The following is a 129,747-nucleotide window of genomic DNA, read 5'->3' as shown; positions in this document are numbered from 1 at the left end:
GTTGTGAGGAGGGCTACATTTTGTTGGTGTGGTGGATAGGAAATAATACAGCAGTGTCAAAGAATGCATGTTGAGGTTTCCAATTCATGTCATCACTGAGTTATTTTTGTTTGTAAGAAATAGAAGACATGCCTTTATTTAACCTGCAAGGGGAAATTCACATTTTCACTCCATTGGTAGAGTTTTTACACCTGAAATACACACACATGCTCAGGACCCCATGAATGAGTGCCCCGAGCAGTTGGGAGTTCAGTGCAGGGCACCTTGGCAGTCCCCAGGAGGTGAACTGGCACCTCTCCAGCTACCAGTCCACACTACCTTCTTCGGTCCGTGCGGGGACTTGAACCAGCGACCGTCCAGTTCCAAACCCATCTCCATGAGCTACTGCCACCCCATGCATGTTTTCACAGTTTATTTTCCTGATTCTAACTATAAAGATGTCCCACATGCGATCTATATATCCCTCTGCAGTCTGCCTCTCAGTTGATGGGAGTCACATTAAATAAATACACAATGGAGTGTTTAAGACTGGCGGTATTCTGACAGAGATTTCATATTTTCATTCATTAAAGAAGCTAATTGTTGGATTGAACTGACTTTCATGACAGCTGTTACCGCAAACTGTAATGAATTCAACTTCGGGTAAGACTTGGGACAAGTTTGTGGGTCTCCTACACATACTGTATGTGTGAGCTTGACGGAGTATAAACATATGGCTTTGTCAGCTTGTCATTACACCCATCTGATTAATAGTGGATGAGAAAGAAGTCATCACTTAGACATGCACAAATGGATGTGATTAATGTGAGAATGAAAAAAAGAAAAGTGTCTTTGCTCAGCTTTTTAATGTTCTGTTCCATATAAAGCCTTGTGTTCTCCTCCTTATGCTTTCCAATAAACATACACACTTGGACGTCACAGATACACACACATAAACACACTCCTCCAGCTGCCACCACTTTCAGACCGTCACGTCTAATCTTAATCTAACTCTGTTTATTATTCCTTACAAGCAACTTCCACCCTCTCCATGGAAACGCTTACTATCCCTGGCAATTTGCTGTCTAATCCATAGTCAGATTGCACAAAAATAGTCCTGTGTACGGTGATTACAGAGCTCAGAAATCAGTGGTCACTGTGATGTGGACAGCCGGTGGGTATCCTAAGCAGTACAGCAGATTCTCTGGTTGCGGTTGCACACACACCACCTTGCTTTTCCATTTAGGGCTATCTGTGTGTGCAGAGAATGATGGGAAACACAGTGACCACTCTGTCCCCATGTAAGCCCTGCGCACAGCCACCTCTATGGCATAGGCATGATGGTGCGCATGTGTATGGTGTGTTGAGTGGGTGTGTGTGTGTGTGTATGAAAGCTGCAGTAGTTAAATATTAACTGCCTAATGCATGGAAAATTTGGGAATAAAACAGTGGTTGCCTGAAAGAGAGACGAGCAAACCCTCCTTTAGCATAACCTTAATATCCCAAAATCCCTGCACCCCGCACCCGTCACACTTTACCACCACTTTACCAACATTAAACAGACTGCCTCTGCAAGGCACAGAAGAAGTCGTGCCTCTGAGGCAAACTCACAACGAAAAGCAACAATTAGGTTAAGAAAGGAGGGGAGCGTCAGACAGAGAAAAGACGAACAAAAAAAAATAAAAAAAGGAGAAGGGTGTCAGCTGGGGCCACGTAGGTTGTATAACAAATGTCAGCACCCTCGAGCGTCCAGGTTAACAGAACTCTCTGACTTTGAGTGACTTTGAAAACCAGAGAGCAGGCAAAATGAAGTCATGATGATGTCAACCTCATACTCAGTAGCTCACTGTCTGCCTGATAGGCACCATTATTGCAATACAGGGAACAGGGAAATGAACACTGCTACGTAAAGCTTCATGGAAGGGACTGAGAAATGGGTGGATTTCTCCCAAAGCACTCAAAATAAACAAAATGTGGCTGTGGATCACACACACACACACACACACACACACACACACACACACACACACACAAAAGGAAGGAACTATTTTACAGAGTCTGAGAGGAATGCATTTAGCCGAATTAACACTAACTTAGTGTTGCGTGCCAACATCAGAGCAGGCAGATCCAATTGTGCTCATGGTCCCTGTGCGATGTTATGCTGAACCCTCCACTAATCATGCATAGTATAACTAAGTATTAGAATGCAGTGTAATGATATAAACAGATAGAGGTGGAACAAAAAACACTCTTCTTGTCCTACAACACAAATTTGATCAAAGGGCTTCCCTGCTAAGATGTCAGAGTGATCTTTAAAAGCACTTTTTCAAATTTGCTGAACCATGTAACCACATGTATTATGTTCCAAGCTCATATGGAAGTAGGCATGCTGGGAAAAAATGAAAAATTAGCTGCCAGTGCTGGCTTCTTTGGACTTCCATAGTGATCTCATACATTTGCTATTATTTAAAAGACATTGTAGAAATAATAGCTGTAGCAAATATTTCAATTGCCGCAGTGCATAACCTTTTTTTGCAGTCTATGGTTGTAAAGAAATATTTTGGAGCATTTGCAAATAGCTATACTGCAAAGCTCACTACTTGTGTTGTGGCCTGACAATTCATGAACTTGTGGAGGTATGCATGCTAAAAAAACCAAATGATTAATAAAAGAGAATACGGCTGTAAATTAGAGAATACCTCCCTTGTGGTAGGTAATCACTGGTGGTAGCTCATACAGTGCTCTTTGGAAAGCGAAAAGCCTTATTCCAAAAAACACCTCACCATACTGTTGGCTCCAAGTGGCCTACCTGGACCTTGAATCATGCAAAAGTAGTGTTTATGATTTCCTCACCAGTCAAAATGGTTTACAGAGAGTAGTTAACAAACGTCATACTTGCATCCAAAGTTTCTCTCCGTCTGTTTTGAATCAAAGCCATTGGGACTATATAGTTGCTGGTGGAAAATGCTCACAGCTTGGCCAGGGACTTTGTAGTGATCTTTTTGTGTCTGTGAAATGAAGCATAATTGAATAAATATGTCATGTAGAAAGGGTGTTTAGATGGCAGACAAGGCACAGTAAATATTTGTGTCTTGCTGACTGCCAAGCTGCCAGTGGACGAGAGAGTTAAAACCTCTTAGGACCGACTCGCCGGTCAAAACACGGCACGAGCTTGGTGCAGTTTAGTCATGATGTCACAAATATGCTTACTGATTTCATAAATCATTTTATTGTCTATTTATTGACCCTATATGATTTCTTACATTGCAACAGTAATAAATGAGAATTAAAGCTGCAAGCAGCGTTGGACGGGCCCTCGCTCCTCTGCGCGCGCCGGGGTTACTGGCGGACACCGCTCCTTGCGACCATGCATTTGCGCGGCACTCAGACACTGCAAATCGTCACCAATGAAAAGGGAATTCCCTGCTGAGTTCAATGATATCTGACATAAGACTCTACGTCATACAGTTCATTAGCTGTGAAAGGGGGCGTGGTCAAAGCATAGGGGTCGGGGCAAACCTTTACCAATAAAAAAAAGGAAGTCTCTGCTGAGTGCATTGATACCTCACATAAGACTCTACCAGTTATGAAAGGGGGCGTGGCTACAGCATAGGGGGCGGGTCAAGCCATCACCAATCAAAAAGAAACTCTCTGCTGAGCTCAAACAAGATTTCCTGTTGCCAGCGGGGGGCGCTATGACCAAAAGTCAATTTTGGTATGTAGATGTCCTCAGGCCTGGACCCTTGTCAAACCTGAGAAATTTTGGGCAGATATGACAATGTACACTAAAGTTACAACAACTTCTTCTTTCATCGATAATTGCTCAAAATGGCCGCCACACCACGCCCACACCGCTTGACGAAAAGTTTTTCTTTTAATAACTTTTCATCGTTAAGGTGTTGAGATGATACAGACCAAATTTGAAGTCCATCGGATGAAATCTCTAGGAGGAGCTTGTTAAAGTATAGCACCTTGACTTAAGGTCTACTTCCTGTTGCCATTAGGGGGCGCTATGACTTTGAGCCAATATCGGCTTGTAGATGTTGTCATGGTTGAACTCTTATGAATCTTGAAAAGTTTCGAGCCAATTGGACAATGTACACTCAACACTTTTAGGTCTTAAAATGGCACAGACCGAATTTGAAGTTGATTGGATGAAATCTCTAGGAGGAGTTTGTTAAAGTACAACATGTGGAAATGGCCAAAATCGCACTAACTTCAAACTTTCAATTACAAATGGCGGACTTCCTGTTGGGTTGAGGGTATGGCTCCAATGATGTTTTCCGTACGTCTTGACATGCTTCATATGGGTACCAAGTTTCGTGAGTCTACGTTAAATGTACTGCAGGGGCTCAATTTTCTTAACTTTGTAGGGGGCGCTAGCGAGCCATTTTTGTGCACCTATTCCCGAAACTCTTAAAATACGTAAATATTCACAAGACTTGATGCGACCGCCAATTTTAGTGAGTTTTGAGTATATTCAGCCCCTCAAAAAGGCAATTAATTTGCTGGGAAAATAATAATTCCTTCAGTTTCAATTGGGCCTTTGCCGCTGTTGGCGCTCGGGCCCTAATGAGATTAAATGAGAATCAATGTTAAGCTATACTACTCATTATTGAGTGTGTGTTACTGTACTTTGCTTTATTTTATTTCCTCCAGAGTAATAAAACAAGGAGACAAGAACACTAACATTCAAACTAAGTTTAGTGAGTTGGTTTTGGGAAGCAGCACGACTAGCATTATAAACTGAATTTGAAAAACAAATACCACATCATCAGTGGCTCCTGTCTGTCTCCAGCTCTTATCAGTGTGGAGTCTGGACTTAACCTTGTTAACCATGTTTACAATGCACCCAGGACTGTCTAAATGTGCTTACGAAATTATGTTTGTCTCTCTCTTCATGAACCATTTAGTAAAAGGAGACCTGGGATGATGCGGACTACACGGTCCAGGTCACATGCTCAGGGACACGAACAGGTCATATCTCTACATTGGTGGAGATGTACTCGATGAAGTAGAGATGAATAACCCCCTGTTTAGTGGTCAACACGCCCTGAATGCTCCAAAGTAGATCTAATAGAGACACTCTGCAGTGCTGAGGGGGTTTCAGAACCAGAATTAAATCAATCTCAGCTTATTTAGGTTGTTGGAACGGCCTTTTGTAGGTTTTAATTTTGTCATATTCCGTTCACGCAAGCTTTGTTAATAGCTGCAGCAGTTGACAGAGCAGAGAGTCCTTTCTGCAGTCTAAAACAGATAAAATATGCCTTTGAATTTGCATCTAGTGATCGGTTCTCATAGAAAATGCTCCTGTACAGAACCTGAGCTGCTCTGGTTTGTCCTGTTTTTGTTTTTTTTAACTGTAGCCTTAGCTTAACTTCACTGTTACTCTCCATCTTTCTCTAAGTCTCTGTATACTTTTGTCACTTTGCCAAACTACCTCAAACATCCTTATGAACAAATATGAGCTTTGTTGGAGCCTTTCCATCTCCTGGCCCTAATCCCTCTAAAAGCTCACACAGCCCATAATGTAAACATATTGTGACCTGTACTGTGTGTGGCACTGGCTGGGAACCCAGCATGACCTTATCTTGATTATTGTCCTGCAGCAAGCAATTTATTGGAAAAGAAAGTCTAAACTCTTCCAAAAAACAAAGAACCAAACAAAATCGGAGCAGTGGGAGATCACTAGTCTGGACATAAATCACACTCTAGGAGGGACGCAGAAAATTCTCCAGCTTCTGCCCTGGCTCCAGCCACAGACAGCTGTGAGAGTTACAGAGCTGATTTTGGAGTTTTTCTTGACCATTTTCCAGACTCAAAGTGGCCTTAAGTTCCTGCTCTCTGATTCCAAGAGGATAGGCAACATTTTGAGAACCGTGTATCATAAAACACTGAATATAATCTATTAACTCCTTCTGTCTTCACGTAAACTTACCCTCAGCTTTATTAAAAAAAACAACAGATTTGACTTTATGGATAGTTTTGGGATAGGGATAGTTTCATGCTTTGTATGTTAAAGCCAGATTATGGTGAGTTGCATTCAATGTATGAAAGGCATTTAAAAACCTCTTTGGAAAAGACAAGCAACAATTCAAATACTGTAAACTGTGCTAATTTATGGCCACATTTTTGGGGATTTAATATGAAACATTTGTTTCAGTAGTTGGGAAAAGGTGCTGGATTTGTTGCTAGCTGCTTTTGAAAAATAAAAGTGTTAACCTTGAAAATACAAAGGCCAGCATTTTTTCTACATCCAACTTATTATTATCCTGCCTGGGGGCCAATGGTTGTACTTAATACATATAGTAATCATGATGTAAAGATAAAAAACTACTTTAAATAAAAGCCATTCAATCATATGCTGCACTATGATCCACTATGACGTACAAACTGTTCTAAAGTGAGTAAGGTGGCAGGTCACACTGGTAATGTGATGAGGTGTGACGAGGCACTGAACAATATGGCATCCGTCGCAGGATGTGCTTCTGTTCCGCCGGAGTCAAAGGTCAAAGCCTTGTTATCATCATGAGACAACGCTATGGTGCAACAATAAACAGGAAGCAGCTGATCCAGAAAGGCAACGTGAGGAACGACTTATCTCCCCTGACGCACTTGACCCTCTCATCTTCCTCTTCCTCTGAAGTCTCTGACTACAGGCTGAGCCAAAGCTGTCCCATAACACATGCACCACACATGTATCCATAAACAAGAGTAGCTTAATTGTTGTCACATAAGCTGCAAATTTTATTTTGTGGAAGTAGGGATGAACGGTAGGGAGTGTGTGTGTTTTGTTTGTTCTGGGGCTATTTATCTGGTGCAGAACATTAACCAAAGAAAAATCAGATTAGTTACACATACACACACACACACACACACACACACACACACACACACACACACACACACAGACTCCTTATCGATTCACTAAATATGAAATTGCGTTGGCACATTAACGGCAGAATTTCATAACTGTTCCACGCGGCAAAACATCTGGCTCGCAACACCCACTAAATCTGTCCGCGTCTCTGCTGCTTTATGTGTGTGGTGAGTGAGCGAGGGTGGCGTGTAGAGGTGCGACTCACTCTTTCCCACGATGCCGTGCATCAGCAGGCCAGGGGCAGGGAAGGAAGCAGAGCAGATGGAATGCTGGATGGCAAACACACACACACACACACACACACACACACACACACACACACACACACACACACACACACACACACACACACACACACACACACACACGTTAAGGAACCTCCTGTGCCCAGTGCAGAAGCTGGCCCGTAGATGGGCTTATACAGGAAGTTCTCAGCTTTGGCTACTTCCTGTTAGCTAGACGCTTGTATTAGAAGCACATTGTGGGGTAGAGAAGCCTTTCAGCAGCTATTCACTAAATGTAATGAACCAGTATGAGTATTCCATAGCAGCTATAGCTGTCTACCTTCAGCACAAAGATTTTTTAGTAACACTGACATTTCAGCTTTCTCTCATTATATTCCCAAGGAATATTCCCTGATCAACACTGACAACACTGTTTGCTATTACGACACAACACTGTGTTGATTTAGATGCCATACATACAGTAGGTTTCATAGTTTCATTAGTGTAACATAGATACATCTGCACACAAACTGCGCAATTACAAAATATCTCTGAAAAAGATCTTTTTTCGTTCCATTACTGTAAGCCTATGCTTCATGGTTGCCAAGGTTTTATAGCAGCCGGTCAGCCAGCAGCTAAATAGTTTCTGCACAGCCTAAACAATCTCAGTTCTTCAATCGAGGCCATCCTGATTTATTGGATCTGCCTGCTTGGGGTATTTGCTTTGTAACAATAAAACATTCTGATAGAGGGAGGAAGGGAGGTGTCACAGAGAGATAAATTAGCGAGGAGGGGAAGAGTGTGACGAGTGCAGAAGGAGGATGCAATCTGCAGGTATTGTGTGAAGTCATGCATAGAAAGAGATCGGGATAGTGATATGAAGAAAAAAGAGGGTTATGAATGTGTGTCATCACAAAAAGAGACCCAAGTGAAGAGATAAACAAAATTGTATAAACAAGGACAACAACAACACTTGGTACGTTATATTTATAAGAGAGATATAAGAGAAGTGAGTGCAACAAAGGAAAAAAACCTCAGATGGGTTGTCAGCCATACATTTCCTCCATTATACAAAACCTGGAAGCTCGTCAAAGGAACTGTTTAATCTCCCGCTCTGATATCAGCCTGCATGTAAAGATACAGAGAGAGACGTGAGGGACATTACAACTGCAGTGTTAAACCTGGACTGCTGTTTTCCTGTTTTCACTCTTTACTTCAAGATGACTGCTCGATAAGAGAAAAGTTACAACCTTCATGCTTGAACGTATAAGATAAGATTCTCAGCAAAAGTTCAGCTAATGCTGCGAGGCCTTGTTCAGTTGGAGCTTGCCAAGTGGAAGCGAGCCAGCTTCTGAAGTAGAGCCTCTGACGGTATAACAGTTCAGTCAGAGAAGGATTTTAACATTTCTTTCAACTCTAAGCACATTATGGAGATGACGTAATTCAAGATAAGGCTGAAATATGTAGCAAAGAATTAGCAGAAATCTTCCCCGAGGGAAAAGAGGATTTAATGAAGACCTTTGGAAAGTAGGCCTACTGTACTTTTTATAGCAGGTACTTTAGGGTTGAGTGGCTGCCATGATGATATCACAACTTTAAACATTTTATTTCAGACATAATTTCCATTTGGATGTGGAACACTTTGTGTGATATAATTCTGTGAAGCTCTGGGGAAGTACTAGCTCACTGAGCTCCTAATAACAATGCCCCTTTCCTGCTCAGTCATCCCTCAGTCTATTTATCCTCAGTCTCTCCCTGAAATAGTCCTAAAGCTGCACATGTCTATACAGACAACTCGCATAAACAATGCACATGTAAAAATCACTGAAACGGCTAAAAATGTCTGGAGGAAACCACACATAGCCAACAGGAAATGTGGTGCCAACACCCAACAAAATGGAAACACAGATTTTTTTTTTGGCTGCTGGCAGAACAAAATCAGTTCTGCCATGGATTTACATTAAATACATCTTATTCCTAAATACTTAACTCTTCCCCTTTTAGTGACATCTGCAGAAATGCACAACGCAGAAGCTTTGAAGGAAGAGCCAGGGCTAGTGTGTGGTTGCATGGTAGGCAGGCTAGCCTCAGAGTAAAGTAAGCTATAATAATCTCCCTAAGAATACCCTGCAGGCACAGATGAAGACAAATACAACTCTATTTGTTGCCAGTAGCAAAGGAAGGCACTTGAGAAAAAAGAAAATAGCTAGTGAAAGTGGCCATGGTGTTACAGTGTGCTTAGTAAAGGTGAAGTGAGTACAATATTTCAATGTAGTTTTATCATGTCCAGGATTTAAAAAGAAATGTGGCACACTGTTTTCTAGCATGAAGATAAAACTTGCTTTGGAGTTAGGAAGTATGTTGTTACTCTATATTTTCTTTATTGTAAACAAATCCCATGAAAAGACCAAAACCAACAACCTGTTTCTCCTCCTCTTAATGCTTTCTGGCTTTCCTACTGGCACTCAGCCCCAAGTTGTTCACTTTTAAAAAAGGTTAAAAGAAATATTTCCTAAAACAGCACTGTTTTTATAGTAAGCGTTACTCAAGAGGAGTATATAGTGCATTAGTTTTTGGACTATTTTCAGCGGCGTATTGATACATATTTATTTTTTTGTATGTGTTTTAATAGTTTTTGGACAACAATGGAATATACTGTAGATTTCCTTTGCACAGGCAGTGCTTGTTATTGGGCTCAATTCATCGTTTACTTTGGCCTTTTTTATGGGATTTGTTGACAATACAAAATATATAATACTGCCATACTTGTACTTTAAAATATTGAGCTGTGAATAATTAGTTTTCTTTGCTCACAAAAGTTACACAACTCTTTTAGAATGAAAACCTGATGAAGGCCAGACCGTGATATTTTGGACATGGGAAAGGAAGGTCTGATTAAGCCACCACTCTTTTCTTTTCTTGGCACAGAGTCACTCAGTGGAGCTGTGACCTCATCCCATCCTGCCGCACAGGAAAGGTGGATCAGATGGCCGGGGTATGACACCTGCACAGACACAGAGTCGTCTGTATGGTCGAGGGAGAAAGAGACAAGTGACAAAAATAAGAAAGTTACTGTATGTGCAATACTATAGATATGAACTTGTGTGTCAGGAAAATGACTGAATCCAGAGAGATGAAGTGATAGCAGTTGAATGAAATAAGACATGGTGGAAGGAAACACATTAAGCCCTTTTTTGGAAGGAGCGGCCAGGATATACAGAGCTAGAGTATTGTGTTGCTTGCCAGTCAAGGAATAATTTCAGACATATTTTCCAGAGGATTATGCTCAGAGGAAGAATACTTGTTATCTTACATTATTCACCAGCTTTTTTTAAGTGATGAAATCTAAAAATTAGTTTCAGTCCACTGCAAATGCAAACATGCCAATTTGGCTAATTTGCTGCTTTGATTCACATCACAGTCCTGCGGTCAACTGTGTGTGTTTGCATAGGAGTGAAAGAGAGACCCAGCCAACAAGTTCAATCATACAGCCAATATAGACAGGCTCTATTAGCTCCCAACGATGCATTTCCAACTGACCTCACAGCTTCTAGTTGTTAGCTGACCACCATGTCACACTTATTTCTATGTTGTGTTCATGGTGACCACAATATATTTCCAAGATATTTAAATATCAGATGATGCTCGAAAGGCCATTAAGTCATTTCTAAAGGGTCTCTGGGAATTTACAGCTCTGTGACCACTGGTTTAATCAGTTCCGTTATGAATGCATCGAGTTGGAATAAATACAAGGCTCATCTAAGATTTGGCAGACTATAAATCTTGGAGGTGTGCTAACGGTTTGAAATTTGGACCAGGGTTATCCTGGTCAGGCTGTGGATTTTGAGGTTAGAGGGAGGAACTGACAAACAGGATAGACACAAGAGCCAAAGAAATCCTTTGACAGTACTCCATGTTCGTGATTTATGTCTGTATGTGTACATGTGAGTGTATGTGTGTTTGTATTTGACCGAGAGGCAGAGAGAGATTTTACATTTATGAATGTGTGCGGCAACGATATAAATCTTGCGCTGGTCTCCTCCATCGTGGGGAGCCCCACCAGAAGTGTCACTCCTCAGTCATCTGCCATTGGTTAAAGTTGTGTAATTGCAACTCTGTGGCAAGTGTTCACACAAGATCAATGCCAAATAAATTCACTCGCACACACTTACAGACAGCACAGTCGCAATCACACACAAGGACAAATGCAGACTTTAGAAGAACAAGGACAGATGTGAGATGTAAGAAAGAGGAGTATTAAGCACTGAAGGGAATCTGAAGGTATGTATTTATTTATTCTGGGGACAAGTATGTGAGAGACAAAGAAAACAAATAGTTGGTGTGTTCTTTTTCGAATTGATTGACACGTTTCTTTAAAAAAGCATTTACTATTTCCAAAAAAATCAGGACTTTTAAAATGTCAGGTCTTTCCAGCCAACCAGGCCTTTGCCCAAGCAGCAACTATTTCCAAAGACCTGTGTAAACAGTCCTCATAATACCTCACAGCTAACAGGGGCACGGCACAATCAACTGTGGTGGATCATTTTCTATCTCGACTATGAATTGCATCTTTCATGTTAACCCTTTGGTATGTTTTCTTAGAAATCCAAGCGTATCTGGGGCCTGGGGTTCAGGAGGTGAAAACCAAAGTATGAGAATAGGAGTTGGATTATACATTGTATCCATTGGTAATCATATCTAACACATGCCATCATCCTATATAAATAAATTTAAATCTTCTACGATAGTGCAGGAATATAATGAAATAGATGTTGAATGTTGTTGAGGATTATTTAGTTAGCCTGTTAAGGAGGGCTTAAAGAGACAGGCGCTAAAACAAAGTGTTCCAGACAGAGGGTGAATACAGGCATATTCAGACAGAGAGTTTGAGAAAAATAAAGTGTTTTTTGAAGATTAAAGCATGTTTACACGTTCTAGTAGAAACCCAAAATAAAAGTATGAACCTGACAATGAGCATGATATGGGACCTTTAAATGGCTGAGAGGATGAAATGTACAGATAGTGGATAAAGTGTAAAGTGGAGATGTCAAAATAAAGTCTATCAACAAACTTAAATTGCTATTCTCCACTCCAAGCATAATTTGCATAATGAAAATGATTTAAACTACTATACAGGCTTCCCTAAAGAATATATGGCATTACAGAAAGAGCATAACATATCATTAGTAACTGTGTGCTGCCATTTAACTGTCGGAAAACAGTATGTTACTAAAGTAACTGCACTTCAAACTGCTCTCTTGCTTGTTGCTCCTCTGGGATTTGATTTTTATACTTTGTTAATTTTAAGAGATACCACATAACACTAATACTGCCATGACTGACGGTTCAATTCCAAAGTGACCACTGTCACAATATAAGGAAACAAGGGCATTATGTGTGTTTGACTTTCATAAATCATTGCTTTCAGGGAACGGGCACAGACATTTGGAGAGGCTATTGCTATAACACCCCCAGCTCATGTCAATGAAAATGATATAGTCTCTTTCTCCTCAATTCCTGATTCTGTCTGTGTCCTTTCTTCATACTCTGACTCTGCACTGCTCTGGGCATAGTCATTCATTTTTTTTCTCCTCATTTTGTTTAGTGTTTAAATAATAAAAAAGTGATAACAACTAATAAAAAAAGAAACTCTGAAACTCACAAGTTTAAACCAATGTTGGAAATTCACAACTTCAAATTGATATAGGAAACCACAATTATCACAAATAGTCCTGTGTGGCCTACCTTAAGTGGGTATCTAACCCACATCTTTTCGGTGTCAGTCAGCATCATTCCCCACTGGACCATCTCGGGGGCTGAGAAAGAAGAAACATCACCTTCATCAACCTTCAGAGAAACAAAGTTTGTATTTTCCTTCTGTTGGCCCTTAAACCTCTTAAACAGATAATCCATTAAAAACATCTTAAATGTGCAGATAATCCTTCAAAAAACCCTTTCCAAGACATAAGTGATAACCAATCAAAACACTTCAATATAGTGTAACACGTTTATCTATCCATTAAATAACCTGAAACCTGCTTCACAGATGTCAACTGACTCTGCGAAGTTTAAGGTTAATTAAAATATTGAGATAACATTTCAGAGCCCTCAGAGCTCAGTTGGAAAAGAAACTGGTCCATAGTCTAAAGGTTGTGAGTTCAAATCTCACCTTTGACATTTGTTTTTCTGTTTCATAAAGGATTCTCTTATTATGAAAAGCCAGTGCCTGAATTCATTAAAATGCCTTACAGGAGGAAATTAGTCCCCAACATGTTCTGTCTTCTTTTAGGACAAATAGTAAAACATTTTATCAACTCACCAAACAGGAAGTGACTCATAACTCAGCTAAAACGTCTCAGGGGAGTTTTAACCTGCCGATGGAGGCCACACTGATGTTTTCAACCTGGTCTCATGGGATATGTAGCCTGCCTCTGGCCACGTTTTTGCAGCACCACAAATGCGTACTGTCAGGTAACCAATATTCTGCCAGAGTTTTGAGAAACAAATGTCCACTGGAGGTGCTAAAGAGAAGAATTGTAATCTGGCTGAAATGGGTTGTACTTTATTATTTTATATTATTAATTATAAAATCGACATTATTTTAAAGCAGTTTTTTTCCGTGATGCTCAGCACAAATTTCAAACAAATGTATTTTAATTATAAGTAGGCCTAGCCGTACTCCTCCCTGCCCACAAAGTGGTCCAGGTTTACCTCCAGTCCCATAGTAGGATACTGTCCACCTTTAGAATCTGGGCCCAGTTCCGAAATCATTACAAATTCACCTCTCCCTCCCCCCTAAGCCCTATTTGTAAGAATCATTTATTTCCAGCCTCCTCTCTCGACTTAACATTTACTCAGTGGGACAGGAAGCAGCTTTTCTGTTTTAAAAGCTTGTACTGTAAAGAAGGGTTTGATAGTTTTGATAATATACGCCAGAAATATCATCTTTCCCGCAGTAACTTGTTTAGATATCTCCAGATACGCCACTGTGTCAAAGCACTGTTCCCTTCTTTCCCGGTCCTCCCTACTGAGGCAGCATGGGAAGAAATGACCCTCCTCTATCCAAAAAAAGGACTGATATCACAGTTATATTCTCAACTAATGTCTCTAGAAAACCATGACCTTTCAAAAATTAAGAACGGGTGGGAAGGCGAGTTGATGGTTGAGTTGTCGGACAGACACTGGGAGGATGCACTACAAAGGATTAACTCATCCTCATCCTGTGCACGCTTGGGGCTCACTCAGTTTAAAGTAGCCTACTGCATAGGGCTCATTTCAGTAGGGCTAGGTTAGCAGATAGGCCTATATATCCAGGAACGGACGGGAGTTGTAATAGATGCTCCCTCTCTCCAGCTGATTTAACACACGTTTTGGTTGTGTCCCCGTCTAAATCAATATTGGTCATCTGTTTTTCAACTTATCCGAAGTCATATAAAATTAAGCCCTGTCCGTTGATGGCAATATTTGGTATTCCAAAGGAGAGCTTAACTTTAACCCGGGACCAATCGGACATTATTGCTTTTACGTCACTTCTTGCCCGTCGTAGAATCTTATTGGTTTGGACATACTCCACCAGCGGTGGCCGAACGGTTAAGGGATGTTTTATTTTTTCTTAAAGTAGAAAAAGTTAAGTTCACGCTGAATGGGTCAGTCCAGAAATTTTACTTAAAATGGCAACTCTTTGTGACATACTTTGAGAATCTTAAAGTATTGCCTGAAGTAGCCTATGAGACACCTTTTTATTTTTTATTCTACTTCTTCTTCTCTCAGTTTCCTTTTTTATTTTTTCTATGTATGTTTATTCAAATCAATGGTAACCATAATGTGGTGGGAACTGAGTAGCCTGACTGTCCATTGTGAGACTGAGTTTAAAGCCTTGTTAACCAGCTGGTGTCGAATGTGGGCGTGCAGTTATGTGCTTGTTTTCAGTGTGTAGATCCTTAAACTGGTTTGAAGAACTGTGTAACTAACAAAATGGAAAAAAAGCTTTTTTCCCAGAATGTTGTCAAAATATGGGGGGCGGGAACTGTGTTGGGGGGGGGTATTACTAAGCAATGTTTTCTTTTTGGGGGGGTTTTGTATAAGGTTTTAGTTGTTTAAGATAAAATGAAACTGGAGAATTGTTTCACTTCCTGTAAAATGTAACATCCTTGATCCTAAAAATAAATAAAAAGAAGTAGGCCTATAGCCTATATTTCGTGCCTGCACCACCACATATTGTTTCTGTCAGAAAACTTCCTCAACTTTACTAATGATGGACTGCCACAGCAGCAAAAAAAGTAATTAAAAAAAATAAAAACTTTAATTAAAAAAAAGAAGAGGGGTAACTCAGCCAATAAGAGAAAACGGGTTGTTGCCCGGGCAACATTAGTCTGTAGCCTACCTGTGCACGTCCCTGATTGCTTTTTGCATTCACCACTAACCAAACAGTCATTGATGTAAAACTGTTAAATCCGCCTGATTCCACGCTGTCTGTACATCAGGTAATGGTCAGTGTGGGTAAATGTAGACACTGGTGGAAGTGTAAATGCACCATTTCCCTCCACTGACTGCAACATACACACTCATTGGGCATGTAGTCTCCCACAGCAAGAGGGGATGAATTGTTTGCTATCCTTGTCCACCGCCTCCAACACCCACCCAGACCCCTCCCCATGTTCACACCTCCCACCTCCACACCATCTCTCCCTCCTCCACACCGCCTCCCTTGCTCTGCTTGAGCGAAGCAGGTGTAGGCTTGACCTAAAATCTGGGGTGATGAATGACTCCCATCTTGCTGTGCTGATGCTAGCAGTCCAAAATGTGCGTGTGTGTGTGTGTGTGTGTGTGTGTGTGTGTGTGTGTGTGTGTGTCTGAACCTCAGCCCAGCCAGCTCTGCTGCTACTTCTCTCAGTATAGCTTTTACATCCAGATATTTAAAACCTTATTAAAATTGAATACCTTGATTTGAACTTCAATAATAAGGATACTACTCTAAAATGTCTGATTTTAATACAAGTTGGCAATATATCACAGTATTAAATCCGATATGAAAAATATATAGAATCTATAGCTATAGGCTTGTGTTGTAAAATGTAACGTTATGACTCATTTCCATGCATAAACCCCTCTTTTGATGGCGCATGGTGCGCTCCTTTGTCTTAAAGACTACTTCCACTGAACGGTGCTGGGGGGCACCAAAGTCTGCTCTCCAATCTCCTCTCTCCGCTCACTCCCCACTGTATACAGCCTCCCTCTCCTCTGTTCCCCCTTTTGTGTAGCTACCCGAATAAATTAGCAACCCAACTCGGTTAAGGGAGGAGAAGGAGAGTTGGGGGGCTGGGCCTTGTGGCGGAGGAGTCGGCTTTCAGTCGGTGAGATGCACGGTGCCGTGAAGCGGCTCTGTCTCAGCACATACACACACACACACCCCTGCCTGAGTGACTGGATGCTGAGAGAGAGAGAGAGAGAGAGAGAGAGAGAGAAAGAGGAGAAAAACGTTTAAGATCAGCGAGAGACCAAGCAGAGCACTGCAGGGCCACAGACGTCTCCTTTCTTCTGCAGACAGAAAAGAAACCGTAGAGCTTTCCAGCTAATTCAAACGCGCTCACCTGACACGGGAACTGAGACGCAAAAAGACCCTTCACTGGAGGAGTAAACCAAACCTGGCGGTCTACCGGATTAGAACATCTGTGGAATTGGCTCAACTGTCATTTGCGGGGGATATTATGTAAAAAAAAAAAAAGAAGAAAAAAATCCTAGTCCAGCTGGCCAGCATAGCTCCATTCAAGATTTTGTTCTGGTGGATTGTCTGTCGTTGAGGGGGAATTGGAAACCCGTTTGCATACTAATCAGTTTTGGAGGGGATATCCAGAGTGCACATCCAGAGCTGCGGAGTGGGTCAGATGAATGTAAGTGCCATCTCCTTTATTATCAACCTCTGTGTTCACAAATGCATCTGATCAGTAAGAGATAAATGTAGAGAAATTAGCCCTTCTGGTTCCCCATATAGAAGAAGGGTGCACCCTGCATCTGCACCTTGCATGCAGGAGCTGGTAGCTGGTCAGGCTATGTTGGGAGACCAGAGGGACTACAGTAGTATTATACAAGATCAATGGATTGTGGTGATGCAGCATAGCCTCATATTGATTATTGATTACCATTCACAGCCAAACCAGCTAAATAGCCAGGTTGGAAACAGAGAAAAGAATGGAGCCCTTTTAAAAATGTATAGAAACATGAAACAGAGGTTAGTCTAGTAGGCCAGTAGGCTCATATTGTCTTATGGAACTACTTAATGACAGTAAATGGTTTCCTCATCTGGGTTTCCAACTTAGAGCGAATACACTTTGTTTTGGAGGGAGGACAGAACCGCTTAAAGGGAAACACCATACAGTGCACAAAGTGATTCATACAGCATACTCTGGACTAATTCCTGACGAGACCAACTAATGTGACAGTGTAGGGATTCATGAAGACTGTGAGGCGTCACTAGTGGAGAGAATTTGAAGTACTGTTGTGTGCCTTTGAGCAAGGCACTTAGACCATATGCTACAGCAGGGCCTGCTCTGCTGATGGTGGTGTAGGTTTCCATTTTCTGTATGATTATGAAAACAGAACCCAAACATTGTAGGGGGACTATCTCAGTAGAGACCAGAGACCGCATACATTAAACATACAAAAATAAGAAGTCCAAGAGGATTTTAGATAGTTTTAATATATCCAGCAAATACATTTTGACACAGTTTTTTTTTAAAACATGAAGTGTATTTATAGCAGCCAGTTCTGTCTATATATGTTTACATGGCCAAAAGCTAAAAATGGGAACCCAGGGGCATATTTAAGTACCTAACCACAATAGTTATCCTAGTCATATCTGGTGTCTGCTGGCATCCACAGCTACTGGTTTTCTGCTGAGGAGGGATACGGATCTTTGCATTATTACACTATCCACTTACATGGTCTCATGTGCTCCAGCTCTGCAGCATACTGGCCTCAGCCTCAGGTCTGCATACAACCAGTAAGAGTTTGGTTTCTTGCAGAGTGATGAGGCGTGCAGCAAGACATTTTCTAACAGGAACCATATGGATATCTGTTGGTGCGGCTGCAACTGAGTAGAGCTTATGTTTGTACAAACAACTTATAATTACTCACATCAGCTGCTTAGAGTAGCTCAGAAAAAAAGGAGCAAGACTTCGGATATTTTACAATTGTGGCAATTAATATATTTCTAGAGAATTTAGTTATATCTTGATTCTTGAAGTCATAATGTAGATTTTTAGAGGATACAATTATGAAAAGAGGAATTCCAAGTTTGAGCCTAGACCACCATTTAATGATGGTATGGCAGCTGAGGTGTCCACCTTGACCCCTGACCTCCCTGTAAAAGATGTATTTATTCGTCCTCCTTTATTTATCAAGAAGAGCTGTGATGATTCACATTATTGCCATTACCTGAGTTTTTTTTTTTTTTTACACTGTCTATAACAAGCGTGCCAAGGCAGAGACGTCTCTTTATTCAGTTGAGTTCAGTGTCAAGTCTTTTTGTAGAGCTTATCAACAAAGTAAACAGTCTGCTGGTTCAGTGCAGCTGAATGGATGAGCATGATACACACTCTGCCAGGTTTAGAGGAAATTCTCATCAGGGCTGTGTTCAAAATACATACACTCAGCATCTGCTCAAAGACTTTATATTACAATTTTTGCAGGAGGTGACTGAATAGTAGCCATTACACTCTAACCCCCATTCCTTTCATTGTATATCAGATTATTGGGGGTGCATGTTTGCAGCAATGTGGCATCAAACTTGGCTTGGTTTCTTCATCTTATTCTACTACTTGTATTTTGAAAATGCTACATCTAATTAATGCTGGCATGCTGGCAAATATAGTTAAATCTCTGTTTTACATTTTTTTTCAATTTTGCCTTTTTTTCGAGTTAAATATAATACCACCACCCACCCACGTCTTTAGGGTCTTTTTTGTTTACTCTAATGGTATTAAGTTAGGGAATGCCCAAGTTGAGGCTTTATTGTTCTGCAAGTCTCAAGTAATCTTGAGAGTTTACTTTAAACTCTGGAGATATACAGTGTAATTAAATTGTGCATTCACCACCCACATTGACAATGAAATCCTACTTGTACTGTATACACTGTTGTCCTCTTTGTGGCTCCCACAAAACCTAAGAACAAAATGTGGTCTTTTTCAGTCAAGTTTAATTATGTGCATGATTTTATACTATAAACCCTTTTTCACAAAGTCTAAAACTTGAATTTTTAATTAAGAAAATACAAAGACACCACTTGTACAATATTGCAGAGAAAACTTATGGAGTGCTGCCAACAGAGAAAAAGAAAAAAACAGAAAGCATCTTCCCACCCAAATGTTGCAGCTCAAACAAAAATCTGTCTAATTGTATCCTAGAATTGTTTTTTCCTGGGTTTTGTTTTTTTGTGCATGGGAAGTCAGCATCTGACTACAAATATCGGGAAGTGACTCAGAGATTCCCTCTTACTCTCACCCTCTCTCTCTCTCTCTCTCTCTCTCTCTCACACACACACACACACACACACACACACACACACACACACACACACACACACACACACACACACAACATGCACTCCGACCTCCACAAGCCTTACCTTACCTCACTCGATGATATTCCTCCATTCCCCATACCCCAACAAACCAGACCCTAACTCTCAACACCACATGCTTTAAATGCTAAATTAACACCTTAAAATGAGGCAAGGCAAAATAATCATTTGTCCTCACAAGTATAGAAAATACAACACACACTCACCACAGTGTTAAATGGGTAGCAGATGACAGCCAACCAAAAATCTAAAGATTGTTTTCCCCTTCCCTGGCTCCACAAGTAGCTAGTGGAATTATTTACCCTCCATCTTTCACTCACTGGGGTTTGTGTTGGTGTCTTTATTTACCTTGCAGACCAGTCTTAGACATAACATAAACCAAAGACTCAATATTGAGGGGATTCCATGTAATTTATGTTTAGTAGGCAGCATGTGAACTATAACCAGTGTTAAGCTGCAGTTTTGCGTGATGGAGTAGCTTTGGTTTCCTGGAAAGCCACTTCTGTTTGCATCATCCATCCACAGGAGGAGCAGGTAGTTATTAATAGCTTTAGTAGTGGAGTCAGAAAATAAGATTTCCATTGATAAAGAATCCCCTTTGCTGATTGTTCCACATTTCATTAATTTTAACCTCAGGGCTTCTTGGTTGCCATGGCAGCTACAATCGCCAAGTCTGCCATCTGTGATTATAATCGTGAAATTTAATTACACCATTCTAAAATTTGAGCTGCGTGTGTGCTTACATGCAGAGAAAGTGCTTCCACAAATCACATTGAAATTAAAATGTGGCTATATCGTGTGGGTGTTAATTACCTTACTTTAAGTATATCAATGCATTGGTGGAATTTCTTCAACATTTTTTAAAAATTAAACAAATATAAAGGCATCAGGTTGTAATTTCATAATTTTATTTTGGCTTTGCCTTTAAAACGTGTTCCCAGTTTCTCAGCAGTTACCATCCTTGCTTGTTTAATTTTTCCTTTATGTTGCGAGAACTTCGGGAGATAATGTTTATATTATGAGGTACAAGTTCATACTTTGCAATGTGTGGCCGTTGAAACTTGTTCATATTAAATAAAGTCTGGCAAAATGAATCAAACCCTGATACATAATTATCCTGAGTCATACCTTATTTTAGCTCAGACCGAGGCTTACTTTCTGACAGTGTTCTGTAGTCTGTCCCGTGGGGAAATACAGATCTTACCTTCCTACTTACAGTATGAAGGACCATCTATCTGCTGCTCTGGAGAAGATATTAGTGTATGTATGACTGCCTCAACCAATCAAAGGAAATGACTGGACTCTCCTGTCAGATGCAGAGTGATTGACTAGCTGGAGTTTTCAGATGGTGCAGTTCCATTTTTGTTTGTTCTGAGGCCCAGTTCTAAAGTAATCGTCGTTATTCGGTCTTGGTCCCAGCTGTAGGGATCCTGTTAGTGTAATGATCAGGTCAGCTGAATGGAAAGACTACAGACACTAGCTAAATTAAAAAAAAATGTAAAAAGCTTTACAATGCAGGACAGTATAGGTGCTGCCTGCAAACCCATAGGGACTGCTTTTGGACGAGTTCCACTGCCCTTTAAAAATACCAAGTTTCAAACGTCTCGACTTGCTACAGTATAATCTTTAAAGTTGACAACAGACGTTGATACAAACTGGCCAGCGTAACCAGACCAGGCTTTTAGATTCAGATCAGGGATAATCACTTCTTGAAATGAGTTGCTATATTCCTGGAGGAAGCTGCAGATGGAAGTCCTCTAAAGATTGGTGTTGTCTCGAGTTTCTCCACTCTTTGCTTCTCCGCCGTGGGTTGGACCTGAGACAGTGGCCCCTGAATGCCAAAGTGTGGCTAGATCATTGGATCTCTGGGTTTCTCATTGTTGCAGTAGATGGATGGAAGAAGTGAGTTGGCTTCTGTGCATGCATGTATGCAAGTGTGTGGCCTTTGAATATACAGTACTTTTACAAAGATATGCCTCTTGGGGTGCAACTAATGACTATTTCCATCAGCAGTAAATCTCTTAATTCTTTTGTTTACTAATAAATTAAAGGTCCAATATGTAATCTATTTAGTGTAAGGAATCAAAAAATGGCCCCAATGCGTCAACAGATATTAAGGAAACGTGCTAAGTTGAAATACTATCTTTTCTCACAACAATGCTAATGCCAGTATTTTCAGCTTTTTGAAATTTCCGTTCCGTGACGGAATTTCTGTTTGTGTTTTGGCCTGTGTGTTGTTATCAACTGCCCAGTTTGACAGCCAGGTCGGGTTGCCAGATATACCTGTAAAAACGTAAACCCAGCGCGCTACAACGTGTAGCCTGTTCAGCGGCTGTAGCCGACAACGGTGAGTTATTTTAAGCCAAGAGAGGGGGGGGCTGTAAATCGGGAGGACCGTGAATTTGCTGTGTGTTTAGCGATTGTTGCTGTAATTCTAAGACAATAAAGTGTGTTCAGTCCGGTGGAGAGGACGGCAAGGTAGTGTTATTTTTAGTGGTTCTCACCGTAATTCTAAGCCGAGGAAGTGTGTCTGTCCGTCGGGTGGAGAGGACGGCGAGGTTGTTGTGTTTTTAGCGGTTCCTACCGTAATTCTAAGCCGAAAAGTGTGTCTGTCAGTTGGGTACAGAGCTCCGCATGAGCACAGGCTTTTATGACTGTCAATATAGCCAGCATCTAACGTTAGCTACTCCGCTGTGCTGTGAAGTAATGTCTGGCTATGTGAGACAAGCTTCTAGCAACATTGTTGTGGATGGGTCTCAGCCTGGCAACCTCCGTGAACTTTGAGTCTGGAGAGGAGGGGGTGGGGGAGACGACTCTCTCCAGTATTTTGACTTTGTACTGCAGTAACTATTTTAAACACTAGCTGTCAGTATTACATATTGTACCTTTAACGGTTCAGTCTATGAAATGTCAAAAACCAGCAGGTGTGAAAATGTCTTCATTGTTAATTAATTTTCTCTCTATCCTCTAATTGATTAATTGACTTGATTTTTCAGCAATGTATCCTTTCAGATGCCAGAAGAGACATTTCTGCTCGGATCTCTTTATCGATTCTTCCCCATTGAGGAAATGACTGGTGCAGGCATGTGTGTGCAGTATATGCACACATGTTTCTGAATAAAGTGATATATTCATTTCATTAGTCACATGAAGAGATAAATGTGGGAATGGCTATGAGCGAAGATGAATAAAATGTTGGAACTGCTGTCCATCTGGGTGCATGATGACTGAGAGGTGTCTGAGCTCTCAAGGCGAGTGGGCTGAGTAAAAAGAGGAAGAGAGAGCTTGTCTGTGTAGCGTCAAATGTGTTTTTAATGAAGTAAGCGAGATGATCTGAGCTTCTGGTAACTTCAAACACTTGCACTGAGCTGAGAGCTGCATGTAGGGCACCGCAGCGCAGGTAGTGCAACGTGTTATGCAAGTTAAGGGATTCAGAGACTGGATGTGTGTGGGTGGTGTGAGACAAAAGGAGGGAAAAGAAGAAAAAGTTGGCTGGAGAAAAGTGTTTTCCTTCGTGAAATTTTTTTATTCTGTGTTGTTTGCCATTGACATTTCTGTCAGAGAATCAAAGTGCTATTGATCAGTCCTGAAGTTAATTAATTCATTTGGAGCCTCAAACCCATCTATCACATCTCTTACGATTTCATCCATTATTAACTGATGAGTATTGATGTCTTTTCAAGTCTGTAGAGCAAATTAAAACAAAGACAGACATACGTAATTCCCAGGCTTACCACAAGACATATAATGGAGTAACATGATACAAAGGCATTCTCTTGGAGAACAGCTGTCGGCGCACCACTAACCTGAGAGAATTTAATAACTAATAAGCTAAGTCACTGCCCCATATTCTGAGCTAGAGATGAATAATTACAGATGTTGATAGTTTTCCAGATTTGTCAACCAAAGAAGAACCAAATTCCCAGTGTCTCCCAGTGAAATTAAGCCTGTAGCATTTCTCTTAGGAACATACTGACCTCTTTTCACCCTCAGAAATTTAGCTTTGTTAGATTTGATTAATGTTTATGTGTTTTCTGATACAATAACATGACCTGATATGACTTTCTTTCTGGTTTGCTGTTAGGCCATGCCACTGATTATTTCATTGGGTGGAATGTAGAAAAAAAAAAAGATTAAAGTGTGTGCTTGCCTATGTGTGTGTGTTTGTGTGTGAATGTGTTTCAGTTACAAGACGGATCTTTGGTTTCCCTCTTCCTGATCCTGTTTTTGGCTATCAGCTGAGTGTTTTGTCATTTAACTTTTCCTCTTTTCGTTCATTAACAAATGCTAGGATTCTTCTGATATAATATTGTTTGTGTGTGTATGTTAATGTTGTCATGACAATTTTGTGACTAAAGTATGTTCATATTGCCACATGTGCCACTCACCTCCCATATGTCCCCACAGCAGTTCTTGTACATTTTAAAGTCTTCCGCATAACATTGAATATTTCCTGATGTTTACTTGCTTCCAGTCAGTGTTCTGCTTTTCACTACAGTGGATTAAATCGGTGTTCTCCTATCAGGTAGAACTTAAAATGCAAGGGTATTTATCTCAGTCATGGACTTGTTCGGCTTGACAACTTGCCCTTGTGGGATATTAAACATGATCTGATGGGGAGGGGCGATGAGTGATGGTAGATGGCAGCTGCTGCTTCACCTTCAGGGATATCTCGCCATGCAAACCCTTTTTTTGTACTTTGTTTTATATTACAGTATTATCTCATTCTTTCTTGATCTCACATTCTTTGAATTTCCACCCACTATTTATAAATTGTTCACGAATCATCATACACACACACACACACACACACACACACACACACACACACACACACACACACACACACACACACACACACACACAAAACCGCACATTCACTTGGCAGTGTGGCCTTGAAGGTTGAGGGCTTAGTGAATCACCTCCGGCTGTGTTTTCACTTCATGGCTTCACTGACGGTCCAGAGGTTACATTATTTATGTGGGTGCGTGTAAAGCTGCATGCATGCAAGTGATTCAGCACTCAATCAGACTATGGTTAACTGCATGTCATGTTTCTGTCTCTGTCACCGTGGCAATGTTTTTCTAAGGAAACCTCATTTAGAATCCTTTCTTCTGCATATCTAGGTCCACTTCTTTCTCGGCTCCTTCCATGTGTTGTTCTCTTACTCCTTCTTGCCTGTCGGGCAGTAAAATCTAGGACGTTTTGTCACAGGGGACCCGAGCGAAGTTTGTAAGTATGTGTGACTGTTTTCCAGCTTGACATCCTCTGTGTGGTTAAATAAACAAATCTGAGTCATCACCCTAGCTTTGAATTGTCATGCTGCTGCTGCAGCAGAGTTTCAGGGTCTTCTGCGGTTCTTTTACCCCAACTAATATCCCCATTGAGTTGAGTAAGCATGTTCGTGGAGAGATGCAAAAACTTAAGTGTAACATGTACAATTATGTTGTAGCAGCATAGTGAATTGAGACTGATTTGATAACGTCAACCAGTCATGACTTGTAATAATGCTACGCTAACAATTGAGTCAAATATAGCTCAAGACATTGATAAATTAAGATGAACAATGGCTATGAAGAGCACTTGAGCCTATTGTTTTTTTTTTGGCAGACTAACAATAGAATGCAACATACAAAAAATAATTTTATTGAATATCTTAAATAGCACTACCCCCAACATGAGGACACATAATGTTCAACCAGGGCTGTTTTTTTATTGCTGAGAATAAAACAAAACTTAACAACAAGGCAGCGCTTTAACCTCATTTTCATCGCATCATTTCACATCCAAATGAGAGCATGGAGCCAAACCATGAAAAAATATCTCTCCAAATACCTACAGATTGGAAGAAAAATCTTTCACATGCAAGCAACATTCACTTCCTTTATCACAGAAAAATACTTTTGTCTTCTAGATTATTATTTTCTATATATTCTACTCTTCAGAATAGAACAAAAACTGCAATATGAAAGCAAAGTGTGGACACTCTGTCTGAGTAGGCTCATGGCACAGAGGCTCGCTTTTACTGTGAACTGAGAAGTTTCTGTGATGACGTGCCCCCCCGCCCTCTGCAGCCTTACTGATGTCACTGATATAGACATTTATGTAGGAAATAAGTCATAAAATAAAACTCTAGAGCAACATTTCATGGACAGAATTAAAAACAAAGGCCTTCACAGAGTTGATGTAAACCAGGAAAAATGTTACAGCTTGGTTCCTCGGTACAAAAGTTTGTAGTCATTGATATAGTTCTAAATGTAATAAGAAAAATGAAGAGAGAAATTAAAAGATGATTAAGTAATGATGGATCAACTGGATGTTTTATGTTCCCTTTTACAGTATGTATTTGTGGCTACTAGATTAGTTACTCTGTACCAGATCAACCAATTAAGTTACAGCTCACAGTAACAAAGGAACTGGTCCTCACTTCATCATAATTAATTCAAACTGACCTACTTAGATTCTACCAGTCTCCACTAACCAGATATGTAGGTTGGGTTTTACAGGTTGTGAGAGCTTTTACGGCTGCAGGCTTCCCCTGAGTGAGGTAACCTAATTGTGTGACTTAGTCATGAACTCTCTCACCATAGTAGTATTAATATTGATTGTGCTTTGGTGCAGCATGTGCATGTATATTTCAGTGTGTGTGTTACTGTTGAGACAGTCTGGCTGTCTGAGGGGCAGGAGCTGCGATACTTTAGATTCCATTTTGATCTAGGCAGCTGTGGAAATGAATTAAAACTGATATCTGGTGTTTTTATTTATTTTATTTTGTTTTGTTTATTTCACACGTCATCATTGTATCATTGAACACAATTTCAGAAGGTACAATGATCATATGTAGGCCGCGTGAAATGGGGAACCCCAAATAAGCTACTAAAAGCACGGGGGGGGGGCATTTAGTGTTGTCTGAATGTAGTCTGGAATGGAGGAAAAGTAAAACTGAAACTGAGGAAACAGATATGTATGTGCATAGAAGGGGATTTCAATACATACACACACACACACACACACACACACACACATATGCTCACAGTGCTAGTGACAGCTGGGGTTGGAAACGGGACATTTATATCCAGAGATCCGGGGAAAGGCGACTGAAGGGGAGACAGGGGTCATAATTGGCGTCCCCCTAAACACACACAACCCAAATGACATGAAAACTGAGATGCAAAGCATTCCTCCATCTTCTACCCCCACCAGACTCTCAGCACTCCCTTCCCTCCCTCTCTCCCTCCCTCTTCTCACAAAGCTTTTTACCGCTGCAGCCTGTTTCACCACAACCTGGCCTAACCTTTCATTCTCAGTCATTTAAAGAGTTGGTGTTGCTCTAGCCACCCTGCAATTTAACCATTGCTGAGAACTGTCATACTTTTAGTTTGTTCATGCTTTCAAATGGCACCAAAACTACAACAATCTAGTATCTTAACACCACATAGAGCGCATGAATGACATGGATTGCAAAAAAAGATGTTGCGAGATAAGAAAATCTGATTTTTGCAATTGGGGTTTTGAATATGTTAAGACAAGGTTGTATTCAGTGTCTGTCTTTATGACAGGAATACTGTATTTCTAATTTTAACTTTATTTTAAATTTAATTTTGACAACTTTTCCCTTTAGTCTTTCCCCTGTCTGACTTTACTGTCATTTACAGGAACTAGCCAATGTTTGTTCTGGTTGAGACAGAAGCAGTTGCAGAGCTGAATGAGTGGCTGCCAACTATCTACAGGCAAGACCTCTCAACCGCTGAGGAACTAGCTGAATGCAACCCTGTGCTGTTCTACCAAATCACAAGAAACATGGCTGAGATAGAGGCGGTGTGGAGAGGCCGTTTGTTACTTGGAACTTTGTGACTTTGGGTCCTGTTTAGCTTGGCCCACGGGTAGCTATGGCGTGCCCTACTAGATCTGCTAAATCCATTAGAGGGGATGGACGGAAGGAAGGAGGAGGGACGGACATGGGAGGGAGATAGAGAGGCCTGTTTAGAATTGGCACTGCATGAGGAAAAGCTATTCCTCACAACTAAGATATGACAGCGCAAACACACTCACGCACATCCTCATACACATACTGTACTGCTTTAAATGGTCACATCCTATAGAAAACACTTTGGTTTTCTATTATATGGAAACAGCACTTAAGAGTGGAGGCCCATGTATTTGAGGCTTTGAGGCTTGTGCACAGCAGAGGCAGATTATGGGGGTGCAGTGCCAGATATAATGCGGCTGAGACTGCATGGAGCCCTCCGGGTCTGCCCTGCCTGGCTGTCAATGTGGTCGCACAGAGATGATGTCACTGCTTGCATGCACATGTGTTGTGCAGGCGTACAATGACACAGATGTATAAAGATACATGCATTCAAACAGACTTCAAACTTGTTCTGTGTTGTTTTTTCATATTTTATGTAAATCTTTGAATTTAAGATGTAATTAATACCATAATTTGTGTTAAATACTAGAAACGCCATTTATCATAATTAGCAGAATGTAATAAAGAGTGCCACTAGAGGGAGTGAATCAAGTGGCTGTCTTTTCCAATGGCCAACTGTCTAAGCCAGTATCCTTTCAGCATGAGCTTTTTTTTAGCCCTTGCTTGCTCCATTCCTCATCAGCTTGTGTTGTCCAGTGTAAACACAGGTATATTACAGCATGTGTCAAAAGGGAGATGATGTCATGCACTGACTGCTCATTGACAGTGACAGATTGCAGCCGTGCAAACTGTTCATCAATACAACCTTTCACTGACACTCAACTAAAGCAATGAGGGAGAGAGGACATAAAAGGACACACATACGCAATCGCACACTTTGAAATACACCATTCTGACTTTCCTTTTCAATCATAAGTTTCTACTACACAGCTCAGTAGTCCCTAAAGACAATAAGGCAGTCAAGCCAAAGCAAACTGTAATCACTCCTCAGAATGTAACTTGTTCTATTGTTTCCTAAATCCAGTCTTTCCATCTCTCTTGTTCTTTTTTTGTCCTCCCTGGTGTTCTCAATGGCTGCATTATGGTACTGTAGTGTACTGTTAGTTCATTTCATTACAGTGTGAGTTTCCCTCCCAGCAGTAGAAAGGTTTCTTTTTATCATTACACGCCTAATTCTCTCTCTGAGACCTACTCTTTCAACTTCTCTCTTTTGTTCTCTTTCCTCCTGCGCTTATTCAAGACAGACATTCCCATAGTCACAAAAACTCACAACTACTTTGACAAACACAACAAAAGAAAGGCGTGTATGCAGACTATGCTCAGGCTCAGATCTGCTTCCCTCTTTGCGTAGGAGTGCAGCAACTGTCCAGAGCAGCTGTCTAGACCAGATGTAGAGGTCAGTGACCATACTAGAGGGGCCACTATCAGTGCCCCTCTCTCTGTCCCAGTGGAGCTATAGACTTTATTAATCTCTCCTCTTCTGAGGCCTCATAAACTACCTCAGGAGGTCAGGGTCAATAGTAAGACTGGTGGGGTGGTGATTGCAGGAGGATTCATTAGATATTGAATAACGTTTTTTATGCTGTTATCCACAGTCTAAATAGTCAGGAGCTATAGTATTTTCCGGCAGCCTTGAGAAGAAACTGAAAATAAACTAATTATGTTAAGCTCAACTACAAGCAAATATTTAAGCATTTCTACTGTATGTGTCTCTGATTCCGATTAAGGTGATTGACACAGTGAATCTGCTGAGTGCAACCTCACTTTGATCAACTTATTGTTTATTAGAAATAAACTGCTTTTCATCCTCTTTCTATATATGGAATGGTAGTCAGCCTATGGCTTTTTTGGTGTGAGTGTGAATGCTTTAATTCAACGTATGTGCAGATACTGCAGCCGGCAGCAGGCTGGCTTTCTCTCAAGAGGTGGAAGACATTCCTTAGGTTAACTGTCCAGACTATACATGCACTGGGGGAGTTATTGTCTGGGTGAATATGGCTGGCCAGCAAAGGCCAACAACCACCATTGACAACTAACCTCCTGTGTGCTACTAGCCCTTTGCGTGCGTCACACATCTATAGTTTTGATGATTTGTACCAAACATTAGCTAATAGAGGCAGGACTTATTCATATTCCAGAGGGTTTAGGTGTTTAATGTAGAAGATTGTTAAAGCAGCACCCCTCTGGTCTGTGTGATGAATGAGTTAGGTTAGGGCTTGATGGTCCTCCTCATTGCAGGATGTTTTGAAGAGTTATACGCTCAATAAATCTTTCCCTTTAAATATGAGAGGGACATGCATAAACAATTGCTCTCATTTTGAACATAATCTAAATATCTGTAGACCTCATCAAGGGCTAAAATTAGCATCTATCTCATGAGAATTTACAGCGACCATGCAGGTTAAATTTGTATTTCCAGATTTGAATGACCGTGTGCAAAAGGTATGTGTGTCAAACCTGGGTCAAATACCATTTGCAAATAATTATTGGTGTTTGTTTTAACTTGCTGGAAGTACCAGATGGTGCGTTAGCTGCAGGATAACTTGGACACTGTCAGGTCAGTTTTAGATAGCCTTTTAAACTCTTGTGATTGCCTTTCTTGCAGTCAATAAGACAAATCACACTTCTGGCACACCAGGAATATAAAGAATTGTTGGCAAAAAGTGTTTGACCCTGGACTGATGCGTGCCTTTGTGGATAGTTACAGTATGTGTATCTGTTAATGATTAGATCCAGCCAATGACTGATAAGATTGATATAACATTAGAATGAGGAGGATATTACCTTCATGGATATGTGCATGATTTAGAGTTTGGGGAACAAAGAGGCTAAGCTTACAGTCTTAAATGACTGCTTTTCCCTATAAAGCCTCTGCCGAAAAAGCTATAGACTTACCAACTTTCACATGCATTCCAAGTATTTGTAAGTGTGTGTGTGTGTGTGTGTGTGTGTGTCTGTCAGCATTCGCTATCATGAAATAAAAATCTTACAAAGGATCATGGTGCCCATTTCAGTGTCTTTAATGGGTTTTCGCTTGGGTTTTCAGCGACAGCTCTGGACACTTTAAAATGTTCTCACCCAGTGAATAAAATGTGTTATCCTTCAGATAAATATAGTTTATGATTCTGTCCTCAATGGGGTTCAAGCCAATGTGGATCCTGGACATATTTAGACTTCCATTTTCATGCTCTTTCAAATCCTCCTGATCCAGCTGAAGAGTTCTTTCCAAAATGTTATATGTGTCTATTTAATGGGGGAAAAAAAGCTGAAATTCATCATGCTGTGTCTTTAATATAGGTTCTGGATTGTAAAAGTGTTAGCACGTTGTCATGCAAGGATTTAAGATACAAACTCCACTTCTTGGTCACAATTTGTTTTCATTTGGGCTTAGGGAGCAAGTGAATTTTCAAGATGTTTTCTAATAGAGAATGAAAAAAGCTGTTTAATTGCTCAATAATTCACACATCATAAACATTGTAGAAATACAATTTTTCTCTGGCTGATATTTTTCTCTTTCTCCCAGGTGTAGCAGATCCCAGCCATGCCGATAACAAGCAAAGGGTCAAGACGGAGGGCTTGGGTCAGTGGACCCTGTATGTGTTCAAGTCTCTGGCGATGGAAGCCACTCTTTTATTTCTGCATCATCCTTGTTCTTGTTCAGTCTACAACTGTCCTCGGAGCACTGGAGCTCCAGCTGGATGAAGAGCAGCCGGCAGGGACCATTGTTGGTGACATTAGCGCTGGGCTACCGCCTGGTGAAACCGGTGGTCTTTACTTCATCTCGGACCATGAGAGCACAGGCGTAAGCAATGATCTCAACATCGACGAAACCACAGGCATCATTACCACTGCACGCCGTCTGGACCGTGAGCAAAGGGACCACTATAGCTTTATCGCTGTGACAATGACGGGAGTCACTGTTGAAGTGTCGATCACTGTCAACGACATCAACGACCATGCACCTGTGTTCCCCAAAAAGAAAGCTGTTCTTAAGATCTCTGAGCACACAGCAGTGGGGACGAGGTTTTCCCTCGAGCCTGCAACGGATGCGGACAAGGACCAGCTGACCACCCAAGGCTACTCTATTTCAGAGGGCAACGTAGGCCAGGCGTTTAGACTGGAGACCAAGAGAGCTGCTAACAAGTTGCTATATCTAGATCTGGTAGTCAATGGACTCCTGGACAGGGAGAAGCGCTCATTTTACACCCTGGTCCTCGAGGCCTTTGATGGGGGCTCACCCAGACGGATGGGATCCATGACCCTGGAAGTGACTGTGACCGACATCAACGATCACGCGCCGGTCTTTAATCAGAGCAGATACCACGCTATTATCTCTGAAAGTCTCCAACAAGGCAGCAGCATCCTACAGGTTAGCGCAAGTCTTGCCAGTGTTCAGATATTGACTTATTACTTCAGTAATAGTTCTTGCTTCTGTAAATCCAGATTTTCCAGGGTCATTTTCATTTCAGTGTTTGACTTTCTTATCGTTTCAGGTGTTTGCAACTGATGAGGATGAGGGCGATAATGGTCTGGTCCTTTATGAAATCAACCGACGTCAGAGTGACCCTGACCGCACCTTTGTCATAGATATCAAGTCCGGGGTCATCACTCTGAATAGGCCCCTGGATTTTGAACTGAAGAGAGTCCATGAACTGGTGATCCAGGCCAGGGATAACGCCAGCCACCCTGAGGTAATTGCATGCATGGTTATACTAAACGGTGTGTTAAAGAGCTGTGCTTTTAATGATAACCGGTTATATATTGTTTTATATAAATATGTATTCCTGAAGGGTCATTGTTTTAGGGCTGCACGATATGAGGAAAATATGCGATATGGGAGAACGTTGAAAGTGATAACGATATTAGTTGCGATAAATAAACAGATATTAAGGTGTACTCAGTTCTGCTGCTTTGAGTATTCTGCTAAGATACAACAAATTGCTTGTTGAATTTAAAATAAATGAAAGTAAATCATTTACAACATTTTATTGAACAAATTGAACACTGAATTGCATTTCAAAGGCACCACTAAAAAAAAATTAGTTTTTAATTTTAATGTGCAGTTTTCTGCTGATCTAACACAACAAATCTCTCTTTTGCGATATGTTGCAGCCTTTCGCGATGTGTTTATTGCGCCAGTTGATAGTGCGATGACGATTTAAAAAAAAGATATATTGTGCCGCCCTAATTGTTACCCAGATATCTGTACATTAATTATTTAATCCAACACTGAAAATGTCCCTTTTTTGAAAAAATAAGAAAATAATGTTACACAAATTAATTTGAGCAATAAGTAACATGAAACATGCACATTTTCTCAGGTGACCAATGCATTTGTGACCATTCATGTCCGTGACTACAATGACAACCAGCCCACCATGACCATCATCTTCCTTAGTGAGGACGGTTCTCCCAGGATCTCCGAAGGGGCCCAACCAGGCCAGTATGTAGCTCGGATATCTGTCACAGACCCAGACTATGGAGAATACGCCAACGTGAATGTGTCCCTTGAGGGGGGTGATGGGAAGTTTGCTCTCACAACCAAGGACAGCATCATCTACCTGATATATGTTGACCAGGTCTTGGACAGAGAGGAACGGGATACGTATGACCTGAGGGTTATGGCCACAGACTCCGGCACGCCTCCCCTCAGGGCAGAGTCATCTTTTACCATTCAGGTGACTGATGTCAATGACAACCCCCCTCTGTTCGACCAGCAGGCCTACAGACAGACTATTCCTGAGGTTGTCTATCCTGGTTCCTTTGTTCTCCAAGTTACTGCCAGGGACAAGGACCAGGGACCCAATGGGGACGTCCGATATAGCCTCGTTAAGGTTAAAAACTCTCACTCTGATTGGTTTTCCATCGACCCGGTTACAGGGATCATTACTACAGCGATGGCTCTGGATTTCGAATCAGAGCCAGCACCTAGTGTGACCGTTGTTGCGACGGATAGCGGCCGCCCGCCATTGTCGTCCACAGCAAAGGTGGACATTGTGCTGCAGGATGTTAATGATAACACACCTGTGTTCTCCAACAACTTCTACAATGCCTCCATCAAGGAGAACACCCCAGCTGGGACCTGCTTCTTAGAGGTAAGAAGTTTTCTCCGCAGCTTTTTACCCCTCCCAATCTTCTTTTATCCAGCTCTCTTTCACTCTACTCTTCTTTATTTTGTAGGAGACCTACTGTTTGTAATTATGTTGGTTTTCAGTCTTGCACTGTGTTGGCCACAACACTATTGTCCTACTTTTGCTGCCAAAACCAAGTATTCACTGTCTCCCTTGTTCTCTCATCTCTTTATTCATGTCTTTTTACTCACACCCTCCCTTTAAGCTCTCTCTGATTACTCCCCTGGCAAAAGCCAGATTTATGCATCAATATAAATGAGTCTGGAAATCAAAGTCATGTCTGAAGTAAAAAGCAGTCTCAAAGTCCTATTTCAAAAAAGATGGAAGCATTGTGATGTGATTCATAAAACCTGGGCTATGAGAGCAGAAGCGAAGCCATTCAACTTGTTCATTTTGGGCTAAAAGACATTTATAAAGGAAGGAGAAAGGAGAAACGGAGAGAGAAAAGCAGGGAGGCAGACTTCACCTGCATTCCTGAATCTACAGTGAGGAGATTTACTTTGTGCTGGTATGTCCTCTCTCTCACCTCGTATGGTTGCCATGGTAACCAAGCCATCAGCGTAGTGTGAGCTCTCTGTATCTCGTGGCAGCTTGGCTGTCTTGCTTTTATCTTGATTCTAGCAGCTCTTCTATATAAGGAGGACCTCTCCCGAGAAATGAAAAAAGGATGACTGGCTGTTTGTCTTCCAGCAAGGTCTTAACTTGGCATCATGCACCGTTTAGACCAACTGTTTTTACAGGTTGGTTTTACCCCTCGGCCGTAAAGCGGACGCAAAGAAAAAGAAGCATTTCTGTTTCTCAGCATTTTTAAGAAAGCCTGCTGCTAGAACTTAAAAGTGCAGTGTCTCTTATAAAAGGCTTTGACCCCTAATCATACCAACCAAACTGGAATTAGATAAATTCTGGTAGTCTAATTTCACATTCTTGTAGGTTCATTTCACATGCATTTGGAAAGGATGGCTGGTTGGTATTCTGTGGAAATTGGCACATGAGTCTGCTCCTTAGGGAAGACATGAGGTGAAGAAGTAAGGGAATGTAATGAAGAGGAGTGATATGAGATGCAAATGCAATAAAAAGCAGGAAGAAAGTTGGATGGACCGGTGGAAGGATTGAGAAAAGAAAAAAGCGATGTGGTATAAATACAGCTTTAAAGTGATTTATTTCTAAGGTGTCTCTACAATCACAGATACAGCCCATCCGTTGCTGAATTATTGAACCCTGTAATTTCCTCCTAATTAGGCTGCACTGTTGAATTATTATATCCCTCAACCAACTAAATGAACCCCCTGGAACTCGATTCCAGTTGTTGCAATAGTTGTAATCAACTGTTAGTCGTTTTTCTAATCCTAGCCGGCAGTTATTCTGGCAGTAGGTGCAGACGTAATCCCATGCTGGTTTTGATGCCAGAGTGAGTGAATAAGGCTTGATTTGCTCATTCCGGCACGTTTCTCAAGGCTTGCTCGAACCGAGCCAAGATTCTCCGGGTAAGAGTCTCCCCACAGGGCCTGCGACTTGCAGGATAATGGTAGTTGAAGTAAACTTTTTATTCTGGACCAATGAAATATGTGGCCACTCAGAACACTTACACGCAAATTATGTTAAACCTGACATCATACCCTAATGGTTGTCCTTTTGCCTGCCAACCAGTTGTCAAGATTGTGGAGCATTTGGTGTTTTACTCTGTTAAGACAGTGACAAACTGAAGAATTGGGTCAGCTGGTCCAGTAGGCCCAGTTTACATTTTTGTGGGAGGTTATTTGGCACCGGCAATCAGGTTGTGAGGTTTTGTCACGTTCCTGACAGAGTCCAGATGAAGGCAGCACGTTCTCAGAATTGTACCAATATTTACAATGGATAACAATCACATTATTATACTGGCCTGGCTGGCTTGGTTTGATTTTGGACACGTTGTGTTAAAATGGGGAGGAAACCAGCAAATATTAAATATCTAAACAAGGAAAAGAAGTGTTTGAAGGAATGGGACACAAATATACATAAGGTATGGGGTAGTTTTTCTCTCTTTTCTGCCAAAACTAGAGTTCACTAAGCTCTCCTTTATTTCTCTCTCATTCTCTCTGTCTCTGTTTTTCTAACTTATTTGTTTGGTTTCTGTTTCTCTTTCTTTATATCTTTGTTATGATGTCTCTTTTGGTTTTTCTCCACTCACATTCACACACATATACATTCAGTAATAGTGTGTAGGAATTTTCTTATCAGTTGGGCTAGTAGTAATCTGTAATGTGCTGCACTGTTTATGTAACTGTGACACAAAGGAGTTATTTATTTCTTGGTTTCCCTGCTTCCTCTTCCCTTGCTTCCTTAAAGTATTTCCCAGGCAGAAAAGGTTGTGTGTGTGTGTGTGTGTGTGTGTGTGTGTGTGTGTGTGCGTCCATCTGATTCAGGTTCATATCCTGAGGAGGTAAGGGTCATGAGAAAAGCATGAATTGTGGCTGGTGATGGAAAGTGACAATTATATTTTAGAGTGGAGCATTTTTATTGTTTAAAAAACTATTATTTGTATGCAAATGTTGCTGAAGTCATCTGATCTGAGTGGGTCCTGTTCGAATGCCACTGAGTCAATCAGACTTTTTCCTCTTTTTATAATTAGTGTTTTTCTGATATTTTGTGTATTTTCCTTCCTGTGTAGGTTGTGCCTTGCAGAGTTTCTGTCAAATCCAATGAAATTACTTACTTCCAGCATGACCCGACCGCTGGCAAGCCACTATTGATCTCACAAGCAGTGAGCTATGCGTGTATATGTATGTGTGCCTGCCTGTATGTCATACATCTGTGTATGTGAACTTGTGTACATTATTGAAGCCAAGAACTCACTTTCAGCAGGTGATGCTTCTCCCCTGTGATGTCCAGCATGTGGTTTTCTGGTCAAGCCTGTTAAACAACACTCAATCATCTCAACAGACGCACAGATGTGCTCAGCTGGGAGATGTACAAAACTGTAGACAATGGCTTGCTGGCATTGGAGTACAACAGTATAAGAATACTACTGTCTGTTAGTAAAGTGCATTTTGACACTGTGCTTTAAAAAAAAAAAAATTGTCTGAATCAAAAATAAAGAAGGGAGGGAAGTAAGTTGAAACATGAATAAAACCTGGAAGCCAAACGAGAGGCCCATAGAGGCTGCACATTTGTTTACGCCCCACATTCCAAAATACTGCACAGAATGAGAAACACAATGGTTTTGCTATTCATACATCATGGCTAGCACTAGGGATACAAGGTACCACTGGCAGAAAGGAGCCATTAAAATGCAGAGGGATTATCCCCAAAGGAACATGAATGTTCCCCAGATTATGATGTAGCTCGCAAATAAATTTGACATTCTGACCTGAGACTTGTGTGAGAGTGGTTCAAAAGTATCCAAATTATAAATGGCCTCCTCTGGGGAGCATAGATGTCCCCAGTCAATGTTTTTACAATCTTCCAATTAAATTACAGCTGCCCATTTGGACACAATGGCTCTCCACAGCAAATTTCATGGAAATCTGGGTATTTGAGATCATCTGTCATGCACCAAACCGCTAGTCAAGGGGACATTTTAACCTAGTAGCGATTTCATTCCCACCAGTCAAATATGGGGAAATCTTTCTTTGGACCCCAGTTTTTTTGACAGACAGACACACTATCTCATCTACTGAGCAGGCCTTGTGGGTAGTCAGGTAAAACAAGAAGAGAAAGTCACACAAGAACATGTGAGGGTGTGAGTGTGGTGTGAAGGTGACTGAAATAGAGCAAAAACATACAGGAAAAGAGACAGGTTTCTTTTGACAGGTGGAGTTAGTCCTCCTGAACTTCCCACAAAACCACTTAAATAAACAGAGCATGTCTGCCTGTCAAAGCAATCAGCCCTTTTGGTGCAAAGTCTGAAACCCTGTGGCTAAAGTCTATATGGCTCTATAAGGAAAGACTAATCATATTTAAAACATACACACACACACACACGCATGCACACTGAGACTAATCATATTTGATAAACCAATAGAGCCAGATATATTTGGTGTCACATTGAAAACAGGAAGGTGTTCCTCTAAAGCTTTCCTATAACACCGTACCAGTCTCCTGCTGGTGTCGCACTGAATCCCACCGCCGTGGACACCAGAGCCAGGCCAAACCACGGCTTCCACTTGGAGCTTGCATGCTCTCCTCCAGCTCAGACTTACAACACACACACTCTAGTTTTTATTAAGCTTAAAAAATTGAATTTCTTTGTCCGCTTGATGTCTTCCCCAAAATGCTCGTTCTCGAACAGTTGCAGCTTTTCTTCAGTTCGGGCTGCTCTATTCTATCTACTAAACTTTATCTTGTGTGTTCTGTCAGTGTGTTTAATTTGCTCAGATCAATAGCTGAGTGAAGAAAGGCTGCAGGTTGAAGCAATGACTTGTCACCACATGCCTAAGTTGCATCCAACAGGTGATCAGCACTGACAAATTTGGTGAATTGTTTCATGCTGTTAACAGCTGGCCCCATACATGCTTAATCTCTCGGGTTCTGTAATTTTGCCTCTTTCCCCCACCAACTCACACATCTCTCAGCTGCCAGCGGTGTTGACAGGATGTGTGTGACAAGGGATCAGGATGGTGTGTCTGCTATGCAAACTATTCTCATAGCATCCATGAACACTTACTGTGAATTCATCACCTGTTCGCTACTGGATGCTCAGATGCCAAGAACGAAATCCATCTTGGTTTGACGCTCATGCCCTAAACTTTCTACCTAATGAGGTGGGCTTTATTTCTGCCGGTCTGGTTTGTCAGTCTGTTGGTTTGTTGGTCCACCACTTTGGTCCAGACTAAAATATCTCAACAACTACTGGATGGATTTCTAATAAATCCTACTGACATTGTAAATCCCCTGACTTTTCCTCTAGCGCCACCATGAGGTTAAAAGACGTTTTGAGTGAAATCTGTCACAACTATTGGATGGAGCGCCATGACATTTGATACTACACATCTATGTCCCCCAGAGGATGAATTTTAATAAGTCTGGCGATCTTCTGACTATGCTGTTAGTCAGGAGACCACCAAAGTTATCAGGTCTCTCTTTTAGCTAGAATAATTTCAGTAGCAATCAGTTCCACATGAAGCAAACTCTTATCAGACAGAATTCCTTTTACAAGAGCATTTTTCAGCTCTTTGGTGGTTGTTGGATTCTGGCCAGAGTTCGGTAAATCATTCATTTTTCTTTTGTCTTCCCCTCAGAAGCAGTAGTTTGGTTTCATATCACTAGCTGTTGGCATATGCTGTGTTTTAAACCTATCAGAGTGTTCACTCATGTGTGATCTGACTGGCCAGTGCCTCTGTGGAGAGGATGGCCTCACGCCTCATTAAGCCCAGTACTCCGTACCATATGGCAGTGAGGGGTTTTCTTCTCTCACTCTCTTTTTGTCTCTCTCCAGTCTGACTGGTTTCTGTTCCATTTCTTCATCTCATCTGTTAGTGTGTATCTCTATTTCCATTCTTTCTTTCTTTTTCTTCTTTTCATGTCTTTTACCCTAATGGCTCCTGCACTGGCCTCAACTTTATCTTTCCTTTGCTGTTTTAAAGGAATCAGTCTCCCATCATTGAGTGAGATTATCAAGTATGGAAGGACATGTTTTTCTTTCTCTTTTTCTGAATCAGTGTACCCCCTTAAATATGTTGTCTTAAAAATTAATAATTAAATAAATTGTCTTAATCAGTTTTACTTCTTATGAGACTTTTACTTACTTTACTTACTACGTTTTATTATCAATTAATCATTTAGTCTATAAAATGTCAGAAAGTTAATAATAATCCCATCACAATTTCCCAAATTGCTAAACCTTACCAAGTAAACATTATTGGCTGTTCTGGGCTCAAATGTACAAGGTGAAACCAGAATTTCTGAATTGTGCAATTGTGCAAATGATACCCTACAATAATGGATACAGGTGTATAGAGAAGAAATGTGTGAATTCAAAAGGTCTTTAGTGCAACGAGTTTCTTTCCACAGTCTGAAACTGACAAGGTGGACACATTCAGCTTCAGCAAGAAAACAGTCGAGATAACTCCCCTAGTCTGTGGAACACACAGAATCAAACAGCTGCAGGCACAAGATCCTCAATATACAACACGGACGAAACTGTAGCCATTCACACACACATGTACATCTATCTGTCTCTTTTCCCCAGCCTATCTCTCTGTTCCAACTCTCCTGGGCTGCTTTTGCATTGTGTTTCTTTTCAAACGTATCTGCCATCCAGACGTCCTCTGTATCTCTGTCTGGGCCTCCATTTTGTCACCGTCTCATCTCTCATTGCTTCTCACTCCTACACTGGAGATTAAGAGTGAAAGGAACAAATTCACAGGCACACACACACACACACACACACACACACACACACACACACACACACACACACACACACACACGCGAGCGGCAGGTGATCCTGAGGCTCTCCACAGTTCATTTGGTCAGACCAATCTAATTTCATGACACATTAAGTTAAGTTGGTGTAAATTAGTATGCTTCCTGTGTTTCTCTAGATTGTATTTGCTTTGGGAGAGGGTCTGCAGTTTGGGACAGCAGGTGGTCGATAAGTTAGGGGTGAAGGGCAGTACAAGCGCTTGTTTCCCAGTGTATCAGATTCTGTCATTTCGACTTTGCAGAGAGATAGATGTTAGATTTGAAGTCGCAGTTGGGTGTGATCAAGACATTTCTCTGTGAGTGCTGAGTTTATGTCGTAGTGTGCTAAAAGATATTAATGATTCAAGTTGATTCATTTTCTTTGTTGTTATTTCTTGCACTACTCTAGGGCACGACTTTGTGTTGTCTGCGTGTGTGGGTGTACGTGAGTGTTGCAGCAGCCTTGGAGCTGTAATCTAGCTGACGCTGCTCCTCTGGTGTTGTGTCTGTCCCAGCTCTCTCCACACTATTTATTTTCCTCTCAGGGGTCAAAGACTGTGCAACTACAGATATTTGTTTTCTCAAATGATTCATTCATTTAATCATCTCTCTTGTCCTCTTCGACTTCCTTCTCACCTCAGGAACTCAAACGTGGAGAGAGAAGCAGAGAAGGAAACGTTAGTATTCCAGGTTTAATGTTGCGTTTGCAGTGCCAAAAGACACAGTATTAAACAAAAACTGTGCGTCTATATGAGATCACAGAAATGGCATAGACTAACAAAAAGCATTTTATATTCATTTTGGTCCACATCACGTCTCTCGCTTACTTTACATTTCCCAGATGCATTTCTGTCATGCGTGCACCTCATATTGTCTTTTCTTTGGACTTCAGCTTTTATAAGGATAGTTCTCACTAGGAGTTGTCTATTAAAGGTTAGAGCAACACCAGAAAGAGTAAAAGAAAGTTTCCACTCCCCCGGGGTGGAATCTTTTACAAGAGAATATCTCACTGCTTCCCACATGCCCACTCTACACTCCTTTCATCCCCATTTCTCCCTCTTTTTGTGATTGCTGTACTGAGCTGTACTGTATATGGGCTGAAGTATATAACATTGGATGGATGTAGATAAATAAATGCATGTACAGAGAAGAACAGAAGTGCAGGATGAAACCCTGGCGCATGAGCTTTAGTGATAAAAACCACAGAAAAGTCTGAGACTTATTTCCACTGTGGGCCTCCGTGCATGTGAGCGTGCATGTGTGTTTGTGGTTGCTGGCTGTGGTTTGTCAGACAGGGTTGGAAGGACTAGAGGAGTGGAAATAACGTTACTGTTTGCATGGGCAACTGCTGTGATTTGTTTAGTTGAACTGTACAAATCTTGAGCCGCAAGGGGGACGGGACAGGGATGAATGGAAGCGTGATGACAACGAATAGAGAAGTGATCAGAACGGGGATAAAAGTGTTGGAACAGAAAATCAATAGACACAAGAAACATTCATTACAGAGGTTGATTATTAACTTTCTCTCGATCCCAAACTCCTGTCTTTTTTTTCAGACACGCTCTGGAGGTTCCTCTGCACTGTAGCCTTCTGGACTCAGTGAACCCGTCCATGCAGGATAAATAGACTAATAAATTAATAAGCAGCCTTGAGATGAGGAATAAACCTTGGTGTCTTTTTTCCTTTTTAAAATGATAACCAGCTCAGTGTGGGTTGGACATTTTAAAAGCTACCACTGTGCTTATTGCAGTCTCGTCTATCCTTTCCATTTGTAAAGGTCTACTGACATTTACTAATAATATACTTATAAATATAGCCTGGGAGATTGTCATTCATCAATAATGGCTTCTATTATTTCTCTAAGCTCTTGAGTTTAAACATTCTTGACAAGGTGCGCAGGTTTCCTACTCTGGTCATTCAAAATGTAGCTTCTAGGCACTGTCAGCTGCTTCAGGGTGGTCTATGTTTTTCTGACCAACCATATTGTAACTTGTTAAAAAAAATGAGATTCTCCATCTTTCCTGTCACTGTGCCTTTCAGTATTCCCACCCTGCAATTTGGACAAAGCTCTTGTAAGGACTATGTCATTCATAGGAGCATGTCTTGCAGTCAGATCATGCACAAGGTGTTTGTGTTGGAGTCATGTATGGACTCCAAGATGAATCTCTCTGACATGAAACAGTAGTCGCTTTGTGTTGTTTTAACCTCACACTGAGTACATTTACAGGCATTTGGCCTGGGCGATAGGTGTTGGCTGAGGTTAGGTAAATCATCTGATTTGGCCTGTGTTCTGTCTCACTGTTGCAAGTAATTTAACTTTTAGAGTAAGGATGTGTCTGATTTAATGTCAATTTAAGAGAACTAACATTTCTGGTGCATGTGGCCCAAATTCAGTTCTGTGGTTTTGGACCAGATTTACTGCGGCCTAACACACCCTGGTGTGCAGTGTGCAGTTTAGGAAGTTCTTTATACTACTTGGAATAAATCACTTGGTTTTGAAAATAACATGTTCATCTCGCAAAATTTAGCAGTAAAAGTGCTACTAGATGATGTTTTGAAGTCAAAGTGCACAGACATGAGAAAGAAGGGCAGACAAGGTCTACATTACTGTTAACTGTTGACAGAGATGTCTGGATTCTTGGAGCAATCGGACACTCAGCTCCCTTTGCTTGTACATGTTGCTGTGCTCCTACTAAAGGCATCAAAGGAACTGACAACAGAAGGGAGTTGCACAAGCCATCTTTAAATATCAACATCTGCTGTCCTAGCTGCTGTCACTCACCACAGCTTAATGTTTTCACATCATGGCTCAGCAGAGCAGGACTCTTGTGGAAACTGCACTTGGTTGGTTGGAAGATGAAAAGGGATTTTCTTTTCATTGAATGTGATATCCTACTCATTTATTTTCATGGTTTTGGTTCAGAGCCATGTCTTAATAAAGAAGGTTTGACAAGGAGGGGATTTGCTTTGGTGATTCATCCGGAGTATTCTTCTCAACACCAACTAAACCTCATAGATATAAATACATATTTATCCACAAATTAAAGGTCAATCATCAGTAATACATCTAAAATAAGACCAATAAAATAGGCTGTGTCAAAACTACTGCTTGCTTTATACATAATACATGCATACGTACACAAAAGACAGTTAGACAGCTTAATGTCCACAGGTGAATGAAGTGGTGTATCTTTTGTATATTGTGTGGAAGAGAGCTGTAAACAGAGATAGTCTGTAGTTGTGTCTGTGTCTGCTAATCATCGTACAAACCATTCCTCTCAGCACTGTGCCAGCCTGGATTGTTATTGGAGAAACCTTGTTCTGGTGGTGATGCACGGTCTCTCTGTATCTAGAGGCAAACATTGGTATCTTGGCCAGCGTCCTACTCCCTGTAAGGGAATATCAATTTAGATAGCTGGAAATGCTTTCTGATGTTGACAAGTGGTGTCACGCACACACACATACTGTATGTACATCAGACACACACACACACACACACACACACACACACACACACACGCGCTTTCCCGCAAACGCACAAACCACAAACTTGTGCACACTGGTAAACACCCACACCACTGGCGGGCTGTTGGGAGTGTTTTGTGCCCTGCTCCAGGGGATGATTATAGAGGACCTGCTTGATTGCAAGAATCTTGGAGTGCCGGATCTGCCGCTCTAATACCGGATGCAGGAGCTAATGTGAATCCATCGAAGGGTATTTTCTTCTCCGAAGCCTTTGTTTCTTATCTAAAGAATGGTTATTTCAAGTCATGCAGATAGAGAAACTGAGATCACAGGAAGTGCAGAACAGATGATACTGCTTAGTTTGTGAATAACGTGTAATGCAATGTACACAATACACTGAATGTTGTAATGAAGCATGCAATGACGGTAATGAATTGCAAGAGTCTGGTCTTGGCTGATCACAATCATGGCTCTTTGGTACCTTACTATATAATGCAATTGTATTTACCTTTTTTATATAAACATCAAAATGTTATTTTCATCAGACATATGCAGCTTTAAACATCTGTTGCTCCGTTTGGAAAGAAAAAAAAAAACTGTGCTCCAGATTATCTTTTTTTTAAATAAACAACATTATTTTCTCCAACAAATTCTTTTAAAATAATGAAAATAGTTTATATATTGTATTGCACACTGGTGGGCCTAATTGCCTCATTAAATTGCTGAATTTTCAATGTAATAATGACGATGATGCTACAGCAGACAGGCAATGACGTCAGCATACCATGTACTGTAGATGCTATTGCAGAACATACAGTTAAATACAGTCTGTTTACAGAGGTTGCCCTGGGGTTTCCTCACTCACTCACACACACACACACACACACACACACACACACACACACACACACACACACACACACACACACATAGACCAATAATGCATAAATATATACAAAAATGACAAAGGATTTTATGCAAGGCATTTTGTGCTCATGCATGAATATCTCAATATTTCATAATGAAGAGCTAAATATATGGATGATTCATAAGACATAAGCTCTGGGAAGAGCAGGACTCTTTTAGCAGCACATTTTAGACCGCGAGCGAGGGTACAAAAAGAAAAAGAAGAGAAAGAAGAGGGAGTGATGAAAAGGATGGCTGCATGTGGTGTGAAAGCATAAATGCAGGATGCAGTGGAGGTGCTGATGGTTACCATGACAATGAGAGACGTAGAAGGGGGGGTCAGGGGAGGTGGGGCCGAGCCAATTCATCACCACTTACTCTTGTTTGTGTGTGACTTCACCTCTATTTGTCTGAGTACGCCCTTGAAACAGGCTATCGCTCTCTCCCCTACCTTGCTTGCACACACATTTACACACATTTAGTAATAAAAAAGTGGAGCGGTGCAGTGGGGAATTGGATGGGGAGCAGATGGGTAGCGGGCAGACCAGCCGTGCAGGTTGTCTACCAGAGAGAGAGAGAAGAGAGAGAGAGAGAGAGAGAGATTATATATATATATATATATATTTATTTCCTTTCAATCTTCTTTCCATAAACAGCCAGTCATTCTCTCCATTGTTTACAAGACATTGTTTTCTATGACATGCAGCTTGACAATGGTATCACAAAATGCCACATGGCTGCACTAGAAGTGTGTGTGTGTGTGTGTGTGTGTGTGTGTGTGTGTGTGTGTGTGTGTGTGTGTGTGTGTGTGTGTGTACAGGGGAGGAATCTTCTATCTAAGGTATTTTTCATTGCTGTCAGGGGGAGAGGGGGGTCATGTTATTGTAACTGGGCACAGAGAGGAGCAGGCAGACAGTCTTCATATGAACACTCACCCATGTGAAGGATGATCGCCATTACTTCATACAGATAGCATGTGCGTGCATGCATGTGTGTGGTGGGGAAAGCATGGTTTTCAAAGGGTTGGAGCAATCGTTCAGCAGTAGCCATGGTAACAGGACTCTCAGGACCACATGGAGGGAAGTGGAGGAGGAGGAGGGGTAGAAGACGGGGAGACAGAGGGAAATATGGGGAGTGGTGTTGGCGTCTGTATCTTATGATAAGCGATGATGTAAAGCTGCACCTCATAGAGCCAAAATAGAATGCAATTTCTTTTTTCTGGCCACATGACACATCATAGTAAAGTTTAAAGCTGATTAAAAATGTAAATGAAAGGAGACTTCAAAAGGAATTACTTATAAATGTATCAGACAGAAATTACAGAATGAAAATTGTTATTAACTACACAGCCTGAATTGGTGTTGATTGGGTCATATGTAAGCTACATAAAGATAAAGGCAATTATTCAAGATTAGTTCAACTTGTAAAAACATCATTCTTAAAACGGTACACAGAATTTCATGCAATTCTACCTTTTTTAACAGCTCCCATAGTCCCATGTAAGTGGGTACAGAGGTGGATTAAAGATCCTCAGCCAGCTGAAAAGATATACCATGTGCGGGTTTTATTTGCATCACCTTTAAATCCCTGTGGTCTGCTGCTGCTTTGAGGTAAACTGAGGTAATGCTTAACAACAACTGTAAATACTCCATGCATGAGCCATATTGACTGGCACAGCAGTAGGTTAGGCCTAGTGGTTTGAATTAACAGAAAAGTAAAATCACGTTTAAGTCCATTCTGTTCTTGCCTGCTTTTACTTAATTATTTTCTTTTCTTGTTTATCTAAACTGACGGTTTAGGTTTGCTCCAGCTTTTTCAGGCTCCTGCATCCACAATTCTTTCCCTTGTGTCTCTTTCAATTCAGCAGAGAATCTTGACAAGTACACACACTTATGCACACAATATACACAGCCTCCAACTGTGGCTCTAAATGGAGTCCTTTGTTTTCTTAATTGTCAAATTAAACATGTCACTCTATTTGAATGGGACACACATACGCCAGCTGCCAGCTCACCCAATTGCGAAATGGGGGGGTTTAGCGCAACGAGCCCCTTCCCCCCCAAAAAAATATTTGAACATGCTTTAAAAATCTCTTTCTCACAAGCATGCACTCACGCACACAGACGCACACACACGCGCATGCACGCGCGCGCACACACACACACACACGCGCATGCACGCGCGCGCACACACACACACACACACACACACACACACACAATGAGGAGAGGATGAGGAAAAGTCTGTGCAATCTTTTGTCCGTCAGAGTGAGGCTGGATGGACGACCCTCTCATCTGGTAACAATCACCTCACAGGCTGCCTCAGTCTCTGTGTGTGTGTGTGTGTGTGTGTGTGTGTGTGTGTGTGTGTGTGTGTGTGTGTTTAGGCATGTGTGGTGCCCATGAGCATGTAGATGTTAGGACAAGCATGTGTATGTGTGTCTGTGTGTGTTAATGTGTGTATTTCTAATCCCAGAGTGCCACTAGAAAGCCCCATCCATCCCAGCCCTGTCTGTAAAATATGAAGAAGGAGGAGGGAGGGACCTGCTTCCAAAATGGAAAACTACAACATGGAATAGAGTGGGCGCTTTCTTTCTTTTTTTCATGCGGGTGATTATTCTTTTATATTTATTTGCCCTGCAGACGTCCTGTTCTCAGTCCAATCACACATCCTCCATTTTACACGTTAGTCAGGCCTTTCTTCCAGCTGCCTCTCTCTCATAGTGGAGTGGATGTAAACCCTGTAGCGCTGTCCAGACTGCCCACAGCTCCATACAATGCACACGTATATTTCACTCTGCGAGAGCAATTCTCCTGCTTGCTCCTTGATGAATGCTGCGAGATGTTTTGTAGAGGAAGGATCATTTAGCCTAATTAATCCTCCTGCTGCATGGCCCTGAAGACACATAATTAAGGCTCAATATTCAGAGACGTCTTTATTGGTTTACGATTCAATAGAGCGAGCACTTGAACTTTGGCTTGAAGTCCAATCAGTGGCTCATTTAGTATTTCTTAAGCAGGTGTAGGTTTTCTATGGATATATTTTGTAGGGAGTTAAAAGAAATCTTGTGTTAAAACAAGACAAATAAATCATAGAATCTAGCAACGGTGATTTGCAATATCCTTCAGTTATCCTTCATCCATCTACATTTATTCTGAAAACAAAACTGGTTCTTCTATTTTTGGAGGAAAGCTTTTTATTTTCATAACCAACCTTTTTCACATCATCTCATTTTGGTTTCAGTCATGGCTCCAATACCACTCAGCCTGTGCACTGTGTAATAAAGTGATTTGGCTTCTACTTCCCGCTGCCATTTCATCCTGGTGATTTAGAGGACTGTAGTCAGGTCCACCTTTTCACAAGGTTAGGTTTGATGAATAAGACTACTTCTGGCACAGTGTGTGTGTGTGTGTGTGTGTGTGTGTGTGTGTGTGTGTGTGTGTGTGTGTGTGTGTGTGTGTGTGATTTTTGCTTGTCTCACTTTCAACTTACATCAGCGAGGCATGATTTACACCAGAGAGCATTTGGCTGAACTCCTAAATGAGGAACATTTAATCGCCAAAGTAACAGATACAATTATGCCTGAGTCTCTTCAGTAGAAGCGAGCGTAAAGAAAAGATATTGGATAAAATCTTAAATACTGATCAACTCCAAGTAGAAAATCTAACTGTGAGCTTTTAAAATATTCAACCAAGATAAAAAGCATACAATTTAACACAAAAAAAGAGAAAGAGAAGAGGATTGAGAGACAAAAATGAGATGGACAGGCGTGCAGGTGAACTGGCTCATATTCAACTATGCACACAATTTCATGGTCTTTCTGTCTCAATATCTCAGTATACGAGGTTAATGCAATGCTGGTGGTCTGCGTGGAGTTAACGTGCTGAGTGTTCCATTAATCCTGCTGCGTTTCACATTGCCCACTCTAACATACACACACACACACACGCACACACACACACACACACACACACACACACACACACACACACACACACACACACACACACACACACTGAACATCCAACAGAGATCTTCAGCCAAGCTAGAGAGCTGTGGCAATTATACACCTAATAAATAAGTCATTCACTCATTTTTGTATGTCTGCTCTCTCTGTCTCACCCTCCCCCCCTACCCTTACCCTGACACTGCTGATCTTTATGCACACATTTATACCACACATATAGACACACATATGAATGCAGGCTCACAAATATAGAGGCTTCTATAATCACGTTCATTTAGAGGTCACCTTGGCAGGAGTATGCACATATGAAAAAACACACACACTTATTTCATGGCTGACAGCTGGCTTATGAAGTGACTTAACTGTGGTACCCAAAATGCCACAGTTCAGACTCCATCTTCAGCCAGACTTCATCTGTCGAGGTTGTCCCTAAGCCGAGACAGACTCCTTTGGATTCCACTGTTGGGTGGAGCGATGGAGGACCGGGTATTTGAGACCTGGATCATGGATGTAAACATACTGCCTGGTTTAGCCATCAGTCTCTCCCACTTTTGGAAACCTACAATAGACGAGGGGTGGGGTTCCTCCCTGTGTCCAGCACTGGGCCAGGGGTTGGCCTCAGCTGGGGAAAACAGGATGACTGTGTCAGATATACTGGGGTTTCTCAGGTGTGAGAGACAAAGGTACATTTACATCTCAACACCTGTGACAGAATTACAGCTGACAGCTCCATCCTCGAGGCTTAGCCGACACTTACACCCAAATTCATATTCATGTTGGGCAAACAGGGAAACACAAAAAAATGTATGAAAGAATGCAGAGTCTTTGACTGACATGCAACAGGTGCCAGGTTTTGTGTCAAATCAAATCCTGTATTGGTTACGACATAGGATGTAGGGTATAAGATGCCATGCTGATATAAAATAGTTTGCTTGAACTTTTTACCAGACATTGCAGTTTGCATTTACATTTGAAGACTATGGAGACCACATTGCTTTTGGCACCAGATGTATGTGTGTAAAATGTGGCTAGAGATAAATACAGTAAACAGACAGATGGATAGATAAATGGTCTTCAGTCAAGAGTAATTTTTATACATTACTACTACTGTAATTGACTTTCAATTTTGTATTTGGTTCCCAATTTTGGTCTTGGCTTGGTCCTAGAGTATTAAGAGATGTAGATCTAGTGTTTCAATATGGTGCCGTAGTTATTTCAATAAAAAGTTGTTCAGGCCTTTGCACTTTTGGGTCCGTAGTGCATGCACATTAGAGTCTTTTATGGCTGCGCTGATCGATTCTCTGCACAAATGAATGGCACAACAATGATATACCAATATGACTACATGAGTTTTATAATTTTTCTTGGACCTGATGGTTTACATTGTGAAGGTACAAAGTGTCATTTGTCTTTAGGAATCAGGTGGAGAAATAGCAGGATACTGAACCTCGGAAACAAATATCTTTTTATATTGTGTCATTGTTCTAACCTCCAGGGACTAAAATATAAATGAAAACACTTTTCCTCATCTGATTGTGGACCACTCAGTGGCCCATCAAGCTACCCTTGTGGTGTCTTGACCCCAGTTTGTGAACCAATGCTCTCGGCTGAACGCCACCTAGGAGGGACATAGGAGGTAGGAGTCAGGTTTGGTTAGCCAACAGACCACAGAGCCAGGACAGAAGTAATGTGAGATGCAGGCTATAGCAGACCTATGGAAACAGAGAGACGTTCGTTTACAGTCCAGCTATAGAGATTTAATCTATGCTATTAAACTGGCCAGCGGCCTCCTTCTGCTGATCTTCTCTTATGGGAATTTTCAAAGGGAACTATTACTGTGATTTACTGTGGACAGTTCTCAAATAGTCCACACTCTGTCTCCGTCTGTGGGTCTGTTCTTTTTCCTCTTCTTGCACTTCTCCCTGACGTTGTCTGTCTTGTCGAACCTGTGCAGTGAGTCAGACGTACACATATTCAATAATTAAACCACCATATACAGTACAGTATGAGGTGTGTTTAATACATGCAGTAAACCTCTGGGACTCTGTGTGCACACATGGGTCTGTGTTGTATTTCCCTGCAGGGTCTCTGAGGTAAGGGTCTAAATCTCATGTAACCCACCCCTCCCTGTTTTTAACTTCAGTGCCCCCCTCAACCTCACTCCAATGTCCTGATCAATTACAGCTACTATAATCACTTCAGGCACCCCCCTTTCTCTCCTCACCTTCTTTTCTCACTCCATCTCCTCAGATCATTTTGGTCCCGGTAAAGTTGGCAGTGTATCATGAATGTCGACTGCATATCAACTACAAGTGCTTCATATCTGCAGTGGCTATGGTTTTGTAATGCTGATATTTCACTATTCTGCTAATCATTTCCATACATGTTATCCATTTTTCCACTCTTCATGATTTGAATTAGTCACCAGTGGTTTATTTTTCAATAAGAAAAATTCCCTTTCAAATAAAAAAACTAATTTGTTATAAGTAGCTGAATATTTTGGTCATCTTTGTCCCATTTTCTCTTGTTGCTTCTTCATTCACACACTTGGAAGCAATCACATGCAGCCACGTGAACACTCCCACATGTTCCATCACTCAGTGTTACTGTTCGTGTATTGAATCTTGGGAAAAAGTGAATTATCAACAATGATCTCAGCACTGGAGCAATGTATTCTCCATCTGGCATAGCGTTTAATACTGACCACCTCCAGGGTGTGTCAGCTGTGAGGAAATTAATCTAATTACTGTTCTGAATTTGCTGCAAGTGACTGCTGCAGGGACATGGGGGATATAAAAGGGGACAAGGAGATGAGAGGACTTTGATCTGGTTTAGGGATGGTAGAAAACTTGTGCTTCTGAATTAATATTTTCCCAGTTTCTTTGGTCTTGGTTTGTTCAACCCCTCATGTCAATTTATTTGTCTGTCTGTCTCATCCTCTCAATCCTCTCTCCCCTGAGGGATAGATTTAGCAGACATATGTAAATATCCACATATGCGTGTCTGGTTTATCCATCCCCCTGATTGGGTTAAGGCCTGGGCCCAGGGCAGAGACTGGGGTGATAGCTGGGTCTGAGGCCCGCTACTCACGCGAGGTGGTGATTTTGGACCTTGAGCCATCTGTCAGCCCTGTCTCTCACACATCATGTACACACACAGATGCAGAAGGAGAGCGAGGGTGACTCAAACCTGAGACAAAACTCCTGTTACATAATTCTGCAATTTACTGGAAACACGTTGGTCTTTTTCTTAGATTGAAACATCAGACGGTAATGTGTGTGCTGATTATGTTTCATGGTCATAATGCCTGTGTAAACTCATTTTGTAGAGGATGTCATGCATTGGCAACGGTGAAATCTTTACTCTCAACTACTTGATGTTGGCTTTCATGTGTCATCAGTGTTAAGATGAACATGCAGCACACTGAAGCCTGCGCTGGTAGTAACAGAGGAATAAAGGTAAAAAAAAATAATCAAAAAGATAAAGACAAGTAGAAGTGGGATCCTGACACTTAAGATAAAGTATCTTGCATGCTTTGAGAAGATGAACATGTGCTTGTGTTTCTGAGTCCCTGCTGGAGGCCGTCACAGGGTCACGCAGGTTAAGAGGGTTGCGGCAAAATCCATAGATTGGGAAATGTGGAATGTGGACATTGAGCACCAAAAGGGGTTGCACTCACGTCTCTGCTCATTCACTCACTTCCCCTAAAACTCTCCAGACTAGGGAAGGCTAGAGGAAAATTCTGGTTTAATAAAACTTATTTTCATAGTTGTATTGCTCCCTTGGTTTCCTTTTGAGAATAAGTTTGGCTAAGCTATTGTTTATAACCTGTCCTATCTGTTGTGTCATGTTTCTTGCCCTCTCAGACTCTGTTGTAGCGATGTCAGCTTGTTCACATTTCTTAGCAATTACTTTGGTGAAATGTTATCATAACCAATAGAAATGATGGCTGAAACTGCAAAGAATAAGATCTAAGTTTTAATAACTCAGAATTGAAATAGTGAATTTATAATCCCCTCATCTCCTTCTGCCCAGTTTCCTACTGAGCGGAGATCACTTTCCTTTGTCACAAACATAGCCTATCATGTTACTCATGTCATAAAGTTGGACTCACATTCAGGCCCAACCGCCAGTCGTTGATGCCCTGTTGTCATTTATTTAACACCCATAGTAACCTGAGGTCAGCTCCGCTTCTGCACAATTGGTTGCATTTGAAGTTACCTGACGTATACATGCGTGTGCAGTCCATACAGTAGGTGTATGAGCACCACTATGTTTGGGTTAGACTTCATCTTGTGTATATACATTCAAGTAAATAATGTGGAGCCTGGGCTGAGTGGAATGTTTGTAAAGGTGCAGGAGGGTGGAACAGGAGTGGTTAAAGGTCATTTCTCATGGCAGCGGTTGTTGAATGGGAAGCCAGAGTTTGAGCTATGTAATGGTTTATATGTAAACAAATAATACAAAATCTCTAATATTTTAGTGTATTTCTGTATATAGTCATGTGAGGACAGATGACATGTTTTGGTTGTAACCTGTTATTGTCTATAACAAAGGCAAATATTATTGATGAGATGGTGAAAATTAAATATGGTTTATCTTATCAAAATACCAATCGCTTGCCAACTTAAATATCCATGTAAACTAATTGAGAAAGAGTTTTAGAATAAATTGCTCTGACGTTTACAGTCACGCTTCCCTGTCTCTCTTTCTCTCCTCATACAAACAGTGGTGTAGAGTGACTAATAGCGTTGATTAGGGTAGTTTATAATGCTGACTGGCTCTCTAGCATTGCCCCCACCCCTCCACACACACATACAATCCCTCCCTCATCACACGAGGTTGTGTTTCAGTCTGTCGCTTCAATATTTTATGCCCCCTTGTAGTGCCAGCACTACATTACATTTACAGGCCTATTGATCATGTGCCGGTATGAAGGGCCAGTTAGAAGACCACCCTCCCATAACCAGACACAAGGCATCAAAGCACCAACCTTGGATGTTTATGTCTCCTGGTGCTGTAGCATCTGTCTGTGTTATTTAGAGTGCATCTGTGTTGCACTGTGTAGCTCTAACCTTGGCAAGCCTAGTACCAGGATTATTCCCCATCTCTCTGAACTTAACCACTCTGGAAATCATTACCTGGAATTGCTTGTGCTTCAAAGACGTCTCTCACTCCCAAACTCTGATGACAAATCAACCCGTTCAGCTCCTCGTGGCACTGTGTTGCCTGAGCTGATAAAAGGAGCTAGACTTTGGTGTTTGAAGAAAGGGTTTTCTGTCAAGAAAGTTAAGCTTCCTTGTTGTGCCCTGAGAGTTTGATGCCAGGAAAACAGAGCTTAGTCTTTACCTGGGCAGGATTGTTTCCAAAATTCTAATTCCTCTGATCAAAGTTCTGTTACGTTACTGTTTTGTTCATTCCTTTACACATTAACCTTGTAGTCTCCTTCTGAACCCGTCGTACGCACAGCCAGCTGTTTGATTAAGTCTGTACGAGTAATCCAGATGTGTTCTCCAGTGAGTCAGCTCTCATAATGAAACCAATGAAACCTATTTCGTCTTGGCCTCTGTCTGCAAAACATTTCTTCTTTATTATTTCACAGAGCTTTGGTCATGGCTGGTCGAGATTGGTTTTCCTACCTAATCCCTGACGCCTTGTACAGTCTGGCTGTCACTGTCGGGCGATCACTTACCCACATACATTTGCACACACGTGTGCATACACAGTTTGTCTGTCGCTGCGAGTAGCACGGTAAAATCCCATTTAATCATGTTCTGATTGACAAGCATCCTTTTTATCCTTGTTTATAATGAGGTTTGCCCGGTGAATAGAAATGGCAGATGAGAGCCAAAGAGAAAGACACACACAAAAAGAACATGCTCAATGCAGCTAAACATTGTCTTGCTTGAAGCCATTTGAAGGCTCCATGCTGTGTATGTTAGTTATAAAAAAAATTTACATGTCCGTCCCTGCTTCTGTGTGAGAGAATTTGAGATTTTAAGCATAGCTTATATGTGTAAATCAATGCTGTGCAACATGGAGGCTTGAATGTAAGAGAAAAACATTTCTGTCACCGACCGTTTTATGTCTGTAACAGGAGGGATAAGAGGAGGAGGGGTGACGTTGTGAAGCAGGGGGGGGTGTTACTCCTGAGGCAATACTGTAAAAAGGTCTAATTGAATCTGTGGAGGAGAGGTGTGAAATGCGTGTCAGCAAACTGTAGCCATTGTTGAGTCAGACCAGAATAACTGCCGGTTTCTCAGCCTGAATCTGGAGGTTTAAAAAAATTAGGGATGCACCGAATCCAGGATTCAGGTTCGGATTCGGCTGAATATTGGGCTTTTTGACGGGGTTCTGTTTCTGCCGAACCTTAGAATTTTTTTCCACCGAACCAAACCCTACGCTTGCACTACGCGTGCCGACGTAATGACGCCGACGTTGATTACGGGAAGGTATTTACGTAGGTGGACCGTTCAATGCAGAAAGTGAAAATGGAACTCGCGAGCAGAAAAAGCGCCGCCCGGCAGCACCCCCAGCCAAAAGAAGGCGACCCACACGCCCAACTCGCAATGCCGACCTGTCCTACAGCGGCAAGGACCTCAAACAACACACAATATCGCCGCTGCCAAAACACCTGCGCATGAAACATCTGAAAGAATAAGAGCCGCGCCTGAAAGAATCCACAGACAGCAGCCAAAACGCAGCAACCCCAGGTACGGCAAAGGAAGGACAGTCACAGCTAAAAACTTGTGTTAACCAGACAGTGCCTCTCCCGGGCTGTCAGCTGTTCTCTCGGCAAATGAGCCTTCCTACAGTGGGAGCGGAGCGACCGAACGGCCGGCTACTGCTCGTTAGCTAACGTCAGCTTTCTAATTTCACCCACCCAACATGCCTTTATCATACACTGGTTAGTGAAAATTTGCCAAACTAAATTGTCACTCATCTGGCGATAGCGATGTGCTTTTCTACGATGTGAAAAGAGCGTGTGAAATCAACATTAAGTTGTTACATTTAACTATTTTAGAGGCTGTGGACGTTGTTTAGGGACTGTTCTTTATTTATTTAAGGGGCCACCAGAGGAGTTTTGGGACCTTCAGCCAAAAAAGACATGACCCTCCCCTCGCCAGTAAAAAAAATTCTATGACCCTCCAAAACAATTTGGAAAAAAGGCATGACCCTCCCCCAACAATTTATCAATACCTTCTGTACTGGTTTGCACTTGGCAAATATACAGATTTCCATTGTTTTTTAATAGCCATGTCATACATGACTAAACCTCTGCATTCTCATCTGACGCATCCCACTCCTCTGTTATGGTGTGGTGGCCATTTCAGTAGATTTACTCACTAACATTGTTGTGGAAACACAATAAGCATGGAAACTAAATGCACACTTCCTGCATTACTGCATTACTTCAAATACTAAGTTACTCCTCTAGTAAACTAGTATTCACATGAAATAAAACAATACAATATTGAGACCATTCAACAAGGCACTCTGGGTAACATTCAACATACAAACTGGTTGCTATGGACTCGTCACTAGGCTTCATCCACTTCGCCGTTTAAACAAATTGGAATAAACGTATAGAAGTCCAAATCTATACAAAACCCACAATAAATTAGTAAGCTGACATCAAATGTGGCATTTAGGAAACCTTTATTGCAACCTTGGCACGGTAAGATGTCCAGACTAGCAACAGTCATTTTCGTTTTTTACGTCTTGCTGCTGCCATCGTCAGCCAGGATATACTTTGTTTTACTAAAGCAGTATATGAAATCAGATGTATTACCTACCACCATTTAGTTGTTTTGTGTTATTTAAGATATTTATAAAATATCTGATCATGTCAGACGTAATTATTCCACTCATTTTTTAAACAATGCAATTATCTGTTTCAGCCACCAGGGGGCAGCTCCCTCTGCCCCCCAGCAAACTCATGGGTCAGACCCATCTGGTAGTGAAGGAGGGCCGAGACTAAGAGCTACGTGGAAAAATATGCACCAAACAAGCCACTTTGAAATGTTGCTGTTTCATGAATACAAAAGTTGGGTGACCCCCCCCCCCCTCTGGACTGAAAAATGATGGATGACCCTCCCCTCAGCAAAGAATAAAAAGACATGACCCTCCCCTAGTTTCCTCCGGTGGTCCATTCCATAAATACCGAACGGTCCCTTACTTCATTAATGTGTTTACTGTGTTAATGGACTGAGGATGGGAGTAGTATTCGGTTTCGGATTCGGCAGAATCTTAACCAGTGGATTCAGTATTCGGCCAAACCCCAAAAATCTGGATTCGGTACATCCCTAAAAAAAAGTGAACAAAGACGGAATTGTTTGTCTGCGTGTGTACTTATACTATAAGAATGGTGTGAGAAAAGGAGAAAGCAATAGACAATAGTCAATAGACCTGCTTATTACCTGCTCATTACCAGGCTCCCTTACTTATTAGCAAAGCCAAAGTCTACCAAACATCTACAGCAACAGTTTGCTTCACTATCACTGTTCAGTGTTTATTACCTGACACAGATCATTTGAAAAAGTCAACATTTAATTTCTAATAGCTCTGTAGTAGATCAATGTGTTATTCCTTAGCCAGAAATGAAGGGATTTTTTTTTAAATATATATATTATCATCTTTTTGTACTTTATAGTGCTTTAAACTCTGTCACTGTGGTGATAAAACTGGTCGGTCTTGTTTATCAGTATGTTAAGTTATAACCTCAGTGTTTCCACATTGTAATATTACAAAGCTCGAGGGTTGTCAATTAATGGCTCTTTCATAGCTGTTGTGGCAGCAGATTGTTTTCCTTTCTTCATCAATCAAATACATCTAAAAGCAACTTTGTAGATATGTAAATTGAAGTCCTTGGAGGAAGCTTCTTGGAGGATAATCACTTATAGCTTTGCGATATGTTAAGAAAGTGTGTGTGTGAAGAAGTGTGTGTTTGGTGTCTCCCTGTGCTTTCTTGTGTGATTTCTCCATAGAAGTCCAGTTCCTGAGCATATCGTTCCAAGCAGAACTTCCGTTTCAGGCCTAACAATAGTGGTAACTTCCTGGTCTATCACATCATTTCCTGTCTCGGTTCTAATACCGTCTCACACCACAGTGTCCGGTGGAAGAGAGACCGGAAATCCACCCTTAATCCACCATGTAATCAAGGAAAGGGTAAAAGTTGAAGGATCAGGCAAAGCTAATTTCATTTTAGAAATCCAATTCAGTGATTTTATACACCATAAATCAGTTGTTCTGAAGGACATGAACTCATGTTCTTGTTCACATAACATTCCCCCCACAGAGCATATCTGGTCATCGTCATGGTGTTCACCATAACATTAAAATATTATCTGTAACAATTTCCCCTGTACCTCACATTTAAATGGCATGTAGCAATGTCGAATTGGGTTGTAATTCAGTGATCTAGGTCAGCTACTTATGGACTTACTTTTTTTTTTTAAAGCCACATTAAGGTGGTGTTCAGATGCTGAGATGAGACTTCCACAGGGATTATCAGCCATCTTCATGTTTTTGCTGATCAAAGGCCACTGCTCGGGTGGTCTATAGTGCATCCAGAAGAACGCATGACTCTTCAGGTCCAACTCTTAACAGTGTGCTTGTCTCTCTCTCATCTATGGCTTTATTTCAAAGCCCATGTAAGGCAAGCATTCAAGAATATTCAACAATGACAAAACCATGGCGCTCTACATAGCTGGGTTTCTTCATTGTTGAATTAAGTAATGCCAGTAAGGCTGATACACCTGGCCCAGAGCCTTGTTTACAGCAGCTGCTGCATTTGATGAAGGCTGCAAAGACTAGCTGTGTGCTATGGGACATGATGCAGGCTGGTCAGAATAGGATAGGCCCAACTAACACACTGCTGACAAGTTAATCTAGTCCTGCTTTTCATCCAACACTCACTATCATGCCAGGGATGTGGAGCAAACTGAACCCAGGGGTAATGACAAAGACGTATATGTTGAGCAGGAATGGCTTATTGTTGCCTTTCCTTCATTTCATCTTGCCTCTTCTAATGAAAACACTCTTGTAGTGCCATGTAGCAACAATGCACTGATTGTGTTTAATGTTCCTGGATGATTTTGGCTCCCATCATATGTAATCATAAAGTTTGGCATAATGTAAATGTAGAATTACTTCATTGCATTTAGAACATTTGGCTTGGTCGTGGATGTGCTCATCAGAATCAAGTTAAGGGCCTGATACCGAAATGGCTCATACAGTTATGACAAAAAGTACATTCAATGTAGCTGTCTCTATAATACTATAGAATAGGACAGATTAGTAAACAAAGGCCTTAAGGCTCTCTTGTTTTAATACTGACTCAACTTAAATTTAAAGGTAAAATCTACCCAAAAACAGGATTTACATTTTGCTGTTGCAATGATTGTGGACAGAGAATTCAATATCTACACAACCTATCTGCCAAAGAGTAAATTAGAGCATTAAGACTTGAATAGAGGATATCATCAGGTGACACTTTTTTGCGTCCTTTGCACTGAAATAGTGACTCATAGTGTGTTCATAAATGCATTTCCCTTACAGCTGTGACACATTTTCCTCATATTCCATTAAAAAAAGTGAGATCATGCGGCCCTAGCAATTGTTGTAAATTTGTGAGAAAGGATGTAAATATTTTCAAATGGCAGATATTATACTTGCAATAAAACTCTTTAAGTACATATCCTTCTTTGTCATCTGTATGCTGTTCAGTACAGGCTTGTAAAAGGAGAGAAGTCAACCTTTTCAGTCTGTAAATGTGTGCAATCAGAGACAATGACGATGAGTAGCGAAGTAATCAACTGCATCTGGGTGTGTGTGTGTGGCTCCACTCAGCCTTACTTCAGTCTTTGTTTTCTGAACCTGACACTGCTCAGTCTGCTGTGTGAGGGGAAACACAGTATCTACTGATGGAGCCAGTGCTTTAATGGAAATCGCATTGCAGCTGGCGATCTGCTGTTGTAAGCCTAAATATGAGTTGCCCATATGCATTATGCTGATGGAAAGATCAGATTTTGCTTTATTGTTTTGTACAGAAATTGTTCTGACGTGTGTAAGTTTGCAAGTGTCCACTTTAGAACTCTGTGTATGTCTTTGTGATCGTGTTTAAGCTTACTGTACACACTGTAGCCGGAATCTGTTTGTATCTCTATCCTTTTGTTCATAGCAGTTTTGTGTGTGCAGGCCGGTGTACATGTGCATAGTCACAGCTTGTGTAACTCTGTGCCAGTATGTGCCACAGTGAGTGCTGGAGATTAGTAAGAGCATCAAAGTGGCGAATCAGTGAAGCGGTGTTAGAGCAATGCCTGAGTTTACTGCCCCCTAGCCTTCTGTCATCGGCCACACCTAGTGGAGAACAAAGGGAGCGGAGGCTGGCACTGACTGAAGTATGGAGAGAATGAGCGAGGAGGAGAGTGGGAAACAAAAGACAAAAGAGGAAAAACAAAGATTAAAAACACTCGGGATAAAAAGACCTGGCAGGGATAGGAGTGAGAAAGGAATAAAGGCGTAACAGGGTTTTTTCCTGCTTGAAAGGGTTTTTTGGCTGTTCTTTTGTCCATTAGAGCCAAATGATGTCACACGTACATTTTAATATTAGTAATGGCATCAGCTGCACCAGTGTTAGTTTGTTTTTTTCATAAAGGTAAATCCAAGACATTTTACAACCTTGTTAATGCCATATAGATGGAAGTATTAGGACAATGTCACCATTAGACTAATATAAAAGGCTCAAATGGTTCAATGCTTTGAATCTTTAGCCCTGAGCAACAACAACTTTAGCAACTGTAATGCTGGAGCTACTGCAGAATGTTTGTCTAACCAGAATTATGTGAAGAGACATCACAATGAAGCTGAAATTTGTGGAAAATCCTAAACAAAACAGAACGTTTCCATCTGTTCATCACTTAAATCCATTGTGTAAAGTACGTATGTGTGTGTGGTGCATGTGTGTGTGTTTTCTCTTTTTAGCAGTGATTGGAATCAATTTTGGTTCATTTACAAACCACATCACCATCCCGTTTCCACTGTCAGAGCTGGTTGCAGTTCATAAACACTTACATGTTTAGATTAAGATTAACACACACAACACACAAGTTCACAAAACAACAACTGTGCTCTTGCGTGTGTTTTTTCTTGGAGGACAATGACACTGAAGTTGGGTTACTTTCCAGCAGTGCGGTGCCACCACTGCTAAATGTTGAAATGAATGTACAGCAGAGGAAACACAGTGCACCCTAAAGTAACTGAAATAAAATAAAAATCAACCAGAAATATTTTGGGGTTTTCTTCCTCGGTCAAAACCAAAATGAGAGTGGACTGTAGCAAAAAAACAACATCCAGAAATGAATGCGACACACCCTGTCTGTGAAGTAACGGAGAGTAAACTGTAACCAAAACTGAAAACAAAACAAAAAATGCAAATCATAAAATGTACATACCTGCAATGCAGAAGCATGTACACAGATGGAGTTGGACAGAGGGATTACTATTCCCAAAATTGAGATGGATTGCAATCACATTAAATAAAAGAGGAAACCGGAAAACAAATCATTGCAGTTAAAAAGGCAACTACTGAGGCTTTCATTGTTTTACTCTCAGCAAAGAATATTGCACACGTAGCCTTAAGAGTCCAAGCTAGTGGGGACAAATTGTCAATAAAAACGGAGTCAGGAGACAGGAGTGGTGGAGACAGAGAGAAGCCATGGAGATGAGATTGAGATGACAAGGATCGAAAGAGGGACTCATAGAGGAGAGGAGGAAGTGATAAGAGGGACATGGAGGTTTTAAAAAGGAAGCAGTTTTAAAGGAAAAATACACTGCACACTGTCAGTGCGGAGATGGGCCAACAAGGGGGAACCTGGCTAACGTTTTGGTTGGCCCCCACACACAAGGCACCATTGTGCGTCTATAGTGGCTTACTTGGGTTTGACAGGCCTGTTTTTACTTGCCCCTCGGGGAACAATGTGTTTGAGATAGAAATGTACAGGGGCATTTTGTTTCTACATCGTCCAAGAAGCTGCTGTCTTTTCCTTCAGTGCAATCGCCTTTCATGCTTCACTCATAAGAGACACAGGAGGGATGTTTACCTTTTTAGCACATGGAGGCAAATCTCTACATGCTGGGGGTTTGCTACCAAGTAGAACACCCGGCCGGTCCACTGATGTTTTTCTTTGTATCAAAATCGGAATCAGATTTATTACTAAGCATGTTACACGTGCAAGGAATTTGCCTTGGTGTATTAGGTGCATAGAGTAAATGTAATGTAAATGTGTGTGTGTGTGTGTGTGTGTGTCAAGGCAGTGTAGTAAATCCATCGGGGGAACGCAGTGTGCAGAGTCAACAAACTGTCTGTAATGAAAGAGAAAACCAATACCATTTTAAAGACAACAGGGACCTCCTTTTCCTCTCCCTCCCTCAAGCTTTGTTTACCTCTATTCCTCCGTCATTTACCTCCCTCTATCCCTATCTTTCTCTTTCTGCCGTTGTATCTTATCCCACTTTTGTTTTTGCAGTTGTATCAGTTGCCCCTCTCTCATTCTCCTACGTGCTGAGCTGAGCTAAATGTGACCCTGGTGAGGGAGATCTTTGCTTGCTGGCTAAGGTACGATGCTGCTATCCGAGCTGAGGGGGGAGTTTAGGGGTGAGAAAAACACCATCATGTGGATGCCTCTTGGAGGTCAAGTAAATACATTAAAGGGTAAGCAAACAGAGGAAGTGTGGGCAGAAGCTGTTTTTGGCAGCAGTGCATTAAAGTGGGGTTTGGGAAAAGGGGGGCAGCGGGATGCAAATCTGTCGTAGCAGGTGCATGTTGAAAGAAATGGTGAATGCTGAATTAGGGGTTTCGTTACAGAGGAAAAGTAGCCTATCTAAGCCTATTTCTACTTAATAATATGTGTTTGAGGTGCGTAATGACTTCAACCGCTTTTAAATAGTATTTACTGTATCTTTAGATCTCCGCCCTCCCTTCATCTTACACTCTGCCCCCTTTCTCCTCCCATTTCTAAAACCCAAATCCACTCAAACGTGGCTTTGATCTGGGTAATAATCTGCGCCACCCCCAGTCCACCGCAACCCTCTCACCCCTCTCCCAGGCAGCCTTTGTGTGACCAGCCATGTGATAGCTGGGACCCCATCATTTCCTATTACCATGTGGCTTAGTGCATCTTAGTCAGCGCCTCCTACCTTGAACCCCTTGGCTTACTGTGTTGAAGGTCTGTTTACCCCGTGACTTTAAAATAATCTCCCCTCTAACTCCCAGCTAAAACTCTCAACCTTCATCGCCTGTCCTCCCCTCCATTATGGGTGCAAAATTATGCCAAAATAGACAACTGGCATGTAAAGAAGAGTCACAGAAATACAATTCCTATTTTCTATAATGCACACGTCAAATGAAACAAGAAATACTATTCTGTCATCATCTTTATTTGACAGTGTTAATTCTCCTCTATTCTCTTTGACTTTCTGTCTATCCCCTTTGCTTTGTCTTCCTAAACCCTCTGTTACACATCTCCAAAACACCACATTAGTCCAACTCCCTCTCTCCCTCCCTTGCTACCTTTCCTCACATACACTTCTTATCCTAACAACTTCCACTCCTCCCGACGCATATTGTAACCAGCACTCTCACCTCATCTCTCTGTATCAAACCCAATATCATCCCTTTCAGCCCTGACGTCTGATTACACCTCCTTCTTTCTTGCTCTCTGGTAAGACAATAACAGGTGCATCGCGATGTACACAGCAGTGTGCAGCTGATCATGTCCACCAAGATGTGGGCTGCATCGGAAATGTTGAAAATAGCATCTGTGTTGCAGCTTGCTTTACTCTGCCAGAGACATTGTAAAACTTTCACCGTTCTCTACAACTCTCAGCAGTGTTGTTCTAACTTCTGTAAAAGTTAATTAGCTCAAACTTTCTGCATGAGGTAATCGGTGCAGTGCTTTTTTTTTTCTTTCTTTCCTGTAATGTCAGAGACGCTGTGCTTATGATTCAGCACAGTGAACGAAAGCAGCAGAGATACAGATAGCAGGAAAGATGGAGTGATGAAGATAGCACAGGCCCCTCAATTAATCAGTCAGTGGAATCTCATTATTTCTTTCTCTGAGGCTAAAGTCTATCTATGTGAAGACTATTCAGCTTTAAATTAATCTTCATTCCAGTTTATATCTGCTTCTTTGCCTCTGTTCAAGCAGTTAAGCAATTTCAGTTTCCCAACACTCAGATAAAGCAACTGTCTAAGCATTCAACATTCCTTTGAATACCTGTGGTGTGCTTTTATAGTTTTTTATTGGAGACAATGAAGCAATCTGTGGCTCAGGCCTCGACTGCCCAGTTCATGTCTGCAGTGTTTGTGTTAGGAGCTACTACTGTGCTGTACAGTGCTTGCAGTGGGTCTTTGTGTTGAGAAGTCATTTCCCAGGGAGCTGACTGATGAAGTGCGGACGTGCAGCTGATTTAAGACTTCTTTCCACACGTCTGTAGGTGTGCAACGCTAACCCCCTTTTCTGTCTTCTTTTTTTCTCTCTCACGTTCTCTCTCTTTTCCCTTTTCTTCATCCCGGCCTGATTCGCTCCCTGCAGGTGTTGGCTGTGTCTCTGACCCCAGGGCTGCATCATGCCTAGCAAACCTGTTTTTCTTGGAAATTCCAGTTGGCTGAGCTAGCTGTGGAGGATGGGATGATAATGGGGACGCAGACTTTGCACATGTGTTGTACCTCTGTGCACATGAATGTATCTTTAATGGATGCTCTACATCACCTCCAGTGCCACTTTAATCTGATAGGTTCCCCGCTGTTTGGCTGAGCCATCACTGTCCAAACTGACTGTCTTTTGTTTGGGCTGAAATCAGAGGGACAGAGAAATGAATAAGAGAGAAAGTTGCCGACCCAAAGCAATAATTAACTTCTATCCTCTCTCAAGAAACTGATGAGAGCAGAAGGAAAAGCAACAGAGAAAGACAAAGGGGATTTAGGAGCTAAAGTAGATTCAGACAGAATAGTTTATCCCGAGAATATCTTGGCTGCCTCTTCTAAGCACAGTGAAAATTCTGGGTATCAGGCTTTGGTCCTACATGAACTTTGATTTAACAGGTGCTTTAGGAATCAGGACTGTGTTTCCCACCACTTCCTCATGTTCACCTCACATGTGCAGAGTCAGGAAATTAATTTAACAAGGATAAGCTAGTTTTTCACCCCCTCAGGCTGTGTATGAATATGAAATTGCAGTGTCTAATATCTTCCCCAACCAATGTACATGGAGGCTTTTTTTGTCTCTGTGGGCCAATTAAGCAGAATTTAGTTATACTGTGTGTGTGTGTGTGTGTGTGTGTGTGTGTAGAGCAGACAAGGGTTTGGCTCCTGAACCTTCAGCAGAATAAAGTTAATCAATAGAATTCATTAAGATGTAATTGCTTTGACTGCAGTTTACGTGTCAGTATGAGTGCATACTGTGTGTGTGTGTGTGTGTGTGTGTGTGTGTGTGTGTGTGTGTGTGTGTGTGTGTGTGAGAGTCTGCGTGTGTGGGTTAATGAGAACTACAGTATGTGTTAACAGTACCTATCATGTCTTTAAATCACCAACACACAATGTGTAGCAGCTGGAGTTCGTGACCTTCAGGGTCTTGCATGGGAGCCAAGTAGTTTAACCTTCTCAACATTACATTTGCTAACTGTGTTTAGTTTCATCTTGCCTTCGACCCTGATGATAATGAGCAGTAATGCAGACAGAAGAACCTCTATATGTTTCTTTCTACAGTCACAGAGCGGGTGACCCATCTCTGACTCTGTCTGTGGTTCAGCCCTGGGTCAATGAGAGGCTAATCCAGTTATCATAGCTGCCTGTTACTCCTAACTGCACAATCAACTTAGCTCCATTGTCAGTCTGAGGTCCACTATTAGGGGCCGTTAAGCTTTGCTGCTTGTTGTTTGACCCTTGGCATGCACAGGACTGCAGAAAATCCAAAAGGTCAAGGGCATATACAGTAATACACAGTACTATAGTCTGAACAGAGTTTTGGTTATATAACACAGTTAGCGGGTGAAGATCTTAACAGATGTCTGCATTCATTCAGAATACAAATGTCTGTAGGGAGGGTGCAATACTGAGGCATCAACAGCAGCGGGCAAGAACACATTAAAAAAATGTCAATGTTTATAGTGTGCAGAGGAAAGATTGACTAATAATGTCACATAGAGATGGACATTATTAGTCTTGGAATGTGGGATAATCTTATAGATTTCAAGTCTGGTCTGACGTGATTTGAGTATGGATTGGATTACCTAGTGCTCACTACGCAATGCTGTTTAACCAATTTAAGTAAATGTCACTTGCCTTTGTTCTTCGGACAAAATATCTAACTTTAAGCTTTAGTATTTTGTTTTGCATATGTTCATCTTTTCATAATTATTAGACCTAACATCCTTCTCTGATGATGATTGATCAGTCAAAATAGCCCATATTGTACATCTACAGCAATGATTACAGATGTGCTTAGCACAGACAAAACCATGTAGACACTTCTCTTCAACCACATGTCAACCTCATGGTGGGGCAGGTAGAACAGTCAGGGGATCACTATATATTAGAATACTAACACTGCAGTGGCAGCCACATTCGCTTATTTCAATCAAAAGAATGCTCATATCTTTTTGTCTTGTGTGTGGACCTCAAAAAGAATAGCTGTTACTATGGTAATGACTAATGGGGAGCCTCAATAAATAAATAACATATCCAAAATATGAAATTTGAGCATGCATGTTAGCAAGAGAGAGAGAGAGAGAGAGAGAGAGAGAGAGAGACTAAGCTTTTACAAGGTTAGCGAGAGAGACTAAGCTTTTACAAGGTTAGCGAGAGAGCCAGCTGTTGGTGGTTTACCTATTTATCCTGACCTGAGTTTCACCCTTGTTTAAGACACTCACCTTTTATAATGCTATATACTGTACTGTGTATATTCTTACTGGAGATGTGACTGATTTGATACACAGACACTATAGGATTACAGTTTTATTTTCTACTTTACTGTTTGAAGTGTACTGACTTGGTATTAAACTGTGCACAAACACACACACAAACACATGCATGGACCCTCTGGTTTGGAGCTGCTGTGCCTCTCTGCAGTTAACAACTATCAGAGTAACCCAACGCCAGATGTCAGCTCAAAGCTCAGGGGGTGCTCCTGCTATCTTTTACTATTGTCACTTCCCTGAGGTGGAGGTCGGTAACTGCATGACCTCAGGCAGAACAAGGGGAAGAGGGAGCGACTTGGAGACAGTACAGATGTAGACGAGGGATTCAGGTGTAAAAAGCACAAATAGACAAAGATGAAAGAACACGCACATGCACACAGCTGGTAAAATCTGTTCTGTGTGTTGATTCTTAAAAACAAAACAAAAAGTGAGATTAACCCTGCTGAACCCTGGGATGTCACATCATGCAGGGGTTTGATTCCCTGAAGTAAAGGCTTGTACAAAGATACCAGGTGTTGCTTTCTCCTATTTTGTCAGTGACACATTCATGCAGCGTTAGGGGTGACCTGTTACACACACAAACTCATCTCTAGGGGTCAAGGAAAGAGAGGCCCAGCTGGAAGTTTGGTTCACCTTTGACCCTTAAGACTCACATTGATTTGATCACACATACACAGACACACACATGCCACACACATGCGCACAGACATGTCCCTGAAGCTAATATTGTCAGATCAGTATTTCTGGAGGGCAGAAAAAAGGTGATTTTAGTCTGTCCCCAATAAAAGCCTAGCTTACTTATAATGATAAACACACTCTGTCTTATTAGTGTGAACCTCCCACATAGCTGCTTGTTGGTTTACAGATCGAGAAATAAAATGACACTGAAACATAAATGTTTATATGGAGAAAATCAGGCTTCAACTAGCTGGAAGCTTGTATGCATCTAAAAAAAGCTTTGCTGATCCATGGAGGGGAACTTGGTTTCAATTAGATTTACTTTATAAAGCTTTGATTTAGTTTGAATTGGAAACATGTCAGTGTAGAAACATTTAACTCAAGTTTGGCTTGATTTATTGTATTCTTAGCCCCCAGGCAGAGAAAGTAACAGATAAATAATGTAATAAGTATTTGAATTAAAGGCTTCCATCTGGCAATGTATGACGATGCCCTATCCAAGGCAGTGCCGTAGGGGTAAGATACGAGGAATCATTGTGGCAGTGACAAATTATATTTGGAGTTTACCTCTGGGTTTGTATGAGGTCAGGTCAGCCATTTTTATCTGCCATCTTTTGATCTTTTGGTGGCGAGCGGGAGTGGTAGAGAGACATTTGTGGCTTTTCAGTGAGCCGTGTTTAGGTTCTCTGTTAAAACAAGTCTGCGCCTCAAAAATAAAAGTCTAGTGGCCACAGTCAATTGATACATCCAGAAATCCCCATGTTGCTTTGACGTTTTACCAGCCAGTTACATTTTTAAAATAGCATGTTAAAAAAAAATATCAAATTTTATGTTTCACTTTTTTCTGTAAACCAAAGTTTCCGATAACTAATTGAATTATTTTTTACCTACAATTTTCTTGGAATCATTAATTTGGACACCAACGGTAAACAATATGATATTACTAAAAGTCAATAAATGATATAATGATACATTATTTGGCTGGAGTCTGGCATTAATTAACTTACACCCAGTCCTTAGTGTTACAGCTCACTGTTGACATGGTGTATGACGAGGCCATGATGAAACTATCCCACAGCCTCAGGGATCACATCCAGGAAGCATGACTAAATAGGTGGAGGGCTACAGAGACACTATTTTGGTTTAGTGGAGCGAAGCCATGCAATTAACAGAGATTAGCCTGAACCTTTGTGTAGCGTGTTTAGAAAGTATTTTGTGTATTTATATTTGCATATCAACTTGGACCATGATATTGAGAAGGCAGGAGTTTTCCCATTGGGCCTGGATTGGAAAACCTTGTCTTAGCATCTCAGACTAAGATAGTGATGGTGGTAATACTGTTTATTTTAAGACATCATTTTTATCAGGAAAAACTCCCCTACAAAATGTAAACATAAAGATAAGATTATATATATATATATATATATATATATATATATCACAGTTCAAAGCTTTAAGCTAACATTTTTCTCCACTTTTGATAAGATTTAGAATTGTTGCTAATGACAGAATCTTATTTAGAAAACGTTACTTCTCTGGAGGAAGTTGATATTGACTCTTTCCATTCCTTCAGCAGCTGTCTTCATGATAGATTGTTCACACCTATTGATCTCCTCTTTTCTGTGCTTTTTGCTCTCACAGATGGACTAATCAATACTCATAATCAGTTTTGCTCACTGTGTCTGCCCACAAAACACACACACACACACACACACACACACACACACACACACACACACACACACACACACACACACAAATTGTGTGTCACAACATTTGCCAATATGCAAAGCCCACAAACAAAACAATGTCCGACAGAGTAGATAGATGTAGTTTTGTCTTCTAGCCACCTCTTCCCTTGACATTCTGTGAACATAAAATACAAATTGGAAACAATAACCATCAACAAGATGCTCACCCTTAAATTCCAAATGCCTGCTCCTAATGATATATTCTTTACAGTGGTCTGAGAGTCCCACACACTTGTCAAAGAGAAATAAAATCCTGTGGTGTCCCAGTGGAGGAAAAAAACAAAACAGATTCCACACACTCTCTGTCTCTTTGTCATGTTTTTATTGGATAAACCACTAAAATGCCCAACATTTATATATATATATACACACACATGTCTGCTCCCATTCTGGGAGAAATTCTGCAGCAGAAACACAGATGCATCCTCCTAAACACATACTGCCGTTTAAGCTAGTTAGAGGATTCAAAATTACCCAGAGCGGTGTCCCTGAGGCAACCGTGGGCCGCTCTCTCTCAATCATTCATCTTCTCGTTCATCTTAAAAAAAAACCAGCTCAGACAGTCTCAGACAGCAGTCCCCTGTCTAAGGTCCAGCTCCAGTCTGTCGTTGTGCTCTCTCACTCCTTAATTACTGTTTTGTCTTCATCTCTGGAGCTAAATTAGAACTGGAAGGCAATAAGTGATAATCATCGCTCACTTTATAGTACAGAGCTCATGTGTAAATCAAAGATGATGGCCTAGAGAAAACTATTCAGTCATGTATTTTGTTCTCTCTGTTTTAGCAGCTTTCGCTTCACTTTCACAGTATGTTTTGATATTATTAGAATATACAAAACAGAACAGTTGCGCTGCTCATCAACAATGGAACAGCGTTAAGCCTCATTAAGCTCACAGATGTCCAAATTTGATTACTGACATGAGGATCAGTTACAAGGGTGCAATGTTAATTTCCCTAATTATGCTTAAAAAAACAAGTCTTGATAATCGTGGGCCATATTGCCTCTATCGCATGCAGACCTAAAGTTGCAGTAGGTAAGACTTATAAAACTAGCTTTCTGTCTTATTTGCTGAAACTGACCCTATGTTCCAGTAGAACTACATGAAGCAGGTAATTAAAAAAAAAAAAAATCTGGCTCCTCTGGTACCACCTACAGCCTGTAGTGCGATTTGCAAAAATCCATAGCTCCCTGTTCAGATGCACCAATCGGGGCCAGGGGGGGTGTCTAACTGCGTGCCAATCACTGTTCATGCACACACATTCATTCTCCCTTGTGGGGGAAGGGGCTTAGGAGACCGTTTTGGGCTTTAGCTGAAAGGGGGGAGGGACTGAGAAGTTGTTGATGTTAAATTTTTTTGGCTAAGTCCTGGATCTTCACAATCCTACCTACAGCATCTTTAAGACCATTTAATGACCACAAGCGTGAATGTATAGTGACAATTTGTATTGTGGGTCTCTGTGGGTGGTGAACGTGCACATTCACCCTTCAACTTTGACAACTGACCCAAAGCTCCTCATTAGCTTCCCTGTTAGCAGATAGTGACAATAAAATCCATGGTATTTCACAGATATGCACCTCTGTTGCTAGCAGCTGCCGCACCAGCCAGAGTGAGCCTTGCTGAGGCCTTGGACACAGACGGAAGGACAGGGTTTAAACGCCTATAAATATTTAACAATAAGTAAAAGATAGGGCTGATTTCTGCACTGATTAGGCCAGCTGTCACTCAGCGCCTACATGATTCCCTTTGAAAATAATCTTTTAAAGAGGGAGGCACTGACACACACATACAGTAGACAGGCACACACAGTTGCAGACCCGGCTTAAGAGTTGTCACATTGCAGGGCTTTGCCCAAGATAGAATCACTACCATCTAAATCCCCTTCATCTCTTATCACTCCAGTAAGGTGATGTCACCCCTTATTGTGTTCCCTCTGTTCATCCCTGTAACTAGCTTTTTATCTCTTCCAGACCACACTTTTAACTTCCATTCACAGTCTGTGGCCCCTCTTTTCTTCCTCTACCTATTTTCACAAAAGAGATGGCAGCTTGTTGTTGATTTATAGAGCTAATGGTGATGGACATTGTAGTGCTGGAGATGTCTAGTTTAAAAGGGATGGTACGGCGCAGCCTCTCGCTCACCCAGTAAGAGCGTTTGCCCCATGTAGGCTGAGTCCTTTGCAGCGGCGCGGGTTCGAATCCGACCTGCTGCCCTTTACTGCGTGTCATCCCCCATCTCTCTCCCCCTTTCCTGTCTATCCACTGTCACTGTCTAATAAAGGGAAAAAATGCCCCCAAAAATAATCTTTAAAAGGGATGGTAGCACTGATTATTTCCTATTCTAGTTACATATTGAAATCTAACATTGTTCTGAGTGTGAGGAGGGTAAAACATAACAGACTAATATCATTGAAAAATAAACATACCAGATATAGGGATGGAAAACTCCAAACATCAGACATAAATGCAAGATGGTTGGACTTGTGAATATGCCTTAACAACAGCTCCTGTGTCCTTTAACATGAGATGCAGCCCAAAGATAAACTTCCTAACACACACCACATGTCTGCACGTTAAACTCCATGGGCTAAAGCTGTAACTGTATGGTACAGTTTACTGATTTGAGTGTGGAACATCTACAAATGTATCCTGCGGTGTGTGTATGTGTTTACAAGTATGCACATTTGTGGGAGACTTAAAGAGAAAGAGGCAGAGAGACTTTTTTAGTGGCCACCATCCCTTATTATGTTCATTAATAATATTAGCATTCTTTCTTCCAAATATAGAAGTCAACTCTCTCGTTCTGTCTCTTTCACCTCCCTTCTCTTCCCTTCAGTGGTTTGATGTTCCTAATCATTTCCAGCCGTGAACTCCACATGAAAGACAACAAGCACTTTCCGTAATAGGGTGCTGAAAGAACGAGCGAGGGAGAGAGAGGACAGAAAAGAGGGGAGACGCTAAAAGAGAAAGGGGAGGTCAAGGGAGGAATGGAGATTGAAAGAAAAGCTAGATGAAACCTCGGTCCTCCTCGTTCCCATTTCAAGGTCTCATGTTATCATTAGCCCTGCCTTTTGTTCCTTTGCCAAACTATTTCCCCCTCACTCCGACCTTCCCCTCCCTTCTCTACTTCCCTGCCATATATCTTAATTGTACCCATAGTGCCTCAACTCATTGGCAGCAGAAAGGCAGAAATTGATTTGGAGATCTGCAGAATGCCTAATGCGAGGAATGCAGCTGGAGAGCAAAGGAATGAGTCAGTGTTAAAACAGCAACAATTTTAAATTTATGTTTTAGCTCTATTCGACACTCCAACACAGTTATTCCTATTTCAGTTTGTTGTACATAACTTTAGCTTGTGTGCAATTATCCAACAATGATGCATTCAGTTCACCAGCTCCAGGTCTATCATGCTCTTTTATGGTCATTGTTGCTACTTCAAAGGACAATTCCTGTTTTTTATAGCTTGGTTTTAATTATAGGTTTTAGATATATCAGTAATAATAAGATTGTGCTCATCAAGTTAATTTGTGACATCTGGGAATGCAGTGACGTCCCTAAAAGTAAGTCAGATGAAGAAAGAAACGTGAGCAGTCATGGAAAACAATCAACCAGGAACTCCAAGATTTGCTAAACAGAAAATGAATGAAACAGAAAATCAAGGCATATGGCAAAAAAGAAATTCTAAAATGACCAAAATTATGATTTAAATGAGGAAATATTTGAGTCAAGTCAAAAAGACTAAGAATCAATGCCAGTTTAAAGCCAGAGTACAATGTCATAACCACACAACTGATAGAAATGATGGCCAATACTACTAAAGTAAGACCAAAGTTACATACAGTGGGACAACATTTGCATTAATATTAGGCTTCTCATTGGGCTATTTGACTTCTTAGATGATGATTGCTTTATAAACATTTGGGGCTGGCACCAGCCAGAGGAAGAAGAGATTAGATTGGGAAAACTCTCTCTGTTTTACAGGTTTTACAATGAAAGCCTATAGAATCTCTCTCTCTCCGTCTCTTTGATGAGAAGCTATAAAAGTCCAGAGCCGCAGCAAAGCTGCAGCTGCGTCCGAGCAGCCGTGCACAGACTCCCTCTGACACTAACTGATGTCTACGGAGACAAACTGCAGAGAACAGCAGGACATACCTGGACCAGCGCCCACATCTGGACAAGCTGAGAATAGAGAAGAAAGGAGAGAGGAGATGCTGTACAGCAACATATATTAAAGTCAAGCCATGAGTATAATGAAGGACAGAAAGAGGAAAAACATAATCCACTAGAAGTAAAAGCAAATAAAACAAACAAGTCAGTTGAAGCCATATAGCACCTGTCACTCGCAGAGGTTTGAAGATGTGGGCGCTACAGTAGCGAAGGTTTTGGCGTAGATGTTGGCCCACTGGTATCGTTGGACACTACCTGGTAATCTGCACCACACCCCAGACAGGAGATCACTCCTTCTCTTCAGCATTGAATACCACTGACAAACAACTCTGATGTGTGTGAGTGCTGAGTTAGGGTTAGGTTTGTATCTGTCATCTCAGTGTAGAGCCACCCATCCATGTATCCGCAGAAGGAGAATGACAGTGGGAACATACGATAGAGAAAGGCTAAGTGGAAAGGTAGAGACACAAAGAAACAGAAAGAGAGAGCGCTTGTGAAGACGAGTGCGGCAAATGAATGATGAGGTCTGGATCTTTGCTAATGCTCCAGTGAGTGATCGCTCCTCTACTATCCCAGCCAGGGATGAATGTCTCTCTATGGACAAAAAGCTTCAGGCATGAGTCCTGGCTGAATCCGATACTCGGCACGCTCTTCCTGACTGTTTTTCACATAGTCCTTACGAGGCTGACGTGGGCTTTGTGAGACTTAGTCTGTTCCTATAGTAGTCGGTCAATGAACTACGTGATAGGTAAATCAAAGTACTGCATGACAATCTTAAACGGAAAGCATGCTGGTTGAATTTATATTTCATGTATTACAAATTCAGATGGTTGACAGATGCTTAACTGTAGCATTTTTTAAGTCTGTTTGTGTTTTGACGATTTTTTTCCACTGATAAATGCTCTGAAAGACCAGTTCCTTCCAAGTCAAAAAGGAAACTGTACAGCTAGTACATCAAATTATGCATTTTAGAAGTGATTATAAACTTTAAATGTTTTGCCTGTATGTCAGTTATCATTAACAGACATGTTTGAGCCATGCTCCTTTCATAGGACACTTCTGCATTATATGACACCAGGTGGGGATATCGGAGTTCCCACAGAAAAAAAACCACATTGGCAGTTTTAAACGTTTAAGCCCATTAACTACAAATTGTGTATACTTAGCATTACTGCAGGCCATTTTCCAAAGTGAACCACACTCCAGACATTCACCACCTTCCAGGCAGCCATTAGTTTCAGTTCATGCCAATAATCTATGAAAGTCAACTTGCAAAACCACCATTATGGCTATTTAAAATAATAACATAGGATGTGAATGTGAATGTTAACTGCATATCTGTAAATGCTGCATCATCCAAAACAGTTTACTGTGATAACGCACTTTAAAGGTTTAGGGTCTTGCTCCAAAGCATTACAAAAACATGGGGACCAAACTTTTGACCTTACAGTTAAAAACCAGGCCTTCTAACGACTAGACCACCATGCCATCCACTTTCAGAAACGTGTAAATGTGGAAGATCCCACAAATATCTATGCAAGCATATATACTTAAGAGCAAGTGATATTTAGATGTTGAAAGATATGGGAATAGGTGTGCCGAGCCAATGCTGGCTGGCTGGTCATGCATCAGAGAGCAGGCTCTGGCGTGGGAGGAATTCCTCCCTGGCAAACACCCTCGCCTGGCCCACAAGATCTCTTGATTTAAAAAGACATGTTTTTTTTTAGGAGTTTTGTAAATGCAGGATACTACAACATATTGGGAGAGGAGTTTCTGGTATCGAATCGGCATGTCAGTTTGATCCATCCTTCTGGCCTGTGCAGTGTAAACTGAACATTGGTGCTGTGCTGTCAGATGGATTGACTGGAGGAAATGTACTGATAACAGAGTTGATTCTTACAAGCTCCTGTCTTTTCTGGAGAGTTCAAAAATATTTTCTTCTGGTACACATTTCAAACTGTTGTGCATTGACAGTACTGTCATGTATTCCAACCTTGCAGGTTTGTTTCTGTATCTGTTTTGTCCCTCTGCATTTGTTGTTGTTGTTCTACTTTAGCATTTTAAATCTGGAACCACAGAACTACTGTACTGCATGTAGTATGTTGCAGCAGAACAACCCAAATCATTACCTCTTTTATTTTATAGCTCCCTAGTTTGCCATGAAGAGTGCTTGTATAGGCTTTTTCTTGTGTTTGTCTTGCATATTTTTTCCTGCATGAAGAATCCATACCATACTGCTGTGCTGTGGCTATTTAAATGTTAGAGTGTGTGGATAATCAATGTCCTGCTCTCCTTCTTGTTCCCGGACTCTATGCAAGCCTTTTCCAGTCCAAGCCTTCCGTCAAAAACTACTTCCAAGCGTATTTATGAATACTGTGCCCAACCCCTGTATTTTCAGATAAACCTAACAAACACAGCCATGTCTTCTTTGCAGCCTTATCCAGGGTAGAGCACCCTTTCCCTCGTCTTTGTTTGTGATCTACAACGGAATTTATGGGGTAAAGATAGAGGTGACGATGAAGTCACCCTATGACCAGGTGGGCGGTCATGGGTGTTAAAGCCTCTTTAATTAGATTTAGTGAAAAGGATAGGGTCAACATGAGCGTGTGTGTGAGCATGAACACGTTCGTCCTGTTCTCATCACCACAGGTGGCTAATCCATCACAGTCAGAAAGATATGACGAACACCCAGACATGTGCATAGATCCCAAAAGGTTGTGTTAGTCTCAACACTGTACTCTGAAGGAAGTCTCAGCAATGATCTAAAATCCCCCAGCTGTAAACACTGACCAAAGAAAGGGGTACAGTATGACCCCTCAAAACCACAACCGTCAACCTGAAAGAGCTGTTCTAATATTCCCATATTTTAATATCCTATATGAGCAACAGTATGCGTCATGGTGGTAGTGTTTATGTCTGTCTGTCCATAGCCAGTAGGTAAGTGTAATGGTGAAGACATGTGTTGGTGGGACGGAAGGAAGGTCATTGCTGGATGTCTGCTATGGTGGTCCCGGGCTCTTTGGGGTTCAGGGCCAGGGCAAGTTCCCATGTAGGATTCAGACTAATGATGAAATCATTAAACAATAAGCTCGGACATGTACAGTCTTATTCAATTTTAACCCTTTTTTGAGAAGTTGATTGCAGTGGAAAACACTACGGCAACACTGGTGGATGTATAGAATGCCAACCTATTATGCACTTTAAACTGTAGGAGGATATTACAACATCATATAGGGGCCACTTATATGAAAAAGAAAACAAAATGAGGTTTTGAGAATAATAATTCATCCCATAGTCGTTGTCATGTACATTCTATTAAGATAATAAAGTCAAATTTAGCTAAAAAGTCAGATATACTATATATTATAACTTTTTCTTCACAATGTATGATATACAACTTGTCTTTTATCTTTATTGTTTATCTAGCTTTCTAATTGTAATGGTCTTTGTATATTGAATTTTGCATTATCATGTATATCGTTTCATCGTATTTCAGACTCAGTAAAATATACTTTCTTCGTCAGAAAACTTTAATCAATATTTACACAAAAACGAAATTAAACTAAAAGTTTCTGGGGAAATTTAGAGCTTTCTTACTGTTGCCTCATGACAAAGACTGTATATGACAGAGAGGGAGTGATGTCATGAGGTCTCCTGGATCTTGGCTCGCCTTCAAGGCTTCGAGATCTGAGGGAGAATGCTACTTTTAACAAGCACCATAAACGCCACCAAACATACATATTATGGACCGGTGTAAAACTTCAGTCAGGACCCTGGAGCACAGAGGACATTTTCCCATTGTGTTTTGCAAGGAAATCTTTGTCGTATTTGGATTTTTTAGTGTTTTAATCGGAGCAGACAATGCATATTTGTGTGTGTGTGTGTGTGTGTGTGTGTGTGTGTGTGTGTGTGCAGTAGAAAGAAGGATGTTAGGTAGATTAGACAAAAAAGTCAAAGGTAAGGTCAAGACCTGTGTCTGTTAAGTGTCTTTGTGACAATAGTTTGAAGTCCTTTGTAGGGGACTCGGTCAAAACCTAGTTACTTTGTTAAACAGACCAGACGAAGGTTTCACCCCATGACAATTATGAGCAATGGTGGAACTTCATCACTCAGTGACAGAGGGTCATGGGGCTGGTCGCTGCGGACCAGCCAAAAATGTAATGGGGATTCATGTCTGAGGTGTGTGTCAGTCAGTCAGTCAGTCTGTATCTTATTTAAATGACAGTTGAAAACCAGTTTGACCTTTTCTTCATTCATCAAAGTGCCTCTGTTGACCTCAAACCAAACTCACAACCTCTGTCAAAACTTTCCTGTCCTTTACTAAAGGTTACCAGTCCGTTTCCTCCTCCTGTATCCATGGTAACCTCACCACCTATCCTTTTGCACACACTGTGGGGGAGATCTATCCATATTCTTTTTTTTACATGCAGTATATCTGTGATCTATAAAAGTGAATTGCTCTCACAGATGCTCGTTTTTTATAGTACTCTGGAAACCATAACAAGTAGTGATATGGTGTGTGATAGTTTGACAAGTGCAGATGTATGGGCCTGTGAGGTGACTGTTATATGGGACATTCTTGTGATAACAGAAAGGCCCTTAGCTCGTATATAATAATTATGACACATGTATGTTTTCTTTCACACAGATTTTGATAACCTGCTGGATGTGTTGGTGCGATTCTTTTTGAAATCCTTATGTGTCACAGGCTGTTTAGCCCTGGTGGACTGTCCGTGTCTTACCTGGTGTCGCTTTTCCCTTAGGTGTCAGCCACAGATGAGGATCGTGGTTCCTTTGGTGCTATATCCTACATCCTGGGTTCTGCCTCTGGGAGTGCAGCACCGACCCACTTTACAATTGACAAGGAGACTGGCCAGATTTGCACCAGCACAGCTTTGGACCGGGATGAGGGATTGGACAAGTTTGACTTGACCGTCACTGCAACAGATGGAGTAAGAACACGTAACCTAAAACTATAAAGGAATAGCAATTAGTAGTTGCCATCTCTGTAACCATTTCATCTTGTCAGACAAATTAATCCTTAAAGAAATAGTTCAACATTTTCAAAGAGTTGAATGATAGAACCAATACGGTACCACTCTTATGTCTGTACAATAAATACGAAGCTATACTGCTAGCAGACTAGCTTAGCTTAGCAGAAAGACTGGAAGCAGCGGAAAACAGCTAGACAAGCAAGGTAAACACCCTGTAAACAAAAATGTGTTGTTTTTATAATTAGGTTTTGTACGGATTAAACAAGCAAGATATAATGTGTTAAATAGTAATTAATTAGAGTTTCTGCCAGGTAAGTTTTCCCTTTTCCAGTCTTTGTGCTAAGCTAAGCTAACTGGCTGCTGACGGTAGCTTCAAATTTACCCCACAGACATGAGTGTTACCAATTTTCTCATCCAACTTCGATGAAAGCAAATTAGTGTATTTCCCAAAAAAGCATTCCTATTTTGTACAATCAAAGCCCAATTACTAAAATAGACTTCAGAAAGAGACCAAAACAGCAAACTAAGGGGCCATCCACACAGAGACGCTTTTTGGTGCAAACGCACATGTTTAGCATCGTTTGGGCCCGTCGTCCACACGAATCCAGTAAACGCACTGCCTGAAAACGCACTTTTTTGAAACCTGGTCCCAGGGTGAAAAAATTCGAAATCGGCTCCCTTTTGGCTTCGTTTGGACGGCGAAGCCGCATACTTATCGTATCGATGATGTCATCGCCACACCCCTCGACCTCTTACCCGCGGCCACTGACACACACGACTGCGGTGAAGCTATAAGCGAGCATATCCCATCTCCACGGTCAAACAAGCTCACTTCATCTAAATACTTGTCTAAATAAATGTCTCTGCTCCCTGACACTTCCCTCTGCTCTGCCGGTCCTGGATTCTATGCAAGATATATTGCTAACGTTATGTAGCTAACGTTAAACATAGATAACCATAGCAGCTAACGTTAACGTAAGGTAGCTGCTTTAGCGGTTTATAAAGTGGAAGTAGACAACTTATCAACTAGCTAGCTACTCTGTCTGCTTATCAACTCCTTGAACGGATTATAGTAACTTTTAGCACGGCTTATTGTAGAAAGGCTACTGCAAGAAAAACGTGTAGATTATCAAGAAGACATTGGATCATTGATGTTTGTTTGACTGCCGATGTTAGCTAGTTAGCAGAGCTAACGTTAGCTCTGCCAGCTAGCGCGCTGCAATCATGTCCGATGGCAGACAGAATTGCAAAATAAAAAGCAATCCAACAGCACATTATACAATGTAAACAAAGACACGTTCTCTTGCGGAGACCTTTATAAAATGAGCAGTGGTGAAAGTTATTATAGTCCATGGATGTATTAAGAGAACGTTAGTCTAGCTATTCATGTTATGATTCTCCGTTTTTTTGGTGAATTTCTGTAGCAGAAACAGCGCCGCCTATAGGCCTGGAATATGAAGTAGCGCATTGAGTCATTTACAAGTGGATCCGTTTGGACGCAACTATTCTTGAAACGAATCCAGGGAAGATGGGTAAAAAAAAGATCGTTTTGGTACGTGTGGACGTGGCCTAAAGTCAAAGCTCTAGTTCTTTGTGTTGCTCCATGACCAAACACACTGCCCGCTAAGTGTGTGATGCTCCTTCTGATCAAAGCCAGAAGCAGAAAGCAAATTAAAGATGTGTACAGCTGCACTCAAAAAATCTGATCAAAGAGACGTGTTTGAAGAAGACAGCGTCCTGTCTCTCACTGTGTGTCTTCAAAGAAAATCTAGGGGAATCGCAATAGCATGGCAAAGCAATCAGAGCAAACAGAGAGGGAGTTTGGGGAGGAAAAAGGTAAAGAAGTAGGAAAACAGATCCATTTGAACAGTCAATTTTAAATTTAAATACAATGTCTTGACCACATTTATACAGTCTTTGCACTAGCATCCTACTAGTGTTCATACTTTCTATCCTTTTTTTTTACCCCTGCTCAAGTAAAGATTGAATTCAGGTCTATAATTTACCACCTAACCCCCACAATGCATCTTCTCTTCCACCACTGGCACATTCCAAGCTTAATTCTGCTCGTCTCGACTATCCATGTTTTTAATGGTCTCGTAAAACTAAGCCAGCAGATACAGTGTAACTGTTGATTGGCTCCATATTTCAGAGATCTTCAACAGAGAACTCGTCTTTCTGTATTCCTTTCCAGCTGCTTCATCTTTACAGTGTGACATGAATCTGTTGTTGAAGTTTTATAACATGAAAGTCTCTTTCGCTTTTCACCGATGGATAGAAAATAAATTCAATGTATGGATGATGTTATTTAACAAAAATAGCTATTCTTATGATTTAGCCTCTCTTTGTGTCAATAGACTAGTCAGTTGTGGTTTGTAATATTATTACAGCATTGGTGCCTGCTGGTATGATCATGTGTACTCATATTTTAATGCGAATATATCTCCTTGATTATTTTTTTTTTCAAGGGTGGCCTGAGCTCAGTAGCACGCGTGCGGGTCTCAGTGGTGGACATCAATGACAACCGGCCCATCTTCTATCCAGTCCTCTACACAGTCAGTCTCAGTACCCATAGTGCCCCGGGAACCTCCGTTGTCAAGGTAACAGCGAATGATCCTGATGCTGGGGAAAATGGCAGGGTGACCTACCGCACAGTACCTGCAGGAGGCTCTGGTTTCTTCACTCTCAACAAGGACACAGGTCTGTCTGTCTGTCTGTCTGTGTGTGTGTGTGTGTGTGTGTTCTTGTTTAACTATATTTGTGGGGTCCAAAAACCGGGAATACAGTATATACGTGTGGGGTGCGGACAGCTTTGTGGGGCCAAAAGGCTGGACCCCACAACTTTAAAGGGCTGTTTGAGGGTTAAGACTTGGTTTTAGGATTATGGTTATAATTAGGTTATGGTTGGGGTAAGGGTTAAGATTAGGCATTTAGTTGTGATGGTTAAAGTTAGGGTAAGGGGCTAGGGAATGCATTATGTCAATGATGGGTCCCCACAAAGATAGTGACACGCACTATGGGTGTGTGTGTGTGTGTGTGTGTGTGTGTGTGTGTGTGTGTGTGTGTGTCACCCATGTTTGTTCAGTTTGTGTTCAATCAGAGCAAACAGAGAGGGAGTGTGGGGAGGAAAAAGGTAAAGAAGTGGGAAAACAGATCCATTTGAACAGTCAATTTTAAATTTAAATACAATGTCTTGACCACATTTATACAGTCTTTGCACTAGCATCCTACTAGTGTTCATACTTTCTATCCTTTTTTTTTTACCCCTGCTCAAGTAAAGTCTCAGGTCTATAATTTACCACCTAACCCCCACAATGCATCTTCTCTTCCACCACTGGCACATTCCAAGCTTAATTCTGCTCGACTCGACTATTGTGTGTGTGTGTGTGTGTGTGTGTGTGTGTGTGTGTGTGTGTGTGTGTGTGTGTTTGTGTGTGTGTCACCCATGTTTGTTCAGTTTGTGTTTGTTATGGGTGAACTATTGTGAAACCTGCTTTGGAGTGTTTAAAAACCAAAAAGGATATAGAGTAATTCATCTTATCTCTTCATCTTTCTTTCTCTACAGGTGTGATTTCCCTCTCTCGCTCGCTCCATGGCAAAGCCAACACGGTAATCTCCATGGTAATATCAGCCGAGGACGGCGGTGGTCTGACGGCGCCGGTCAATGCCAGGGTAAACGTGAGTGTGGTGGGAGGCTCGGTGGTGTCTCCCGTGTTTGATCAGGCGCAGTATTTCTTCACTGTGTCCGAGGACGTCCTCAGGGGGACCGCAGTGGGAGTGGTCCGAGCCGCTACAAAGACAGGTGAGGACGCTTGTACACTCAAGTCCTCCCTTTCTCTTTGCTCCACTATATGTCGATGTCTGTTCTGCCTTTAGTCATACCAGGCATGCTTTTATCAATTTACTTGACATGGTTTGCCAGGGGGAACTTGTTTTATGTGTCTTTCTCTACCTGGTTTCATCTTTCTGACAAGTACCAGGACAAAAATGCACTAATGGGCTAGAGAGAGTATGATGTCTTACCTCTCACTCCAGCAGTTGTACAAATACGCAAGCAACAAGAGCATACACTCCATTAAGAAATCACATCCATCACACAGCGTGGGCTTTAGTGGGAATTATTTTCACTGTGGCCAGACTTTTATTTTCTCTCTGTATTATTGATGGAGAAATGAAGTTAGATGGGGCTGTAATTCTGAGTGGGAGTCAAAATGAAGTGTTCACAGTTGTGCAGTGGACAGGGCAACACTTACTCTGTGTCTGTGTAACTGCACAAGGATTTCTGTGATTCTATCCCCTCACCCACTTTGAGTGAATCCAGCCCTTTATTAACACAAGAATAATAAACTCACCACATCCCTGTCATCCAAAAGCGGATATGGATCTGTCATGTGATTTTTTTAGCTTTGATGCTTTAATTAGGCTAAGGACGAGTGGATAATCAACGGCTGTATACAGTATATTGAAACTCTTTCTGTACCTTCAAGTGGCAAAACATTTAGTTGGTTAATCTTTAGTAAAAATAATTATCAAGCAGAAATGCTAAAGAATTGCTGGTTCCAGCTTCTCAAATGTGATTATTGGCTGCGTGTCTCTGTTTTTGTGTTATTGTAAACTGATTATCAAGCATTTTGAAGATGTTACCCTGGATTCTTGAAAATTGTGACATTCCTTTTCATTATTTTATGATATTTTGCAGCTCTAGTCCCTTTGTCACTGTCTTTTTGTCATTCTTTATTTTGCTGTATTTTTGTGTCGACCATGTAGGTGTTTCTAAGAATATCTTCTACTCCATCTCCACCGGGGACCCTGATGGTTACTTCACAGTGGACATTGCCTCTGGTACAATTCGCACTGCCCTTCCTCTGGACCATGAGACCTGCTCCAGTCTCGACCTGGAGCTCCAGGCACGTTCCGGCTCTCCTCCAGCGTATGGAACCACCCGGGTACGAATTACCATTTCAGACGTCAATGACAATGCCCCCACCTTCCTCCCATCCTCATCAGAGTCCCTCCTTTTACCTGAGATCACCAAAATGGGGAATGTTATCTATAGCATTCAGGCCACCGACAAGGACTCTGGTCATAACGGTCAGCTTAGCTTTGACCTGGTCTCTGCTGGGGCTGCAGGCAGCAGTGGCCAGAGAACGTTTGGTGTTGACCGAGGTAGCGGGGAGGTACGTCTGATTGGGAGTTTGTCATACGAAAGTGTCCCACGCTATGACCTTCAGGTGGTTGCCAAGGATGGCGGAGCGCCTCAGCTTAGCTCCACCTTCACACTTGTAGTCCACATCCAAGCCCAAGATGCACAAGGCCCTAACTTTGACACCCTGACATACCGCGTGGAGCTACGGGAAAACACACCTCTCAATACACGTTTCCTCCAGGTTCGAGCACTGAACAGAGAGGCTTCTGGGAATGGTGGAAGCTCCTCATCTTCCTCCTCCTCCTCTATTTTCTACCGCCTTAGGCCTGACGGTGACGCTGCCGGTTTTGGCATTATGCCAGATAGTGGTTGGCTGTTTGTTCGTAGCTCTCTGGACAGAGAGGTCAAAGACATGTACCTGTTGACCATCCTGGCCACCTCAGGCCCAGGAGGGGTGGGGAGAACTGGCAGTGCCGCAGTCAGGGTGACGGTAACCGACGAGAATGACAATTCCCCAAGACTGAGCCAGGAGAGGGTGTTCCTTGCTGTCAGAGAGAACCTGCTCGCAGGGACAGGCTTTGGAAGGGTGTCTGCAACGGACAGAGATGCAGGACTAAATGCGCGACTCACCTACAGGCTGCTGCACACCAACAGGCACTTTCTGATCAACTCACAAACAGGTGAAGATAAACACCATGACTTGGTTTTTGTATTTGAATTTAAGAATAGTAATAGTAACACTCAAAGCCGTTTATTGTAATTGGGTTACACTGGCTGAAATGTAGTTACTCTATAAGCAGCGCTAATACCAGCTTGATTTCCCTTGAGAAAATAATGATTCGCTGTTAGTCAATTCAATTAAACGGCAATTATTCCCTAACTATTGCAAGTAATGCACGCTAAGGCCTTTTCTTTTTTCTTTAGGTGAGATCAGCACCCGCCTTGCCCTAGACAGAGAGCAGCAGTCCAGCTACCAGCTAGTTGTGGTGGTACAGGACGGGGGTACGCCTCCTCGCAGCGCCACCGGCACTGCTCATATAACTGTGCTGGATGAAAATGACCATGCCCCTAGTTTCACTCATGCCAGGCCGGATAGGGAGCTGCTCCATCAGGTGAGAATGAAGGCAGATTAGATAGATCCGTTGAGGACAGAAAAAAATCAACCCTATACTTTCCTTTCATATCTTAATAATCATAGTACTACAAAGGAAGCAAAGACGAGGTACAGTAAGGAATAGGAATAAACATAGGAAGACAATATACATAGAAAAGTCACAGTATGTTGGAGAAAGACATTCATGTGAATAACAATCCTTCTGCATTGTAGGTAATGGAGGGGCTTCCATCAGGGACCGTCCTAGGGACAGTGATGGCTAAAGACCCAGATGAGGGAGAAAATGGGACCATATACTACTCTTTATCAGGTGAGTGTCACTTCCCTCTACATTCACATTGTTTTTCTTATCATTACCTTAACTTTGAGCTGATATCCATATCTGTTGCATCATCTGAAGGTTCCAGAGCAGAGCGTTTCTCCCTTAACCCGATCAGTGGCGAGCTGAGAACCGCTTCCCCTCTGAGATGGGCCGAACGAGCCGACTACGCTCTCACTGTGACTGCTGCTGACCACGGGACACCAGGCCTCAGCTCCACCTGCCAGCTACGAATACAGGTAAACACAATCTGTACATTTTCATTTTCTCATCCATCGTCCAGCTGCTTGTACATGCATTGCATGCAGCACCTACACATTTGTTGTGTGCGTCACATTGGAAACAAAGGCCAATCTGGTGCCCACACGTAACACTGTCACATCTACATTACCTCAGTCCTTTTGCATTCCTTACTGCAAGTAATTTACTCAAACTGTGCACAAAGTGAACAGTATAACTGTCAAAGAAATTGGAAAGGGGGATAAATATGAGAAGGAGCGAAACTGATCCTGTGCCTGTACAAACAAAAGCATCTATCCAATCTAGTGTGTGTTTCCTGCTCCAAAGGTTAGTGGGGTAACCAAAACCCAAGGTGAGAAACCCAGAGCTGCAGGAGGGAGCAGGTCTGGACTGAGTTATTGTTCTGAGCTTTCTGTAGGAGGGTCAATCCTGCATATCAACATACAATATCAACAGCAGGAAAAAAAGGCCGACCACAGAGGCATTTAGTCAGAAAAGGGTGGTGGTTTGCTTTGATTGTGGGGCATTGAGCTCAGTGTTTTTATGTGATGTGATTTCAGAAAGGAAAAGGATGCTAATTACAGTGGGAGTACTTGCCTTAGTTTTCCCCTGCGCCCTGCTTGTGTGACACTGAGATTAGACAGAGGGGAAATAGGCACCTTGAAATCAAATGCTCCCAGATGAGATTTGATGAGAGCCAGCTGCATCAAAGCACACAGAGAGAAATGGAATACACCACTGTACAGTAGCAGGCAGTGATACATGCACGCACGAAGACACACTGACAGTAACGACACATTCAAACACTCTATTGAGGTAACATTTCCAGATAATGATTTTGAGATCATATTTCACATAGCTGTGGGTAGATTCACACAGGGATATTGTTGTACACCACAAGTAGTACACACTACCTAGCTTGCATGTGTACTGTAGAGTAGGCATTAGGGAACACCAAGGAAAAGTACAAATAGTACATTACAGTTGCTGCCGATGTTTGTAGTAAAGCATCTGTTTCAAGATAATTGAAACACTTGCGCAAATGAGTTCAATAATATCAAGACCCATAGCTGTATGCCTATGTTCAATAATTTGTGGCCAACACATTTTAATTAAATCAATCATTGCTGAATTCCACTTGTATTTCAAAACTGCCCCATTTTGTTTCATGGTGGGCTGTGATAGGCTTGCTGCACAACTGCAATGAAACGCAGAAGCAAGGAGATCTTTTTTAATAGTCAATAACAGTTGGCATGTGGTTTGTAGGGCAGTTTAGCTGAAAATGTCTGCACATAGCTTTTTTAGTCAGCATGTGAGGCTAAATTATGCACTTAACCACATCACGTCCCACATCTTCTAGGTTTAACCTTGCTATTTACGTTCTATAAAGACACCAGAAAGATGCAATACATTGCAATAGATCTTTGTAACGAAAGCGAGGGTATGGTGTGTGTGTGTGGATTTTTTGATGATGAAACCAGAGATTGTTAAAATCGTTTGCTGTCTTCAGTGCTCTTTGATCTGTCCCAGAACGAAATCGAACCCTTAGGCTGTTGCTCAGAGGCTGCACTTATTGTATGCGTTATTATAAAACTGGAATATTTACAGTTTTCCCTTGCAATACACCCTTCATTATTTTGTCACAGGTCACAAACCCTGACTCTCATCTTGAAGACAGAATACCGCAGTGTCAAGATATTTACTGGAAGGATTGTACATAATGTCTTCATGCACAATGAGAATGCCTGTGAGGGTTATTATAGTAATAGCAACAAAACAGAAACAGATTCCAGCCCAAGGCTATGTTTAGGGATGGACTGGGGTGAGATCCATATAGCTTCATTGTCTGTAGAATACCAAAGGAAATCACATCCAGTAACATACACGGCACAGCACTCGCCTTGACACTTTTCTTCTTTACTTGGTTGAAATAATAGCATATTTAAATGTTTTTTTAACTCTGTTTTTGGATAGATACGTGGATGATTAAAGAAAAGAATTTTAAAGTGATTACATGCATGACACAATCTGAATTATGATTATGTGAAGAAATGTTGAGATTGAAATGAGCCTGTCTGACCCTAGTTTTCTTTCCTTCAGGTTCTCAGCTCCTCCAGGTCCAACCCCAAGCCCAACGTGCTCTCCATGACCCTGAACACAGTTGAAGGAGCTGCTCCGGGCTCCATCATTGGCTCTGTGCGCCCACATGATCAGCATGAATCTAGTGTGTTGGAAGGCCAGGTGACCTATCTGGTGGTGGGGGGGACAGACCATGATGGGACTTTCATGGTGGACCGTTTAAAGGGCGACGTGTACCTGGTGCGCGAGCTGGACTACGAGACGGGGTCGAGGTTCACGCTGCACATCGAGGTGTCTGACTTCTCTCAGGCGTTTCCCAGCAGCCACTTGGTGCAGCTGGATATCAACGTGCAGGACAGCAATGACCATGCTCCCCAGTTCACAGAAGATCCAGTTACCATTGTGATCCCAGAGAACATAGAGACAGGGGCTTCTATATATACTTTCCAGGCTGTGGATCAGGTGAGAAACAGAATATATTTCCTGCTTGAGAAAAGGTGTAATGTTAACCAGTGATTGGTAACTCAAGGTCCACTTACAAGTTCTGTCTAATTCATCTGTTTTCTTCTTTTTTTATAGGATGGCAGTGGACCCAACAGTGAGCTGCGTTACTCCATCGAGCACTACTGGCCCGACACGCCTGACCTCCTGACCCTCGACCCCTCCAGCGGAGTCCTGACTCTGGGGCAGAAGTTAGATCGTGAATCAACACCATCCCTCTACCTTGTGGTGCGGGCAACAGATCAGGCAGCGGATCCTTCTCAGAGGCGCTGGGGTTCGGTTACTGCCCGAGTGTTTGTGACGGACGAAAACGACAACACTCCGGTCTTCAGCTCTCCGTCTGCAGTTAGCGTCATGGAGGATCAACCTGTAGGGTGAGTGGCATGTCTTATTGTAATCTGTTTTTGGTGCCTTATTAATGCAGATTTCTGTCACTGAAGAAGAACATCTACGAATCCTGTTAAAAAAAGAAATCTGTTTTGTATCTTTATTGACAGGTTTGTGATTTTGTATGTGATGGCCCGAGATGAAGATGAAGGAGAAAATGGCAGAGTGTCTTACAGAATCCAGGCAGGCAACAGCGCTGGCCGCTTCAGTATGAACCCCAACACTGGTAAGTGTGGGACACAACATCTAAAAATATCGTAAAGTTCCAATAATATAACAGGGCCTGGTACCTCATTTACACTCCATCAATGGATGATTAGGGTAAAATTCCCCACATCATTTCGTGCATTTACAATCCTGTTTTGAATTATTTAATACAGCGGGGGTAGTATGGGGCCCTTTTCTGCCGGTTTCTTGATTGATAGATAATCAGTATCCCACCCATGGAAGCCCCTTGGATGAACAAAACTTTCCACAAGATCGTAATTACCCACTCAAGTGCTACGTCTACAGGGTCTCAACTGCTAAAACAATCATAACCCTCATAACACTCTTTACTAGATGATCTTTCAATGCCTTAGAGCAATATTTCACTTGAATAATGCTTCGGTGTTCTTTTCTTGACGGATTTCGTCATGGGAACCGATCTTAATTTTGTGTGAGGGACGTGGACACCCTTTGATATGTCATATATGTGTACAGTTTGTGTATTCTCTTCATCGGAGCTGGGTGGTGTGAGCGTGCTCAGCGCTGGCTGAGATGGGATTAAAAACCATAACACAGACACTTAATGCAGCTTCCAGATGGAAGAAAGTCTTTACTTCATTACTGTCAAGTGTCTGGTGCATTAGCAAGGGTTGATTTCACTTCTGGTTTGTTTCTCAGACTGTGTGGTGTTAAGCATATGGTTAATAATAGCTGTAAAAGCAGATTAGCATTGGTTTGCAATAATATTTAGCAAACTTTCTGGCTAATGTGAGGGTATCATTAGCCTAATTATTGCTTATAAATTTTATATCTGCTTTACCAATATGAACTTTCTGTTACTTCACGTTACAGCTGCTTTACTGCTAGTTTTATAATCACTTAAAGGCTAACATGTCTTATATGTCCCTTCATTTCTTCACAGTAGCTTCAAAATTAGATGAAAGATTTTATTCATATTTATATATCTTTATATATCTCTATATCTGTTTGTTCCATCACTAAAGCGATGTAAGACTCACAGTATATGTGAGTCAGTAGTAAGTCAAATAATCAAATAAGACACATATGTTGTGTTGTTTTGGCTTCAGCACTGCATTAAATAAACACATCTGTCTGTCTTTCCCTGAAATTCAGTATGACATAATTTGTATCTTCGGAAACCTTGAAATCTTTGGTAGAAATCTCATAAAATTTAGAGGCTCCACATTTTTTATATTTAGTTACCTGGACTAACTCCTGAATCCTGGTCACGGGGTCAGGGTTCTTCCCCCGAGTAGCTTTAATGCAGTGCCCAATTTGTAGGAATTTCCAAAAGTCCTCTTGTGTAAGGTTATATTCTTGCTTAATTTCATCAAATGACCTCAATCCATTTTCGCTAAACAAGTCACAAAGCAAGTTTATTCCAGCTTTTGCCCATTTCTCCCACATAATAGATTTTTTGCCAATTAATATTTTTTTGTTATACCAAATAGAAGATTTAGGGGTAATATGTGGGCTACATTTTATATGTTGATGAGAACTCATCCAGGTTTCCTGTACAAAGGTCAAAACTGGGTCCTTAAAGGGTACCGGTCTTCCCATCTGAGTAAGAAACACCTCAAGGGAGGTTGGAGCCACCAGTTCCTCTTCTATTTTAACCCAGGAAGGCACCTGCTCCCGTGAATTATTTATCTTAGCTAACTGGGAGAGTGAAAAAGCATAATGATACCACTCTATTTTAGACAATGATAAGCCTCCACTTTCTTTGGCCGCATATCATTTTGATCGGTTAAATAAAGTATAGTTTCATGTGTTTGGGTTTGAACAAAGCTAATCCAGACAGGGTCGGAACGCCTATATCATATGGTTGGTACTGTATCAGTAACACTAAATTGGCTACAGAGGAGAATGAAAAAATAAATGTTTTGCATCTGTTTGTGTTTGGATGAAACATCAGGGCTAGCAAAACCCTGCAGGAACATCAGAGCCTCAGCTTTAGAGAACAGTCAGGCATGCTGCGGCATTTATAAATTACACACGTTTCTCAGGTACCACATGCCAGCTAAACTTGTACGCTCCTGTGAAGAGTACACACACACACACACACACACACACACACACATGCACACATTTCATATTTCCTCTCACTTTGACTGACTGGGTGTACACATGAAAGGTAGGAGAGTAAATGAAGACAGAGTCTATGTGAACCAGCTCGATTTACATAAAACACACACATATACACACCAACTAATGCCTTACAGATTGAAAGGCAAACAGATACTGTAATGTTGTACAGAGAGGAAAACCTAATGACCTAATTGCAGGGGAGGTCATAGGTTGAGCTGGCAACTATGTAGTTGTAGTCTGGACTCTTTGTGTATTTTCCTGCATGCCAGCACAAACAATAATCCTACATGTTTACTGATAGTCTAGAGCTCTGATTCACATTTGAATGCATGTGCAAAGTGCCAGAATTGAATAGCTTGGCCATGGCCTCTCACTTACTGTGGAAAGTCTCATAAAGCAAAGCTGTACAGGTTTTGTTTTTACTGGTCCTTCTAGGCATACAAATCCTCTCTCAGGTACACAAAATGATATGTTCACAAAAGAATTAGCCAAACACACACTCAGACACAAACACAAACACACCAACACACACATTTCAAAAGAATCCAAATGGGAATATGCATTGCATGCAGTGAAGTAATCCAGGAAAGGTGGTTTTAGAATGTTCTCCCTTTTTTCTCTTGTAGGCTCTCTCTCCATCCTTAAAGCACTAGACCGGGAAGAGCAGGAAATCTTCAATCTGACCATTGTAGCAGAGGATCATGGGATACCTCAGCTTTCCACTTCTCAGGTGCTGTGTGTGCAGGTGATCGATGTGAACGATGAAGCTCCGTTGTTCCAGCGAGCAGAATTTGAAGCCCAGGTGATGGAAAACCAAGGACCAGGAACAACTGTACTGACAGTTACTGCCACCGACCGAGACCAAGGTTGGTTTAATTGTGTTATTTAAATACTGTAAAGTCATGCTTGTCATGTCAATGCTTGAAATGGTGAGATACAGTACTTTAGGAAGAAAAAGGCCCAAACAAAATATTTGGATTTACAAAGACTTTCAAAACTTTCAAAAAAGACTTTTTATGGTACCAAATATGGTCCTTATAGTTCAGGAAAAACAGGTTGTACACACATGTTCCACAGATTGATAATTCCACAAAGTAATTTCTGTAGATTCTATATGATCCTGCACAGAAACACATTTGTGTATTTTGGTCTGTAAGAAGTATGGATAAAGTCCAGGAAGGATAAAGTTAGGATGAAGTCAAGATCGTAGAGCATCAAACGAAAGAAAGGTTCCAAAATTCACTATAAAAAGGAACAGCTGATATACAGTACATATGCCTTCAGTAGGAAGGCCAGAAAATGAAACAATAGAGACAGATAAACGGTTTTGAGAAACCAAATCACTTTAAACCAAACCACAAGCTCATGCTAATGAAAATGTGTGGTTACAGCCATCGACTAAAGCCTCATATTTCTGGAGCTTTCATTTGGACTTGCTTGCGGCTCTGTGCATATTGGATTAATTAATAGCATTGCCTTATTACGTTGCATGTAGCCTTGCTTTATTGCCAGTTTTGTAGTGTGCTGTGTAGTGTGTGTGTTTTATTTTTATTCATGTCTGACTTGTGTTTCAATGCAGGTTCTAATGGCCAAGTGACGTATGGAGGTGTGACAGAGGAAGGCTTCATCATCAACCCTGTGACAGGAGTCATCACAACCACGAAGGAACTGGACGCAGAGCTACAGGATCACTACACACTCACTGGTATGACTACATTCATCGTTTTCATCGTCGATCTGTTACATACTAATGGAGCTCAAGCTCATTTATTCCCACAGAACACCTCAAGTACATTGGTTTAAAATGTTGTATGGGATCCAACATCTCATCAGCTAAACTATGTCCATCTCGTCATAGTGTATACCAGGGATGGAGGGCTGCCTCCTAACTTTGCCAAGACTGTAGTCCGCGTGGAGGTGCAGGATGTGAATGACAACGCTCCGGTCTTTGCGAAGCCATGGTACGGACTGCAGGTGCCAGAAAACCAGGCCCCTGTAGAGCTTTGCTTCCTCAAGGCCACAGACCCTGACTCAGGTCCTGGTGGAGAGCTGGAGTACAGGATCACTGGTGAGAAACAGTGTTGTGTGTCTAACCCAAGTATTTTATTAGAATGGATTTAAAGAGTGATTTAGTTCACCACAATTGCTGTAATTGCTGTTTGAGGGTGTGTCGAATGTGGAAATAACAATATCCTGGGAGAGACCATGGATTTTTGTCATTTCTGGTGTTTTTCAGGCTTTAAATGATCCAGTATCAAATTTACAGATTGTTGACAGATTATTACAATTGGAACTGTGTATATGTGATTATTGCAGCTAAATCACACTTGTATTAACTATCAGGTTTGCTTGGGCCATTTCTGGTGATATCTGAAGTTGTACTGACAGTGTGGAGGAATAGATTTGGTCTAGTAGAGGCCGTGCAAGATTTGGATGAATGTATTGCTTTTGACAGTGCTCTTTTCCTCCCATATGAAAGATCAGAGCTGCATACAGCTACCCTAGACTCGCTTCTGACATTCTCGTGTCTTATTTCAAATATAGTACATTCCATATACCTGTCTGGAGCAAATTCCAACTTAGACTTAAGTGCAGAGTTGGCACAGAATACTCAGTCCCCAGAAATCATAGTTTTTTTTTAAGATGTTTCTTTCTTCTGCCTTATGAATCCTTCATCCAGCTGGGGATCCTGATGGAGATTTCCACCTCCACGCCAGCACGGGAGCCCTATCCACGTCACGCGGCCTAGACAGGGAGATAAGGCCTGAATATACTCTGGAGGTGGTGGCTACAGACCGAGGCAGCCCTGCTTTCAGCACTACTGTCACAGTGGAAGTCAAAGTGCTCGATGTCAATGACAACAGCCCTGTCTTCAGCAGAGGTAGCTTTTCTGTGGAGGTGTCAGAGGATGCTGCAGAGGGGTCCAAAGTTCTGGAGGTAATTAGAAAGTGGCATTTTGGATGATGCTCTTTTTAAACATTTAACTGACATGCTGTATATCTCACTTTTATAACAAAAGTAATTATATGTCAACAGTACTCATTTAATCCTAAACATGTATTTACCTATATCCAGGTGTCAGCCACAGATGCTGATGACGACCTGAATGGTAAGGTTCTGTACTTTCTTAGCCGAGAGGTGCATGGAGCGTTCAGTGTGGATCAGAGCACTGGTGCTATCACCACATCAGCACCTCTGGACCGGGAAAAAAGAGTGTCATACAGCTTCCAGGTGTTTGCTGTTGACCTTTCACCTGCTGAACCCAGGAACACCTCTGCTCAGGTAAATAAAGAGTTAGATGCTGAAGATGTTCAGTTGACTCATTGTTAAAAAAGGTTTTGAATTTATGATTCACATGATATTTGGTATACTAGATTTTTAATGCTCATTACATTAGCAATACATGTTGCACTTAACCCACATGTGAACTCATCCTTCTAGGTGACAGTCACTATCCTAGATGTCAACGACAACACACCCTTCTTCATCCAGGATCCGCTGGTCGTCGAAGTGTCTAGCATGCGTTCACAGCGGGTTCTAGCCACCATGAAGGCCGAGGATAAAGACTTTGGAGCCAACGGTTCTGTGTTTTACCGTTTTGCCATGCCAGTCAAGGGCTTCAGCATCAACTCCCTGACTGGGGAGATCCAGGCCACTGAGCCACTAGGGGATTTGACCCAGGCTCAGAGGACCCTGATAGTGGAGGCCATGGACCAGGGAAGTCCAGCTCAGTCTGCACAGGGAGTGGTGGTGATTTATGTAAAGGAGGTGGAGTACAGCGGCATCCGCTTCTCGAGGAATGCCCGAGACGTCAGCCTACAGGAGAACGCTTTACACGGTCTGACATTAATACTGTATTATTAGGGATTAGGATAATCATCTCAGTCATTTTGTCCCTCTTTACACTTTGAAGATCTCTCTACTTTCACAGTTAAGGAATATTTTCTCTGCTCTACTTCAAAAATTCAGGCACATCTGTGGCTCAGGCTCAGGCTCAACACCCAGATGGCACACGTAAGGGTATCAGCTACAGCCTCTTCAGTGGGAACAGAAAGCAGGCCTTTAGCATCAGCTCCTCAACAGGTGAAACTCACAATAAAACACAATCATCGTTATTATGTCCTATAGATGTTAATGAGATGTGGATCCGTTTAGTCTGTCATTTGATGGTTTTCCTGAGCCTCATTTTCCACTCAAATCTCCAGGTGAAATCATGGTGCAGAGCTCCAAGGGGCTGGACTTTGAAGACAGCCCCAGACTCCGTCTAGTTGTGAAGGCTGAAACGGTGTCCTCCACATCTTTCATGGCTATCAACTTGATCCTGCAGGATGTCAATGACAACCTGCCTCGCTTCCAGCTGCAGAATTATGTGGCCTACATGAGAGAAGCACAGGGATATGAAATGCCAATCATACAGGTACTTTTAAATATAAAAAAACTGCATAATAAATAATACAAAGTCATAAAGGTATTAGGGTCACTGGAGTTTTCCAAAGGGTCAAAATAAATCATCATTCTCCCTTTTTCTTCCCTATCCTCCACCTTCACCCAGGTGATGGCTGAGGATGTGGATCAGGGCCAAAATGGTCAGGTGACCTACTCCATCCAGTCGTCAGGCATGAGCGGCCTGTTTAAGATCGACCCGATGACAGGAAGCATCACCACCGCGGCCATCATGGACCGTGAGATCTTTACCCAGACCAAGTGAGAACAGATCTGTGGTTGAATAACCTCACCAAGAACCATTTTATGTGCACATTTTGTAGATGGATATATATTTCACATGTAATAAGTATTTGAGCTGCTGCATGGCTTTGTACAGAAAAAGTCCATTATGTATACACACAGGTAAACATGCATAGAAGGAAAACGTAACACATCATGAATCATATTCACTCAGCTAGTTTGTGTTTGTTTAGCTGGTGGGGAGGTTGACATAGTCTGCTGAAGATATAGGCAAACCAATATCTGCATGCCAGATGTATCAAAGCTACAATTTTAAACTCTGTAAATCAACTCCGGTTCACTGTAACACTTTCATAACTTTTTTAGTGTTGCTTTCATAACTCTTTTTTTTCATGGTGAATGTGTAACCAAAGTTGTGATGGCATCATTTTATGTTTCTTTTACATATTCTCTATCATCACCAACATTAAAATTCCATTTTTAGGACTACACATGTAATAAGAAACAGACGTTTTAGACAACCTCTTTTTTTCTGTCCACCCACAGGCTTATAGTTACAGCAACTGATAGAGGAAGTCCACGATTGGCTGGTTCGGCGACATTAACAGTAATTATTGTTGACCAGAATGACAACAGTCCCACTATTCCCTTGCCCCAGGAAATCCGCATCCCAGAGAGTAAGTACTTTATTTGCAGGAATTTTGTTCTTTCTGGTTATGTATATCATGTAGACCAGTTTACAGCCAATATATTACATTTACAAAACAAATGTCAACAGACAAACCCTGTGCAGGTCTAAGGATGTGTAGTTGTTCATACTTGTATCCACAGGAAGTTAAATACAGCTAACATGTTTTTTGTTCAATCTCTTTCTCTATCTATCAGACATGTTGATTGGCACAGAGATCACTCTTGTGACGGGTAACGACGTTGACTCCAGTCCTGCCCTCTCCTACTCCTTGCAGCTGGACCCAACAGCCTTAGGCAAGTTTGGGATTCACCGCTACAGTGGAGGCGTATCACTCACTGCCCCTCTGGACTTTGAGGAGAAGACGTGGTACACACTGACTGTCAGAGCCACGGACAGCCAGCACCAAACTGAGGCTAACATTACAATACTGGTGGAGGATATTAATGACAATGCACCTACATTCACCCATGATCTCTATCAGGTAGGGTGGCTTATAAATCAAACTGATGTTCTTTTTTTTATGCAGGTATATTGATTACATTTATGGCACCAAAATAAATGTGTGTTCTATGAAATGTGATGTGTCCATTGCATAATAATTGCTGCCTCAAAAATGCACAGAATAAGTGTGTTTACATTTTGAAATACTTCACATATAATAAAGTTTGATAGGGAATTAAATAGGGATAGGGACTGTCTTACTTCAGACTACAGAAGAAGGAGAACATTGCACACACTGTAAAAAACACATGTACATTCCCAAGGTGCACACAATGGGGTGATAAAAATGTACTGCCTAATATTGACTGGGGAAAGGTTTCAGAGATCATGTATAATATTTACTTCTTTGTCTGAGGAAATGACCTCAACATTAGCACAAACTCAGGAAAAACAGGAATTACAATATAAAATGCAATTTTCTCCTCTGTGAGTTTAGTGCCTGTTGACCTTTGCTAATTTTATTACAGCATTTATGCAATCTGTTGTCTCCTTATTTGTTTCTTTTGCCTGATGTTCAAATGTTGTTATTAATATCTCTGCACCCCAGGTAACTCTGCCTGAGCACACGCCACCAGGAAGTGTGGTTGTCACAGTAACAGCAACTGACAGGGACTCTGGTGAGAACGGAAAGATCACCTACAGAGTGACGTCATCAACCCAGGAGGGTTTCTACATTGATCCCAACAACGGTAGACACCCTTGCCTGATATAGTTTAGCTCCCTAAATAAGTTTCCAGTTTAAAAAGAAAGTAATATGTAATTCATTACATTTAAAAACTTCCCCAGCACAATGTCTGACTCCCTGTCATTGCTCTCTGTATCCAGGAACCCTGTTCATCAATCACAGAGCTGAGTTTGACCCTGAACGTCAGTCAGTCAGTATTGTTATTGAAGCTCGTGATGGAGGTTCGCCTTCGCTCTCCTCCCTCACCACTGTCCAGGTCCAAATCTCTGACATCAATGACAACGCTCCTGTGTTTCACCAATCAGAGTACAGGTCAGTCATTCATTAGATTATGGATATGTTATGGTGTAACCTCAACAGCTGTCCTCACATATGTAATGTTCTTTTGTCTGCAGGGCTACAGTTTCTGAGGACACCATCCCAGGGGCAACAGTTCTGACTTTTGAGGCCTTTGACAGCGACCTCTCTCGAGAAAACTGTGGCTTTGACTTTGCTATTGCCGACGGGAATGAAGGAAATTCATTCCAGATTGAAAGCAGTGTGCGGTTCCTAGAGGGGCGGGGCTTTCAGACAGTTGGGACTCTGCTTTTAGCTGAGGGGCTTGACTTTGAAACCAAGCCACTTTACAACCTCACTGTGGTGGTGTCAGACCGTGGTGTGCCCCAGAGGAGCTCTAGTGTAGCTGCAGTGATAACCATTGGTGATGTGAATGATAACCCTCCAGTGTTCAGTAGAGCAGAATATACTGTGTCTCTGAGTGAGGGAGCTGCCGCTGGGACTGAGATCATACGACTGACTGCTACAGGTGGGCAAAAGTCTTCTATTTTTGTCCAGTTATTTCTCATTCTCTCTCCTTTTTTCACTATTCCTCTCTTTCTTTGTCTCCCAGTTAATTCATTGTGCTCTGTTGTTGTCCTTCTGCCAGACTCAGACTCAACTCCCAATGCTGAGGTCCAGTATACGATCAGCTCTGGTGATGAGGTGAACTTGTTTACCATGGACCAGTGGACTGGAGCCTTGCGGCTTCAGCGAGCACTTGACCGTGAGCACCAGTCTACACATACTGTGATCATCCAGGCCACAGATGGACAGGGTCATTTTGCACTTGCTCCAGTCATTGTTGAGGTCAAAGATGTAAATGACAATCATCCATTCTTCCCTGTGGAAGTCCTGACAGCCAGTATCAGGGAAAACCAACCAGCAAACTCAGCTGTGACTGTTCTACATGCCATAGACCATGACACAGGGGTTTTTGGACAACTGAAATACTACATTGTGGAGCGGTCTGCGGCGGGAAAAGACAGCTTTATTGTGGACCACAACTCCGGAGAAATCAAAAGCAAAATTCCCTTTGACTTTGAGAAAGTCAACTCTTTTAACTTTGTAGCAGTGGCGGTAGATTCAGGAAACCACTCAGCCACTGTAACTGTTCAGGTGTTTGTTACAGGTGAGGATGAGTATGACCCACTCTTCACATCCTCGGATTTCTCCTTTGAAGTCCCAGAGGGAGCTAAGAAAGGCCAGAGCATTGGCCAGGTCCAGGCAAATGACGAGGATGGAGGGGTGGATGGTATTGTTCTCTATTCTCTTTCCACCAGCTCTCAGTACTTTGATGTAAACAAAACCACTGGGGTCATTTTCCTCAAGGCGGATGGTTCAGGCAGCAGTAGTAGCAGTGGCTCGGGCCGGACCAAACGGGAAGCCAGGCTGATGGCCCTGGATGTGAGAGCTCACAGCCCTCTAGATGCATCTCGCACCACTACAGCCCAGGTCTCCATTGATGTCTCAAACACCAACTTTGGCCTGGCCCCCGATGTCAACATCCTGCTGATTAGCATCATTGCTGTGTCTCTTGGTTTTATCATATTGCTTGTGGTCATGGCTGTGGTGGTGTTCCTTGTCAAGTCACGCAGGAGGAAGAAAGCCCAGGATGCAGGAAACAGAACTGTTGCGTCAGGAACTGCACTGCAGAAATTGGACGATTGCAACTCAGGACCAGGAGGAGAGAGGATCTACCACCAGGCCTTGCCAGGCTATGCTGGAGATCAGAGTGTGGCTGGTGGTGGACCCTACACTAGAGGGGGCTCTTTGGATCCCTCTCACTCCAGTGGAAGAGGATCAGCTGAGGCAGCGGAGGATGATGAGATCAGGATGATAAACGAGTACCCCCGTGTCGCCTCCATCACCTCATCCATGCAGGAGCACATCTCTGCCAGAGGACCAGACTCTGGAATTCAGCAGGATGCTGACCAGCTCTCTGATATCTCCTGTGAGCCTGCAGCATTGGAGGGCAGCACCTGGTTCAAAGGAAAGAAACTGGGAGGCAGTCTCAGTGGGACCTTGCTCTCTGGCCAACTCCCAGTCTATAGGGACGATGGAGGAGGGTACTTGGGAGTAGGTCGCGGCCTCAACATTTCCCTCCCGAAGGATTACGCCTTCCCTGAGGACGGTAAACCTTCAGTTGATGGTTCCCTCACAGCTATCGTTGCCAGTGACGAAGAGCTCCGCGGAAGCTATAACTGGGATTACCTACTCAATTGGTGTCCTCAGTTCCAGCCTCTGGCTAATGTCTTCACAGAGATTGCCAGGCTGAAAGATGAAACTGCCCAGCAGAGTCAGAACCCTCGCCAACCCTTCCAGCCCAAGCACAAAATGGATCCCAAACCTAGAATTGACCCTCCGCCACTCATCACATCAGTGGCCCATCCAGGGGCCATGTCAGTTCCCCCCAAGGTCCCTGTGATTGGACGGACATTCCCTCACTTGGCTTCACTCCGCAGGTCCCCTATCAGTCACGAGGGATCTATTTCATCAGCAGCAATGTCCCCCAGCTTCTCCCCTTCGCTGTCCCCTTTGGCAGCTCGATCTCCAGCTGTTTCTCCCTTTGGAGTCAATCAAGGGCCCTCAACATCTATGATCAGCACCAGGGAGCCCTCACTGGACCAGAGTCCTGATCGCGAAATGAGAATATGATGTCTCTAAAACTATTTAAGTAAAAACTTTAAGACAGTGATGGACAAAGCATGATGCAGCATACTTTTGGCTGTTCTTTTTCATGGAACAAAAGAAAGCAAGTGGAGACGTCAGTTGTACTGTCATTTTCAGAAACTATTGTTTTCATCATGAAGGTTTCACAAATGTCCAGATTGTGACACTTGTTTCAAGTGTCTGACCATATGACTCTTTCACAAAAAACACACCAACACAAACATACTTAACCTTCTCCTGGTAGAAAATGTGCATTCTTTGAATTACTTCTATTGGTCTGCAGTGTTACAGAAATACACAAAAGTGGAACATCTGCCTGGGTTGACAGGACCAGCCCACCCCTCCATGTCAACAGTGACGCAGGTCTCCTTGGACTGATCAGGGTTAAGAGGTAAACTGACCTCTTCATGGGTCATGCCCGGCAGTCAGAGATCCCTTAGTGTGTAGATAGATAGATAGATGGATAGATGTGTAGTGATTCATGTTACCTCGCTGGCTGGCCAGAGAGCTAAGGACCTTGTTCCTCTCTTTGTGTCCGTGGACCTTTTTACACTCTAGTATTAAACTCATCTAGTGGCTGCTTTAAAAATGGCCTCTGGACATATGTGTGAATCCCATGGACAGACATATGGTGTGAATTCTCAAAGACATTGATTCACTAAATGGCAATGCATCACACAGTGGAACAGCAATGATGATTATTGTTTTTCTCACAAATTCAGATGGCAGTTATTTTTTTTGTTCCATTTTGATTTTTTTTTATATATTTTTATATAAAATTATGATTTCAGATCCAGAAATGCCATTATTCCACATGGAGGGGTTATTGTTTTTGTGTATTTGCATATATGTATATTTGTATGTATGCAGGCTACGCTATGTACTGTAGTGTCTCCTATGGTTTTAGAGACTCTTGTGACAGTTCTGATGTGAGTGAGAGGGAGACTTATTGTGTTTTTAGCATTATTTATATGAAAATAGGACTTGCCACATTTTGACAGTAGGAAACCAAGCACAACTCACACTGTGCTGTGTTGTTACCTTAAGCATTTTTTTTTTGTCAGATTGTAGATCATCCCAAATCCAAAACAGCAACTGGATGAAAATATGTTATCAATCTAAATGCCTGCTTCTCCAGCAGTTCAGTACTCTATTGTTGTATGCAGTTATGCACAACAGCACATTCCCATTGTTATTCAGGGACAACTCAATTTGCCGATCACCTCTGTGTCTTTGACAGAAAGTGCTTCCTAAAGTCAATTACATCAGTCATTAACTTAAATGCATTTTACTGTGAAGTTGTTCATCTCAGCAACAGAAATAACATGCAATGTATAGGCTAAGATTCTCATAGGAAAGTGGCATGACTTGGAGAAATGTAGCACATGAGCCAGACAAGTGGGAAGCAAATGCCTGAATGCATGAGCCCTGATGAATGTACAAGGATTTAGCAACCAGTGCAGTATTTATTTTCCACGTTAACGCTCAGTTCTGTGCATTTTATTGCTATGATTCACTCATCTAGATTGACACCAACATGATGAGGTGTTGTCTGTTTCCATGTGTTTAACTCACCATCTGCTTCTTCTTTCTTTTCTCTCATTGTTCAGATCCAGTGTTAGCGATCTGCTAGCATAGCATGAGGCAAAAGGCTTTAAGTGTGTTTTTGTCATACTTCCATGTGAATTTATCCTTCTGGCCTGTTTTCAATTTTGGGGGGGTAATTGCTGCGATCTTGATGTCTTTTTGTTATCAAAAGATGGCTTCTACCTCTGTTCTTTGTTCAACATAACCCTACAAATCGCCTCATGCTAAGCTGGCACTGGTTCAGCAAAAAGTCACACATGCCATGAGCCTAACTCTAGCACAACATGTTGTTAGATAATCATGCTGTCTCAGAAACATTTCTGTATTGGAGGACCTCCATTTGGAGTTTAGTTTGAGATGACTGCCAGTGGCTGATCAGCGGAGCAATGGCAGAAAAGAAAGAGCTGTCTATGTATTTAAAGCAAATAATAAATTCCTACTGATCTCTTTTGACAAACTTGAGTCAGAGTTCATCTTTTTTTTTTAAATCAAAACCAAGGCTTTGAGGGAAGAACTGAAAATAATTTTAAGTTTACCAGTGTTGCAGTTATCTCAGCTGTGAATGGTAACTTTGAGGAGCTGGAGTTAACTTCAGCCATTTATGAGAGGGCTATTACTAAAGTGACGGGAAGACTTGGCTTTGGGCAGAATCACAGCGGACCTTATGAGGGCAGTGGGCCAGTAGACAGTGACCTACTTCTAGTATGGTCATCATCTGGCTTTCAAGAACAGCACATATTCACCTTAAGGTAAAACTGAACAGTAGCATTACAGTATATTAGCATTATGATGTTATATATTTTTTTGCTTGGTTTGGTTAAATCCAAGGGATAACATATAAAATACTGATTGATCCAACAAGACTGACAAAAGAAAGAGAAGACACAATAAAAAAAAGATCACATATTTGCAAACTAATGGTAAAATGATATATGATATGCAGTATATTTTAGGGGTGGAACGGTACACTGAAGTCACGGTTCGGTTCATACCTCGGTTCAGACATCACGGTTCGGTTCAATGCAATGGAGGGAAAAGCATAACAAAAATGCAGAAGGCAATTTTTTTTATTGTGCATGTCTCAGGCTGTACCACCTAGTGTCATCCAGTCTCTCCCCTGAGCTAGCTGCAGCAGCCTGAAGCATATAAAGTAAGATGTAAACAGTAAACAATAAGTAGGCTACCCCACATCATATCCAGACTCCATCTGGAACTTGTAAACAAAATAAGACAATCAGCTAGTAGTGTGATATGAAAAAGTGGAGTTAACAGTGGATCAAATGGGCCTGGAAGCCCTTTGTGGTCGAGGCAAGAAGGGACACAGCTACAGTACGTCCGTGTTTGGTTGTATATGGAAGGGACTAGTTTGCTTCGTGTGGACTCACTGGACCGACTCGACATGTAGGCGGAGCTTGGGAGCTTCAGAGCTAAGGCGGGGCTACAGATTAGGTGTCCCTAAGAAACGCGTATGTAACAGTAGTTCCACATTACATTAATTCATTTGCACGCAAGTTTTATTTATTTTTATACCGTGTATTCTCCTTGTAAATTCATGTACCGAACCGAGACGCCCGTACCGTTTCGGTTCAATACAAATACATGTACCGTTCCACCCCTAGTATATATATATATATATATATATATGTAAAATACAATAATGATGAAAATCTAGTTGATGACTTATGATGCACATTACAGAATGACACCAAATAGATTATCTGCACTTTGAACCCCTGACTCGACAACATGTGTATATCCTGAAAAATGTTTACCAAAAACACTCGCTTATTTTTATTCTTTACTAACAAGTGTCTAGGATAAAGCCGTGGGAAAAGTATTTTTTTAATCACAAGATACAGTAAAGGTTAGCCTTTAGAGGTATCGGAGAAACCTGAGATCCAGCCAAGGTCCAGTCAAACGTGGATTCAGTTCTTCAAGCATATATAAAGGCATATAATGTTGATGTAGCTGAATAATTGAAAAATGTTTATTTCATATGGAGCACAGACATGTTTGCATAGCTGCTGGGGATTTCTGCCTCATTTGGTCATCACACACAGCTGCACAATGTTTCTGTGTTATTGTTATGTACAGAAGGAGCTGGACATGGATTTTACAAGGTGCAAAAGAAAGAGCCAGAGACAGAAGCTCCTGTGGTACCAGTTAGACATGCAAAAACATGTGAAATGAGAGGTGATGACAAATTGCACATCTGAAATACTAACTATATTTGAATGTTGATTGTGCTATTTATATAGTGAACAATCTTACATCTGTAGTCAGCTGAGGTTTAATTGTACGCTTCAAAGGATGAAGAACATATTAACTAAAAAAAAAGAAAAAAAGCTTGCTACCTTCACTTACACACTCACCTCAACACACACCAAGACTGCTTTTGCTGCATACTCCTTCACTAACCCCACACAATTCCAAATAATCACACACACACACACACACACACACACACACACACACACACACACACACACACACACAAACACAAACACTCATTCCGTGGCCCACAACAATCTCCCCATCTGATATTGGCCCAGATCCATCTCCTGCAGGCACATACTTGGCAAGTTATTTAGTCAAATCTGGTAAAAATCTGTCTGGAGCAGAAGTCTATCCCCTGGAGATGTTGTAGGTCAAATATAAAATTGTTTGTACACTATGAAATGTGTGTGTGTGTGTGTGTGTGTGTGTGTGTGTGTGTGTGTGTGTGTGTGTGTGTGTTATTATAAAGTATTGTAATGTTAATCCGTGAGACAGTGGTAATTAATGGAAAGACACAATACAGGGCCATGATACTGGAAACCTATTGAACCCTTGAAATGTGTTGTCAATGAAAAGATGAATTTATTAAGACAAAGGATGGACCCATACTTCCTATCCTTAACCTTTACTTTACCTTGGAAGAAGTTTTTTTTTTTTCAAACCTAAACTTTTGTAGTTTCCTATTAAATCATGAATATATATAAATACTATACTATAAGTAAGTAGTAAAATACTATAAGATTTCAAATCAAGTTTGAAGGGGCTTTAATATGCTCAACAGCTTTCTTTTGAGTCAGAGACCTCTGAGAATATTACTATAAAGTGTTGTTTAAATGGTCGATGAATTCAATGTCACCTACTTTAACTTCCAGTGACATACAAAAGATTGGGAGATGGAGAGTACCACAAATACAGAATCCCAATATAACCTTCAATAGTTAAGAAATCACTTTCACTGACTGCTTTTGGAATATGTTGAATTGCAAATGCCCGAAAAGTCATTGAAAGAGTTTTTGAGCAGAGGTGAAGGCTTTGGAGAAACGCAAGTATGTACTTTTATAAATCGTATTCTCTACAAATGTCCCCCTTGGAAAAACATTTCAAGAAAACACACTGTTAAATACCATGTTTTCCTTCCAGTGGGTCTCGGTAATCTGCAGCTGCACTCTCTGGGAATCAAGCCTGTAAACATCATATTAGACTTGGCCCACGCTGTAGTTAGAGTCCAGGTGCTCTTTCATTCTGTCTTTGATCAGTTTAACTTTATTAAATGATGAATCAGTACATGCACATTAATGTGCAGCTACTAAAACACAAAGTATGCATGCAGCTTTTAAGTATGAATTATCGTGCACTGTATATTAAAGACAAATATTGATGCACCGCAGCAGTTAATACAGTGTTCATGAATGTAGGTCAGTGCAGTGAGAGAGAGGGGAAAAACAGAACAGAAAGAGGAACAGCTCTGAAAGAGCCAATCTTAATTACTAACTAACTGAACTTGATGCCCTTCAGGGATTTTCTTGAACTGCTGTCATTGAAAGTTTTCAGTAAGACATATTAATGAAAAACTGTTGGTGAAGTAAATGTCAAATGTGGCGTCTGTGTAGCAATATTGTGTTAGTTTGATGTTATTATGAAAAAGACTAAGAGCGTCTGAAAGATATTAATAATTTTGCCTAGAGGATCCCATTCTTAATGCTTACATGTAATCCATTCTGATGAAATACTGATGAAAATTGAAAGACTTCAGTTTTTATTTTAGAACTTAAGATACTTCGATCAGCCATCCAAGATGGATGGTTGGTCAATATAGTATTCCAACTTGATATGAATACATTTACATGCTTTAAACAGTAAATGGAAACATTAGAGAAATGAATTATGCTAATAGTAAGTTACACTGACTATAGCATTGAATTCTTTTCATGTGGAGCTCAGTGCTTTCTCTTTCTTACCTGTGAACTTATGTTATTCACATACCTCAGTAGAAACTGACTAAATCTGGCATGCTTGAAGACATGGCAGCACTAACACAGAATTATTTTCCTTATTTCCTCATAACAGTCAACCGCACATATTTGGTGACCAAATATTTTAAGGGGCATGCCAATTTTTCAGTTTGCTTGTCACAAAGAGTAGTGTGCCTGTGAAAAGAGTTGTATAATGTCTTATGTGACTTCTCTAAGACTGAAGGGACTTAAAAGAAATGGGCATGTAGGAGGAAGGAGGGTCTAATTCTGTTATGGGAAAATGTAGGATTATTGCTGCTCGACCCATAATGGGACTAAAAGTCAGGATATCTGTCTAGATGTGTCTTTGTCAGTCCACCAAGTTTATTGAAGTGCAATATTAAATCGTCACAGTATCTTTTTAAGTCTTTCCCAAAAAATATGTTAGAAAAGACATCTCATGAAATCAAAATTGAATTTTACACAATCAGGAGATTGTCCTGATTTTGCATTTCACTTTATTTGAGTCAACAATGTTACATTGCCATGTAAGGTTAGATAAGAGTATCTCAATTCAATAATCTATTCATTGTGTCCTCTTCAACCAGAAATCTATTTGAACAGATTCCCAGAGCAACAAAGAGGACCTGTGGAAGTTGGCTAAGGCTACTTTTGCTCCAAGGTCAGGCGGGCCCCAGTGAATCTGTTCTCCCTCTCTGGTATTCCCTTACCCCAGGAAATTACCATGAACACATACATCCCCACACACTGACACGCAAAGGCTCTTAGCAGTACCTCTGGTGCCAAGATCCAGTTTCATGCTGTTTATCAGTTGTTATCTCTGCTGGGGAAGGAAAAGATTCTCACCGTTTTCCATTGCTATGTTGTTCGGGAGATGCGTGTCCTGTACGCATGTACGTTGATGTTGGTGCCTTCTTGTTTGTAATGTGTTTGCACATTGATACTGTCATGTGGTAAATGTCCACATATCAACTTTTAAGAAACAGCTTTGATGTACAATTGATCACCATGATCCAACTGGTTTTCAAAGTTGCAGAATTATCTTGACCCACAGTGCAAAGGTAAACTGTAAATGTACACAAAGTTAAGTTAATTTCTGCCTCCCTTTTATGCTCTTCCACTTGCGTGACCAACAGGATTCATGGAGGAAAAACAGTCTCTGGGGCTCTTTGGCCCATGGCCTCTGAATTGCTATTTTTAGTGAGTTTTCACCTTTTTTTGTAGCGTCAAGCTTAGAAAAAAGTGACAGGAGAAAGGAGCCAGCTGAGTCAGTGTGAGCCTGGTTCTCATTTGTGCTGACCTTGCTTTACAGGACTCCCTCACTAGTATCACTCACGCATTACACTGCAGGAGGGAGGAGAGGGAGGTAGAGGGGAGAAGGGGAGAGCTTGTAAGAGATAAAACTAAATTGAGTTTACCACAGTACTTGTTGGACTTTAAAAATGCAATCTGATTCTCCGTTATAGAGCCAAAAAAACAAACCAGTGTTTGAACTCTAGTACATTGTTAATTAGTGAGAAATTACAAGAATTGAAGATAATAATTCCACTGAGAGTTTGGTGCCATTTTAGCCTTTCTAATTGCCATTTTGACGTTTGTGTTTAGTGCACATTGTTTGCACATTGTTTAAAAATAGCACCATTAATCAAGTTTTTAAATGTAAAAAAAAAAAAAATTGTTCTCTGGATTGCAGCACAGAGCAATCAGTCAGTAAAGCATGAATGTATAAAAAATACAATGTGCTTCTAAAAAATGCTCATTTCCCCACAGCTCCTGAATGTTTCCGTGTGAGAGTGTGCAGGTGTCAAATACTCTGGTGAGAGCCCAAACATTTCACTTTATGGTCAGTCAATCAATCTGTCGGCTTTTAGAAGGCTGGAAGTACCGGCCCAGGCAAGACATGAAATATGAACTGCATAGAAATTGTTCCATGAACTCTTTACAAATGCACAAATGTTTTTTTTCATAGCAGCATCATTATCTTTATGTTGGAGTGTAAAAATCAAGAATATATAAATTAATTTAAAAACAATGACAACCCTGCTAAGGGTTTCCAGGTTTAACTTTTCATTTGAAAGAGTAAGATTGGTTTTCTCAGTATGCAGTAACAAACAATTTTCACAAATGCTATTGTCTCTTCAGGGATCCCTCGTTCTCTCTGGCAATTACTGCATGATGAAAAATGTTGCGTTCCAGGCAACCCGTAACCCGTGTTTTCACAACTTTCTCCCCGTGAAAGTGCCCTGGAACGGCAGTCAAACCCGTAACTTACTACCCGTGAACTCGTACCAGATCGTTGTACTCCCAGTTACAGTTTTTGACGTCACACACACATAAACAACAATGGCGACCCCTGTTGATGCTGTACAGATGCTGGTGATTAACGGTGAGAAATAGAAATAAATAGACATAAATAGGCAACGTAAAGTAATTCTTCGCACATTGTAATCAAAACAATACACATACGATTTTGTACTAGTACAGGTTATGTTTATTAAATGAAGCCCAAAATATGTCGCTGACTAGAAATCGCTAGTATCAGTCAACGTTAGGTAGCCGCTAGCTTACGCTAGCTAGAAGGGTTTGTCGTGACTTTGCCTGGAACGCTACCAAGTCGTGAGTCGTGACTTGAAGTCATAACTTACTGGCTAAAAATTGTGTCTGCAACGCAGCAAAAGTCTTGAAGGAACAATGAGTTTATTCAGCTAAATTTGTGCACCATTTCTTATACAAGATGACACGATAATTAGATTTGATTATACATGATCTTGAAATAATGAACCTAAATAAATGATCAGCTAGCCTCTCTCTTAGCTTCCATAGTCTACTGATAATCAGACTTTTTATTTTTAATTTCTTGATTGCAGCATTGCATTCATTTTGAATTAGTGCACTTTTTTTTTACTGGTAGAGGTTTCCCAACTTATGTGCGATGTAAATTGACTGGCCGCTGGAATACGGTCAGTAACAAAACCAGGTACAACACCAGACAGCAGAACCCCAAATAGATTAACCTTTTCACAACACAATCCTGTGTTGTGGCCATCCACTGCTTTTACTGATTGTGAAGAATGAAGAGCAGTAACCCATTTATTCATGATCTCATGCTCTGGGCCTGAATGGGCCATTCAACCCTGCACAGGTTGTGTTGTTGCAAGCCAACACATTATAGGGTGGGGTGCCTTTCTAGTTAGAAATTCTTTATTTGCATGAATTATGGGCCCCGGTAACTAAGACAGGGTTCAAAGGTTGTGTGGATGGCACCCAGTTGGAAAGTACAGAGGAAAGGGAGGGAAGCTGAGTGAACGTTTGCCAGGATTATTCAATCTTCCCTGCTCTGCGAAAGTCCTAATGGACTCCATACCTCTTTCTGTTCACTCTCTTGTGTTTCTCTCTCTCTCTCTCTCTCTATATATTCCAATGGCAGCAGGAGAGCTGGTTAGTCAGCCTGTTAGTAAGTGAGGATTGAATGTCAGCAGCAGCTTAGTCTGAGTTCACAACAAGGTTCAGAGTCCTGACGTGCCTTTTTTATTCATTTGATGTATCCTTCCATGTGTCAGTTATGAAACCTCACCATTTCTACATTTGATTCTCCTCTATTCATCCACTGTCACAATACCATCCTCTTTCAGCCTCAGTTCTTCGTTGCCCTTTTTTTTGTGTCCAAGATGTGAGCCAAAGGTCTGACAGAGATACTGAACTTAAGAAAACATTCTCTGCCCTCAATCAGGCAGGTTAAACCAACACCAGGCTGTAATGAAAAGAAACCGGACAACAAAATCACTTCTTTTCAGTACTGCAAACACCAAGCCTTTAAAAGGGGAAACTTGATTGTGGCGGAGGCAAAACATGTTTCACATTACAAGCCATTATGTTGATTTATGATTGATAGATTGATAGACTGCAAGTCAAGCTTTTTCTTGGATGGAAAAAAATCTATAATGCTGCTCTGAGCATTTTCAGCATTTTAAAACACCACAGTTGCCCATTTATTTCCCCATGACTCTGCTATCACGTGTACACCTGATGTTTTTCCCACTGTGTGTGGAGCATATCCCAAAGCTCTGTAAGGAGATGTAGGTCACTGACCCCTCACTGTGAAGGAAACGTTAGCCATTATCCTCTGCAGGTTTTTCAAATAAAAACAATAACAGCAGGCTTTACTTGTGGGGTTACAACCAGCATTCCCTTCAGATTATTCGTCTGCTACCTGAACCTGTGCAAAAATCTCACAGATGTAAACCTTCCTAATGGCTTTAATAAGAGCAGAGAAAATCAGTTAAGATGTCCAATCTCAGAGCATGCACTTGGCCATACACAGTGAAAACAATAGCAGAAAAAAAGCTGCTTTCCAAAGTCACATTGTTCTCCGCAAGTTCCTTTATAATTAATTTCTCATTTTATTCTAAGCTCCCATGACTGTTATCTGACAAGATTTATTCAGAGAAACTCAAGCCTTGCATAATTAGTTTCCAGTAGTGAACCAGCTTACAGTGATTTGTGGCAACTTGTGTTTACTCAGTTCTATTAGGATTATTTTTTAATTATTTGATTTACCATATTAACTGGCATTTGTAAATAGCTTCTGCCTTTTCAAATATGGCTTTTCTGGCATTTCTGAACATGGATTGTGCCTGTCAGTCTGATACAAGTACAGTTGTTTCATGGGTTGGCTTTTAGTGCATATGCTCAGATACAGGAGCAGTCAAAGGTTAGATTAGCAGAGACACAGCCGGTAGTTCACACTATAACCATCATATTTCGCAAATGTAATACATATTCCTTGACAACAGACCTTACAGTAATGGGAATTAGGCAGAGGAACCCTATACTGTTCTCAATTAGCTAGGACCAGCAGCTCCATAACTTGGTCTGTAGGTTGGTTGGTTGGCATTTGGTCCACTACAATTTCCCCACCCTTCGGTGGCCTCAGTTTTCGCACTAGGAGGCTGAAATTTGGCATTAAGATCAAGTGTTTGTGATGTTGTGTGTGTGTGTGTGTGTGTGTGTGTGTGTGTGTGTGTGTGTGTGTGTGTGTGTGTGTGTGTGTGTGTGTGTGTGTGTGTGTGCAGCAATTTACATTTGGTGGCAGCGTTCTTTGCCAGTGCAGGAATAGTAGTATCATGTTCATAGAACGAAGAGAAAGAATGAAAAGGTTGATGTAACATGTACAAGTTCAACGTGTTTCTCATGCAATATAATGAATAATTGTTGTTATGACACACTTTACAGATCAGAATGTCTTTCCAAACTTTATCTCCCTCACTCAGACTGAAAGAAAAATCTCAGCAAACCTCCTGTGGCTGAATGTAGAAGAACTGCTCCATCTCTCTGTCTTTAAGACGAACACGTCTTAGCTTCAGATGACTCTGCCCAAAGTTGAGAAGTAAAACAGGGAATTAGGAAGTATTTACAGTAAGAGGAAGATCAGTTGTATGGAGTTTTTGGCCAAGAAGAAACGCAGATCAGGCTTATCGTTGAGACAAGCCAACTGCTTGTCGTGTCAGCTTAAAGCATTGGACTGTTTAAGTACTTTCGGCACAGAGAAATTTGCTCAACACTTTTGTTTAGATTAAGTTGGAGGGGAAAGCTATTGCTAAGCAGCATGGCTTATAACCATATTATTTGCACTTAAATAAATTGACTGCTAGTGGGTTTTTTTGACAGACACACTTAAAAGAAGCATTATGCTCCTTTTGCTTTGCTTACTCCTCCTGAGTCGACAGCTGAGGAGACGAAGACTGATCTGACGGTACGGCTGACACTACAATATATGAGTAGTACATGAAAGTATATGAATTTTGATTCTAAAATGTTATTTTTTTGTCAGCGGTTCAAATATTATGTCATTATTTATGTAGTTTATATATTGCACTATTCAAAACTGCATATCATTGAAAGTGTGTAGGTATCCTTATCATTAAAGAACATGTTTAAACTAACAAATTACTCATTTGGAGTTGTATTATTTGACTTTAGTAGAATGGATGGTCCACATCCAGTGAGTAGGTGTGGTCATGATTCATAGACACTGAACCCAAGTTTGATCTAGTGAGTATATATCAAAGCACAAAGTTGTATGAACAATGTCTTTCTATATGTCAATATTGTACTGATGCAGGTAAGACAGATGATACAGCAAAATGTGGCACCAACTTTAAGAAAATCAGCAGGGAAACTGAGTGGTCCAAGGTAATCATTATTTAATAAATCATTACTGTAAATGGCAGCTAAGTATTCCTTTGAAAGGTCTGAGTCACTGCAGCTGCCAGTAGTAGTAGTAGTAGTAGCTGAGCCAGGATACTGTGGCCTCTGTGTTTGGTTATAACCCAGAGTCTCAGGGCTCCACATGTCTCCCAGGGTGTCTCTCACAGGCTGTTTCTGTGAAGAAAGTAAGAAAAAGAGGACAATGTGTTTTGGCCCACAATGAGTTATGAAACCACATTTCTTCTCTCTCGCACGGAAGGGAGCTAAAGAAAGAGAGAGATTGCCGCACTGCAGGGATGTCAAATCATAAAAATTGACATGGTTTCTGGTTTGCTACTTACAAAAATGCTGTTTTCTGGCTGATAAAAACCTGGATTACTTTTACTGATTTACAACAGCCTTAAGCTTTGCATGATACTTATTCCGCAGCCATTTACGTGCTTAAAAGGTCAAAGGATCAGAAACCGGATTGTCCCAGTCGAAGTGGGTGGCATCGCTGCAGATAAAATAAGTCACATTTGAACAAGGTTGTTTTTTTAGTTTACTCTTATAATGAATGGTAGAACTCTGGAAGAATTGTTTTGTCTTCCAAACCGATGAGAGCCCCAGACCATATAATAGAGATATCAGGCACGGTGAGCTGTGAATGATGAAGATTTATGGGTGCGCTGGGGATATTGTCGAGGTGTCCCCCATGGCTCCCACATTTCCTGTCATGTCCAGAAAGTAGACTCCCTCAGTTACCTCAGCATGAGAGTAACTCTCACTCTCATCACTGCCACCTCCATTACTGTGTCCCCTGCTGCTACAGTAACTCCCTTTACCTCCCATCTCCCCAAACTCTTATAGAGCTTTAGATAGATGCATCAGGGTATTGCACCTTTCCAAAGCCCTTTTCTATCATACTTACATTGCACTGCCATTTTGAATTATATCTAGTGTGGAAAAACACAAGCTTAAACACTTGCTGATTGAGGAGAAACAAGTGCTGGCTGCGTATAGTGGCAGGGAAAGAGGGAAAAGATATAGCAAGACAAATAAAGGTATTTTTGCAAGTAACTGTTGTAACTACTGATGATGGTGTTTAGGTTACGTTATTATCTCCTTCTGATTCACTGCAGTTGGTTGTATTTTTTCTCACCCCTTTTTTATTTGTTAAGTGTTTACACAATGAAACATGGTCAGTGCTTCAAGGTTTGTGTTTAAGCGGTGTCAGTGTTAAAGATGGCTGCACTGCAACTATTTCACCTGGAATGACAGGGGAGATCTGGACGTGGGCTTTGTTGGCTAAATCGTTAATAGTAGAGCATAAACATGACTTAGTGCCAGAGAAGTGGATACACAGTGCACAGTGGTCCATATTAAACCGTTCTGTAGGTCATGCTGACATGGAGAAAATTGTAATTCATTTGCTCACTTGATAAACCAAATTCTTTCTAAAACAGGAAACATCACTCTTGTGCAGCCCTCTTTTTCCCCTATCATATTTATTTAAAAGCTTATTCAGAAAATGGATTTATGGTCACAGTCAGACACAGAAATCCTGACAGAAATACAGAAAAGGTATTTGTATTAGGACTGTAAATACACAAATGACTTTTGAAAATTAAAATCAACAGAATTTGGTTTTTAACTACAGTAGGTAAAATTTGGGTCATGTTCATGGATTTGTCCAGACAATGTTGTAAGTTTTTGATTTAATCATGAGAAAAAAAAGATCTACTGCTGAGCTGAGAGGTCAGATATTTAAATCTTAGGCTCTTGCAGGATAACATTTATGACCATGCATGGTGACCTGCTATATTCCACAGAAACATGAAGAAGCTATGATCTTGAAAATCAATTGTCATGGCCAAGTCAGGGCACCATCTGTCTTTTGTATAGTGCAGTGTTCCTAGCTCTAGAAGAACATCCAGCCTTGTGACATTCTTTCCAGTTCTCTCTGTTAAGCAGCAGTCAGAACACCAGCACTGTGGTTACTATTTTTAGACATTATCAGTAAATACAAAACACTATCTCCCCTCACATTTTTAGAAGAACTTTTGCTTTGGCTCTTTCACCCGCCTCTTAGCGCCGAACCTCAGTCTGCCGAACCTCAGTCTGCCGAACCTCAGTCTGCCGAACCTCAGTCCGCCTCTTTCTCTCGCTTCTCTTGGCCCCTGCTGTGTGAGTCGTCCAGGTTGTAATGGATACAGCCTGTGGTTGTACATAGTTCAGATGAACTGAATTCCTGGCAGCGTGGCATGTCACTCGGAGGAACAGTAAGATGTCAAGGCCAGCGAGCCATGAATGAAGGAGGGAGAGAGAGACGGGGAAGAATATACCCAAGAGATTGTATCTTGGAATAAGATGGATGAGGTGAGAATTTTCATTTCATTATAGAAGCCGTTCAGAACAAAAAAGTTTTGTTTTTTTCGACATAAAGAATTTTCTGCTTACTATGAATTATTTGTCTGCAGGAGGTGAACGTCTAAATGAGCAGCTGTTTCTCAACATCAGGCAATTCCAGCGTTTTAATCAACTGACACTGAGATGTACTGTATTCCTGAAAGTGATGACTATATTTTGAATAATACTCACTTTCTGGACGATAGTAAGATGAGAGGATCGATTCCACACTCATATCTGTTCATTAAATATATTAGCTTAGCTTAGCATAGACACTGAAATAGCTAGCCTGGCTCTGTCCAAAGGTAACAAGTCCGCCTACCAGCACTGAAACTACTACTACTAAAAGATGTTGTATCTTGTTTGTTTAATCGGTACAAAATAAAAAAAGTTTTTCAAAAAGTGTAAAAATTACATGTTTTGGCCAGATTACAGTATGTGAAGAACTTTTTCTTTTAGTCTGTAGAGTATGACAATTACTAAGCAACAAAGGTGGCGTTTGCAAGGAATTGTAAGGATGTTTAATTACTGTTACCTATTTAGATATCTGAATTATTGCCCTAGATCTTCTCTATGCTAATTATGCTTCTCTTGTACTAAACTACTGAACTACTACATCTTTTAAATTGGTAGAGGTGCAGAGAACACCCAAAACTAAGGTTGGCATCACACAAATTCTGGCTCTTGACATGGAAAAAAGGTTGAGCGTTGAGGACAATGTAATCCTGGTGGCAGCAGACTCTCGGATTTGTGAAAAATGAGGTTGATGCTTGAACTATATCCAAGTCGACCAACCTCGTGAATGGTATAGTGTGTGAAAAGAGTTAAATTCAGACCCACAGCAGCAGAATTACTTCATTCCTGTGCTCTTGTTTTCCACTGAATAATGGGTATGTGGGAGACTGGTCACAAAAGAATAGCCATTAATCACCAGCTAAAAATAAAACTTACACAAGCACAACTCTAAGTGATGGAGAAGGTGACTAAAACAGTGACTCTCTAGAGAGTACAGCTAGAGATGCTTCATCATTCCTTACAATGAATGTGTGTGTCTGCCTGTGTGTGCATGTGGCTGTACAATGCACATGCAGTAAATGTGTTTCAAAGAGCCAAACTGCAGAGCGAGACTATCACTCATGGCCCAACCTGTGTGTGTTTTGAGAACCCAACATGGCGCTGATTGTACTTTATTTACAGCTGGCTATAAATACATTTACTTTGTTGATTGTTTTACCGTCAACTCAAAACTGGCGGGCTATGTGACACCCACACACTCCTCACTCTCAGGCCTGTTAAGTGAATGGGAGTGCCGCTTGCCTTTCAGATGGATGATGCAGACAGAGGACATATAGATACTTTTTTTCTGTACTGTGAGCTGAGATCATGCAATGGGCTAGCCAAAGTGCATTGTGCATTTACACAAAGATAAATATAATGGTTGGTTATTTGCCTGACTTTGCTTCTCAGGGTCACATTACAGATGTGCATATTGCAAACATCATTCTTGTCATCTGAAGGGGGAAAACATAAACTGTCTCAGTATTGTAAGCTGTTACTGTAAGTTATTGTGTGCCGGCGCAGCTACACTGTCAACTGACCTCTCATGAACCTCACTCACATTGTTTAGCTGCGTCAAGCCAGACATTGTATTGTTTTTGCTTTTGGGGTTTCTCTCACGCTCACCCTGTCACTGTGGAGGGTCTTTCCAATACCACTCATCTGACCTCACACTGCGAACTCTGGCTTTGTTGTTGTATGAAGCATGATGCTTGCTGCACATCTTTGTACACATGACAGGGAATGCTCAAATGTCTGTGTTAAAGTGTGTGTATCTACATTCTTAAAGGAACAGGCAGGTTTTGGTTCAAAACCTCTTGTTGAAGGCCCAGAAACACAGGTTGAAGAAAAACTGGAATAAGCTCAGAAACAGCGAGCAGAGCAAACACGAGTCCAAGACATCAAGTGGAAAGTATTCCAGACTAAAGTCCCATCTGCTTTCACTTTAGTCTGAGTCCTAAACTAAATAAAGATCCCTCCTGAACACTTTTATTGCTGCCCTTCTCTTTCTTTCTATCCATCCTCTCTCCTCCAATTCTTTTCTCAGTATCTTCTATTCCTATAGCACAGATTCTCTTTATTGTTACTTTGTGGGAGTTTCAGAAAGGTGAATGTGAGCAGGCTATACTGCATTTATTCCCCCTTTAACTTCCCTGTGGTGTAATGTTAAAATGTCCTCAGTAAAGGCCAGATTGGATCCCTCTTATATGCAACTCTTCAGTTTATTTTTTTATTGATGTTTACTGAAATAACTTTTACATTCTTCTCATCTAAAATGTCTTCTTGTGTTTATTGGTGCATATCTGATGACCGGTGTCTCTTTCTTCTAAAGTTTTTATATAACTCGATTGTTGCCTACTCAATGGGAATTGAATGTTCAGCTTTTAAGAAAAATAATTATGAGGTACAAATAGTTAAAGCTTCTTGAGGGAAAACTGTATGTTAGTTTATAAAATAAAGAACTATATAAGATGTCCTCTTTTAGTCACATTTCAGTGCATTTCTTTTTTTATCCTTTTATCTTGCTGCCATGTTTATCCATCTAAAAGAAGGGGCTTCCTGCTTATTAATGGCAGGTGATTTTATTTATTGCATGTTTTAATGTGTTCATACAGTCAGCATTTGGGCATGTGTGATTTCCATCAGTAGTCATGGCCACTTGCTCTCTCTCTTTCAGTACTGTGATATGGGAAAAGAGAGGGACAATAAAGGGATGCACCAAAAAAATAATCTGAATACTTTTTTTTGAATGTTGAATTATGTTTTTAGTCACAGGGAAAAAAGACAACATTCTTTTGTGGAATAAAGGCATGATTTACCATCTCATCATTTAAGTGCCTTGAAGATCATCATTTGATGAAGTAAAGTATAATTCTCTTCATTGTTTTCTGAGGTTGCATCAAATAAATACTTGTCTCTGAGGCCAAGACGACATTTTTCAAAGACATCTTTTTAACTTGATGCACTTCCCAGCAGCGCAAACAACCGCAGAGTAGCACAGCAGCTTAAATATTCCAATCAATTCAACAGAAATGTTGAGTGCAGTCTGTACTCACAGGGACCTGCCATAATGAATAGTTACCACACTAAACAATCTGTCTGAGTCTACACCACAATTTTAAGTACCACTAAATTCTCACTGGGATAAAAAAGCAATGCAGTTGTGGTGCTGCTGGAGGTAGAGAAAGAGCCGTTTCAATCCGCATCTCAGTGTCAACCAAGAGAGCTCCTACACAGTGAATTACATCCATCTGCTAATGTAATTCCAGCATGCTGGCTTCCCCCACCTCTCCATGCATGGTATGGTTTGGATTGTCACACTCTGCAGCCAACGCAATCACTGGGCTAACTTCCAGGCATGCGCTGCAGCCTGTAGCCAACAGAGGCCATGTTGTTGTTTGTCTAGACAAACACTGTCCATTTTTGATGTTAGGTTTTTCAAATGACAGACACCAAAGAGAGGGATTGGAGACTCCCATCCCTCTCTTTGGTGTCTGTTATTTGAAACTCAAACAAACCTAACATCAAAAATGGACAGTGTTTGTCTAGACAAACACTCCAATTTGGAGTTGTTGGGCACTGAACAAAGACTTCTTCATCCATACAAATAATTCATAAAATGAATAAAACACTCTGTAAGTCTACACAGATCTGGAAAGGCATCTGCTGAACAAAGAGATGATGATGAATTTGTGGCTGACCTCATATCCCAAAGAGACATTTACCGAATATTTATGGGGAGGTAATTCTGTTTGCTGATGTGCAGTCTAACTGGCTGTCTCGGGCTTGGCATTACAGGTCAGTGAAGGGCAGACTGCGCTCAGTGAGCTTCTGCTTATTGGCTGGGTCACGTGTGACCTCATGGTGCTGGAGACATCGACAGGCCTCCCATCTAATTCTTCCCATGGGACTCCAAGCAGCCACACAGGGTGCATGAATAAGTCATGAAGTACAGACATTTTTTTCATCTGAGGCGACGCTTCTCATTCCGATTGCTATCCCTTTCTTTCTCACTGCTTCTTGTTTATTTAAATTCAGAAATAGAGCCTTGATTCATTAATTCATTAATAGCAAAACTAGCCTGTGCATCTATGGTTCAGGAACAATTTTCTTTTAAGATATGCACACTTGCCCTTCTCTTTCCATCTCCTCGATTTCTCCTTTGGGTCCTCTTGTGGTGAAGAGGACAATTTATTCATCTATTGATTTACTTGTTTGTATGTAAGCCCCATGTGAGGGGGGAGAATTTCTCTGTGGGGTTCTCAGTTGGCTGCAGTGAGCCCAGTTCTGACCAACCGAGTCAGATCGAAAAGATAAGTTAGTCTCCTCTGAAAAACACAGAGATATGAAGAACGAAGTAAGAAATGATGAATGTGAATCAATAATTACAAGAGAAGAAGAAAAATGTGAGATTCACTCCTTGTTTGTCAATTTTCTTCCACTTGTTTATTAAGGTGCTGTTCCGTTGAATTGTTTTTTAGTATTTTTTTTTATTTCATCCAGCCCCCAGGGAACAACATCTGCATGGTGTGGGTAAATAGGTCAAAGGTCAAAATACAAAGTGCTTAAGGGGGGTGAGAAAAGCTTCAAGGATGATTGACTATGAGAGCAAAGAAAACAAACTAAAATGGTAACCTGATGCCCCTTGGAACTAATTTATGTATAAAATGTTCTGAATGTCAGAAAAAACCATTAACACCTTAAAGTTCAGAATCAGCATGGCTGAAAAGAAGAATTACGGCCTCAGTAGGTTCTTTATATTTATGGTACATACCAGAAATGGCCTCACACACCTGACTTTTCCGATAACGTATGCAAAAAGATCTTTTTCTTTATCCAACTAAGCAAAAAGATGCAAAGTTTAGGATATAATGAGTGACAATGAAGAGTTTGTTTTGTGTTGGCTTTGACATGACAACTTTGAAGCCATTCCGTCAAACATAATACAGATGCACATTGCCATTGGAATCCACATCTGGAACTGAGCAGTGTTTTTACATACAAGAAAACAGCAATTCAATGTTGGGTGTGTAACTATGTGCAGACTCTTCAGTATAACAGTATCTACAGTATGAGTAAATGTGACATATTAGCTGTAGTTTTGCATTGCCAGATCTCGATCTCGACAGCGCCGTGTCAGCGCTGGAGTATGGTCTGGCAACATCACCTATTTATTTTGGTATAGGGGAAAAAACGTTCTCGCTTGTTTGTATTTCTTCAAACCAATCACAACCGTCCTGGGCGGTACTAAGCCCCGATAGCGGAGATAGCGAGAGGGGAGGGACATCACTTAAGAGACGTACCAGATGTCATGCTTTATTATGGCAATACACTTCCATTGATCCAAACTATATTAGCTGTGACAATGTCAAAACCTGATCCACAATAGAGAAAAAAGCCAGTTTGTATTTATCATTACCCTGTTTTTTTGTCATATTATGCTGTCTTGCTATATGATGTTATTTGTCTAAACATTTGCTGGCATTTCAACAGATCAAATTCTGCATATACCGACATGCTGCAAAACACAATTTCAGGAACCAAAAAAATCTAAAGCAAGCAAGAAAATTTGAGATTGGCAGGAAGAGACAAGAATGGAATATGCAATCATGCAGACAGGAGGTCGTAAATCAGGGTTATAGTAAAACATGGAGTTTGCCTTTGGTGTGTGGTATGGGTGTGTGTGTGTGTGTGTGTGTGTGTGTGTGTGTGTGTGTGTGTGTGTGTGTGTGTGTGTGTGTGTGTGTGTGTGTGTGTGTGTGTGCATATGTGGAAACATAAATGTAAGCTGGTCAAAAATCTGGTCATCCTAACATGCATTCATAGCAAGAAGAGGACTAATCAGGCAACATGTGCATCTATTTGACATATGACAGTAACACTTTGAACTTGAACTATTTTGGGTAGAATTGTTTTGCCAAGTGTGACTCAAAAGACTCAAAACACAATCTGTTTTTCACATTTATTACACGTAGCCAGCTGGGAAAGGAAAACTTGCACTGGATGTTGTCACCAACAAATACGTCACTTTGTGTGTGTGCCTGTCTCCCATGATGCATTTATCAAACTTCAAAACAAGAAGGAGAATGGATGAAGTTCCCAAAGTTTCCACATCAAAAATATCAACTGATGAATGAACAAGTAGAAAGTCCTAATATTCTCTACCAGCAGCATACATCATTACATTTACATCATTGACAAGCTTGTCAACTGATAAAACTTTTCCACAGCTGATAATCATTGGCCATATTCAAATGTTTCCCTTTTGGCCATTTGACCCATTTCTGTGAGTGAGAGTAAGAGAGAAAGAGTGCATAGCATGGAGGGGGTTCGAAAAGAGGACATTGAAGTTTACTTTGTACTTCCTGGTTATAATTCAGGATATAAAAACCTCTTTGCTGTATCTCAATGCTGGCCGCCTAAACCTAGCTGAGCTTCAAGCAGCCAGAGGTATTAAACTGGTTCTTAAGCTTCCACAGATGGATGTACAATGGTAAGACCCATTTTTGCTTTACCCTAGATATACTGTACTAATAAATGAAGTGGAGTTGACTGGGGGGCACAATAAACACTGAGCTAAGTATATTTCTTAACTGTGAAGGACATATGTCTCAGTAACATCAGCAGCAATTGCAGGGCTAAGATCAGCAGCTTTTTTCAGTAAGCCACAATAAAAGGCTCTGAGGCGCCACGATGAGCAGTGTTATAAGCTGCATTCGCTCAGAATAAAGTTAAGGCTGTTTTGTTAAACTTTATTTTGCTTTAGTAGGATAAGGATTTGTAAGAGAATGTGGGGATCACTGATTTTATGGATAGTTTTGATTGGTTTAATCTCTACAGTTGATCCAGTGAACATACCATCTTTGTGAGGTTTCAGAGAATGGAGAGGAAGGGAGGAATTTGCAAAAATTGCAAAGAAGATAATAAGAAAACCAATGTACCCACTTATTACAGGACCTTCCCAGAACAGTGTATCAACCATAATTTAGGGAAACATGGCAAGTAGAAGAGGATGATTGGATCCAGCAGCTCTTAATCAGCCTGGAGGTCTCCAACACCCCAACGTCACATGTGAAGTTTGATAATTATAAGTATCTGTGCAAACAAACTTTAAATTATATAAGTTACTCTGAGTTTGCATCCGCCTAATGTTAAACAATTTCCCTTTACATAAAAAGAGACAAAAACTCACCATGAGTTCAACAAGAATACAACACAGATTTGGTCAGCTGTGCACAACTATAATCCGAGGCAGGCACCACTCAACTGACACTCAACAGTTGTGCAATCAGTAGATACAAAACAATTCACTTGGAGGAGTTGCTCTGGAGTCGTTTGCTCACTGCTAACCCCAGTTCACAGGTTTTCATAAACTCTAAACACACTAAGATTTAGTCCAGCCAGCAGAACTGAGGGAGAAATTACACCATGACCATATAAGGACATTATGTCTCCTGATCTGCAATCTCAAATGCAGCCGTGTGTGTGTGTGTGTGTGTGTGTGTGTGTGTGTGTGTGTGTGTGTGTGTGTGTGTGTGTGTGTGTGTGTGTGTGTGTGTGTGTGTGTGTGTGTGTGTGTGTGTTTGTGTGTGTTTGTGTTCTCTTCTACTCTGTAGCACCAATTTGAGCTTTAGACCTTGAGAGTGGGGATATTTTTTGGAAAGTGAGGACTTTTTTTTTTAAGATTATTTTTTGGGCTTTTATGGCCTTTAATCGACAGGACTGCTTGAAGAGAGGAAAGGGAAGAGAGAAGGGGGACGACATGCAGCGGGTGACAAGGCACGAGGCTTAAGGTTAGACATAGTATTATGTTTTGGGTTCAGTTTAGGTGTTAGGGTTAGGGGGTAGGCATTGTGATGTTATTGTGATGGTTCAGGTTAGGGTTTGGGGCTAGAGATTGAAATCGTCAGTGTCCTGACAAGTGTATGTGAGAGGGTATTTTATGATGTATTTGTTTGTTTGTTTGTTTGTTTGTTTGTTGTCTTCTGATTGTACACTATTGGCCAATTGACAGGTTTCTGACAGTGAGAGTGTGACCAAGAGAGAGAGAGAGAGAAACACACACACACACACATGCACAAGCATAAGTGTAAATATCATATGATATAAGGTATCCGTGGAGCTTGTTGTCGCGCATTTTTCAAATTTGATCTATCTAAGCAATTTATTTCACTATGTCCAATAAAATATCAACTTTTATTTATATTTTCCTAACTTTTTATTTGCAATATTGTGTCGCTTTTCCAAATAAAACATTGTTGTAAATCCCCAGTCTCTGACTGAGTGCCCAAAAAGGAATCAATGAAAACTCTCAGCGCAATATAGTTTCTCCATTTTACAATGTCACATGTGGTGCTCTCAATCCAAACATGTCAGAATCGTGTTGTAATGTTCCAAAAATGCAACAATTTTTCATCCACTAGAAGCTTTTCTGGATCCTCATCCGCACAGTGTTTCCTAAAGGAGTCCGGGGATAAAACATGGAATGGGTTTGGAGGGAATACAAGAATGAGAAGAGGGAAAATCGAGAAAGTGTAAAATCTGCAAGTGAGAGAGAAAGCAGGTGGGTTGAGCACTCGCGTCTGACCTGTAAAACTCAGGATAACGGCAGCCTATTGAGCCAAATCTGATTCACTTTTGCTGCATGCTGAGGGTGAGGGGGGTCACAAATGTGCTCACCCTGAAATTCATCTGGGAGAGACAAATAAACAGAGTGAAATAGATACAGAGGTCAACATTTTGGAGATGGTGGTTCTCTAGAATGAGTCTCCCCCGTTGTTGGCCTCCTAATTTAACAGACTTGGCAGGTAAATTCATTTTGATGTCTTATCCACATGAGAGAGGATTAGGAAGTGGCTATTTGGGTGGCTGTGGCCTCCTGCATACCTAAATGCTTATAAGCTCTCTTTAAATTAATCCTCTTGAGAAATTCACTTCCAGGCAAGCTTGTATGTCTTCCACAGTCTTTTTAAAATTATTTGAGGTCCTGCTGTCCCCCATCACAGGTAACTGAACGAGACAGTTTATACAGTATATGCTGCTGCACCAGATGCCAAATTCCTGTATTTGTAATTTTTGGCTGCATAGATTTGTCTTCTTTTAGGTTTGTTTCGATTGAATGATTTGGAAACCATTAACACAGCATCCTGTGTCTGCAGATAAGATGTCAGTTTCTCTCTTTGCAAACACTTCAACAGCAGCTAGAATGTAGAGGTCAACAACTGGCTTCTACTTTATGCATTATCATCTCCAAGGTATTGCAAATGAATTTAGGAGGAGGAGCAGCAGCAGCAGAGGACAAAAGATGAGGAAAGTAAGGAAGAGTAGGACAGATTATTTGTTTTTTTTGCAGGGGGAGGGAGATGGTCTTGTCATTTTAAAGGGTTTCGAGGGGATGTTTGCGCACCCTCTTAATGGCTTAAAAGGACTGGACGCATCTATCTTTCTCTCCGCGCATTTCAGGGGGGAAAGCCCAAGAGGAATGGACCAATTCTGCCCTGTGACTGATTGCACAAACTTCAACAGATATGCCTCAGCAGCGCACATGGAAAAATACCATTATTAAAGTAAATATCACAATGGAATTTCCATTACGACATAAATGACCTGAAGTGGGGATATAGTCCATATCACTAAAGTCCCATGAAACCAGTTTACATTTTAATGAACTCATCAGACGTTCAGGAGTACAGGATGTTGTGTTTTTATAGGATTTAACAAAACACAGTTCAGGACTCAATCTTAAGAAATACTTTTGAACATTATATTCTTCTGTTCACTCTGTAGCATGTAAGCATACTGTGGGTTGCATAGTTTGATACAGCTACTTTACATCAATCTCTTGTGACTTTGTGTGTATGTGCATGGTATACACTGTACACATTTATAATATAAATTCATTGGTGTAAGAATAATATGTCTACAGCAAGATAAACTCCAAAGGAATGTCAGTGTTCTGTGCTGTAAAGGAAAGAATGAAAGAAATGCTGTATAGCCAAAGAAAGAATGTGCAAAAAAAGCTGTGGATAGAAATAGATAATAAAAATAGATGTCGGAACACTGTGCATGCATCCACGCACACATGCACATATGCACACAAATCACCCTCTGAATCATTTACGCAAGCCACCACTGAGCTTGACCAGTGACAGCAGCCTGTCTGCCAGGCCTCCGTCATGTGGAGCCTGGCACTGGGGTTGACAGCCCGGTCTGAAACATGAGGACCAAATGGACCTGGGAGTGTCTGGGGGGCTGGTTAGGATCTTTCTGCACCTCGATGTCCCACACATCTGGCCTGCTGCACTGCTGTTATGGCTGTACGGCACAGAGGGGTGATAAAGGTGAGGGGATGCTAATAGTGGTCCATTCTGGGGCAAGAGATGAGGTCGTACACAGTTGTTTCTTCTTTGGTATTTTTCTTTCTTTCTTTTTTTCTTGTGCATTTTTTCGAAAGACTTAATACATATGTGAAGATTAAGCAAGCATATACGTGGTTCATTTATAAATCTGAAGAAAAGTAGGATCCTTTGTCATCATTTATGTGTATCTATGCAGTTGTATCCTTGCTTGTTAATAGTACCTGTAATCACACTGGGCCTGTCAGCGGTCTGTTTGACATAAATTTGGACATAATCCTTTAAGAAAAATGCTCCAGCGAGGCCCACATTGTGCCGTTGCCTGGTAAACAGACACATTCTTGGCATCTTGGGCACATTACTTACTGCAACTTTGGATTTGACATTAAATGTGGCTACAGTGCACAAAGGAGTGTGTCTTATGACTCCTTGTACAGGAGTAAATGTTGACTTTAAGATATGGTTGCCACTCTTTGTCCTTGCCAAATTATTTCCCTAAGTTTTAATTATTAATCTTCATGATATAGCATCAGAGCTACACCTACTGTTGTTGAGGTCATACATTCAGTATGTCTTCAGTGTTGGGATGCCTCCAAGACTGAAAAACATTCAGAAAGATTCACACAGAAATGTAAGGTCTTATACCTCAAGTAGCAATGCCCCTATCTTAACCGTTGTTCAGCTGTCCTATTTCTGTCTTCTACTTTTTCAGTTTTTTCCCCCTAGGCATCTCCCAACAGTTCCAGCTGGGTAATGGAAAGCTTCACAGCAAACCAGACTGGACTCAACGGACAGTGCAGTCAACCTAATGGGTCTTATAAGGCTGAATAATGTAGATGTCACCAAGGAGACAGAGACCACAGACAAAACCAAAAGGACCAGTGTCTGAGTGTGTGCATGTGAAAAAATTATATTAGAACAGAGTTAGTCGGTCCTGTGTTCAGAAGTGTATAATTCATATCAATGTTGAGGTATAAGTAATGTAGCAGTGTTAGCTTATCCAACTCTTATACATACACAGGCATACCATTTCTCAACTCATTCCCTTGAATTTATAATGTAACGTACGGTTTATAATTTTCTGTCACCAATGGGAGAAGCAAAGGTGATGCTAAAATTTCATAGCAGGACACCATGAGTAAAACACATTCCTAAGACAAAGAACATCATGGAATGTCTGAAAAAAAAGGTGTTTCCTCTTTCATTGTTAGTGGTCGACTGGATGTGACTGCCTCATAAACCCAGTGAACGCTTGGTGTTTTTGTGGCGGCTTGTTTGATTACAGTCCATTTCCCCTCTCCCACAGCCCCACCAGGTGGCTGCCCAGCACTCCTCTGTGAACCAAACCCACTGTGAGCCTTACAGTGCTCAAACCTCCTGAAAGGCACTGAGGTTAGTTTAGGGACTTTTGGGCTCACTGCAAAAATGATGGGTTCATCAGAACTGTTTCAAAGAACACAAAAAGATCAAAGAGGTGCCTTTAAGCTCCCTGATTTGAAAAAGGATTCCCCAGAATACACAATATGTTGGAGGTCTTCTAAGCTCCTAAACATTGCACTGAAATATTGGTTTGAAAGGAACCCCCAGATTCAAGTTTTTTTAATAATCCTGGTCAACTGCCTTTTCTGATCATGCCATTTAAAAAAAAATCTTTTTTCTTAGAGGCATACTATGTAACTTTTCCCTCTTCTACAGCCGCGCAAGCTGTAGTTCCAATGAGACAACCTGTAGGGGGACCGAAGAGGGAAAAGTTACATAGTATGCCTTTAACTGAAGCACACAAATTCTATGCGAACATTGACAGAAATGTACCAGGACTTTTCAAAAATCACATTTTGTGTTTGTGCCTTGCCCATATAACTATTTATCACAACTGGATTTTCATATTTTTAGGCTTGGGATGATCCATTTTGTTTTTGCTAGACAACAGCCAGTGCTTATCATGAAGTGAAGCAATACTTTCTTTGAAACATAAATGTATTTCAATAGTAACATCCTGTTTTTCTTTTTACTCTCATTGGACATGATTCCAGCATGAACTCACTAATCTTTAATCTTTTTGAAGAAAAACCTTTAAGATGTCACTTTAAGAAAAACAAAGTTTAGAAAAATATCTGGCCTCTCATTACCTACTGATTACAGCTGATGTAAATGTTTAGGAGATAGCTCTTATTTATTTTTTTATTTCATATGCATTTCTTCCTCCTTTCATGATTCGGCCTATGGATCCCCTGTTTCCTGGTGGGATTAGTGCAGTTACTTTGATGTGGGTTGTGCCCTGCTTAGTGTGAGTGGGCAGGCATCTTACTCCTCTGTGTGTGGCAGGTTTGAGGTGAAGGGGGTACGTGCAAGCCTGCTTTTTACTCTGGCAGTGTTTAGACGTAGTGCGTGACCTACAGTGCACCATAAACCAGCAGATTCAGGAACATACAGCTGTAAAACACCAATCTTGGCAACTAAGGCAAACACTTCTGATCACAGCTTGCTCATTTGGCCACGTGTGTGTGTGTGTGTGTGTGTGTGTGTGTGTGTGTGTGTGTGTGTGTGTGTGTGTGTGTGTGTGTGTGTGTGTGTGTGTGTGTGTCATTATGTGAATGTATGTTTTTCATGTGTGTGGTTTTTAATAAGCTACGGTATGTTCTGCCAAGTACAGGTAGCTGATTTCAAAAACAAAATAAACTCAGGAAGCTTTAATAACATATCTGGCACACATGGAAGCATTGGATGTTTCCAACATAGCTAAAGTCTACATATGAAGTAAGAATCCCTTAGTTAGATGGACAAACTACAGCAATATCATGTTCAACATGCATTTATATTCTTATTTAGCAGGTTAAATTTATTGATGTTGGTAAGAAACATTATTCTCAGATCAGTCAGTTGAGATTTAAAAGTAAAACTCTCAAACTTTGGGTAAAGGCCCAAGTGTTCAGGCATTGTATACCATGTTGAGTATTATAATTAGACAATTAATTGAAGTTATCTTTAAACTAGCTAAAGGTGGCATTAATATTTGAAGTAAATTTCCTTTCATCATTAATAGTAATTATTTTAAAGTGTTATCTAAACTTTAGCCATATAAATACAAATAGCCTGAAAGTTCATTCTTTACCTTGGAAACATAGTTTAACAAAAGTATTATTTCAAGGTCCACTCATTACCTTTATTAGGCCTTCAACTGCATTTCACAGAGATAGCTCAATTCTCATAGATGTAGGATATGTCATAACAACTGAGCTACTGTACTGTATCTATGACAACGGAGGAGACTATTGAGGCTTTGTGATGCGGTTGAAAGCTGCGGAAATTCTAGGAGGTGGGCCTTGAGTTAAGTTTTTTTTTGTAAAATGTAAATATGGTTAAAAAAATATTGAACTACTGGTATATATAACCAGGATTAAAAAAACACAGAAATTTGCAAAATATGGAAGGTTAATCTTCTGGATGTGTTTCTAACTGTTACTATCACTTATCAAAGAAAGTGTAAAGGATTTACACTTCTGGGCTCTGAAAGCTCCAATGCTAATATTATAGCTCAACAACACACACACACACACACACACACACACACACACACACACACACACACACACACACACACACACACACACATACACGCTTTACAAAAACAGCATAACGACATCCTGCAAGGAAAAAGAAAAACCTTCAACAGCAATGACCTGTAATATTTACCCAGGGTGACTCCTGAATGGCTCACTCACAGCTATAGAGGGCCCTGCACACCTCAGGGCAGAGGCCGGTTGTTTTTGTTGCTCGTGATGCAGAACAGATGAGACTTTTTGGACATTTCGGGTTTGCTATTGAAGATTGGAACACCGTGCTTTCAGTAGCTTCGTGGTCAGTCAAAATATTTAAACAGTGATATGACCTTAAAATACAAATGAGAAAAGTGTGTTTGTGTGCATGTGTGGCTGCTTCACAGAAATTTGTCTACATGAATACAATATATTAGTGGAGTACACACAGCTTTAGTGTCAAACAACCACTTTGAGGTCAAACCCTTTATTTAAATAGAGGGTGGGGTATCTCTGCACAATGTAAACACTTTAAATAGGATATGAGTCTATTAGCAGTGTTTCTGATTAGCTGATGAACATAAGCAATCAAAGGCTGCTGTGGTCTCTTGGAGAATATACTGTACTGTATATCAATGTCATTTGCTCAGGGCCTGGTAGTGATTGGCATGTTCTTTAAGTGTTCTTTTTACAATAAACTGAGAATCCCACATGTGAAGTCAGCAGATGATGCCAAGTGGCTCTGGAAGACTGTTAGTCATCCAGTAGATTATGAAAATGATCGTTAAAGCTGCTGTAGTCATCATCATGTCGCCACGTCGTTTTAACTTGCAGAGAGGATATACAAGCTGATTTGAAAAGCCACGTCAGCTTTTTTTTTAGTTGTCTCTTTGATGATGAGAGCTAAATCATCTTTTAAGTCTGCAGTGGCTTATATGAAGTCTGCTCTTTGTGTATTTATGTACTGTAGACGTGTTATTTGGCTGTATTTAAGTTTGGGATTTGGTGCCATCATGAGGGCACATCAGGTATAGAATGGACCAAAACTGCTTATGTGGTGATTGTGTTGGCAGGCAGTAGACTAAATGTGTGCTGCACTGCACTGCAACTCATAAGTTAAAAATGTGAAATGCAATGATTTCTGATTTGTTATGTTCAGGGTTAGCAGAGAAAGTGTCTGCATGAGAATTTTCCAAAGTTTGCATGAGTCTTTATATGATTCAACAGGTGAGTGTGCACACTAATGACTGAGTAAGGAATAACATCCCCTGATTCCAGTAACTCGTCCTTCTACGGCCAAACTCATACTTCATGTGGTCGCTGACTAACTGAGAGATCAAAAACGTTCTCTGCTACTTTCTACAACCATGACATTTAACAGAAAAATAAGTACCTCCTCTATGCTTCACAGTGCAAACGCTGCATTTTCCATAGCAGCAATGAGTGATTACACACAACTGGTATATGGAAGTGTGCATCCCTACCAATCCTGTATGTTAATGCTATCCCTATTATTTTCCCTAAAGTGTTCATTTGCACAATGTTCCTCACAAATGGACACAATTTCATGTGATGTGTTTTTATTCTATGCAATACAGTTCATCCACATGTACATGAATGCAAAAGCATACTGAGCATAGGAAGTAAGAAGCAGACACGAATGATGGCCCTTGATTTGAAGTTCAGGTGGTGGAGTTTAGGAGGTAAG

The 129,747-nt window shown here is 41.2% G+C and overlaps 1 protein-coding gene and 1 long non-coding RNA gene across 2 annotated transcripts; both read left to right on the top strand.

The window, feature by feature from the left end:
- Positions 1-16,430: 16,430 nt before the first annotated feature.
- On the top strand, positions 16,431-101,689 carry dchs1b (dachsous cadherin-related 1b). Its single transcript, XM_078265995.1, has 29 exons — positions 16,431-16,973; positions 31,114-31,959; positions 32,084-32,281; positions 32,912-33,685; positions 77,776-77,964; positions 80,475-80,706; positions 81,572-81,808; positions 82,774-83,832; positions 84,077-84,264; positions 84,480-84,576; positions 84,667-84,824; positions 86,926-87,366; positions 87,484-87,779; positions 87,903-88,018; positions 90,735-90,974; positions 91,688-91,813; positions 91,967-92,176; positions 92,789-93,045; positions 93,184-93,390; positions 93,550-93,946; positions 94,078-94,191; positions 94,314-94,525; positions 94,661-94,812; positions 95,341-95,471; positions 95,680-95,966; positions 96,534-96,675; positions 96,812-96,983; positions 97,067-97,476; positions 97,597-101,689. The coding sequence occupies exons 2-29, from the start codon at positions 31,132-31,134 to the stop codon at positions 99,642-99,644; spliced, it is 9,918 nt and encodes a 3,305-aa protein (XP_078122121.1). The 5' UTR covers positions 16,431-16,973; positions 31,114-31,131; the 3' UTR covers positions 99,645-101,689.
- LOC144527706 (uncharacterized) lies at positions 54,939-57,127 on the top strand. The gene is made up of 2 exons (XR_013502845.1): positions 54,939-55,153; positions 56,342-57,127. It is a non-coding gene; the product is annotated as an uncharacterized LOC144527706 (long non-coding RNA).
- Positions 101,690-129,747: the final 28,058 nt, after the last annotated feature.

Source organism: Sander vitreus, chromosome 13 (genome assembly GCF_031162955.1).
Source record: "Sander vitreus isolate 19-12246 chromosome 13, sanVit1, whole genome shotgun sequence".
Lineage (NCBI taxonomy): Eukaryota > Metazoa > Chordata > Actinopteri > Perciformes > Percidae > Sander > Sander vitreus.
Note: the sequence above shows the minus strand (reverse complement) of the source record. Positions and strands in the feature narration are given on the sequence as shown.

What these genes read in the sequence shown, in the direction of transcription:
- dchs1b (XM_078265995.1), top strand. Translation starts at nt 31,132, where the DNA reads ATGCCGATAACAAGCAAAGGGTCAAGACGGAGGGCTTGGGTCAGTGGA. An exon ending in CCGAGCCGCTACAAAGACAG is followed by an intron (nt 81,809 to 82,773) that starts GTGAGGACGCTT and finishes TCGACCATGTAG; the next exon opens with GTGTTTCTAAGAATATCTTC. An exon ending in GAGATCTTTACCCAGACCAA is followed by an intron (nt 94,813 to 95,340) that starts GTGAGAACAGAT and finishes GTCCACCCACAG; the next exon opens with GCTTATAGTTACAGCAACTG.